Genomic DNA, 144,179 nt, shown 5'->3' with positions numbered 1-144,179 from the left:
AGGAATGGGCATGAGATCTTAGTACCCTCCCTCACTCCTGTCAATCATTGCTCTACCCAGTAGGTCTTCCAAAGCCAGAGTGACACCTTCACATTGTACATGCTGAGGATCTGGAAGCTGCCAGCTGACTGCTTCAGATAGACATAGAAGTAAGAGTCTGGTGCCAAGGCTGATTTGAAAGGTGAAGGCCAAGGTGTGGGGAGGTGAGAAGAGGAGGAGATAGGTAAGATGGCTGTTATCCAGAGGGTCCCCCTTGGGGGTCCATGCCTGTGGGTCACTGGAGCTTAGTCAACTGGGCATTCCTGAGCAGAATGTGACACTCAAGTTTTCTCACTCATGTCCCAGGGTCCAGGCATCACTGAAAGCCACTCTTGGGTCAGTGAGCTTCAGTGCTTCACCTGCCACATGGTGCCCAAAGGGTGCTACCAGGCAAACAAGGGGCAGAGCTGATCACTGTACCCTCAGAGTGGCGGGCACATTGGACTCAAATCAAGGGTTTAGAGAGTCAGTGTCCCATGAACACTGGAGTGAGTGACTATACTCTTGAAACTGCTCAGATAATAGACCTTTCCTCCAGGTCACTCTAGAGACCAAGGTTCAAGTGACTGTGTTGGTGACTTGTTTTTCCTCTGTGCTGAGCTATAGCTCCACTCCTAACTCTCTGTGGTGCATCCCACAGACCTGCTTGTTCTCCACCTGAGCCATTCGTTGCTACCTGGACAACCTGTACATCAACCTCTTGAAAGCAGAAATTTTACTCTCTCAGACACCTTGTAGCTTATGTCTATAGGTGGCCTCTGCTCCCAGGCTTCCACCTGAACAGATCCGGAAGTTGTATAGGAGAAGACCATTGTCTCTTGGTACAGCCCTAAACATCTATGATGTGGGATTCCATGGGAAATAACTGATGTGGGGTTATGTGATGTTTTGTCTAAAATGTTTCTGGATTTGAGGTGGAAAAAAGCTGGTCTCCTGTAGTCCTAGAATCTCTGTCCTGAAGGCAGAAATAAATAATATTAGGCCTGAAGCAAAAGAGGAGTTTCTCTAATTTACGTGATGCACCTCTAGCTTTCCTATGGTGAAATACAGAACATAGAAAAGCAGGTATGTTAGAGTCTGTAAACAAGTCTGGATGGCGCCTGGCAATATGCCAGAGGGAGTGGTTTATGAAGTAACGCCAGTGAGCCATTAAGTGTGGAGATTTCTTATTGGTTGACTGCTGTATCTAGTTTATGTTAATTAAGATAAGCTGTGTGGAATGTATAAATACCTCTGTTGTCCTACAATAAACGGCTCCTACTCCTGCTGTATCAATCTACACAAGTTCCTCGTCACCCCCCAGTTATTTTGCTGCAGCCGGACTGCGGCACAGGTAGGAATCCTTTGTGCCTCCTACCGGGAGGTCATTACTGACACATTTTTCAGGTTCCCTCTGGGCTTGGTTTTCTAAGCACTTTTGGCCCATTGGAAATGACACAGGTGACATGATCCATACCAGTCTGTCTTATTCACTGGACAGGGATTAAACACTGTCCCTGTCCCTCATCCATGAGGCTGCAGGAGCTCCCTAGGGTCAGGCAGGCTGTCATCCATCCACTCTGGAGCTCTCTGCCACATTCCAACAAAGACCATGAGACCCTCAGGGTCTGGGGCCTCTCCCTTCTCCAGCTTCTGAGGGATCTGGTTTGCCCTGGCCCCTGCCCCAGCCACGCCCCTCCCATCCCATCCCCCACACAGCCAGCCCTCTCCAACCCACCTTCTGGAATCTCCTGTTCAGTCTTCCTGGTTGATATGCCTCCTTCTCATCAGAGCGTCCCTGCAGTTATAGTTAGGACCTGGAATGTCCCCCACAGGCTCCTGTGTTGCAGGCTGGATTCCAAACACCGCCATGCCCAGAGGAGGCACTTTGGGGAAATGACTGGACCATGAGGGCTCTGAGCTGACCCTGCATTACTCCACGGAGGGATCCTGTCTGAATAGACTCGTGGGACGAGGTGGGAGCAATAGGAGGTGCTGGGCTGGAAGCAGTGGGCCCTGGCATGCCATCCTAAAGGGCACCTTCCCCAGGCTCCTCCCCTCTGCCTCTCTCCTAGCTGCCCTCATGTGTCCCTGATCCACCCTGACATGGGGACCTGCGTAACCACACCCTCATGGGGATGGGGCTGCCCTCCCTCTCTGAGGATGGCCTTCATTTAGCACAGAGGAGGTGACAGAGTGGTTGTCATCATGACATTTCTACTTCTTATAGTGGTTACTGGTCCTTGACACATCTTTGATTCCCTAAGTATTTATTGATTTAATTTACTAAGTATTTTCCTAATAATAAACATTATTCCTCCCTTTTCTCTAGGGGAGCCTGTTGTGAGTTTAACTGTGACTTCTTTTCAAGAAATATGCCATAGTTCTTATCACCAGTACTTCACCTGTGGGGCCCTAGTTTCATCACGTGCTGATTATGAGATCATGCTTCTGCTTACCTTCTAATATTTTAAAACACTTAGGACAATGTGTGCCCATGGATCCGATATCTTTTCACATCTCATCTGCTAGTTCCTTATACTTTCTATCCCAATTTTAAAGATGACAAAAACAAAGTTGAGAAAGTCCTGAACTCAGCCTGGTGATGAGCACATTGCAGAGCAGGGAACAGTGTGCATCCTGATCTCCTGGAAATCACTTGTCCCACCCCCATGCACCTCCTAAGACAAGGGTGACCTTATGTCCCTGGAAAATCTTCCAGTCTGATGTCTCCACCAGTGGGGACACAGATGCTGTCTCTTCTGCAGGCAGCTGGAAACCATGACCTCAGCCCACCTCTGACTGCATAGGATGCTTTAGACAGCCACACAAGCATAGGTGTCCTCTGGATGGGCATCCTGCACACAGAAAACCCAGCACTGTGCCCCTCACCATGCCCTGAGTGGAGGGCTCTGGGCCAGGTGTGCTGGGCACACAGTGGAGCACACTTCCTCTGGCTCCCCTGGGTCTGGCTCTCCTGGCAGCTCCCACGCCACAATCTATCACAGGAGCAGCAGGGTGACCACCACAACTACTGGCATTCTGTCCACCTCTTACATTGAAGACCCCTTATTCCTGAATTCAGGGTGTGTGACTTTGGCGTTCAATACTCATGGGATAACTATGGCTCTCCTTGCTCCTGGCTCTAGGCTTGGCTCTAGATTTGTTTTGTGGATACAATGAAGAAGTACTTGCTTCTCTGCCTTTACTACTGCCAGTGTCTAGGGTGGAGGGAGAGTGACACAGGGGCCCCCAGAGAGCTATGCTGGAGCGTGGGGGGGTGCATGGCAGGCACATGGCCCATCTTCAGTCCTTGACCCTCTCTTGGTGCTGCTCAGGCAGATGGTGTTCAGAGGACCAGTGGGTAAAGTTGGAAGGGCAGGCTCACGACACTTGGCATCTCTTCAGGGGTTGAGAAGGATGGAAGTTCGGGGGATGGGTAAGTCCCAACTGCCAACAGAAGGGCTCAACTGTGACTTTGGAACCCAGCATGTGGTTTCTGCGCCTAAAGCCTGAGACACGTGGCCATCACCTCTTCATCCACTTTTCCATTGAACAAGGACTCCTGGATCTCATCAGGAACATGAACACAGTGAGTCTGTGGCCCTGCGGTGAGGAATGGCTCCCGATTAGGTCCCAATGACCCTTCCTCACTTGTTCAGCCCTGGTGCCCAATGGTGGTCTTGTGTGGGGGTGAGGGAGTTCCAATGACCCTTTCCTTCTCCATGGAAATGTGGAGGAGTATCCTGCATCTTCCATGAGGAATACATCCTAAAGCATCACCAAGACACCTGCCTCCATGGGGAGGAATTTGAAGAGGACTCCCAGGATCCCTACAGCTTCAGTGGATCATTGTGCTCCTCAACCCACCGCAGATCTGGGCACGTGGTAAGGGAGTCCTGCACAATGTCCTGAGTTCTGGTCCAGCAGAGACCTGCTGTGCAGTCCAGTCACCGAGTTCTCTCTTTCCTGCAGCATCCAGCAGGATACCTCCACTCTCAGCCTCTTGTGAGCAACGCCCACCTGGGGCAGCAGCAGGCAGCAGAGGTGACCCAGGTCCCCAGGCTCCTCTCCTGCATGCTGCCGTCCTCCTCACCTGGAGCAGCAGCTCTCCTCCGCTCGCCTGCTCCATCACAACGTAGCTGTCCTCACCTGTCTCGATAACATGGAGCAGCTGGATGACATTGAGTGACTGGAGCCTCCACTGGGTCCTCTCCTGCCAATACTCTGTGGGGGATGGAGGAGCTCTGCTGTCTTTTCTGAATGACATTCATGGACACCTGGGCCCTGTTAGGAGTTGCCTGGCTAGTTTCACCTTGGCAAATCTACCCTGCCCAAGGGTCCATAGTACCCGATATTGACCTGTGATGGCCTCCTTGTATGAGGAGCTGCCTGCAAGGTGAGGACACAGGTGACTTCCTTGCTACACTCACTACACATGCTAAGCAGCAGCACTTACAATACTAACTGTACTAACTGCTGATGAGCAGCACGAATGCACAACGGCGTGGCTTCCCCTGACATGACTGCAGCCATGTTGGCTCAGACTCACCATAGCTGGGTGTTCATTGTTGAACCAGAACCTGTAAATGGCTCCGAGCAGTGGGGCTCTGGGGGAGCCTTGCCTCTGCAGCTGGCTCTCCAGTATTACCCAGCCACGATGAAGGCACTTGTTTTCCCTCCTCTGAGTATGTCCCTCATCTGAACCACATCCGGGGGATCACCCTGATCTTTCTGTGCCCAGAAATGCACCTCCTTCAGGAATTTCCCCCACTCTGTGCTCCTACCTCTTGGTCCTTCTTCCTCTCCTTCTTGCTCTCACAGCTCCTTGGGAACAGTCCTCATACAGTGTGAGTGGGTGAGTCCAGAGCAAGTGCTCAGCCAACAGAGAGACCAGGGAATGGGTGGGAGAAAGCGAGAATCCTTGGACTAAATCCACAAGGGCACTATGCTTAATGATTGGAGGCCACAGCATGAGCACAGGGTTGCCCCCTAATCTTCAAGGGTCGACCTACTCTATGCTGAATGTGCCTTATCTCTTTGGGGCATGGAAATCTGGCATCCTCAAATGAGCTCCTAAGTAACCGTCAGGTAACCCCTAAGCCCCTACGATTAGGAAAATTGTTTCATCACATTTTAGATCCTGTTGTACAGGAGAGGCATGGGCCTAGGAGGGTTTCCCCATGGAAAAGCAGTAAAGAGTCCCAGGGGGACATGGGGGCAATGGAACATATGACAATCATCTATGTCCCATTGTTTCAAGGATACAAAAGAGCAAATTTAGTGGAGAATTAAAAAATATTCATAAATGCCTGTTGAGTGCATGGCCCTTCTCTCTCTTCCCAGGTCTGACTGCCTGATGGGGTGTCTTATGTGGTCAAGGCCATATGAGATGAAGGACTGGCCAAAGGTGCCCTTTCTACTTAATTCCTACCTATTTAAGTCATTTGGTCTCTCTTGTTGGTAGAGGCCATCTAGGACTTGCAGATGGGCTGTGGACTAGAGCAGGTGGGGCAAGGTGATTCCTAGGAGTTTGGCTGCAGTCCTCCCAGTACCAGGGCTCAGAAACAAGCACACCCATCTTGTTCCATGTGCATGTTGTGCTGAGCTTAGCTAATACCTTTTCATCAGTCTTTTGTAACTGGACCGGCAAGACCAGTTGGTCTTCTCTTGGAAGGGCAGGCAGGGGATGTTATAGGCACTGCCTCAGGGAAATCTGTCACCTGCTATCAGGGAAATCAGTCCTGCTATCTGTCACCAGATAGTGGGTCAGGACCTCACTCAGATTTCTGATAGAATTTTAGTACTGATATTCCCTGGTTTTATCATATGGATGATGTCATGCTAATTGTGGAAGATCGTCCTTTGTTTTAGGAGTCAGAGACATCGATGTGCACACACCTATGCATGACTAAATGTGTTGTCAAAGAGACCCAAGGCCGGGGACCATCCTACAGTTCCCACAGGTGTCCATTAGGGTAAGAAATGATGCATGGCAGCAATGATGTGAAGGAAACTGCCAGGCTTCCCCAGGTCGCACAGAGTGAACCGTTGATAGGGTTTACCGGGAATGGTGGGGAGCTAGGGCTTTTCAATGTACATCTGGCTCAACACTGGTGTCCCCTAAGCAGCTAAATAAGGAGCCACATGAGAGTAGTGTGCTCCCAAGAGGAGACATTTGAGAAAGCAAAGATGCATAATGCCCAGGAATGGGCTCTGGGCACCTTGGACAAGGCACAGCAGTGCAAAGTGGTATCACCTGTACAGCAGATGGCATGAGTCAAGGTCTCGGACAAGGTAGCTTTTTCTTTAATCAGAGCTCTGGAGGGAGCAGAAACTAGACCCTCCCCTCCAGAGTAGCAGTTTCCAGCAGTGTGCAGGCCCTACTAGAAGGGAAACCTCTCACCAAAAGTTTGTGTCACATGCACACTGGCCGCCAGCATAGGGTGGGGAAGGCGTATTTCACCAACCTCAATCTGCCACAACAATGACATAGCCCTTTGCTTCTCCTGAGTTGCTGACGGCATTGTCCCAGATTCCTGTGAAAGGGCCTCAGCCCCTCAGGTGGGATCCCACAGGAAAGGCCCCTACCTGAGAATGTTTGGTGGTCAGATGTTTGCAGCAGGATTTCCTCAGCAACTGGACTGCTGCTGCAGTGTGTCCTGCCCTGGACACTACTTGGTTTGAGAGCCAATGGGCAGAATGGCCGGCAGTATGGATATGGGAACTCATGGGCCTTGGCTGCTGTCACTTTTATCATCATTGGGGTGGTGTACTTGGGCCTCACCTCGTTGATGGCAAAATGGTCAATGGAGCAATGGCTTAGTGGCTTCTGCCACGCTCTCCTAGCAAAGTAGTAACCAAATTGCCACTGCTAGGGCCTTGAGATGCATAAGCCTTGGGTACCTGTACCTAAGGACTGTCCAGACGGCACCCACATCCCAAGGCATGTAGGGCAGCATGGACCCCAGCACATGATGAATCATGGCGTTTTCATTTGCCTCATAACCTCTAGGCTTCAGGGTTGGTGGAGAGAAAGAAGAGCCATTTAACAGTTCTAGGCCTTATTAGGCAAATCTAGCTTGGCAAGATGAAGTTCTGGACAATACTTAGCCATCTCAACACCCACATGACAGGCTTAACTGTCCCTCTTATGCACTTGCTGCAGGAAGCTCTGACCCTGTCCCACGAGCATCCATGGTCAAATGTAACTCCACAGTCTCTGTCCCCAGAGTTCATAAATGGGCTGCTTTTTTGTATTCCAGGTAGGGGACCACATAGTTGGGGTCTCATCTAGCTTCATGGCTTGATCCCTCTGGGTGGGTTGACTGATTTTTGCCATCCTCTGAGATGACTGTGGCCTGCTAACAAGTTCCCTTTAGAAGTCTACGCCTGTGGTCACAGCTAATGACCTGAGTGTGCTAAAGGACATAGCTCCAGGCACTACAGCCAGCTTCCTTTTCCAACAATATCTGTGGTTTCTTGTCCGTTTTCTGCTCTGCCTGGAAGCTGTGCTGTTATCAAGACAAGTACTATTTGCACATCCCCGCTGATGCCTGCCTCGTGTCACACATGAAAACCCCTGTGAATGCCTTCTCTCCTCTCTCCTCCAAGGCAGACATGCTCAGTTGTGTGTGTGGTCCTGTGGCTGCTGGCAGGGAAGAAGGATTGTTCTTACTATTTGCTTTAAGCCTGAGAGGTGGGCAACAGTGGGACAAATAGGTGGGCAACTCACTAACTGGACAAATGACCTCATTTGGAACCATGAGGACTCCTCACAGGCTGGGACTCCTCACAGGCTCAGGGCATATCATGGAAGAGGGGGTGTGTGAGATTGTAGGGCCGTGACAAGCGGTGACTCAAACGGATTTAGCTTGACTTGATTGCTGCCATCTTGACTCTTCACTGCCATGACTGGCCCAAAAGCCCAGGGTTTTCTTGAACAGTCTGACAGCCACCAACAAAAGACTAAACCCTCAGAGTGTTTTGTGGAGCTTTGCCACCAGATGCCAGTTCCAGGAAATGCCCGGTTCTTTAATATCAGCTCAAGGTTATTGAAATACATCCAGTCAGGATGAAGCCACTACTGTTGACACTCATAAACTTGACCTTCCTTGGACCCAAACTGCCAGGATTCAAGTAGTGTATGAGCAAACTAGTAACACACTTCCATGAGGAAGGCTCAAATAAATTGTCCCCTCCATGCTCTGAGATCTGTCTGGCTCTCTGTCAGTCTCTTGGCACATTGGGACAGTTCTCATGCACTGAAACTGGATTGCTCAAAGGAACAGCTATAGTAACTACACAGAGAACACTAACAGTTCATAATACGCTAACTATAGCAGCAATATGAACAAATACAAGCAAATAGTACTAAGTAAAAAATAAAAAGTAACAGCAAAAAGAAAATGAAGACAAAAGAAAAAAGAATTTATAAAGGGTAAAAATGGAAGTAATCCAACACAGATGGCTTGCCTAGCATGTGCAGTGCCCTGGTTTCTATGCTGAGTACGAAAAATATCAAGAAATACAAACAACGCAAACATGAAAAATGAAGCAATCATAGAAAGATTCAAGAAAATGAGGACAAAAGATAGGAAATATGAGAAAACAAAACATTTAAAATTTTAAAAAGATAAAAGAATAAAAACTTAAATGAAGAAAAAAATGAATTAGGAAAAAAATACAGCAAAATAGAAAAAAAAAATCCCAACAAGGCAGCTAAGTTGGGTGGGTCCCCAACAACGAGCTTCCTGCATAATAATCCCAAGAGTCCCAGCCCCTCCCTGTCAGAGCCACACAGGTGTCACACTTTCCTGACTCTGGCTCCATGTGAAGCTAGAGCAGGAAACTAACCAATCACATCTGTGGAAAACCCACATGGGTTTGCTCACTGTGTGGTCTCAAGGAACTTTTCCATCAAAATACAAACACCTGCAAAAAAGCTCAAGTGGCCTGTAGAGACTGACATTGTTTAGAAACTAAAACCCACAGCATACTTCAGTGGCTATTGCTAGCCTGAGAAATCTGCACTTCTGGCTTCTCAAGACTTAGGTTTCTAGACTCAATTCGATTCCCTCTTCTTAAGACTCTGAATGATCTCTTAAGACAATGGTTGAGGCTCTTATGCCTGAGGCCCTGAACCTGACCACTAGCATGAGAGAAAAGATGAAAGACAGAAAACAAGATGGTGGCACTTCCCTTGCATTGCTCTGCTATAGAACATGTTCTGCTCCCTGAGATACTGCTGCAGTTTGGATCTGAAAAGTCCCTCCAAGGCCCACTTTTTACAGTCTGTGGATCCACTGGGAGGTGATGGAAGCTTTAAGCCTAGTTGAAGGAAAGTGTGTCACCGAAGCAAGACATTGAGGAGGTTTCAGGGTCTGGACCACTCCTCTCTGTCTCTCATCTTCACAGTTGCCATGAGGGGAAGGGGCCTCCTCCACCATGCACCATGCCACCACAGGTCCAAGGCAGCAAGGCCAAGCAACCATGGACTCAAACTCATGAAAGCATGACCCCAAATAAATCCTTCCTCAGTGGTAAGTTGACTGTCTCAGGCATTTTGTCACAGTGATGGGGAGGTGAGAAACACACCATAGGCTACATTACCTCCACAGAGCTGAGAGGAAGAGAGCTTTCCTCTCCATTTTCTCATTCGATCTTCACAAGATCTCTCATCAGGAACCTTGGAATCCAGAGGCAGTGGGAAGATATCCTCAAAGTAATGAAGGGAAAAGGTGTCAACCAAGAATCCTAGTGTGGGAAAGTGCCTCCACCTAGGAGGAGGGGCTGGCGGCATTCCCAGGTGGCTTAGTCCTTCTGTGTTGCCACCACAGAATACCTCAGAGTGGACTGTCACAGCACGGAGGAATGTCACAGCTGGAGGCCAGGAAGTCAGGTCAGGCACCTCTGGATTCAGTGTCTGGGAAGGGCCCCTCTCTGCCTCTACCATGGCACCTTCTTGCAGAGTCCTCACGTGGCAGAAGAAGCCGAGGGGCGGAAGTCACTTGCTCACGCTCTTTGGTCACACGCAGCATGCTCTGCATGAGGGTGGAGCCTCCTGGACCAGTCACCTCCTAGTGGTCCCATCTCCACAGTGCATGAAGGGTGAAGGCTCAACGGGATTTTGAAGGGACTCAAACATTTCAACCACAGCATAAAGGAGAGCCCAGGGAGCTGGTCACCCCTAGACCCACCCGGCTTGAAGCAACCAGTTCTAGTTGAAGTGAAGGATCCCAAGGATCATTATCAAACCTAGTACTGTGTGTGCTTCCTGCAGGATTCAGCACACTAACGCTTCAGAAACCAGCATGTTACACACAATGCAGACGCCTAAGGAGCTGCGACATCATGACCCAAGAGGGGTGGGGGCAGAGCTGGGCAGGACCAGCACCTTGAATGTCATTGGAGTTAAGTCACATCAGAGTGTTGCAGCTTTGCATGTAAATGAAATTCCTATGGGAACCACCCAGAAATAGCTGTAAAAGACACATCAAGTGAAATAGATTGGAGTTAAATTAAAAAATTAACTACATAGAGAGATTCAAGCAGGAAATGAGTGATTTTTTAAAAGCTATCAGGTATACAGAAAAAAAATAACAACAAAATGACGCAAGTTCATTTTATCAGGAGTTGATCTAAATGTAACTGAATTAAGCTCTCCAATCAAAAGAGGGAGAATGGCAGAGTGAATAGAAATGTGATCTGGTTTGGTTTCTATGAGACCTGCTTTAGATCAAAGACATAAAAACCCAAATATGACAAGATGTAAAAGACACTCCATGCAAGGAGCAGCCTCTGGGATGCGTCTTCACAGGAAGTCATCACCAAACAGGCAGAAACCTCAGTCACCAACACAGCGTGCAGCAGACTGCCTGTTTCAAGCCAAGAATGGCACATGGGGGGATGCCCCAGCAGCCGTGGCATATGGTGCTGGTATCCGGGCAGAATGAGCAATGGCGTGGAGAGAGCAGTCGGCGGGGCTGGTGGGACTCTGTGGGTGTGCACGTATGTGCATGTGTCCATCCAGCGTGTGTGTCCATGGGAGAATATGCATATATGTGGGCACGTGGGCATGGTTGTCTGCACCTGTTTAAATGTGTATGTGTAGGTATTCATGAGGGTGCAAGTGTGGTGCGTGTGCCCTTGACCCTGGTCCTGGTGTCAGTGGTGGGGGGGAAAAGCAGCTGAAATCAAAGCAACCTGGAGGCCCCTGGTTTCCTACAGATGCAGATGAGAACCACAAACAATAATTTTCCAAAATTCTATGAAAGGGCCTGCCCACACACCTGTCCATCACTACTCAGGCATCTTTACCTGATATGAAAGCCAGGGGGAAGCCTTCAACATGTGCATGCTGAGGTCCTGGGTGCTGCAGGTTGGCTGCTCTAGACAGACCCGCAGGTAAGGTTTCTGGTGCCAGGAGTGGATTTGAGAGGTGAAGGCAAGCTTGTGGGGAGGTGAGGAGAGGTGGAGATGGCTAGTACTGGCTGTTATCAAGGTGTCCCTCCTTGGGGAGTTCACTCCTGTGGGCAATTCCATTGCTTCCTGGCCTTGCTGGACTTTAGCCTCTTGAAAACTGAAATCTTTATTCCCCAGACACCTTGAAGCTAGGCTCTGCAGACGGCCTCAGCTCCTATGGACTGGTGCCTGGCCATATTGGGAAGGTGTGTGTGAGTAACACAGGGACAGGAGAGAGGTGCCTTGTGTGGCTACTGGCTGTGGGTTCCAGATTTGGTCATCACGTATGTTGGGGTTTCCAAACAACCCTCTGGGGTAGGTGTAGAGGACCGTCTCAGCTAGGGTTTTTTGGTATGAAGTATTTTTTAATATTTATTTTTTAGTTTTCGGTGGACACAACATCTTTATTCCTGGCTATGCAGAATCCAAGCTTGTTCTCCTGTACTCCTGAAATCTCAGGCCTAATAGGCAGAAATATTTGCCCCTTGGCTCCAGTTAGAAAAAGGGGATTATGTTGTTTGCAACCAAGTGCTGTGACTGGTACAAATTCAGCTTCTGAATCACTTCAGGTGTGTGGAAATAGGAAAAGCAAGCACACATCAGGTGTGATCCAGCTCCTGGAGGAATCTCTGCCATATTTTTTACGTCTACATGTGGGCTTGTTCTAATCCAGTTTTTGCTACAACGGAAATGACCCAGTTGACGTGAGTCCATGCCAGAGTCACACGTGTAATGTAGACTGAAACACCACCCCATCCCTTGTCCTACACAAGCTCTCCCAGCCAAGGCAGTGTCCTTCCATGGCTCTGGAGTCCTCTATCCTGAGGGAAAAAATCAATAAATCCACCCAGAGCCCTCGAGTCCCACAGGGAATGGGTTTTCTCCCTTCTCCAGGGCTCTGGGCACAGGAGAGATAGTCCAGTCCACAGGTCCACATTCCCCTTGGGTTCCCTCTTCAGACACACACCTTCATTCCATTGCTCACACACACAAGGACCCCAGAATCCTGCACCTTCAATATTGGTGGTCCATCCCCCTGGGAGACCTGTCCTGCCTGTTGGTTTCACTGCTTCTGTTTGGTGATTTCACTTCAGATGCCTAGGATAGGCCTTCTCTGCTCTACCCCCTCAAATAGCCCTGCCCGGCCCACCCAGGTCTCCAGCGCATTAGCCCATTCATCCATCTGTGTATTTGTCACAGTCTGTAATGGTGACATCTGTCCCCTTGATTATTGTCTGTCTTCTTCAGCAGAATGGCATCTTCAAGAGGGTAGGCTTATCTGTCCTGATTTTCACTGTGTTGTCTTTGATTCCTTGAGAAATTCTTCCCTGTGTAAATAACAGTTTCAGTGCCTGCCTCTGAGCATTTCCTTAATCAATGTGTCAGAGGCAGAAACACTGAATCAAGGAGCGTGAACAGGTCCAAGCCCTTCATGCCCAGAGAGTCTGAACAGAGGGCCCCAGGTCTAAAGGGGGGAGAGGAGACAGGAGGCTGTCAGCCTGGGGGTGCCTGGAAGTCTTCTGGGGACCCCATTATAATTCAGATTCTGACTCAGGTGTTCTAGATGGACTCAGACATGCATTTTTTTTTTTAAAGAAAAGAGAATTTTTTAATGTTTATTTTTTAGTTTTCGGCGGACACAACATCTTTGTTTGTATGTGGTGCTGAGGATGGAACCCAGCACCCCACGCATGCCAGGTGAGCGTGCTACTGTTTGAGCCACATCCCCAGCCCCATGCATGTTTTAATTGATTCTTTTTAGTTATATGTAACATTAGGATACACTTTAACATAATCACAAAAGCATGGAATTTGCTCTGATTTGGTCCCCAGCACTTCCTCCCTCCTGTGACAAATACACAGAAGGATGAATGGCCTAATGCGCTGGAGACCCTGGGTGGGCCGGGCAGGGCTATTTGCTCCCCTTGCTCCCTTCCCTGTATGCTACTGATCTTTCTGCAATTTATTTATAGTGTTTTAAAAAGTTAGTGTCCTGGGGAAGTACTTGACGTTGGGATTCACTGTGCTACATTCATATATGCACCTGTGAAAGTTTGGTCAGATTCTTTCCACAGTTTTTCCCCTATTTTACCCCCTTCCTCCCCTCCCTCCCCTCATCTACTGTACTGAGCTTTCCTCTGTTTTAATGAAATTCCCTCTCCCCTTTTTCCTGTCTCTTTCCCTCTCTCTCCCTCCCCACCCCTCCATCTCCACCTTATTTTGGATTAGCTTCCACACATCAGAGAAAACATTCAACCTTTCTTTGGGATTGGCTTATTTCACTGAGCATTATAATCTCTGGTTCCATTCATTTATTGGCAAATGCCATAATTTCATTCTTCTTTAAGGCTGAGAAATACTCCATTGTGTATATATTCCACATTTTCTTTATCCATTCATCTGAAGGGCACCAGGTTGGTTTCACAGCTTGGTGAATGGTGTTGCTGTAAATATTGATGTGGCTGCATCACTGTAGTGTGCTGATTTTAAATCTTTTGGATTATACCAAGGAGTTGGATAGCTGGGTTATATGGTAGATTCTTTCCTAGATTTTTGAGGATTCTCCACACTGAATTCTAGAGTAGTTGCACTAATTTTCAGTCCCACCGACAGTATATGAGTGAATCTTTTCCCCCCACATCCTTGTCAACATTTATTACTTGTATTCTTCATAATTGCCATTCTGACCAAAGTGAGAAAAAAATCTCAATGTAGTTTTGATTTGCATTTCCCTAATTGCTAGAGATGTTGAACATTTTAAAGACTGTTTTTAGTTGTAGATGGATACAGTACCTTTATTTCATTTATTTATTTTTATATGGTCCTGAGGATCGAACCCAGTGCCTCACACATGCTAGGCAAGTGCTCTAGCACTGAGCCACAACCCCAGCCCTGGACGTTTTTTCATGTATTTGTTGACCATTCATATTTCTTCTTTTGAGTAGTGTCTGTTTAGTTCTTTGGTCCATTTATTGACTGGGCTATTTGATTTTTTTGATATGAAGTATTTTGAGCTCCTTGAATATTCTGGGCATGAACACCCTATCTGAGGAGCAGGTGGCAAAGAGCTTCTCCCCTCTGTAGGCTCTCTCTCTACTCTCCATTGTTTGCTTTGCTGTGCTGAAGCTTTTCAATTTGATGCCGTCCCACTTATTGATTTTTGGTTTCATTTCCTGTGTTTTAGGAGTCTTGACAAGGATCTCAGGTCCTGTGCCAACATCCTGGAGTGCTGGGTCTGCATTTTCTTCTAGCAGCTGCAGAGTTCCGGTCTAATTCCGAGGTCTTTGATCCACTTTGACTTTGACCTACAGTTAACTTTCTGACAGGGTGACACATGGGGTCCGACTTCACTCAGCCGCACATTCATTTCCTGTTTTCCCAGCTCCATTTGTTCAAAATGCTCCCTTTTCAACACCTTTGTCTGGTGCTGGGTAACTGTTCACGTGGGCTTGTCTCTGTGTCCTCTGTCGTGTCCCACGGTCTTCATGTCAGCCAGTGCCCTGAAGCCTTCTCCAGAGGCCTCACCTCTGCTCTCTGCTCCATCTCATCGGTATCTGGTCTCCACACTGACACCTGTGTCTCTGCTCAGGCCTCGGCCCCCAGGCCAGGAAGTGGATTTGAAAGGTGCCAGGGCTGCCCCGGCTGGTCGCCATGTGGATCTCAGCTCAGGCACCACAATCCTGGTGGTGGTTCATGAGGTTCTTAGGGTTTGTGTCTGAACCTGCGATCCTCCTGCCTCAGCCTCACTGGCCACTGGGATGACAGGCATGTGTCACCATGCCCAGCAGAAACATGTAAAATTTAAGATCTGACAAATGCAAACCTCTCTGCACTTGATCCACAGGCAAGAAATCCATCATTCACTCATTCACTCACTTGGGTCATGGAGGACAGGACAGAAAGGCCAAGCTATTCTCTGTGGAGTGCATGCTCTGGTTAGAGGACAGACTAAACCAGATGATGTGGCACTGTGGTCAGTGCTAGGGATGGAATAAATAGGACATGGTGGTAGAGAGAGATGGAAGTCGGAGGCAAATAAGAGGTCACTGTGGACCAGGATGGCTGTCACCTCCAGCAATCCACAAGCCAGACAATGAGTGACCAGGTTAGAGGGACTGGGCATGAGGATGGGTGGTCCTGCCAGACAGGCTTCTGTCCCCAGACAGAGAGGGGCTGATTATACCCTTACTTGTCCTTCATTCTGCCAATGCATGGTCTAGGTGCCAGTGTCCAGCTGCCTACGCTGGACACAGTGGTCCCTGGCTCCCAGGCCAGGTTCAATTCTGCCACCTAAGCCACCCACACATGTCCAGTGCCCAGAAGGATCCCAACAGCCAGCAGGACCAGACATCTCCCCTGAGCTTGCCCACAAGCCTGCCTTCCACAGGGACCCACAGCTGCCAGCCAGTTCCTGGGGCCCTCAGCAGTCAAAGGGCTCCTAGCCTGACCTCCAGCTCTCTAGTGCTGACCAGACTGCTGAAGTACTAGGAGCTGCCCAAAGCCCCCAGAATGCCAAGAACAGGCTGGTCCTGGTAACCTCAGCCTCAGGCCTTGAGACAACTGCCTATTGGCTCCAGTTTGGTCCAGGGGAGAACAATAGGCCAAGGTATCACAGGGTAACCATCACCTCCTGAGCAGGAAACTCACTGAGCCACCTCAGGAGGTGATGAGCCACCTGAGAAAAATTAAATCTGAAATAATTAATGAAGAATTAAGAGACAGAGCCAGAAAATAGGTTTAAAGGGAACTGGAGCGCCTGATAGGTTCTCCAGGCCTGATAGGAAGTGGAACTGAACAACTAGAAAATGGCTTCTATCCTTTATTTAAGGGAGTACCTCAAGGGCAGGGATAGGGTTTCAGCGGGTGGAGTTTTGCTTACTGGGGTCTTGCAATCAACAGGCTGATGGGCATCTTAGCAGGCCACGCCCATCTCTGAGAGGCCGTGTGTCTATGTGGCTCCAGGGGTCGCCCCAACTCCAGTGCAGTGCAGAGCCTGGCAGAGCTGGGTAGGACGTCGTATGTGCTGGGCCATCTCACAGCAGGACTGTCGCTGTGAGTTCCCAGCTACTAGACTTTCCCACCCAAAGGCTTCCATGCTGATTTTAGTTCACGGATGGCTCCTGGTGCCAAGGCATCCCCCAAGAGGACAGACTTCACCCTGGGCAAATAGGGACAGGGAGGCACAGGACAGTGGTCTGTCCCACCATGCATAGCAGATGCTTGTGGGTGGAGGGAGAAGAGCTGATTTCAGACCTGGCCACTCACTCTTCCTCAGTCTCAGCAGAGGCCAGGGACCCCTAGACGTTAGGCTGCTCACTCAACAGGGTCTCGGCCTCCAGTGATCCTATCTCAGGCTCATAGGGGCCCAGAGGAGACCAGGCAGGGGCTAGGTGAAGGAATCAGGCAGGGGGACACCAAGGAAAAGACTCTACAGGACTGGGCAGGAGTGGGCACTAAAAGAGCCAGAGTTTGGTGCACCCTGGGGAGGTGGCAGTGGGGCGCAGTCCAGGGAGACCCCCATGTGCTGTACCAGGCTGCCAGGCACACGCAGTGCCCATACCCACACCACCCCAGCCCTCGCAGCACCAGGATGTTTTTCCTTGATCAGTAAAGGAAAAACTTGTACCCACGTAGACACTGGAGCACACACATCAGAGACCACCCTGCCTTATCCTGGCCCCCCCGGGGCCCACAGTACCTGCTCCTGCCAGTGCTGCCCTCCCCAGCCCCATATGGTGCTGCACCTGAGCAACTTAGTAGAGCCTGTCTCAAATGAGAAGTAACAGGTCTGGGGTGTAGCTGGGTGTAGAGCAGCCCTGGGCTCGATCCCCAGTACTGCCCAAAAAAAGAAGGAAAAAAATTGTTCAGTGGCTAACCTCTTAGATTATCTTGCACTTATTAGATCTTAAAAAAAAAAAGTCACGGTACTTTTATTAGATGATAAAAGCTCAAAGGTGAGAGGACCCTAATAAGCACTTAATCTTACAGGAAAACCTTAAGCTTGGTTTTCTTTGATGATGTCCACACATAAGCAATGTGAAGTCTACCCACTTCTAATTTATTTGACTAAATGTTCACGGCCATGAGTAGCTGATTTTTAAATTGTTGGAGTTATCATATTTGAGGAATTTAACATGTTTAATTAGTGATAAGAAAGTAATAAAAGTCTGGTTTCACATGCTTACACACTTAAGTAAGGAGTAAACAGGGAAACCTTTGAGTTCTTGCCTGTGTGATGTGGGCTAAATTTAGGATGGGACAAAAGAAGAAGAATCGGTGATCATTTAATTTATATTACAATAGACAGGACTAAATAGGATAATTTTAGTTCCTTCACAAAGGTGATGGAACTCTTCTGTGACATCAGGAGTCACGAGCCTCGCTTGACGCCACGTGAGTGGAAGTGGAAGATAGTTTCAGAATGCACGATTAAGTTTTTTTTCTACATACTTTCTCTGATGAATTAGAAAACAGTCATGCTATGGACACCCACTCAGTGGGAAGCATGTTGAATTTGAGAGACGAGAGACACCACGGTGTCCATGAACCTTGCCTGTCTCCACGTTCCATGTTCAGAAAGTGCTCAAACTTTTAATTGCTAAACAATAATATTGAAATAAGACCTAATAAAGTTCTTCCAGACCAGTTACATTCTGCCGCAAAATGAACCCTAAATACAATGAAAGTAGCAAGAGATGGGAGGTGTGTGGGCTCTAGGACAGCTCCTTCCTGACAGCCCAAGACGCAGAGGTGGCTTACCTTTGCTGCTGTCTGTAAAATGTCAGCTGTGAAGCTGTTTTGTCAGATGCATGGCTGCCTGCAAAGCTTTTAAATGTAGGAAGGCAGATAATCTCCACATGGACCCCAGAAGGTGGTTTTTGAAGATTTCCATCTTTGTATCTAAAGGTCTAATCTATGTGCTCAGGCCACACCATCTCCAAGTTCATGGGATTCTTGGGAAGAAGGAATGTCAATTCATCAGAGTTGCTAAAAAGTTTTATTAACTTTTCTCCTTTAGGGTCAGCTGCAGTAAATTATTTTAAGAAGTATATCTAACCATAATAATTTTGCAAAATGCAAACTCAGTTGCATTAAAAATATTACCAAGTATTCAGATTGATAATGTTTATTACCAAATAAAAGTTTATACAGTCTTTTAAACTATTAACACCATAAGACACTCTCATGGCAGAATGCATGATTTTTCCAGGGTGCTGTGAGTCACACGATGATACCAGATGGTATTTCTGAATAAGTGAATCACACTGTATTCTAATGTGTACAAGAAACTATTTTTTAAAATAATATCTTTATTTTATTTATTTTTATGTGGTACTGAGGATTGAACGCAGGGCTTCGCATGTGCTAGGCAAGCACTTTACCACTGAGCCATAACCCCAGTCCCAAGGAACTATTTTTTTAAAATGCTTTATGGGAGGAAAAAATTTTTTTTTCTTCCATGAAGGAAGTTTCTACAGCTATATTGCAATCACACTTCTGTTGGAATGTGTGCTATTTTCCCAACATGATGGAAAAACTCAGTGTCTTGCCTAAAGTGAACACCATGTACAGTTTTGCATTGATTTTATCAAATTGGGATGAGTGAGCATTGTGCAGCTTCAAGCAATTTTCCACTGCTCCATCTGCCAGAAATGCCTGCAGCTCCTGAACCAAGTGGTCATTTCTGAAAGATAACAGGAGCCGATTTAGCAGGTGGTTGCTCTGGGAACTTACTATGACTTTTAATTTTTATTTCAAAGAGTTCCTATTTCACCATTAAAAGAATGAACCCAAGATCATCGCTAAAGTCGTAAGACATGGAAGACAGGTTTCACAGTAGGGGATACAGGACAAGCAAGAAGGGACCAGCCTGTTCAGTGTGGGTGGCATGATGCTCAGACTGTACTGACTGACATGATTTATCCTGGAGGTATTATAGTCCCTCACTGAATCTGTAAATGGAGATCAGGTGTGTGCAAATGCTAAAGAGATTTTAAAGCAGGCCTGTCAGTAAGCAGGTAAATATCACAAAAGGAAGCAATGCCTCTCAAGCTCAATTGACCATGTGATCCCTCAGCCCTTAGCTTGCCCCAGTGTGTCTTTCCAGGAAGCTTGAGTTGCTCTTCAATGAGGTGGCCCACATTTCCTCCTTCTACCAGCAGGGACAATGTGCAGCTACCCGGGCTGCCCGGCTATCACTGGGCCATGTGCATGTACAGATATAGCATAATGAATTCCACGGTTATGTATCATTTTAATGCATCAATTTTTAAAAATAAACCAAGGCTGCCATAGCAAAGAGAAGGCTGTTTTTCTCTTGAAGTCAGATGGCTGCAAACTTTCCCGGCTGTACAAGTACTTTCTTCTGCAAATTTGTATGTCCTTTGAGCTAAAGGGGCAACAAAAACCAGGAGGATCACCACAGGGAGCATCCTGCTGATGGACACCCTGGAAGATAAGACCCACACGTTATTTAGAAATGTGATCTGATTTCAGAGGGCACCACCACTTCCAGAGAACACTCTCCCAGCATAGTTCTCACCAACACACAAGTGCCAGGGAGCTGCTGCCACCAGTGTGTGCCTGAAGTGGAGGTCACGTTGGAGAAGTGGTGACCATTCCAGAAGGCTCTAGAAGCCAAAGCACACTGGATAGTGCTTGGGAGAAGGCCATGCAAGGAGTGCCTTTCCTTTCTGCTGTTGCTAGGCACCAGCAGCTGAGAGAGTCAGGGCAAGTGGCCAGGCCAGAGTCCTGCCCCATCCACGCACTCCTTCCCTGCCAGGGTGGGCAGGGCCTCCAGGGTTGGCAAAGACGCTGGGCTCGGGGAAGTTGGACAGCCTCAGCCTTGCCAACTGGGAACACAGCAACGCACTGGGAATCGCCAGCTCTGTGCCAGCATAGGGACCTTAGGGCACACTTGGGCAAGAGGAACCTCTCAGCAGGGAGTGAACAGCCCTGGTGGCTCTCTGGCCAAGTCCTTTTGTGTCCCTCATTCCTGGTGACCAATGTGAGTGTTTGATTGAGTGATATCCTTTTCCTACTCCCTCCCTCCCTCCCTCCCCTGGTCCTCCTTCCCTGAGTCTGCAAGGCTGGCCTGTGCATCCCAGCTGCCGCCTCTTGGGCCTGGCCCTTGTGGGTGGGAGCAAGAGGACTGCAGCAAGGAGCCAGGGAGACCAGGCAGGGAGTGACAGGGAGCCAAGGCGGCCTGTGGGGGTAAGGTGACCAGTGGAGGAACAGGAGGGTGCTCCTGATTCCAGCCCTGTGTTGAGCACAGCTGGCAGGCCACACTGAGGAGTGGCCAGGTGACTTCTGCAGCTACCCTCCCTCCCTGGCCAGCACTGTATGAGGGGCAGCCACTTTAGTGCCCCCAGGACCCAGTTGTCCTGTTGCTGGGCAGACAAAAGGCTAAGGCCATTCTTCTCATCTGCCATCCACCTCCTCTCTTGGCACTGAGTTGCTCCCCTGTTGTCCTGGGGGACCCTTTCATGCCAGCACCTCCATTTAGCAACTGGAAGAGGCGAATTTGCATTCCTGAGAGGTGGTTTAGGTGCCATGTAAAGGTTCCAGCGAAGTTTCCAGAGAGTCCTGCCCAGGTCCATCTCTTGACTTCTGACTGACAGCGAGATGGCATTAGGTTTTCAAGTCCCCAATGCACATTGACAAGTCTAGATCACTTTAGCACACACTGACAGGTTCTAACATAAAACTGTTCTTACAGATTTTACAGTTAGGGACAATTATCCTTATCTCCCTGAGTTCTGGTATCTGGTCTGTGTAAGGTCACCAAAGTCCCTCCCTTCAGGGTAACCTGCGTTTGTCAACATTTGAGGCTTACATTTCTCCTGCAGATAACAGATTACTTGCTGAGATATGTAACATATTCTATTGACTTAAACCAGGCAAGGCTGGAAGCAAATGCTTAAAAAAAAAAAAAAAGGAAAGAAAGAAAGCACGTGGGGGTCAGCACAGTGGACCTCGGTTTAGAATTATTCCCTTAACCTCATATTCCCACCAGTCAGGTCTGTCTGATCCTTATTAAAACAAAAGGAAATGTGACAACCATCTTAGGTACACTATGTAGATAAACTTCATTGCCAGTTTTTTTTTTTTGGGGGGAGGGGGGCAGAGAAGAGGTCCTGTCTCCAGCAGAGGCATCCTGCTGAGGACCCTGCATCCTGGCGGGCCTGGTGGCTCTGATCCTCACTGGTGAGGACCTCACTGTGTGCCCAGGAAGAAGAGCCAAGACTGGGCTGTGCAAGACAGGGAGACAAAATCCTGGTTGGCAGCAGATCAGCAGGACTGCCCGGGGCCCTTTCAGCCCTGATCACACAGTGGGCACCAGCCAACACTCAGAGCACAAAAAAGGTGGGGTGGGTAGCCTGCTGCTTCTGGGGGCTCCTCTTCCCCCTCTTGTCCCCTGAGCCAGGGTACTCAAGATGGGTCCTGTGTGGGAAGAGGACAGAAGAGAAAGGGAACTCAAGGCAGGGAGGGGCAGAGGAAGGTGGGCAGGGCACCTACATAGAGGCTGGTGATTTGTAGCCTGAGCTACAGCACATATCTTACCCAGAGGTCCAGTTATTCCTGGCATCCAGGTCCACCTACCAAGCAGTAACCCACATCCCCGTGTTGACAGAGAGGAATCAACTATGGGCTGTCTGCATGACAGGCCCAGCTGCAAGTCAAGATGAGCCCCAAGTCCAGAACAGAATATCAGCAGATGACCAAGGACATCATCATATAAGCCTGAAGGTGAGGGGCTTGTCCAGCATGGTCCAGGGTCTGGGTCCAGTCCTAGCACCATACCAAAAAACATAGCCAAAAACAAACAAAAAGACTAATATATATATATATATATATATATATATATATATATATATATATATATATATATATATCTCCAAGCCAAGTTAACATTCAGATCTTCTACTACTAAGAAAGCTAAAAACTGGCATCAATATAAACGAATTTGATTTTAATATTTTTCTGTGGTGTCATTTGCTCCAACACCATCTGAAGTCAACATTCTAGATTATTAAAAGTCACAAAGTTATAGAAATATTTTCCTTTTTGAAAACCATGTTCATGTTTTTCCCAGGAAACAGGGGGATGCCTGCAAAGCCTTCAGCTGACAGCATGACCCACAGAGCTAGCTGGGCTCCTTGGAGAGAACGTCTTCCTGGTGTTCTGATGACCCCGATCCTCTGTTTAATCTGTAAACATGAGGAGATGGGGATTACTTTCCTGGTGCCACACTGTGAATTCAGTGAAGGCTAATAATGCACAAAACGAGCTTCAACTGTTCTCCTCTCATTCTGGAAGATCATTAAAGATTAAAAGAACAAGAAACTAAAAGATGCACAAATTGTAGAAGAATAGTTTCCTTCCCCAACAGTGAGTGCTGTTTTCAGTGCCTGTTAATGGAAACACCGCCTAATATTCAGCAGATATTTAAAAATCTGAGCTTATTGAAGAAACCAAAGAGCTGAACTAATAAATGTTTTTAAAGGATGTTGGGTTTAAAAAGGAAAACATTCAAGACTGGTTTCCGACACTTTACAAGACTGAGAACCCACGCTTGCTACATAAGATGATGAGGATTAAGAATCTACATAATTTATTTGCATAGTATCTCCTTAAAAGACAAAAAATGATAGTTTGTACAATACGTGGTGTTTTATTAATGCCAGTTGATTCACAGGATGTCAGCACTGGAATGCTTTGGGGATTTGGATCCAGAACAGGGGTCTGCCCGCTCTGCAACACCCAGCCCGGCTGCCACTCCAGGCTCCTCTGGGCATGCGCAGGGAGGTCAGGGCTAGGGATGTGCGGTCGCTCTTGAACTTGGCAGTTGCTTCAACTTCTTAGGGTGGAATTGAGCGCGTCCTCTGACGGTTATCAGAAATCAACCGTCCACCAGGTCCTCGTCCTGGTACTTGTCTTTCAAAGCCACCTCCCTGCCACCCCTCCATTCATTGCTCTGAGCTGCCCTGGACGTCCAGCTCCCGCGGAGCTCCCCCTGGGCTCCCCTCGGACAGGCCGAGGGAAGGTCCGCTTCCCACATCATCCAGATCGAAACGCGGCTCGGGTAAGGGACCCGGACGCACCTTTGTCTCAGTGTGGATCTCTTGGCCCTAATTAGTGCAGTCCCACAGGACCAAAAGTTCCCGAGGGTCCCTCCGCAAAGTAGGCAAGGTCCGGCACGAAGGTAGTTCCCAGTCCCTGCGTCTGGGCTTTACAGTGCGGCGCCTTTGGAAACGCTGAAGTCAAGTTTCCTTTTGGGTTTTCCAAGTAAGTCTGAGCGCTGAACAGTGTGTGCACAGCCCCCATGCAAAACGGGGGGACCTCTGCTGGACATGTCTCTGGAGCATCAGTAGGAACTCAAGATTTGGAAGACATGGAGTTAAATCATTTCCAAGGTAAGTAATGAAAAATTTTAAATGAAACAAGGCTGGAAAAATCCTCTTAGTAATAGTTATCTATGGTTAAAATCACCTTTGAGAAAAATATTCTAAGGAGAAAGCATTTGTATGTGTGTATGAGAAAGAGGTACTGGGGACCAAACCCAGTGCCTTCAGCAATCTGGGCAGTTACTCCACCCCTGACCCACATCCCCAGCCCTTTTAATTTCCCTCCCTCCCTCCCTCCCTCCCTTCCTTCCTTCCTTCCCTCCCTGGTATTGAACCCAGGAGCACTTAACCATCAAGCCACATTTCCCACCCCTTTTTGTACTTTATTTAAAGACAGAGCCTTGCCGAGTTCCTTAGGGCCTCACTAAGTTGCTGAGGCGAGCTTTGAACTTGTCATCCTTGTGCTCAGCCTCCTGAGTTGCTGGGATTACAAGTGTGGGCCACCACCCCTAGCCATATATATTATATAGATACACTTTTTTTTTTTTTAAATTTCAAGTCAAGGAGGTATCCCTGAATTGCCCAGGCTGACCTCAAACTTACAATCCTCTTGCATTGGCCTCCCAAGTAGTTGGGATCACAAGCGTGTCCCCACCAAGAACCTATTATTTTAACTAGGAAAAAATTTCAAGGCATAGCAAGTCAGTCAATAACCCTACCAATTTTCTAAGTCACAATATGGTACCCAGATATGTTACAAAAGTGATGTGAGGATGGGAAACGCTTCAAACACTGCTTCTTTGCCAGCTCTCTTTAACATGGCTGTCTTTCAAAGCCACCTGGTGCTCATCTTTCAAAGCCACCTCCCCACCACCCCTCCATTCATTGCTCTGAGCTGCCCAAACTACCCCCTGTGCTTCCTGTGCAGCATCAGTAAGCTGGGCCAGCAGAATCACACATGCGCATCTCCTTTCCTGGCACACCAAAACTTTGCTGGCTCTTATGATCCTGGTGCTGGACCAGCTGTACATGAAGGCAGCATGCAGCCTTGCCAACATACCATTCCTGTAAAGTGTTGTGGTTTTTGAAGACTCCATGTCAATTTTAAAATCTATGCAAATTCCCATTGAAAATATGTTGAGATAAAGAGGGGCTAGCCAGTATGGAATTCACAGTGAACATGGGTTCTTCCAGGAAAATATTTGTTGGGGCTCTGTTCTGTGCAGTATGACTGTATCATGAAACAGGGGACTTAAAGATTTTTAAAGATTGATTTAAAGTGTACTGGGGACTGAGGAGTCCTTCCAGGACCCCAGGGTTCAGGATTGTGTGTCTGCAATGATCCTTACCAATATCCATGTACAAATAAGCCTTAGGACGGAACATTAAGCAAAGGGACCTCCTTGGACTCCAGATTCCTCTTTACTTACCATTGTTTCTCTGCTGCATTCTTGAACCCATCCCCCTCTCACTTTCCTCCACACTGCTTCACAGAAATGTCCTTTATGGAGGTCACTGATGGCTTCTGTTTTGCTAAATTCAAGCTCAAGTTCTTTTCTCACCTCATCCTTTAGCTGCATCCTTTAGCGGCATCCTTTAGCTGCACTGAGGACCACTGAGGACCACCTCCTTCTCACAACACTTCCCTCTGGATTTTGAGACCTCTCCCTCTGCCTTCTCCACTGTCCTCCTCCTGCTCCTCCTCTATCAGGTCTCTAGTGGCCCTCAGCCCCCTTCTCTTTCCTGTGAACCTTTTGTGGCCTCACAGCCTTGGGGACCATCTATCTGCTGTAACCCCCCAGGCCTGGGCCCTCATCCCTGGGGGGGCTCCTGACTCCACCTGCGACCCCCCAGATGGCAGCCTGTTCCCACTGTCTGCATTGCTCCTGCTTCTTGTCTGGCCCTTCTGCTTCCCACTCTCTGCTCAGCATCCCGAGGGATCCCTTAACTGCGTGAAAAAAAATGCAGCATCGCCTCTGACCCCATTTAAACCCTGCCACTGGCTTCTCATCACAGTGGAGTCAAAGCTCAGAACTCCAGGCAGAGCCCAGGAACTCTGTGTGCTCTTTGGCCTCATCTCCTATGCTCACTCATTCACACTGTGGCCTGTCAGATTTGCTTTTTTGTCTTCTTTTTTATTATTAGCTCATTATAATTATACATAACACTTGAGTTCATTTTGACATAATTATACAAGCTCCAATTCAGTCCCCGTTACTTTCCCTCTTCCTCTCCTCCTCCCCCTCCTATTCCCTTTTTTTCTACTCTATGGATCTTTTCTCTGTTGTAGTTGTTTTTTTTAAATAAATGCTTGATGGATACCTAAAGGTGGAATTCACTATGATATATTCATATATGGACATAGGAAAATTTGGTCAGATTCTTTGCACTCTTCCTCCCTTTTCCCACCCCCTCCTCCATGCCCTTCCCTATTCCACTGACCTCCCTTCTCTTTTCTTGAAATACCTCTCACACACTTTTTTTGTTTTCCCTCCCCGCCATCCTTTATTTTCCTCTGACTGCTGCATCTGCAAGAAGACATTTGACCCTTGACTTTCTGAGTCTGGCTTATTTCACTTAGCGTGATGTTCTCCAACTCAATCCATTTTGCCAGCAAATGCCATGAATTTGTTGTTCTTTATGCCTGAGTAAAACTTTGTTGTGCATATATACCACATTTTCTTTATCCATTTGTCTGTTGGTATGTAGGTTTTTCTGGTATCTAAACTAGCAATCAGACATTAAATCCTAGAATCTAAAGCATAGGGCATGGAAGAAATAGTCAAAAGAAAGAAGGAAGAGCCAGAACCGGTTTAATGAGAACCTAACAGGTCTGTGTGTATACCTCGCAAAATAGCATTTTTTTAAAATCCCAAGCCAACACACTTGCAAATAAATATATTTGATAACATTCTGAAAATGAAAAGATGAGGTTACTAAATGTAAATGGAAAGAAGAAATTCTGCATATTTCTGGGACAACACAACAAAATTAGAAGAAGCAAGAAAGATGCTCAACCTCTTGAAAAATGTTAAAATATTGTTTTAAATAAATGAGTGGCTGAGTCAAAGGGCAGATCCAAAGCAGAATTGCAGAGCCTATAAATATAGGTGATTTCAAATATAGCATGTTCAGTCCATGCAGCGTTGGTGAAAGGAGAAAGCTTGCTGACCGGGAAGTTCCCGTGTGACCAGGTATGTTCAAGGGAACCAGCAACCCTGCAGAGCCACTGGACAGCAGTGGCCAGGCAGGCAGTGCTGGGGCTGGTGAGGCAATCAGAGGACTCCCTCCTGATGAGCCTGGTCATGGCTTCAGGGTCCTCTTCAGCACAGGGCTCTGGGCAGCACCTGCAGATTGTCATTGGCTTACCAGGTCAGAGCCGCCCTCTGATGGCAGAGTGAAAGTATCCAGCAGTGACCATGGGAAAAATGGAAGAGACGTGACCCGCTGCTGGTGAGGGCTCAGAGCCAGACTGCTCTCTCTCCCCAGCTGCTATCCCTCTGATTGGGTGGAAACTGGTGCTGGGTACAAACACATTAGAAACGGCAGGATGAGGTCCTGTCAATACCAGGAGGTGACTGAGTCAGTTTGTATTTTAGAGGCAGGACACAGAAGGGTTTGCGGAGCCCCATTAAAGGTCTGTCCTTCGTGCCAGTATTTGCCTGGCATGCAGAGGGCCCTGCATTCTCCATCCTCAAGACACTCTGTCACCTGGTTATAAACCAGTCTGGAAGAGAATTTGGATATAGCTGAAAATGTTCTGAGTCACTCTTTCTCAGCTTTATGGTGGTGCGGAAGCCACATGAATTCAGTAGAAACTGTGCTTTGGACTGTGAATGTTGGTCTTTTCTTAAACCATGAATTTGCAGGGCAGTTTCTCTTGGTGCCACAGGTGGTAGCGGTCCACAGCTCCGGGTCGGCTACATGAGCATGAGGGGAGACAACCAGTATTCCACAGTGTGCTGTGTTGCTGGCGCTTTTTGGGGGAGAAAGGTATTCAGTAAATTAGATGAGCTATCCAACACTTCCCTGCAAAATAGAGTCATGGTCCCTGATTTTGCCCATCTGTAGGCTATTGGAAGCATTTAAGCAGGCTGGGCTAAGGTGCGGTGTTGGTAGAGTAGGTGTCTTAAATGCATTCGCAGCTTCAGCTATTTCAAGTCATGGTGGATTTATTGGAATGTGGCCCATCATAAACCAAGGAGCAGCTGTGCCTTGTGTAACTGGAATCATATGGTTAGCTGCCATTTGATATCTGGCTTCCCCATTTAGCACAATGTCCTCAAGGTGCCTCTACATTGTAGCATATGTCAGAATTCTTGCCTTTTTTAACGTTGAATAATATTTCTATTAACCTATCACAACCTGTTTATCTGTTCACTCATAGATGGACACTTGTGTTACTTCCACCTCAATTGGTGACTGACAATAGGGCTATGCAAATTTCTCTTCAGGTCCCTTCTTTCAATTCTTTTGGGTATATATGTAGGCGTGGAGTTGCTGGATCATGTGGTAATTCCATGTTCAATTTTTTTGAAGTTTGGAAAGTCATAAATAAAGCTACTGTCAACATTTGTGTGCAGGTGTGTGTGTGCGCGTGAGCCTCCTTTCAGTCAATGCCAAGATGTGAGTGCTGGATCATGTGATGGGTTGGTTATCTTTGGCTCTGTCAAGCCGGCTGCATCATTTTTCATTTCTGCTAGCAACCAATGTGGGGGTGTCCTGGCTGCTCTGCTCCTCACCACTCATGGTGCTGCCCTTGCTTTGGTTTTCGGCCATTCTGGGGAGTGTGCAGTGGCAGCCCGTGGTGGCTTTAGTTTCTGGTTCCCTAATGGTGTGCAATGCTGAGCACCTGTTCATTTGTTTCTTTATCATCCATACACCTTCTTTGGTAAAGTTTCTGTTTAGATATTTTTTGCCATTTGTAATGAGGATTTTTGTTTGTTTGTTTCCAATTATTGCATTGTAGGAGTTTTTTGTATATTTTAGATTCTAGTCTGTTATCAGATGTGTGTTTGCTGCTACTTTCTCCCACTCTATAGCTTGCTTTCTTTTTCTTGCCTGCCTCTCACAGAGCAGAAGTGTTGATCTTGATACAGTTCACATTGTTGGTGTTTTCTTTGATGGATTGTACTTTGAGTGTTGTATCAAAGAAGTCCTTGCCAAACCCAAGGTGATCCAGAGTCTTTTCTGTGTCATCATCTAGGAGTTTTAGAGTACCGCATTTTATATTTAGGTCTTAATTCCTTTAGAGTTACTTTTTGTGGAAAATGTAAGGTCTATGTCTAGGTTCTTTTCTTTGGTTTTGCATGTGTTTGAAAAATCTGTTTGCTGAAAAAACCATCCTTTCGCAGTTGAATTGCCTTTGCACCTGTCAGTGTCTAGTTGCTATGTCTGCATGGGTCCCTGTATGTTCATACCTGTGGGTCATTGTTTGTTCTATTGATTTATTTCTGTTCTTTCACCAGGGTCCCACTGTCTCGATTACTGTAGTTTTATTTATTTATTTGGTACCAGGGATTGAACCGAGGGGAGCTTAACCACTAAGCAACATCCCCAGCCCTTTTTATTTTTTATTTAGAGACAGAGTCTTACTGAGTGGCTTAGGGCCTTGCTAAATTGCTGAGGCTGGCTTTTAACTGGTGAGCCTCCTACCTCAGCCTGTCAAGCTGCTGGGATTACAGACGTGCGCTACCGTGCCCAGCACTGCAGTTTTATAGTCATCTCCAAAATTGGGTAGAATCATTACTCTGACTTCTGTTCTTCAATATTTTGTTGGCTATTTGGGGTCTTTTGCCTTTCCTCACAAACTTAAGAATGAGTTTGTTGATAAATAAATCCATACCATAAATCTGGGGTATTTGACTGGTTTTGCATTGAGTCTGGAGGTGCTGACATCTCCACAGTGTTGCGGTTTACTTGTGGATTTTCTGTCTATTTATTTAGGTCTTTTGTTTCTATCAGCTTAGTAGTTTTCTTCATGTAGATCTTACACTTATTTTGTCAGATTGTACCTATTTCTTTTTCTGGTGCTGTATTTTTAATTTCAAATTCCAATTTTTCATAACTGGTAAGTAAAAAAAAACAATTGACTTTTTATTGTATCTTTATAACCTGCCAACTTGCTATAATTGCTCATTATAATTTGATATTTTAGGAGAGTTTTTGTTTTTCCTTTGGGAGCACAATCATGTCTTCCACCAACAGATGCAGTTTTATTTCTTCCTTACCAATCTATTTCCTTCCTTCCTTCCTTCCTTCCTCCCTCCCTCCCTCCCTCCCTCCCTTCCTTCCTTCCTTCCTCTACCCCTGCCCCCCGTATTATTGCATTGTGTTCCTTTATTATCTTTGCAGTCCCCAGAGGTCCTCAGAGGGGCTCACTTTCATTTCTTTCACTAACAGCGTATCTCCTCTTTTTGTCCTTATTTATCTTGACTCGAGGTTCATCAATTTTACTGATACTTTTGAAGCATCAGCTTTTCATTTTACTGATTTCCTGGTTCCAATTCTTTTTACCTCCGCTTTTATGATTTCTTTTTTTTTTTCTCCTGCCTATTTTGGATTTAACTTGCTTTACTTTTTCTAGTTTCCTGCGGTGGCCTTTTAGATGATTGGTTTTAGATCTTTCTTCGGGTCTAATACACGAACTTATGCTATGATTTTGCTCTAAGTACTATTTTCACTGCATTCCACAAATTTGGGCAAGATGGATGTTCATTTTCATTTAGTTCAAAGTATGTTTTAATTTGCAAAATAGTTCTACAGGATAGTTGTTGTTTTTAGGAACCTGTTCTCTGAGCTGTTGGAAGCCAACAGAGCCCTGTGATAAACTCTCAGAAATGCTGTGGCTCCTGCTCTTCAGCGGCTGCCTGATTTCCTGCACTTCTGAAGACTAGAGGGCGCACACAGCTGGAAGCACAGGTAGGCAAACAGGCGGAGCAACTGCTTGGCACTGGCTGGCAGAGAGTGGACATCCTCAGCATGGCTGGCCGGTGCACTCACACCAGAGAGGAAGCTAGAAAGGATGTTCCTCTCGCAGTCACCTTCACTGTGCCGTGAAAGATGCAAACAGACTTGCTTAAAGGGCTCAGGTGCAGTCTGTCAGCCATTTATTCTTTGATCGAGGAAAATAAATTAGATTAGAAAGCATACTTGGGAGTGATGTACCCAAAGGAACTGCTGTGTCATGTAGCTAGGGAGAAGCCAAGTAACCTAGGTTCTTTTCCAACTTCAAAAGACCAACCCAAACTCAAAAGGAACATTTGTAAATACGTAAAAAGTGACAACTATTTCTTTCTTTTTTGGTCCTGGAGATTGAACCCCGGGGCACTTAACCACTGAGCCACGTCTCCAGCCCCTTTTAATATTTTATTTTCAGATAGGGTCTCACTGAGTTGCTCAGGGCCTCACTAAGTTGCTGAGGTTGGCTTTAAACTTTTGATCCTCGCTGCTGGGATGACAGGCGTGTGCTACTGCACCCAGCATGACAACCATTTTTTTTTTTTTTTTGGTGCTGGGGATTGAACCCAGGGCCTTGTGCATGTGAGGCAAGCACTCTACCAACTGAGCTATGTCCCCAGCCCATATGACAACCATTTTTGGTAAATGTTTAAATTTCTTGAGATCTGCAACTTTGAGGCAGATAGGAAGAAGGAGGAGATGAAAGCTTGCCAGAGCTGGCTACCAGGCTCCTTCCTGCAGCAAGGGCACGTCTCTTGGCATAACAAAGGCACAGGGTGGCAGAGGAAGTTTGAGACCTATTCCTGGTGGTGTGGCGAGCTGATCTGACCTTCCCTCAGTGTCCAGGGTAACCCTAGAGCACATTTCTTAAAGGGTGCTGGGTCTTGGGGGCTGGTTGCCAGCCTAACCAGACAGGCCAAGGAAATAGACAAATCCACATTCATTTTGGCTTTTTTCCAGGTATGTTCTTAATTAACTTTTATTGGTGCATTATAATTATACATGACAGTGGGATTCCTTGTGACATATTCATACATGCAAGTGACATAATTTGGCCAACTCATTCCCCTCACTGTGTCTTCCCTGCCCCTGCCTCCCTTTCTCTGCTCTCCTGGTCTCCCTTCTACTTTCACATCATGTAGTAATGGTTGTAGGAATCATTGTAGTAATCTGGTGGATTTTCTTGAACACTTTTAATGCACAGTTTGTCATATACCTGAGTCTGCAGTCCCCGAATGGCACTGAGCATATATTAGTAAATGGAAGTTCATTTCACAGAAATGATCCAACTGCAAAGGCTACAAGAAGCAGAGGTGACGATGGTACAGAAAGTACAATGGAAATGAGACACGTTCCTAGGTGACTAGTCATAGTCTCTTCCCCAGGACTATCCCTAAAAAGAGCGAGACCAGCAGGGAAGGGCAGAGGAAGGTGGAATAGACTTTAAGTTCATTGAAAAGGAGGAAAAGTAAACCCCATAAGTCAACCACTGAGCAGGAAAAATGTGGGTTCCTGATGCTGCTCCTTGGCAGCTCCACTCCAGCTCTCCCCAGGCCCAGCAGTAAGGAGCCCCACCCTCCCACCCAGGCTGACAGCTGCTTGCATTCCAGATTCATATTTTAAAACAGTGACTCAGTAATACTAAGTCTCCAATTGTGTAATTTGGGCATCCATGAAACAGTAGGGGCTCATTTCAGCACCTCTTAGATCATAATGTGAAAATCTCCCAGGATTCATAAGGCCAAAACTCAATGTCTCTGGGTTGGGCAGGGTAAGACCCAGGGTGACGGGAAACGTGTTGTGGGCGCTATTATTCTCACTCCAACAGAAACATCTCACTTCCAATGGCCTGGTAGACCTTCAAAATAATAAGTTATAGAGCATAAAGAAATTTGAAAAACTATCTTGAGAGGGAATATTTTAGAGATCAGAGGAAAAACTACTATGCTTTGTGACAAATTATATAATCTGTTCTACCATTCTGGGCATATCATCAAAGATACTTTTAATTTTCAGTTCAAAAATACCTAGCTGCTTAAAAAAAAAAAAAAAGCAGAAACAGAATCTTTTTAAGATGATGGGAGTCATAAATAGCACACTAGTGACTGACAAGGGGAAAGCTTTTGAACAAAACCACCATATTCTGTAGGGATTGTAGAATCTGGACTAACTGTGAGATGAAGGAACTAATCAGAGCAATTCAGAAATGCCAGCAGGCAGAGGAAGACGAGTCCCTGCTGAGGTGAGCACCAGCAGGGACTCACCCCCAGAAGCCACATTTCTTGGTGTCCCACTGTGTGAGGGCTTCCCCCAGGACCATATGGGGCCTCAACAGAAGAGTCCTCAGGGACCTTTGCCTCACTCCCTGACGGGTCAAAACCAAGAGAGACAATGCAAAGAGCAAGGAAGATTACACTTTGTTTCAAGTGGGGCTGGGGTTGAAATGAAAGGGCTGAAATGGGCTGGAGCCCTTGTCTGACATGCAGGAGGCCCTGGATTCCATCCCCAGCACCAAAAAGAAAAAAAAAAAAAGAGCCAAGTGAGTTAAGGCCTGCCAAGAATCTCATTGTAAATTTGAACAAGGGAAAAGCAAATGTGCTACCCTTTGATAACAGCTTTAGTCTTTGATGAGAACATGCACTGTGTATCCTAATCTCATCCCCAGAGGAAACGATGGCATATAACATATACTGTCCTATACTTAGGTTAACATTCAGTTGATGTTATAAAGTAGGGATTATATTCTGTACACAAGACTCCCATTCACATTTTATTTATGTTTTGTTGTGCTAGGGATTGACCCCAGTGCTCTCTATCATGGAGCCACTTCCTCAGCCCTATTTATTTATTTTGAGACAGAGTCTCATTTGTTGAGGCTGTCCTTGAAGTTGTGAACCTCCTGCTTCAGCCTCCTGAGTCACTGGAATTACAAGTGTGCACCACCACTCCTGGCTTAAAGTGCTTTTTAAATGCCCACTATTATAACCATTTTACAGTTACTTGAAAGAATTTAAATGACTACATAATATTATATCCAAAGGACCTGTCATAATTTATTTCAAAACCATCCTCCATGTTGGGTGTGTAGATAATTCCCATGTAAACTTGCTTCTCTTCATGGGATCATTGGATGACGGTTATTCTGCCTCTCCGGCTTGTAAGATTTTGGTCACCACTGGATTCCAATCCATAGCAGTGCTTGAAATATAGTGACGTGACAGTGGCATCTGTTGAGATAGTGAACACACCTACCCTTGCTTTCTTGCTCTGACTGGTCTTATCCACAAAATGTTCCTGATTCTCACCTCAACCCCACCTAACTATCTCTCTCTCCTAAGCTTTCCCTTGGGGTTCTTTTTATTTTTCCCTTCTGTAACTGTCTTGTAGGGAAGAGGGGAAATGCTGTTCAATGGTCACTATGCCATCTATTCAAGAAGGGCATCTGTGCCCAAAGGGCTGCTCTTTGTCTAGAGACCCTGCTGAACTTACCGACCATGAAATGGTCCATCAATGAAACGGTCCATTAGGGACCCTTCCTCAGTGACCTCGCCAAGCCCCTACCCCCAACCCCCATTTAATTAAATCACCGTCCTTGTGTCTGGGGACATCCGAGCAGTGTGGCTGATCCCTGGGCAGGGAAGTGCCAGTCAGCAGCTCAGGAAGAGTGCACTAATTTGCACCTAATTACTGCAGAAGTTGTTAGCAGAACTTTGTGATGTCATCCGCCAAGAGAGGGAAAATGTAGCCTGGCGTATTGGCACACTCCTGGAATCCCAGTGGCCCAGAAGGCTGAAGCAGGAGGATGCTGAGTTCAAAGCCAGCCTCAGCAATTCAATGAGACCCTGACTCTAAACAAAATAAAAAATGGGGATCTGGCTCAGAGGTTAGTGCCGCTGAGTTCAATCCCCACTATTAAAAAAAGAAAAAAGAAAAAGAAAGAGGGAAAATGTAAAAAGAGAAAGCTCAAAGGGGGGAGAAAGTAGTACTTTCTTTTTTTAAAATTTTTTAGTTGTAATTGGACATAATGTCTTCACTTATTTTTATGTGATGCTGAGAATCGATTCCAGCACCTCGCATGTGCCGGGCGAGTGCTCTACTGTTGAGCCACAACCCCAGTCCTGTACTTAGATCTTTCTTGCCTTATTAACATTCTACTTATTGTCAGAGGTTCCTGCCCCAAATCCAGACATAATCCTTCCCTCACCACCGGATGGCAAGCAGAAAGTAGGTGTGAAATGTCATTCAAGCCAACAGTGGTCTTTATTTTTACCCTACCTGTGAAACTAATAAGTAGTCAGCTCCTCCAGCTCGCCTGTGGGAACCAAGAACAGAGCACTTCAAAACCGGGGTCGGGAGAAAGCAATGGAGACCATCCTTTCCTCCACTCCCTAAAGGTTGTGCAGCTATTTGGGAGCAAGTGACTAATTAGTGCAGTTCAAGCCTGCTTCGGTTCCAAAGGAGACTCAGGGGTGAGGGAGGGGGAGGCAGCATCTGGAGTTTCCCACCTTTCAACCAGAATTTATTTTAGGAACAATTTTTGAAAACTAATGGATGATAGGAGAGATGTGTGGATGAACAGGGAACTGTAGAGTAAAAGCCTATCATGGAAGACGCCTCTCTGAGTGGGGCACAGAGGGACCACAAAGCTTGGTACCAAACCTTGCTCTCTGTTCTCGTCCCTGCCTCACCCACCGTGGGGCCCCACGCAGGTCTGGCCCTCTTCCTCACCAGGCGCAGAGGATGTGGTTGATGACGGTGCAAGAACTACTCTCCTCAAGGCATCCCTGTCCCGAGCTCCACCTCTACTCAACAGCTTCCTCTGCTTTTCTTGGGCCCAAATCCTTTCTGTCCCCGAACCACTTCAAAGGCTTCTTTTACAAACAGCGCAAGGATACACCACGCCCAGAGCGTTATCTGACCTGACCTGTAAAGACCACTTTACCTACAAGATTTTAAATGTTTATGGGCATCATGAAAAGTGTCAACCACAAGGCTTATTGGCATGAGCATTTGAGAAACCCATGGGCCAGGAGAGTAACTGGGGCAGCGATCACCTTGTACAGGTGATCTGAGCAGAGGCTCTGAGGAATCAGGAGAAACCTATTTCTTCTTTTCCCTTTGATGTTCAGGAGCAGGTCAGAGCCTCTCCCGTGATCCGCCCTCATCAATAATGATCTTTCCAACACGATGATGACACAACTCTCATGTAGCCTTCACTTAAAAAATTTAGCTCGCTGCCTTTGACTCTGAAAACTGGAAGTCTTAGAAAGCATAATTTCCCCTCATATCCAGAAAGATCAATTATTTTCTAGGACCTCTCCTACCCCTATTAAGAACTTCTACTTTGTCCCAACCACTTTACAGCTACAAAAAATAGCTGGTGACTTTAATAACCAGGTGTGTCTCTCTGCTGTCTCAAGAACTCAGAAGAATGCTAAGAAGCCACCAAAGAGAGGGAAAATGCTCTTCAGATATACCCCCAGCTGCCCTTCAGGGAAATGGAAGGACTTTCTCTCTTTCTCTTTCTTCCTTTGATCCGTCCTTCCTCCCTCCGTTGTCCCCCATCCTTTTTGTGGAGCTGGTGATGGAGCCCATTAAGGCCTCTCCCGTGCTAGGTAGGTGCTGGACCACTAACCCATACCCTCAGCCCTGGAAGAAATTTCAATCCTCAGTCCAGACCAGGTGAGCTGGGGGTCAAGTGGAAGCTCAGTCAGCAGAATGGCTGTGGGTCATCTCGTCATTCATGTGTCTGCAGCTGTCCCCTGCATCTGCTCCAGCTGGGTCTGTCTGTCCATCTGCAGAGCAGTGCCCCTCAGGGACGCTCAGACCTGCCCGTCTCCAGGGAGCACCCAGGGTACCTGCGTGCTGAGGCAGCATTTCATAGGTCCCTCTGGATAGTCCTGGGTAACTGTGGACACTCCCCTCTTAGGAGGATTCACAATGGACATGTGCATTTTATAAACCAATTGGACTGGTTTATCAGTGTCAATTTGACTGTTTATCAAGCATCTTCTATTAGCATCCCAGGTGTCTGTGTCCTCTCCCTATGCAGCAAGGGTGTGGGGGACTCCAGACAGATGAGTTCATAGGGAGCTCTGGACACTGCCTCACCAAGCAGTTGGTGGTCACCTCTATATGGGGAATTACCCACTTAAGAGACACAGTATAACCAACTTCCAGAGGCTGCCCCAAACCAGGAAGGACTCTAAGGCCCACAGCCCTGAGCCAAGGGAGGCTGGACAGCACCAGCTCACATATGGACTCTGCCCAGCACCAGCTCTGTGACTTCCAACATACTTTCCACTATTTCTCAGCATGCATCCTGCAATCTGTTAAATGGGCATGTGTGGCTAAAAGGAATTAAAATTATATGGTCTTCGGCCAACAACTGATGCTATTGTCATTCATGTTATTGAACTTGCTCCAGGAGGTGACAACCCATGTTCCTTCAGGCAATCATAAATAAGTGCCAATCAAATCAGTAATCACCTCTCATAATCCATCCTTAAAAGCAATCCAGAAAATAAGATGCTAACTGCTTACCAATTATTTTTATTGTGTTTATTTCTACAGAACCATCTTCCCTCCGCCACAAACATGGAAGAAAAGACAGAGAGGAGCAGGAGGGAGAGGCCCAGAGCCCCAAGGCACATAGTTCAATCTCTGCAGCCTCTGTAGGACCACACCTGCAGCCCTGTCTCCCAGGCAGCTCCAGGCCAGCCTTTCAGCCTCAAAGTTATTTTGGACACAGTGTTTTTGAATGCTTTGGAGGTACTGGATACTCCCTTAATTTGAACCCGGTGGAGTGAACTTGGCTCCTCCCCTACACTCAAAGTCCTCTGGGGAAGCACATGCTTTTTGCATGGCTCCCATGTGCAGCAGTTTACTGGCTTGTCTTTACTATCTCCTACGTTTCCAGGGAGCTCAGGGTCATTGTACTTCTATTGACACTGAAGGCCACAAGAAACCTTGGAGAGTGCAAAGAATGCCACTCATCCTCCCTGGGCCCTGGGCTTTTATCCCTGCCTCTGCTGCCCCCGCAGAGGTTTCATCAGCTCTCCTGGCTCTGAGCAGCCTCAGATCCTGCATCTGAGTAGGAAGTTGAAGAAGCTTCCAGGGGTCTCCCGCCAGCCCCCGTGGGCAGAGAGGCTGGATCACACCTGCAGCAGGCACATTCTGCTGGTTGTGCGCCTGCCTGGCTGAGCCCCTTCAGAGGGTGCTTCTGCAGCAGGAGGTTCCTTCTGTGTCTCCACCACCAAAATGGTGCTGGGGGGGACAGGGGCCCCAGGGGCCCCAGGGCCAAGCTGGGGGGCGGGGGGCAGCAGGACTATTGGCTGTGCCGCTGGTCTTCTGCCCGACTGGGTTCTCATCAGGCCTCGGACTTCCTGTATCAGAGCAGAAATTAAAGGTGGGAAGGGCAGGCACATTGCAGTCCCACTGCCTCCGGTTAGCAGAGACCCTGGGCTGCGTCTTAAGGGCTGGGGAAGGCCGATAGTTGAGACTCCTCGACTCGGGTTTCCTGTAGCCTAGCATCTGGCAGGTGGCCATCACCTGGGCACTGTGTCACCGACTCAGTGGGTCTGCCTCTGGATGGGACTCGAATCGGAATCAACGGAGAATAGTAGTCTCCTAGAACAAAATTTATTGGCAGCAAATAAGGAAACCACAGGAAATCACTTCCAAGGCATGATGAGTCCCGGTAACCAAGGCCAGCCGCAGTTTATTTGGCAGGGAGTGCGAATGCGTGTATGTGGGCGTGGAGGTCCCTCGGCGCATGCGCAGGGGCCTGCAATCCTGCGCAGGCGCGCTGTGAAAACGTGGCTTCTGCTCTTCCCTGGGTGGGGATTTGGGTATTGTCATGAACTAAAGTTAACCTCTCTTGGCCACTGGCACGTGCACCTTAGTATTGCTGAAAAGTAACTGTAAGGAAATTTGATAGAAAAACAATTTTACTTTGACCTGGGCACTGAAAGGGAGACAGCCAGCCACCTGCTTTCTCAGCTGCCCCTCTGCTGACCATGCCTCTGGGCCGTCGGGAAATCCTGAATCTTTCCCAGGCTTAGCGGTGGATAGCATGAGCTGCCGGTCAGGGACCCGTGCGGTCAGGGCTGGGGCAGTGCTCAGTTCCTGCTCCTAGTCCATGTTCACGCTTGCGCCACTCTGGTGTCCTCTAAAGCGCTGTCCATGCTGGGATCAAGAACTGAAAGGCTTTCAGGAGCATTTCGAATTTGAAAGAAATGGAGCGCGGGGTGTTGTACCCACTGCTCAGTGTCTGCTCCGGCAGCTCCTTGAGGTCCTCTCACTGACGGGCTTAGGATAGACGAATGGCTTCAGGCCTGGTCCCTCGCCCTGGTATCCACGTGGGGAAGTGGTCATCGGACCCAGGAAGAGTTGTGGGCAGCATAAGGGGGGTTGCCACATAAGACATGCAGCTTCTGGCAAATGGGGAATCTATTGCACACCTGGAAGCTCAGATCGGCATCCAAACCTGGGTGTTCTGCCGTCGCAGTGCGCCTGGCTGCAGGTTCCCCATGTCTCCATCTTTCACTTTAGCAGTGGTCAGGAGGTAGTAGAAACCTGTCCTCTGCTAAAGCCCTCGGTGACCAGCGAATGTGGCTCCTCAGATAGTTTCATGAGGTGGGGGTGAGTCGGGGTCTTTGTGCTCTGCACTTCTTGGGGCAGTCCTACAGGCTGGAGTTGCTCTGTTGTCTCTTGTTAACGCCCTTTGTGACCTCTGGGCCTCAGGTCCCCATCAGGAAGTGGCAGGCCTGTCTCCCCATGCCGGAGTTCCCTGACTGAGGGTCTGGAGGCCCTGGTTGATCTCAGGGTCTCCTTATCCGCAGAGATGCCCCTGAGCATGCCCATGGACCTCCTAACTATGCTAGCCCTGCTAACAAACTAAAGATGAGAAAAGAGACCAATGAGAAGAGGAACAAAGAAGAGCAAATCTAACTATAGTCAGAGTCCTCTCAGGTCACCAAAAAACTAGCTTCCTAGGTGAAAAATAGTAAAAATCCTAGGCCTAGCTAGCCAAGGACTTCTGTAAGTGCCTGGGATTCTCTAACAATGACTCCTTATAAGTTCAGAGCAAGAAAAGGATCTATCACAGGTGGGGATAATTCACAGTGGACTTTTTGCCTTTGGTCTCAAGAGCACTTTTCTCTTTTTTTAACCCCCCCCCACCCACCCAAAGAGCTTCTTTAAAAATGTGGCTTATAGAGATCAATATTCACATTATTAGAAATTAAGCCCTGTAAGATGTTTCAATGTAGCAATTTCTAGCTTACAAATCTGTAATAACTTTTGCCTTTTAAAGGGTTTGTCTAATTTGTAATGTCTAATTGACTTCCGCCTTCTTCAAACTCTGACCAAGGGGTCTCAAGTGATGCAGCGGTCTCGCTGGGTTCACAGTAAGACTCTGGGCTCGACTAGCCTTTCTTCAGACTTCTCTTACCCTTCCAGTCTCCACCCTGCTGCCCCTCTGTGTCTGCCCCACATTGCCCATTTCTAGCAAGAGCCTTGCTAAGGCAGGTTAGACACCCCCCCCCCCCCATATACGCTGGGTATCCCTCTTGATATCACACGCTCACCCCTACTGTGGGTGTCTGCTGGCCCTGGCCAGCCTTCAGCAAGAACCCGATAGCCCTGTCCCTGGTGTTTCCTCTCAGTGATTTCCAGCCCCTGACTCCACCCTGCTCCTGGGCTGCAAATCCTCTCTGGTCCAGGCAGCGCTGGGAATGGGCCAGTGCCATCCCCATACCTCTTCCCTCCTGTGGCAGTGGTTCCTGAATAAAACCTGTCTTGACTGCCTCACCGGCTACTGTCCTGCTGAGAGCCACCGCGGAGTCTGTATGGCCCCTGGCATTTTGCCAACAGTATTGATTGACAGGCGAGGCATTACTATCCGCCTCTGCCCCAACTTTTGAGTTCTCGCACTATTTTGGAGTTCTAGTGGGGATTTCCGGGGATTCCCCAAGAGTTCCCATTGGTTGGGGAAGTGCAGGAGGAGGGATTTCCGGGAGAGATTTTTCCGGCTGGGGGTTCCTGGACTGTCGTTTGGGAGGATTCCCCGGGAGCTGTGTGAAGTGTTTTCCTGCAGTTCAAAAATAAAGTTTATTCCTGCTTCAGTGGCTCGTGATTTGTGCCCAGCCAGACTGCAGCACTGTCCAGTACTGGATTTTTCTTTATAAGAAAGCATTCTGTTACAGAAGGCTCAACAAGGGACCTCGCTAACACCCGAGGAGCTAAGGGATAATAGTTTTCACCATATCTTTAATGCTTTTTTTTTCCCCTTGAGTCTTCAGAGTCTATTTCCTTCACCCACAAACCAGAGCACTCACTGGGTCCATTGAGGTCTTTGGGGTCTTGCTCAAGGTGGAGTTGGCCATGCTTTGGGGGAAGTGCATGCCCTACTCTTTTTCAAGCCCTTTAGGCTCTCTAAGGCTCAGGATCTCTGTGTGGCACCAGCGCCTTCGAGGAGTAGCAGAGGGGGTGGAGAATTTCCTTTTCCTGGCCTGAATTGCCATCTTCCTCTGAAGAAATTTTAACACTCGATGTCAGGCAGATCCCCTTGACAACAAATTCCCTTAGTTTCTGTTTGTCTGAGAAAGTCTTTACTTCTCCTTTTGTGAAGGATTTTATCAGATACAGAGTCTTGCTTGCATGGATTCAGAAGAAGAGACTGATGTAATTTCTATGCTTACCTTTCTTCTCTAGGGAATGTGGGTCCCCTGTCACCCCCAGAGTCTTTCAAGATTGTCTTTGATTTTTTTTTTGAGGTTTGAATGTAATATACCTCCTAAATGTAGCTGTTGGGGTTTCTTTTTTATGAGTTTGTTTGCTTTTATTTTGTATTCACCTGTTTACTGCTCTCTGAGCTTGTTAGATGTGGGGTCTATCATTAATTCAGGAAAATTCTCATCCATTATTACCTCAGTTACCTCAAATATATTTTGTTTCTCTCTCTCTTCTCCTTTTGGTATTCCCATTACACGTAAGTTGCACTTTTATAATTGCAACCCAGGTCTTGGATATTCTGTTCTGTTTCTTTATTCTTTGTTCGACTTGCTTTTCCGACTGAGAAGTTTCCGTGGACCTGTCTTCACACTCAGTGACCCTTTTCTTAGCCATTTTCAGTGAGCTGCTGAGTCCATCAGAGACATTCTCATTTTTCCCACAATGTTTTCATCCCTGGCATTTCTTTTCTTTTTTTTTTTTCTTGGTATTTCAATCTTTTTCTTTCCATTACCCTCTGTCCTGGCATGCTGCCAGCCACTGATTTCCTTAGAGGGCTGAGCATATGTGAATATAATCATCGTTACGGAAAATTCTGGGTCTGACCATTCTGAAATGCCTGCGGTACCTGAGTCTAGTTCTGTTGCTTGCTTTGCTCTGGTTCTTTAAGCGGTGTTTTGCCTTTTAGAATGTCTTGTAATTTTCTGTTGAATCAGATGGATGTACTGGGTGGAGAGAACTGAGGTGAGCGGGCCTTCTGCGGGAGGTTTTATGATTTCACCTAAAAGTAAAGCTCTGCCTTACTCTTTGCTTTAGCCATAGGTGTTAGAGACTAAAATTTCCTCTGGTGTCCTTGTTTTTCTTTTCTTCCCCTGTTCTCTTGGGTTTTGTAGTCTCCTGTCATTGTACAGCACTGTCGATGTGGAACGAGACGTGCAGGTGGGTGGATTGGGTCTCCATCTTCCAGGGTATCTTTGGCCTCTGGGCACCCTGCACCCCTGCTTGGGTGAGGGAGGAAGGTGGAGGGGCCTGGAGCTGGGTGCCCTCTCCCAGAGTGTTAAGCTCTAGGAATGCCCTAGATATCTTTCAGAATGGTTGCTTTCCCCCTCCTCTGTGGGCACACAGGAGGGAGTTTTCACTCTGATGTTTACTCTGGCCACCTGGGGGGACTCTGGAGTGGGCTCAGCTCAAGTGCCAGGCCCTGCAAGATGGGGCCCTCTTCATCTGTACCTCTCAAGCTTGTGAACCCCGAGCCCCAGCAATGGTCTGTTTACAGTTTGAGCTTCCTGTACCAGCACTGGCTGCCCGGGCTGCGTCTGTTCCTGAACTTCTGCTCCTGGTAAGCCAGGGTTCTCTGAATTCACCTGTCTCTCAAACTTGATGGTGGTGGGGGGCACTAGTTTGACCTGTGACCTCAGTTCTCTGATGAATCTAAGAAAAGGTGTTGATTTTCAGTTTGTATGGCTTTTTTTCTTGCTTCAGGGACCATAGTGACAGTGTCTAACCTGGAAAATACAAGTTTTGCTTGGGCTTTTCTCCAGATATTTGTCCTATTATGAGTAATTATTGCCCATGTCATTTCATGCATATGTGCCCGTGTTTGTTACCCCAGCAGGGAAATCCTGTGTCTTGGGATATGCTTATTCTTAAGTTCTATTCAGTGTGGGACATAACCGAGTCCCTCCCTACACGGGGTGTTGCCAGTCTTTTTAAAGAATGCTGGGTGCTCTCTCATTGGGATTTTAGTTTGCATTTACATGAACACGAGGAAGTTGAGCACATTTGGACCTTTCTTTCATGAATGGCATGTTCAAGCTTTCTACCTACTTTCCTCTGGGGTTGTGTGTCTTGCTGATTTACAGAAACTCTCTTGCATGTATCAGATGGATCTGTCCCCACTCTGACTTACCTCTTCAGTGTCTTCTTTGAATAAACCGAGATTCTTCATTTAAATGTCATCTGATTTGTCAGTCTCTTCCTTTATAGCTGTAGCTTTTGTTGTTGTTGTTGTTTAAGGAAAAAAATCAAAATATTTATGGGTTGGACACAGTGGCACACACCCATGATCCTGGCTACTCTGGAGGCTAAGGCAAGAGAATCACAACTTGGAGGTCAGCCCCGGCAACTTAAATCTTGTTTCAAAATTTAAAAAAAAATGTAAAAAGTTGGGAATATGGCTTAGTGGTACACCCCTGGGTCAATCCTCATTAGAGGAAAAAAAAATCAATACCTGCTCAAGGTCATAAAAATAATTTATCTTAGGCAAGTTTACTTTTCTTTTGTGGTGCTGCAGATCAAACCTAGGGCTTTACATATGCTAGGCAAGCAAGCACCCCACCACCAAGCCACACTTCCAGCCTAGAAGTCTACTTTTTCATATTCATATTTAAAACTGCATGCTTTTTCTTGAACTGATTTTAGTGGGTGAGATGTTAACATGTACCTTTTTACATTTTGGCTAACCCAGAGACCTAGCACCATTCATTTTAAAACCATTTAATTGATGATCTGCACTACTCACTTTGCCATAGATATCATATCCACATGTGTTAGTGTGTTTTGGTGGCTTCAATGTCTGTTTCAGGGCTTATATTTTTTCTTTTCCTTGGACAATTTTCTATTATTCTTTCAATGTTTCTGTTTTAATTTCTGTTGCTTAATATTGTCTTTGTACCTGTAGAGGAGATTATCTAATTTAGTTAATCTTCTGCAACGATGCCTTGGCTTTTCTTGGCCTTTAGTATCTCCTCTAGACTTTAGAATTAGATTGTCAATTTACATTTCTCAAACCCTGTTATTTATATTTTGGTTTATAATAAAACTGTTAATTTTTAACCCATGACTCTCCAGTCCTTGCTGCCCACCTGTTCCCTCTAACCTTGCCCACGACACACTCCTGCCAAGCCCAGGGAACCCCAGGTCTCCCACACAGCCCAAACACCACTCCAGACAAGGTCCTGCTATACCAGCCCAGGACAGAACCGGACCATGTGTGCCTGCCTTCTGTGTGAGAAGAGACCCTGCCGAGGGACCGGACAGGGGCAGGTCTCCCACTCCCTGCTCGTCACACATTGGGGCAGGAAAGGAGGCTGTGCCCTGGTTCTGGGGGTCCACCAGGGCTCCAGGAAGTGGCAGTGACGTCTCCTGTCATATTTTGTTGTCCTCTGAGAGCCAGGAGAGAGCAAGAGGTCTGGTTGGCTCATGGGATGAAAGCCACTGTAGTTTTATGCCAAGTGTGTGTTGTGTTTTTATGTGAATCTCTGTGGTGTGTGTGTGTGTAAGAGAGAGAGAGAGAGAGAGAGAGAGAGAGAGAGAGAGAGAGAGAGAGAGAGGAGCCTGAAGAGGGGTGTTAAGTGCCTCACTGGCTGAAAGACCCCATACTCTTTCATGGGGTTATGGTGATGACAGGTCCCCAGGCCTGAGACAGAGTCATGCCTTGGTCCCCTGGGTTAAGTAGTGAAGCACAAAGTTGACGAGATAGTCTGGGAGTTAGGGCTCTTTATCCCCTGGGTGGCTGGTTCCTGTCATGAGAATCTGATGACAGGAGGCAGGTCCCCATGGCACAGGTGGAAAGGTAGCCAGTGGCTATATTTGTGAATGTGGGGTGGGGTCCCATGGCTGCAGCCATCCCTGGCTCTCGGGCCATACCAGACAACAGCCAGCAGAGGGCATAGAGACTGGTGTGCAGCACAGTCCAGGCAAAGGAGCAGGAGGTGTCTGGAAGGAATGGCCTCTTCCCACTCATGGCCAGAGGGGAGCCGTGGCTGGCTTCCTCTGGGTAGAGGGATGTGGCCAAACTCCACAGAAGGCTGTAATTTCAGGGGTTCTCCCACCAAAGGCCTGTCCAACTTCCACTCCCCTGAGCTTCCCAGAGCAGAAGAGAAGCGGTGCTTGCAGACCAGTGTGGCCATGGGGACAGACCACAAACCCATCTCAGCCTCTTACATAAACACCCTGGTATGAATGATCAGATCATGTTTGATGCAGCTGCACTGATTTTACAGACATATTGGTCTTATGTTGATTACCTTTGGTAGAAGTCAGGATGACTGTAGAGAGAAATATGTTTCTAAAGAAAAACTATTATATACTTGTTCAATTATAGCCCTGTGCATGGCCTTCAGGTGTTTTGTTACCTACCTGTAGACTGGCCTAGACCCCGAACTCATCTCTATTCCTCCAACCCAGTTGTCTCCCAGGGAATTGGTACAGATGGGAACCACTCTTCCTGAAAGCCTTAGGCAGTGAAGCTCATGGAGTTGATGGGAATTTCAAGGGGCTGCTTCAGGCCTCATACCTGGGCCATATGGAAGTTCACCAAACTCCCCGGTGCCATCACCAGAGACAGCCTAAAAGCCAGGATAAGAACTCGATGTCTTCATGTTGGTGGCTTTTCCAAAGAGGAGACTCCCTGCTACAGTGACATTCTTGCCCCTCTTACCCTTTCCTTGTATTTATCCTTTTTTTTTTCACCTGGTGGGAGAATGGGTATAACTAGAATTTCAGAATCAGTGGTTTCTATTGACAAGCAGGTGGCTCTGCCTTGTCACACCTGGATCTTTCTCTGTCCTAAGGGATCCTTTAGTCCAACCAGCAGGAACATTGGCAAGATCCCCATGACATCTTTGGGTTGAAATGGTGGTACTAGCAGCCCCTTTTGTCATTGTGTCTTGATTCAGTCTAGTCATGGGGTACCAGGTGATGAAAGTGTGGGGCCCTGTGTTCCTTAACAAGTGGAGAAGGCCTCCAGCAACCAGCTCCCTATTTGTCCCAATCCAAGGGTTATCCATGCCCATCTCACAAGGCTCTCTAGATCCTGCTAGAACCAGCCAGAACAGGCTTGCTCAAGGAGGTGTAGCATTCAGCTTCCCAGGTGTTCCTCTGGCCTTCAGAAGGCCTCAGGGCCTCTGGTCCCCACTCCAACCAGGGCCATCTCATCCCACTCATTTGCACCTGCTGCCAGCACACTGCCAGGGCTCAGACCTACAGACCTTGCTCTCCAGGGAAAGGCACACCCCCTCAGACCTGAGCACCATTGCCTGTGCCTGCCTGCCTTGGGTACTGCAAAGTAGAGCACTTATCCTGTCAGGTTTGGGAGAAGACACCAGCTTCCCCACTGAAGGGCAGTGGCACTTGGGCTGAGTCTGCTAAATAGGGCGCTGCCATTATCTGGTGGTCAGCCTAGGGCCCCCTGGAACTGACAGTGAGGGACTCCCCTGCAGTCAGCAACGACAGGGCCAGTTGGTGCCTGGTGGAGATGCCAGTGCACATGAGTGTGTTTTCAGGGGTTATTTAAATTAGCTTTACATAGACACAGACCTCTATATTTTATCTGTTAACTATATATTATGTAGATATCTATATATTGTTGTATTTACTCTGTATACACACACACAAACATTTTTTTTCCTGGGCCTCTCATGTCCCTGTTCGGGTGCCAACTGCCAAGGCCCTCTCATCTCTGCTCTTGGCCACAGCCATTAAAGAGATACTAGACAAGGAGCGATGGGGGATGAAGAACAGAGAATAAAAGGTGGGTGGAGGTTGGGGAAGAATGACTCAGAGCTAGCTCAGCACATTTATTATATAGGTTTTGTCATCAAAAGGCTATTTGTGGGAAAGTTTCAGCAAAGCAGACAGTCTGAAGGACGCAGGACTGGTGAGATGATGGGGTCATCTTGTTTTGCTCAGAATTCTCTATTCCTGGGAGTTGGTGTCTGAACTCAAGGCCTCAACTGATAACTGCTGCATGCCTTTGCATGTAGCCTCTCCCAGACGGTGTCACCCTAGTGTTACCGCTGTTGGCCGGTGACGAGTCCTTGCTTCCCCAATGTTGAAGAATAACACCAAAGAAGCACGCTGAGGCAAGGTCAGAGTAGAAATTAGAAGTTTATTAAAGGACAGCAGAAAAGACTTCTCCCAGAGGAAGAAGGGGACCCAAGAGGTGGAATCCGTGGAAGTGCAGTTGTCTCCCCTTTCTATAGTTTTGGTGATGGAATGTAGGGGGAAGGGTTGGGACACAGGTAATCTGGGCAGGAAGGACTTCATTAACACTTCTTTGGGATGGGCTATCTTCAAATCTGCTGGGGCTGTTCCCTGGGTTCCATTAATATTTCTTTGGGGTGGACTTTGGCCTAGGGCCTTTCCATTCCATGAGTTGTCCTGCGTTTCCGGAATCATTCTCAGCATGGCCTCCATTTTAGATCTCACTGATATTATATTAGGCCCGATTTACCTAACTACACTGACTACCTAACTTTAAATCTGGCTTCACTAGCAACTGGACCACCTTGACCCTCACTTTTGCACAGCCACAAGAGAGTCAAGAGGCCATGATTTAAATCACTTCACATATTTTGGTACCAGGGATCGAACCCAGCAGCACTAAACTACTGAGCCACATCCCCAGCCCTTATTTTAATTTTATTTTGAGACAGCATCTCGCCAAGTTGTTGAGACTGGCTTTGAATTTGCCTCTTGCCTCAGCCTTCCAAGCCACTGGTATCACAGGCATGTGCCACCATGCCCAGGTATATTCTACGTATTAACAAATAGATATGTATAAAATAAACATGACCCATAGAAACACTCAAAACACACAAATTTGAAGACATTCCATCCAGAAAACAAATTTGAAGACATCACCAAAAGCCTGACCAACCCATAAGGAGAAGTAGAGAAACTGGAAGTCATCAAAATAAAAAACTGAGGTTCTGTGAAGGACCCTCTTGGGAACATGAAATGACAAGGTGCAGAATGAGAGAAATATTCAGAAACCACATATCTAATTGGGAGGTATAAAAAAATCCTCACAACAGCATTGTTCTGCAAAAATCCGATGACAAAACAGACAAAAGACACCAGAATAGGCATTTCACAGGAGATGTGTGGGTGGCAAATGAACACAGGGAAGATGCTTGCCACTGTGTTGCAGGGCTGCAAGTTGGTCATGAGGGAGCACCAGGAGGCAGCCCTCAGAACACCTACCGCAGAGCACAGGAACAGTATGAATGCTGGGGAGCTTGTGGGAAATCAGGTCACTCCCTTGTCAGCAGAGGCCATGTAGAATGTCACAGCCACTCTGGAAAACAGCATAGCCCTCCTTTTTGTACCAGAGATTGAACCCAGAGATGCATAACCACTGAGCCACATGCCCAGGCCTTTTTATTTATTTTGAGACACTGTTACTTAGGATCTAGCTAAGTGCTGAGGCTGGCTTTGAACTTGGTGATCCTCCTGCCTCAGCCTCCTAGCTGCTGGTTTTCAGGCATGTGCCACTATGCTCAGCATATCTCCATAGCTTGCTCTAAACACCAACCCCCCCAAAAAGTGTTGGTTGGAGAAAGTCCCCTACAACCCGACAACTCCATTTATCCTAGAGAAATGAACACCTACTGTTCAGTAAAGGGTTGACTTAGAGGGTCTGGGAAGTTGAGAACCTACTGACATCCCAAAGACAGGCCTGGCCTTCCCCAGCTCCTGGGACTTGACATCTGAGGTTTGGGAAGATCCTGTCTCTTTTCTATGTCTCCCCACAAGCTCAGGGGCCTGGGGCAGTTTCTGCTGATGAAGGAGATCTCAGGTGGTCCTGGCACAGGCCTAGTAGACCTTGGTAGGAGTTCTGTGAATCCTTCTAGAGAGCCACACAATGAAGGACCCCACCTCCATCAGACAGCAACACCCCAAGGGAATAAGGCAGATGCTGCCTAAAGTCCTGGATTGGGTGGGTGGCCTGTACCTTTTCCTGGAGAGCAGCCTGCGAGTTCTGAGCCCTGGCAGGTTCAAGTGAGAGGGGTAAAATGGCCTTGGGAGGGAGGCAGGACCAGGCCAAGCAATGGAACAGTTGGGAAGGTTGTGGGGGGCAGGAAGATGCACAGTCACTGGTCTTTCTGGCAGGGCAGAGACAGGAGGGGGACACTTGCAGAGACCTAACTGAACATGACACCATTGACTTTCAGAACAACCAAGAACAATAACAACAGAAAACAAACACAAAACCGTATACAAACCAAACAACCCCCTCAACTCAGTCTACTGGCCTCCTGGCCTCCTGGCCTCTGAGGACTCCTCCACCTCTCTACTAAGCTCCCAGCATGGGCTCGGCTTTCACCGCTCCACTGCGGACAGAAGTGGCCGCCGGGTGGCGCCCAACAAGCAGCGCCAACTGAGGACGTGGGCGGGGGCGCGGGGCTCCTCGCCGCCCCTGCGTAGAGTTGGGGACCAGGGTCCCCTGAACCGCAAATCAAGCTGTGGCGTCCGACGCCCTGGAAGACAGCTCCGTCCGAGTGCAGGGGCTAGGGGTGGCGGAGGGACTTGGAATGACAGAGTGCTGGATCACCGCCCACCTGTGCGCGGCGTTTCGGAGGGGACCGCGCCACCTCGCTGTTAGACTCCGCATCTACACATCTCTTGCCAAAGACCAAGTGCACGAACCGCACCCTTCTAAACAGAGCGCTTCGGAGCCACCCTGGCTCCCGTGCCACGCACCCTATGGCTCAGGGTAACCCCTCTTCCAGTAGAGGCGCCCGAACCGCACGCTCAGGACGCAGGATCTCGGCGACAGGGTCTCAGGGACTCGGCTCTGTTCAGGCTCCCGCGCGCGCAGCCCGGTTAAACCCAGAGTCCAGACACCTGGCGGCAAGTAAAGCCCGGGGCCGCAGGAGCTGCACGGAAAGGAGAGTGTGCATCGTCATTGAGTTTGCACCTCCCCGCGGGTGCACACCACCACCGCGTCCCAGCGGACACCCCGCCGAGGCGACGCTCTCCCACGCTGTGACACGCGTATAGACGGGTCTCACCAGAGACAAAACACCTTAGTGTTTCGCAGAGGTGGCGCGGCGCCCGCTGGGTGGCACACGGAGCTCTCTTGCACCCACCTTGTCTAAAGGTCTCTGGCGAAAGGACGGAGGGCGCCGGCCGATCCTCCCGAACACGGTGGCTCCCTTTCGCCGGGAACACGGACGTGCACTTGTTTATTTGTAATTTTACATCCATATAGTTATAGCCCACGGTGGATTTTTCTCCAATCCTTGATGGTGGGCTCCAGAGCATTTTTTCACGACGTAGAATTGTATTCTTTAACCCCCTTTCCTTCCCCAGGAGCAGGCGGAGGACGCTGTGGTGCCCTTGGGGACAGCTGTGCGGCAGGGTGGGGTGGAAGGAACCCAGGATCTTGGGGAGCCTAGGGGTTGTGCAGGAGGTAAAGGGGTGCAGCGTGAGGTGCTGGAGAAATGCAAGTGGACAGAGGACACAGTCTCCTGAAGGAACCGGGGAGCGGGAGTTCCCACTTCCTCCCCTCCCAATTCCACAGGCTCTGGGTCCCTGGAGGTGGCCAGGCCCAGATGGCCCGACCTGAAGATGATGGGTCAAAGCAGATAGGACCCACGCGGCCTCCCAGAGGACTCTCTGCCTCCCCGGAGTGAGGTGTAGGCGAGGAGGGGAGCCCCCGCTGCTGAGGGGCTGCCTCAGGCCTCTCTTCTCTCTCCACAAAGCTGGCTCCTGAGGTGACCTTGTCCCTGTTTACAACAAATCCCATCACATGACAACTCCCACCACTGAGGACTTGTCATCGTGACAATTCCCACCTCAGGTACAAAGTTTAAAAAGAGAATGGAAGTAAAGCGGGCAGTTTTCTAATTAGGTTTCTGAAGTAAACAATGGGGGAGAGCTGGTCCATGTTCTTATAGGGCCTCATAAGATGACCAATGGGAGAAAATGGGGTAAGGTCTTCAATCAGGTCCGTATAGGAAAGAAACCACCCCACAGTTCAGAATATGACACTGATTTCCAGACACTGGGGCCTCAAGCCTGTCTCTCTCTCTCTTGCTTGAACCACTCTGCTCTACTTACTGGAGTGCTGTCTTCACCCTCAATAACTCCATACTCCCTGTGACTTCTCTATGTCTCACTCAATTCTTTGTTCTTCACACCAAGGACATGGACTTCCAATGATAACACTTTTTGCTCCCAATCATTGAGTGACGCCGTGTGAAACATTCCTTCCTGCTTTAGAGATATCTTCAAAGTTCACCTATTTTGGAGATGTCGCCAACGCTGGCCTTTGTCCCTGTACGTCCATGCCTTGGCCTGTCCCTTCTGGCCTGCGCAGTGACTTCCTCTCATCCCACATGCCCTGTTGGCTACCACTCCATGCCTGGAAGACTGCTGTCTGTCCTCTGAAGCAGCCTGTCCTGGGCCAGCTATGGGCCTGTTTGCCCTGGTGTGGTCACTCCCTGCCTTTCCTCTACTGGGGACTTCTGCCAACATTTCTCAGGGCTTGGCCCATGGTCAGCACCAGGGGGAGCTGGGGAGCAGTTTAAGGAAGGAAGCCAGCCTGCTGCATCCCCTGTCATCCCTGTCTCTGTGCCCGCCCCTTGTCACCTGCCAGGCACATCCTCCCTCAGTGGTGGCAGCTCAGCACAGGCACCTGTCCCCTTAGCAACGCTCACACCATCTGTCTCCCCTTGTCCCACTAGTCCTAAGGTGGCCCAGCATCCTGCTGCTGCTGATCTCCAGGTTGCCCTCCTGTCCCCTTTGTTTAGCTCTTCCAGGACATTTTTTGAAATAGAACTTACTTTTTGAATCATTTACCCTCAGAATGGACTTGAATGAATGTTTTTGCAAACAGCAGATTGCTTTCCCCCGTCTCCGTTCACTAGATGCTAGAACCGTTTTCTGTTGCTGCTGTTATTGTCATTATTTTGGATACTCTCATAAGTCACTGGGTTAACAGGTGCACACCACCGTGCTGGGAGTCAGCAGATAATTTTAATGCTACAGAATTTACAGCTTTGTCTGATAAATTTGGCTTTTTCAGATATTTTTGTGTTTGATGTTTATATCACTCAAAGGAATTTGAGTCTTGCTTTCCACCACAACAGCAATGTACAAATAATCACTTGGTGATCTAAGAACTACTGAACCTATTCAGATTTCTTACCACCAAGATGTACTTTAGACATTGGGGACAATAGAATACAAGAGTTAAATATTAACATATGGCAGTCTGTGTAGGCAAACAGTACCCACTCTATCCATTCCAGCAGGTTGGACACCAGTCTCTTCTACTGAAAAAAATAAATGTTAACCAAGATACTAGAGCCTTTTTTTTTTTTTTTTGGTACTGGGCATTTAACCCAGATGTGCTTAACCACTGTGTCACATCCCCATCCCTATTTATATTTTATCGTGAGACAGGTTCTCACTAAGTTGTTTAGGGCTTTGCTAAGTTGCTGAGGCTGGCCTTGAACTTTTGATCTTTCTGCCTCAGCTGAGATCCACTGTGCCTGGCTAGAATCATTATTTTGTTTGTGGAAAAAATGCTTTACTTTTTTTTTTTTTGTGGATAATAGAACCCACTATGCTGATAAGTTTTACTAGTGTACGTTGTTTGCACATACTGAGTTTGCATTTTGATCCTTTATTTGTTGCTTACATATCTAGTTTTCCACTTTCTTTAGAGGTTTCCTTCTGAGACTTTTGTAGCCATTCCTTTCTATTAAACATCCTTATTAATTCATCTGGCGTGAGCTCTGTTTTCTTGATCGGATCTTGACTGATATACCAACTTCAAGGTAAAAGTTTCCTAAATTGTTTAGCAGGCCATTATTGACCATCTGATCAGGCCAGAGCACTGAGGACACAGATCAAAACAATCCAGTCCTGACGCCCCTGTCCAGGAACTGGATCTCACAGGAGACAAAGTCAGGCCTGTGATGAGCTTCTGGATAAGCACAAGGCTCAGGAGCAAACCCCAGAATTCAAGTAGGCTCTGGACCCAAGGGCTTTGAGAATGTGGCCAAGTTGGCAGCATTGAGAAAGGCCTTGTGCCTTGGGCTAACGAGCCAGATTAGGTGGCGCTCTTTGCACTGCAGGGAGATATTTAGGAGGAGAGCCCATGCAGGAGCACAGAGAAGGGATTAGGAAGATGTGACTAAATGCAGTCCACAGTTTAGAAAGACATCTCCATGCTTCAGGATTGGTGGCGCTGTGGATGAAAAGATGGAGCCAGAAGAGAATTCTTGGTTGGTAGAAACACCCGTTATTGTTGGTGCACTGTGGAGGGAAAGGGAGGGTCCAGAAATTCAAGACAACCTTCCTGGTTATTTATGAGGTCTTCTATGACTATCCTGGGGCAGATTCTCCTCTCTCTGAATTCTACAGAGCAATAATCCCACTCCAAATAGTAGCTTGTTTCCTTATCTCTCAGTCTTTAAGATGTTCATTTCTGTTCTTTTCCACGCAGATTGGATGATGGGTCCTAAAAACAGAACCCAAGACTTAACATTTTGCCTTTTCTACAGAGTATCCCCAATGATATTTTGCATGAAAGGTAACAAATTTTAACAAATGTCTTTGAAGAATCAAGATATAATTTTAGATGTTCTTCAAAAAATAATATATGACCATAAGCCAGATTAATTCAGAACTTTAAGAATTTAATAAAATAACTCCGAATTGTCTAGTTTTCTAAAATACCAATTTAATAGCTGTTATAAAGTAGCATAACGTATAATCTTCCTTTCAAAAGCTTGATCTTCAGTTTCATTTTGATCTTAGTAACCTCATTTAGTAATGAGTATTTAGTAATGGCTTGGTGATAGGATTTTTTTACACCACTGAGGACTTGCAGTGGCTTTTTCTTTTACTTGACTGGCTTTTTCTGATTCCTGGAACTGATATTAAGTATGTCGTATAATGCATAATTACCGCAACATGACAAAATGAAAAGTGCAGTTAGAATGACTGAAATAGAGTGAAAGAAAAAATCCAAGGCCGTTTGACTTATTGATGTTATTTCCATTTGTGTAATAATGATTTCTTAATATTGACTCAAGAGAATGAAATTTACTTCAATGTTGAATCAAAGGAGAGTGGTATTTGGATCAGATTCCATCTAGTCTCCAGAATTTGGGACAACCCAGTTCTGTGGTGTAAGCCCTGGAGTCAATGACACTTTGATACTGCAGCCCTAGGAAACGAATAGAGAAACCCGACCGAAGTGTGAAGGTGACCTGAAGATAACTAGAAGTCCCAATGGGCTTCCAGGAGACCATCTGGCCCTGCTCCCCCAGATTAAGTTCCACTCTGTTGGTCTCCTAGAGCTGCACTAACAGTGTCACCAACCCCGGGCTTAACACAACAGAAATGTGTTGTCTCCCAGTTCTAGAAGCCTAAAGTCGGAATTGAGGATGTGAGCAGCACCATCCTCAATGCCCCTGGGAAGGAGCCTTCCCTCAGCCATTCCTTGGCGTAGAGCCATGAAATCCAAATTCTGCTTCCATCTGCCTCTGGCCGTCTTCCCTGTGTGTGTCTTCGCACTGCATTCCTCTCTGTCTCCCTTCTTCTAGACGGGAAGCTAATCATATTGGATTAGGGCCCACCCTACTTCAGTGTGACCTCATCTCATTTATCTAATGACCTCAGAGTGTCTCTCTTTCCAAATAAGGTCACAGGCTGAGGTACTGGGAATTTGGACTTCAACATATGATTTGTGGGGACATGCTTCAATCCATAACAATGAGGACAGACAGACATGAACTGAAGTGGCTTGCCTAGCTGGCCAAGGCAGCGTCAGAGCGCAAACGTCCAACCAGGAAGGATGAATAGACCCACTTCTCCTTTAACGAGATTGTGTTCTGACGGGAAAGAAGAGAATTATATAGATAAGAACAAAAGGGCAAATGGGTTACCATGAAGTGGCATGGCGCAGATGCTAGAGCAGTGGGAGATGTCAAAACTGGTAGGAAATTTGCAGTATAATCTCACTGTGACACTAAACTTCCCCAGAAATGCCCAACCACTATCTTAAATTGCTGAAATACATATTGCCGATTAAAATTGTACTACAGTGGAGAGGGTACTACAAAGTTACATGGAAACAGTTTTTTTCTCACTGGTCACTAGTCACTAACATCACACCAGGCAGGGGAGGTGACATCCTCTGCTGCATGTTCTTCATGAGTCTCTGTTTCTGTCCTCCATCTGCCCTGGCGCTTGACAGTCAACCGTGGTCTTAGCCAATAGAAGGTTGGCAGAAATGACAGCAGACTTGAAATGATGGTGTTCTTGGGACGTGCTCTCTTTACACCCACCAGCACCTGGAGCAGGTCATGCCTGGCTTGGCCTCCTGCTCACAAGAGACATTTGGAATGGAGGACCATCAGCCAGGTCCAGCCCAGACCAACCAAACTCCAGACAACCCTCAGATCCAAGTGACCTCAGAAAAAGCCAACAGAGGCTTCAAGGCCAGGTCCATCCTGATGGGGTGAACCCCACAGATGCATTACAACACAGATTATTTTTGTATGCCACTAAGGGCTTGCAGTGGTTTGCTGTAGAACTAAAATTAATTCGCTCACCATGCAAAATTGATTAAAGTCAATTAATCATCTTGCTAGTCTTCTACTTTTTTCCTTGCTTTTTACCTTTTAAAGTATGTTGCTAAGTGGCATTAAGTACATTCACATTATTGTATAACCAACCATCACCCTTTCACCTACTTTTATAATATAAACAAAAATATTTTAAAATATGGATATTAAATAATGGAGCTGAATCATATTCTATTCACCCAATGGTACACAGAACCGTTGGATGTGAATCAACTGGAAACAATAGGTACGCAGAAGGTAGAAAACATTGTCCTTGTCCTTGTTCTCAGGAATCTTACAAGGGTCTTAGTTTCTATACACAGAAGAAAAAAAGCTATTTACGAGTAGAAATTATTTACTTATTTTTAAAGTGAACTTGCTATATAGAAAGAACGTTCCCTTAGGAAACATAAGCTATCTAGACAAAGAGTGTGCAGACTCTGGTCTTCCATCAGCAACCTGAACGCTGATCTTAGAGCTTCTCAGTCTACCGGCCCCTACACCTGTCCTCTGGGGAGTCAGAGAGGTCCAGGGTGGGCTCCTTCCTACAGGATCTTACCAGAGCAATAAGGCTGTGTCTGAGCAAATGGTTTTTCTTCTTCATAGGTCAGGGCACTCTAGCAGATTTGAATTGTCAAATGCAAATCCTAACAAATTAAGCTTGCCATCCAACAGATTCGTAGTGGTCTCTTTTTAAAAGCTACTGTAACAGATTCTATTTTAACTTTATAATGCAAGACAGAAACTTAGAGAAAACTCTAAGACACTGGAAAGTAGGATCCTCCTATGACCCACTAGAAAGAGGCAAAGTCACTGGGAAGGAAGGGCACTCCCGGCTGGCCTGCACCCATGTGCAGCTCAACGCCATGTTGTCATCTGCAAAGGGAAAGGCTGGTCAGACAGGCTCAGCCTAGAGGTCTCTTCTGGCAGGATTGCCAGCACTGCGGCGTGCATTATTCTGTTGGCTGTTTGTCTCAAGTTGAACAGCCTGTGTTTCAGAGACAACCCATTTTAAATGTATACTGTGCAGGTAAAGCCCCGTTGGCACAAGAATTTAGGAAGAAAAAGCAAGCAACCCAGGAGCTCAGAAGTGTCAGACTCGCATGCAGAATTATAGTCAGCGGGAAAATAGGGGTGTCAGGTGAGGTTTTTGAAGAGCTCTCCTCAAGTGGAACAGAAAACCCATTGGGCACAGGGTGAGCTGGCTACTCAGCAGGAGGAAGACTGGTCCTGACAGCTCCTATGGGTGCTGCTGAGGGACATACAGGCTAAGGGAGGAGAAAAGGGAATAAGAAAAACTAAGGCCATAAAGAAAAGCAGAGGCTTAAAGAAGGATAAGACAAGGAAAAGACAAGAGCAGCTTAAGTGGAGTAAAAAGTCTACTACAATTAGATATTCAATAATATTAAAAGTTAAATTGTAAGAATCGAAGCAAAGCCAAAACATGGAAACCAGGGGCACCAGTGTGACAAGGCTGTTCCCTGGGTACTGCTTCTGGGTGACCCCAGCTCAGCCTGCAGGGACTATCTCTCTGGGACTTCTAAGTATACAAACTATTCTCCTGTGCCTCTCCTGTGTCCCCTCTTATGGCTGCACCTGAGTGGCCCTGACTTAAGAGAACAGAACAGGTATGATCTAATGGGATCAGTAAGAAGTGTCACTGGGAGTCTGAAGGGAAAGGTCACTTTGGCCTGGACCAGTAGGAATCTCTGGCACATTGGCTGGGCTTGGAAGGACGGGAGGGTCTGAGCAGATGAACAGCTTGGTTTCTCAGGCTGCCATAACAAACCTTCTCTGGGTGGCTTTAACCATAAGATTTTACCTTTTCAGGTTCTGGAGGCTGGAAGTCCAGTGTACCAGCATGGCAGGGTGCTGGTGACAGTTCTCTTCTTGGTTTATAGATGGCTACTTTGTTGCTATATGCTCAGGTGGCAGAGAGGGGCCCAGCAGGCTCTCTGGTGTCCCTTCTTACAAGGGCATTAATCCTATCGTGAGGGCACTTGTCTTGTGACTTCATGCAACCCTAATTACATCCATAAAGGCCTTGTCTCCAAAAAGTCACCCTGGAGGTCAGAGCTTCAACATATACATTTGGAAGGGGTGGGCACAAGGGTTCAGACCATAACAATGAGCATGTCTGAAGGCATCTCAAGGGGTGGCCAGTAGTGAGGGGGAAATGGCCTGCTACAGGACTGGCAGGTGCCAGCCAGCTTTCTCTCACCGTGAAAAATACCCATCATGACCCACTTAGAAGAAGTCAAGGGTTATTTTGTCTAGTGGTTTCAATGGTCTCAGTCCATCACTTGGCTCCTTACCTTTGGGCCAGTGGCAGGCAGCATATCATGGGGGAGCATGTAGAGGGAGCTGTGCACCCCAATGCAGCCGGGAAAGAAAAGAGAGACAGAGAGACAGGTAGGGGCCAGGGGCCTTTATCCCCTGTGCTGCAGACCCCAAAGACCTAAATTCCTCCCACCACCTCCCAAAAGAACTCAGGCCGGAGACCAAGCATTTTAGGCATATGCCTTTGGGGTAATTCCAGATTCAAACTAGCAGGTTGTGGACAAACTATATTTCCTGGAAAAAGAAGTATGTTAAGGAATATCCCCAACTACCTGGATGGGGAGAGAGAGAGATGTTAGGAGACGTCTGCCAGATTCTGACTCAGTAGGTGTAGACCGGAACTCAAGGAAAACCCTAATTTGTAAAGCCCCCTGTGTCATTCCGACGTGCATCCTCACTGGGGAATAACCAATGCCGGCCAAATCATAGAGGACTTTAAACACCAACCCAAAGGGAATGAGCACCTTCTTCTGGGTGCTTGTCCCCAAGGTCCTTTTGGTTAGTAAAAATGCACCTCTGACCTACAAGCACAGCAAGTTCTGGAACCCTGGGGAGGCTGGTGGTGCTGCCGCAGCGCTGACCCGGTGATTTAGTGGGCCAGAGGGTGGGGCGGGGCACAGGACTTTGACCCATGAGGTGCGCAGGCTGGTGCTTGATGGGGGACCAGAGAGGGTGGAGAGAGAGATAGGAGTCGGCTCCCAGGAAGATTGCCTGTTCTCCATTAAGGCTGGAGCAGACGCTCTCCAAGGTCCTTATCAAGTCAGACGTAGAAATAGCTCTGAACCACCCCTCCTGGCTTCTCGCACCTCCTCACAGCAGTTTCTCCCAGCTGGACTCAGCGCCCGCCCCAGGGTCTCTGAGCTGGAAGTCCAGTATGCCAGCTCAGTCTCGCCACTAGAGGGCGCGCTGGCAGCTGAAGACGCACTGGCCCCAAGAGGCGGAGCTGCGCATCTGGGTCCTCCTTAGGTTTACAGGCTGGTGTGCAGACCATGGAGTTAGATGAAACCTAAAATGATTACCCGCTTTGGGGCAGACAGTGCTGGGCTCAGTTTCAGCTTTGCCCACTTTGCAGGTGATTGCAGCATGCTACTCAACATACCTAAAAAGGGGCAAGGACAGCCATCTCTCCATCTTGCTATAGGGACTCAATTGTCCTTTAGGTACAGGCCTATCACAGAACCTGCCCCACTGCTGACAAGCCAACAAAGTTATGGTCACACCGTCCCAATGAGGCCATCCTCCGGTCTTAGAAAGTAAATGCTTAAGTGAGGAATTATCCAGAGTGAGAAGCACAGACCATGGTTAATTGCAGGGTTTGCTGGAAGAAGACGGCAGAAAAGGGTGTGATGAATTCTGAAGGTGTTAGGAAAACTTCCACAGAGGAACAAAAGCTTAGACAAGTGACAAACCCACAGATAAACCTGCAGTGAGGAGCCGGACACTGCAAGGCCCCCCTGTGGTGGCAGCTACCGGGAAGGCAGAGGCAATGGGGTCTCTTGAGCCCAGGAGCTGGGCAATGTAGACAGTCCCTGCCTCAAACAAAAACAACAACAAATGCCGCAGTCTGGCTGGGCACAAATCACCGAGCTGCCACAAAGTACTTGTATGTTCAAACAGGAAACTTTATTGCCTGAACTCCAACAGCACTCCACGCACACTCCCTGGGAACTCTCCCGAACGCCACCCTCGCGGCCCCCAGGAACACCACACACCAACCGCAACTCCCTCCCCTGGGCTGCACACGCATTCACTCTCGGAACCGCGAGAACTCAACAAGAACTCCAAAGTAGCAGGTGCGCAGGCAGCAAGAGCCGCCCTATTACTGGTGTAAAGGTCTAATATATAATTGAATTAATCCAGCATCATCTTAATGGCTCACCTCTCAATCATTACTTCTGGCAAAATGCCAGGGGCCATGGGACTCGGCTGTGGCTCTCAACAAACAAAAACAAAAACATACTGTGGAGAGAAATCCCACGAGTTTTCCATCTTTTCTTTGGGTCTCTTGGAATGATGTACAACATATAGACTGGTCAAGATTAATGAATTAGGACCAAGGACTGGGTTTCTATATCTCTTCTACTTGCTAATGGCAGGACCCTGTGTTAGTCACCAGTGAAGCAAATTATAACTCACGCATTCAAAAACTCCCAAAATGATTTTGATGTGCACCCCACTATTTTATGTAAGATATTTTCAGGTTAAAAATAATAACAATAATGGACCCTTGCCGCAGTCTGGCTGGGCACAAAATCACGAGCCACTCAAGCAGGAACAAACTTTATTATTTTTTGAAACTGCCGCCAATGTCCAGTACGCGCCTGGGAAGCTTTTCGATTCACCCACGCGGCCTCCTCCCGGACCCTTCCAGAGCGCCCCTCCCCCGGAACTCCCTCCTCCTGTACTTCCCCAACCAATGGGAACTCTCCAGGAGTCCTGTAGCCGGCCTAGGTGAACAGCAGGAGTCCAATATCCATATGAATGCAAATCTTAACATAATCATATCATCTCAATGGCTAGCTGGCATCACCTTTCGACCAAAAATGCCATGCATCATATACTTGGCTCTTAGCAGACCCTGTTTCTCAAAAGTCTATATGTAGCTAGTTGGCAAGGACATCAGCTGAATGTAAAAGAATAAAATAAGTATCATAAGAGAAGTTACAGATAAAGTTCTGATTTCATTGTAATGAACTACTTTCATTAAACATGAACCCTGTTCAAATTACAGGTAAATCTATGAGAAATTCCTTATAATTGTAATGTCTTGCCTTATTTAATAATATAAATTTGAAAGGCGTGCTGATTTCTTCAGTACTTTCCAGTAATAATGAGGATTCAGATCACTAGGTGTCACTTTTTCTCTTTTAGAATTAGAAATCTGAAAGCCAATTCTTATTTGTAAAATAAAATTAATTATCATCTTTGAAAAAATGTCAATGAAACAGATTTATTTTTAGAAAAACAAGTTCCTGTTTTAAACAAAATCATCAGAACCTGTCCATAAATAATTGCTTTTTTTTTTCAGTATTTAGGATTGATCCCATGGTCTTGTGCAGACTGGGCAAGTGCTCTAACCACTGAGTTACACCCCCAGTCCTCATTTTGCTTTGATACAGGGTCTTGCTAAGTTGCTGGGGCTGGCCTCCAACTTGGGATCCTCCTGTCTTCGCATCCTGAGGAGCTGGGATTATAGGCATGCACCAATCAACTTTTAACTGGCATCTATATTGCAAAACACATGTTTTCAGTGATAGTCACAGAGTTCCTCAGTGAGTCATTTTTATTTAAAAGAAAAGAGGATAATCAGATTAGAGGAAGGAGATGGTGGCACGAAGTGGTAGAACAGACCCCAGGACGAACTGCAGTGTGACTTTCAACAATGTCTAAATGGCTACGTGCCTCACTTTTCGTCTATAAAACGACAGTGCTAATTCTGGCAGATAGCTTTGAACACTTGTGAAGGTCTGGCGAGGGGCCTCCATGGGAACAGTGCTAAAGATTCCTCACCATCACAGGGGCCACCCTGGACGTCTGCTCCTCGACTTCCTTCTGCTTCCAAGGCCATGGCCAGATGTCAGGTTCTCTGGTTGCTCTGTCTACATGTCACCCTGCTCAGCAAGGTGGAAGCTTATTGATGGCAGAATGTGTTGTCTTGGATTATTTTTGTATTTTCACAGTGCAACCATGTGTTGACTATTGCTGCTTCCCACTTGATATTTGTTGAAAACAAGTAGGTAAATTTCATACTCTTGTCTAGATATGCTCTATGTCAGTTCCTCTGAAGATGTCAAAATGTGTTCACTGAGAGTCACTGTCAACAGCTTAAAAGGGTGTAGGACAGTTGGTCCTTCCTCCATCCTTACCCCCTCCCTTTTTTCTATCACCTGTCACATTTATTGGCTCAGAATTGGTGGGAGGAAGTCTCAGGTACTGAAATGAACCATGTGAATTATTCATCTGGACTTTTTGCCAGTTAATTCAACAAAGTGAAAACATCTCAAACCCACTCTCCAAATGACTCATTTAAATTCATGTTTATGTATTTAACCAACATTCTAGATGCCTTCTGGAAAGCTCCATAGAATTCCTCTATTATTATAATTCCCCTCTCTTACTAATCTTTTATCTGTTAGAGAAATTGAATTCATAATTAAAAACATTTCTTCACAAACTTTAGACCTAGCTGGCTTCACATGGGGGGAATCTGTCATATAAGGAAGAGAGAACACCAAATTTGATAAGGAGGAAGGAATTGTCCCAACACTTTAGGATACTATCCTGTATAAACATGTGGCAAGAACATGCAAGCCCATAAAACTACATCCAGTTTTTCTTCCCCAAATGAAAGTACTAACAATACTTAGCAAGTCCTATCTATCTATCTATCATGTCCATCCATCCAATGAACCACATTTTACATGAGCCCTATCACTAACTCCTTACAAGGTACTGTAAGTTGAGTACTACTGTTAACCCCCATTTTGCACATGAGGAACTTGAGGTGCAGAAGCTTAGTCAGTAACCCAAACACCACTCACTAGTGTGTGTTAGAGGCTAGATTTAAACCCAGGGCCCTCTGCACCCAGAGCCACTGTCCCTATTGCACTGCCTCTTAGACTGCCAAAGTTGACTTTCAAAACCATCTAACCCAGGACTTTCAGGGGACGTTCTGAGTGAACCAGGAATGCAGAAGAGGTGTCCCAGGTGAGGCACACGGAGCTGAGCACCCCTCCTCCAGCTCGATCTCCTTCTGCCCAACTTCAACTGGAACGTCTTGGTCTCTATTTTATAAGCCTTTCCACTTAAGATTTAATTTCAATTCATCTTAAAAAGGCTGAACGCCATGGGTCCAGGCTAACAGGATGCCCCCAGCATGGCCCTGTTTTACAGAGAGGAAAAGCAGCCTGTCGTTGACCCTGCCCACTGCCCAGAACCACCACTCCCCACCAGCCCCACCCATGCCCACTTCCCTTTTTAGACTCCTCCCGTGGGGGGCTGGGCCCCTGCGTGACTTGGCTTGTATCTCATACTTGCAACCGATCTAGAAACAGCGATGCCTCTGGTTTTGATTTTCTCAAAATTGCTTATGAGGAAACGTCTTTTGTGGCTACTCAACATCTTTTGTGGTTCCACATGAATTTGAGTTATTTTTTTCTATTTCTGTAAAAAAAGAAACCATTGAGATTTGGGTAGGAATTGAATGAAATATGTAGACAGTTTTGTGTAATATGGAAATTTAATAATAGTAAGTCCTCTGATCCATGAACCTATGATGACTCTCCACTTATTTTGGGTCGTCTTTAATTCTTTCACCAATGATTTGTGGTTTTTAGCACTCAAGTCTTTCAACTCTTTGTTCAGTCCTCACTTTTTGGTGGTATTATAAGTGGATTTTTTACCCTTAGTTTATTTTCTGGTAATTCATTATTAATGTTTAGAAATACAAATGATTTTGGGGGTAAGGGTACTAGGGATTAAACTCTGGGTGCTTAACTACTGAGCCACATCCCCAGCTCTTTTTTTTTTTTGAGACAGGGTCTCACTAAGTTGCTTAGGACCTCACTAAGTTTCCAAAGCTGGCTTTGAATCTGCAATCCTCCTGCCTCAGCCTTGAGCTACTGAGATTACAGGTATGTGCCACTGTTCCCGGCTAGACATACAAATGATTTTTATGTGTTGATTTTATATCCTTCAACTTTATGATATCCATTTAACACTTTTAACAGTTTTTCTTTTGTGGAGTATTTATAATTTTTCTATATTTAAGGTCATATCATCTGCAAAAACACAATTTGCTTCTTTCATGTGTACTTGGGTGCCCTTTCTTTCTTCCTCCTGCCTAATTGTTCTGACTGGGACTTCCAGTACTGTGCTGAACGGAGCCTGTGCATCCTTGCCTTACCCCCAATCTTAGAGGAAAGTCTTATGTCTTTCGCCATTAAGAGGCATGTTATCTGCGGGCTCTTGACGAATGGCTTTATTGTATTGAAGTTCCTTCAATAGCTAAGTTTGAAGATTTTTTTAAAAAAAATCATTGCAGAATGCTGATTTTTTTCAAATGCATTTCTTGCTCTACTAAAAGGATCTGTTAAGATGGTGTGTCACAATAATTGATTTGTGTATATTGAACCATCCTTGCATTGTTGGAATAAGTGACACTTGGTCCATGGCATATGATCCTTTTAATGTGCTGTTGAATTCTGTTTTCTCCTATTTTATTTAGTGCCTTTTGCATCAATGTCTATAAAGGATATCAGAGTTTTCTTGTGATATCTTTTGCTGTCTTCATAAATGAATTTGGAAGTGTCCCTTCTTTTTAGGTATTGGAATAACTTAAGAAGAATTGGTATTAATTGTGGTTTTAATACTTGAATTCACCAGTAAGATCATCTGGTCTTGGGATTTTCTTTGTTGGAAAGTTTTTGATTACTGATGAAATCTTATTACTTGTTAATCTTTTCAAGTTTTCTATTTCTCCATAATCCAGTCTTGGTAGCCTGTTGTTTCTAGGAATTGCACGGTTCCTTCTAGGTTGCCCAATTGGTTGGTGTACAATGGTTCCCAATGGTCTCTCATGAGGCTATGATTTACTATTGCATTGATTTCCACATCTCCTCTTTCACTTCTGATTTTATTTGCATCTTTTATCTTTTTTTGACTTATTTATTCTGTTTCTCGTTTAAAAATCAAATGACTCTTTGTTGATTTCTCATCTCTTATTCATTTCTGCTCTGATCTTTGTTGTGTCCTCCCTCCTGATATATTGCCACACCAAGATCCTTCACCAGGATCTCCATGAACTAAGCCAACCAGAAGCAAGCAGGTCACAGATGAGCCAGATGATCTCAGACATGCAGCCTCTTTGGTAGCCCCCCACCACTCAGCAGGGTACATGATGTGTCACCCATGTGCAGTGCACCAGCCACTGCACAACTGCACAGAGTCTCCCCTGTTGAGCCAGTAGGTAACACAGTGATTCTATTAGCTGGTACAACTTTAATGGCAGAATTTAAAGAATCCTCTTGTACAACCATAGTCACACAGCACCTGTTATCAAGCCTATTTTGAGGGATAAATTTCTGATCATTGCCTCACTTAGACCTACTCCAAACAATGCCAGGAGAAAGGATGGAACAAATGATGCTCATCTGGAGGGGTTAATGCCTCCCTGTGACCTTCTCTTTAACCTATGATATAGACTAAGAGGAGTGGATCAATGTTCTGATTTTGACTGATTTTGCAACAACAACAATAAAAAAATGATTAAGTTTCCTACCCACATTGGTCCTTCACTTTCCATCCATCAGGGCATGAAGTTGTCCATGCATAAGGTCGTCCACAAAATCCTCCACAACAAAGAGCACACCCCCGGCTCACACAGGGTTCATTTCTGGTTTTCTTGTTCATGGACACCTTCCTCGGAATGATGAAATTACTGATGTCTAGCCATGGGTCTGAGGCAACATTATCACAGTTAAAAGACTGTCCTCCCATCCTGGCACATCAGCTTGCGTGAAACTCCATTTGGGGTTTGGGTGTAAACCCGTCTTGTAGTTTGGATTCTTGCATCCTGTGTCTAGACTGAGTTAAAGCAGTGGGCCTAGACATCAATATTCCTGCAACTTGAACAACAGTTACACTGGGATGTTGCTAAAGGTACCTGCTGGGAACAGGACAACCCCTTGGATCACGTAAGGATCTGGGATTGGTGTGGAAGATCCAATACTTTGTCCCGTTACCCACAGAATGTGTGGATTGTGAAATTTTGATTGCAGCATTGCCCTACCGAGTGGCACAGGTAGGCGTGAGCAGGGATAAAAGAGAGTGAGAGTTTCATGTGGCAGACCGTCTCCATCTGGGATCTTGGGGAGCTGCCCACATCTGAGACAGCATCTACTTCTGGGGAGAAGCTTCACTGGTCAGCTATACCGTAAAATCTGTAGTGGGTAGTTTCAAAAGTGTGTGTGTGGGGGGGCCTGGCCAAGTTGTGAGATGTGGACCCTAGTTTCAGAGCCTCCGAGTTCTATTGGTGGTGAGAAGACCTTGGTGGGGTCCTTTTCAGTGGAGTTCAGGGTGGTCATCTTCTAATATAATTTCCAGAAGACCCAGTCCCCAGGTTTCAGTCTCTGAGAGGACTGACTGTCCCTGGTTGTGGTTATTCTGCCTGGTGCTGTGGTTTGAATGTCTCCCTACAAATTTCATGTGTTGGAAATTTAATCCCCAAAATCATAGGCTAATGATATTGGAAAGTTAGACCCTGGGGAAGTGATTGGGTTCCAAGGGCTCTGCTCTATTCATGGCTTCATGGATTAGTGGATTGATAGATTATCACAGGAGTGGCTTTACTATAAAAGCAGCTGTCTCTGGCTTACTTGATGCCTCTCACCATGGGAAGTCCTCTGCCCTATCATGACCCAGCAGGACGTCCTTCACCAGATGTTATGCCATGTTTCTGGACTTCCAAGACTCCAGAACAATGATTGAAATAGACCTCTATTATTTCTACAGTACCTAGTGGTATTTAGTTACAACAACAGAATATGTATTAAGAGACACGGTGACAACATACTTGAAGCATTTAGTCACACCAGAATGAGGATAGTTGAAGGTATATCAGGCTCTATTATTAGGAGCAAGGCCTTCCAATAACTATTTCATAAGGAGCCAATTTTTTTTCCCAGTGGTAGTGGGTCTGATTGCCATCACTCAAGGGTGGACCAAGGCTGTGGAGAGCAGTTTGAATTGTGGCCTCTGAATCGTGTGTCTGTGTTTGTGCTGGGTGCTTCTGGTGGGAAGGTGCAGGTCAAGATGCCCCAGTTGCTATGGTAATGCCAGCCAGGGGTTGCTACGTGTAAAGGCATATGGCTCTATTAGTGGAAGCCTTGAGTTCAGCACTTTCTCCCAGTTATAGTGAATCCTGAGCAAAACAAGATGACCCTAATGTCTTGCCAGTCCTGCATCCTTCATGTTGCCTGCTTTACTGAAACTTTTCCACAGTTAACCTTTGGATGATGAAACCTGTATAATAAATATGCTGAGCAAGCTCTTAGTCAAGGCTTGGCTACCAACCTGGCCCCAGCTTTTTCTCCTCATGTGTGTGTGTCTGTCTTTTCTTCATGCCCTATCACCTGAGCCCTGTAGCCCCTTAGTTAATTGCTGCAACCAAGAGAGATGAAAGGATCGTGGCACAAGGCAGTCCAGTCAGTTAATTAGCTTTACCTGGTGCTATTGTGTTTATACCTTATTTAACTATTTACAACTTTCCTGGTGAACCAAGTGCCTCTATCACTGGAGATTTCTCTAGTAATGCCCCATGGGGGAAACATCCCCAAAGGTCTAACAGCACTTTAGCTGCTACTATGGATGACTGTTCCTGCATAGGAAAGTTTCCCTACAGCCAGAGAAGATATGTTGAAAATGCAAACTGAGTGAAAACCCTCTATAAATTTTCAAAGGTCCATTAGGTAGCACAAAAGTACCTGGAGCCATCCAGGCCTCCATGCATCCCCACTTAACCATGAATTTATATGCTCTCGAGTTACAGTTTTGCTTCTCTCATTCAGGAATACAGCATTGCTCTTACATAAGTTATCAAGGGTAATTTTACTCAGATCATAGACCTCATCTAAACTGCATATCTTAACAATTCCTGCACTGGCTGACTTAGCATGAAAATCTGCCAAGTATTTCCTTGGTATTCAATTAGTTCTTGTTCTACTTGATGATGGGTTTGTAGTTTTATATATCAGTCAGTTTCTTCATTAGAGTTTTGGAGATTCTTATTTAGACCAGGGGTATTATCTGGAAATTATTAGAAACCTACATTTACCTGTATTTATTTATTTTCTACCCTCAACCTCATCCTCAGCCAATCTTCCTGAAAAAGAGGTAATTTTGAATTGTAGCTAACTGCAGATACTTTTAGAGAAGAATCATTCTGTGTGGATGATGAAGAATCTGACGAAAATTTATTGTTGCCATTAATTGATAAGGAAATTTGAAACATTTTACTGATAACACATTATACTTCTAAAAATCTCATACAGATTTAAGAACATTCATATCAATAATATATTTATAAATATAACTTAAAGAGAATTTAGCATAGTTATCATTTGATAATGCCTGTTATATGATCCAATATGTTAAATAGGTCTAAATAATTTAATGTCTTTTTCCGATGTGGGAGGTCTAGAATTTGCCTTTAGGAGCTTTTTAAAAGTTACCAAAGTTTAAAACACTTGATCAAAATAGGATCAGAGGTCAATGAAAAATAATATCTGTTCATTCAACTTTTGTGATAATTAAAAGACTTCAAAGGCAAATGCAGAAATTTGCCTCATTGTAGAAAAAACTTTTCTCTTCTATGGAGAGACTTCCTTAAGTGATCAGAAGAAATAACAAAGAGAAGTTGAAGCCTGGGTAATCAACAATGAAATGCAAAATCTTTGTTTCCGGTCCTGATTACCTAAAAGGCAAAGGACAACCTTGTGCTTTCCCTAAGACATGTCAATGCTCCAACGTAGATTTGTTATCTTAACAGAGAGGACCAAATTCTAGTCTTGTATCAGTACACCTTTGATATTGATACTCATTTTTTTAGAAAAAATGCATAAACAATTTTCTTGTAATTTTAGCTAGCTCAATCACACTTTAAATTAATTTCACAAAAATTCATCTACCACAAACCTACCACCTTTCCTCTTCCTCATTTTGGAACAACTAGTCATTCTACTTTAAGTCTTTCATGTAAGCTTCACTCACCAAAAACATGCCTCACCTTCCTCAAATGGGGAGTCAATGTGACAATCATATATTAATTAGCATTTTTTACACTCTAGCATCCATAATGCCTAGCAGATATCTAAGAAATGAGCAATTTCAATTTTTTAATCAGTATTTTATAAATGAGAAACATTTCATAATTTTTAGAAACATGTTTCTTCATGGCATAATTTCTTCGTGTTTAATAGACCCAAGTTATTTAACTTCTCTATACTATATAAAAACAAGATGTCAAAGTGTATATACTCCAAATCTATGTTCAGCAACTAATGTTTCAGTATTTTAACCTCCTTACAAATGACTCAGTCATTTAATGACTATGTATTTTGGTGGGGCCTGGGTGATGGCAGGTGTGTAGGTGGTGAGAAGAATTCACCAAGACAAAGAGAGGCAGTTAAGAGTTTGGAGGAAGATGGGCTGAACTCTTACAGCAGAGACCTGACAAAGACATCTACCCATGGACTCAGCGGTTTCTGGGCTTAAATGTACTTTTGAGTTCTTTGTTTGCTTTTGGTGGGCTTTTAGCTGGGAGTGGTTTTTGCTAAGTGAGGGATGATTGACAAATTCCTGTGCCTTGCTCATAATGCCTATTGCACATGCACCAAATGCTCATTACAGAGTTTTTCATTTATTTGGTGCATGAGTTGCAAGTAATATGTGTAAGGTCTGAAGTGGGGGGATCTCCCTTCTAGGTTTCTATGGGTCGGCCTTGGGAATCCATGCATGTGCTCCTTGGGATGGTTGGGCAACCTTTTAGAAAAACAGGATCTTGCAGATTACACTTTGGGGAAGTTTGCTTTTCTGATAACTGCAAGAGGCAGGAGGAAAGAGAGATCCTTAGCCTCTGCTCATGGAGGTGGGGTGGGGCCTAGGGCAAGGGTCCTCATCTATGCTGCCTCATGTATTACTTAACATAACATGACTTTAAGACTTAACGTTTTTACTAAGAAAGAATTCTGAAACTATGATCAGATCATCTGTAGACTTTTATTCCAACAAGGGGTCGAGTTACAGGATGCTTGGTCTTTTCTTGATTGACCTGTCTGATTATTGCCCTGGGTCATTGTTAGCAAGGTTGCTCATTGTAATTTCTGCAGTTTACAAATTAAAGCTTTCCCTATTGTGATGACTTTGACTCTGAGATGTTTCCAGTAAGGTTAACCCATTCTTCCAAAATGTACAAGTTGGCAGACAAATAATGGAGGTGAGGCAGAGACCATCAGTTAGCCACTTAGCTGCTGTGGTTGGCTGAGGCTCAGCTATTTGTTACTACAGAGAATCCCTAAGTTCGATTTTCAGTTTAATTACTACACTCATAATTTTGATACATTGAATTAGCTGAGGTCCCAGAAGTTGCAATCTTAGACTCCCTGAATTTTGACATCCAAATTGGCCCTGAACACATTTAGTTCTATTTAACCAATTAGACACCCAAGGCCTCTCAGTTCCATTGATTGTCAAACCAGCCTGAACCTGGACCCCATCCAGTTTTGCCAGTGATTTATTTACCATTGGAACCACCAAAAGCTTGTCTTCTTGTAGCACAACTGACCCTCGATGCCCCCTCCAAGGCCATGTACTCTTCACAATACCAAGGCCAGGATTAAAGCCCCAAAGAGATTGGGACTCAGTACAGAAAGAGCAGAATTCAACTTAAGAAGAACTCAAAACCCCTGGGGGTCCTTTCAAGAGAGGAAGAAGGGATCTCCAAAGGTGTCTGTATGCCTGTCCTGCCTTCCTCAAAGGGTCTTGGAAGTCAGGTTCCGTGGGAATCACCAGAATTATCAAAAGATAAAATATAATAAATTTAACTTAAAGGTCTTAATCTGCTTTTTTTCAGTTTCCAGAATCAGCTTCCCAACCCAGTCCTGATGAAAAATCCCCTCAAACAAGCCCAGATGACTCAAAGCTCAAATCCACAGAGCTTTGGGGTCCAGGAGTGAACTTACCCATGCCTCCTGTTGCTGTGAGAGAATGACAGGCGCAACAGTCCTGGCAGGTACCATGCTGTACACTCAGTGCTCCTGGGGGTCAGGATCCCACTGTGGATGGCATCTGTTAAAAGAAACACTTTAGACAAATGAAACTTAAGAGAGTTCACTTGAGCAAGGACCAGAACATGTTCAAAGCCAGAACATTTATGGACAGGAACAGGGAAGTGGCAGTCAAATAATGGAGGTGAGGCAGAGACCATCAGTTGGCCACTTAGCTACTGTGGTTGGCTGAGGCTCAGCTATTTGTTACTACAGAGAATTCCTAAGTTCAATTTTCCATTTGTTTAATGACTGTGTTAGGTGGCAGTTTGTTACAACGCATAGCACAGAGATTTCCAAAGCCCAAATTTTGTTTGATTTAAAAACACTAAACTTTTGCAAACAAATCGATCTTACTGTGATTCCCTTTGGGCATGAATGGGTTTAAATATATAGGTAAAAATTCTGATGCAGAAGAAAATAATAGTGTAGCTGTTATTGAATTCTAATTCATTATTTGAAGATTTATTATCTACCTAAAGTCTGAATTGGATCACAAATTTCTAGGTTTTCTCCAAAATCTGGCAATGACCCTCCAAACTAATACTTGAAACTTTTCTCTTGCCCTTCTAGTTTGGAATCACTGAGATTTAAACTTTCCTTGGCTTGAGACCTGCAAGCTGAAGCTAGACAACTTGATATATACTCCAGATAAAGTCCCAGGTGGCTTATGTATGAGCAGCTTTCATGCCTGTTGTGGTGTGGATTGCTCAGAAAGTTCACAGCACCTGATACAAATTTCAAACCCGTCTGTTAGATGGCTAAGGCCTACCCTCACTCCCTCTGAAGATGCTTCAAGCCCAGCATCTAGGAATTTCAACCAGCTGCCCTCTGGACTCAAAAATCATGTTTATAGTTGGTTCAACCTTTAACCTTTTGTGTTTTTCACAAAACATGGCACCTTGGTGTGCCATTGGAAATAAAGAGTCAGCAAGGAGGTCTTTCTGATTTCTTCTGCCCATCTTTCTTCTGCTCCCCTTACTCTTCCAAGTTGGGTCATAGAAACCAGAATTTCCTCTCAATTGGGGCAGGACATAGAAACTCCTACCCTAAGCCAGCCATAGATTCTAGTGATGTTACTTTCACCTTCCTGCAGATTTCTGGGTCAGTGCTGGCAGTAAAGAAATTTTCTGGCCTACCTTGTCTCTGTAGGTAATAAGACTCTCATCTCAGAAAAAAAAAAAAAAAAAAAAAGAAACGCTACACAGAGAGACCAAGAAGAATCTGGATAGCCTTGCTGGACCTCCCTACTCACTTTATTACCATTAGGTCAAACCCTTTTAAAAAAAATCACATTTTCACCTGATTGTCCATACTTCATTGAACAGAAGCATAAAAACGAATTTCCCTGGGTATTTGGGACTTCGTTTGTGAAAGCTCCCACGTCATGCATAACTTTGATTACATAAATTTGTGATGCTTTTCTCTTGTTACCTGTCTTGCTATAGGGACACAGATGCTGGCCCTTTATCATGGGTGAGACTCTGCTTCTACAAAACCATGTTGGACCACGAAGCTCTGACTTATTCACAACTGCTTTTGGGTTTCAGAATGATGGATGAAGATGCCTTGGCAATTCCTAGAACCACTCCAATGCAGCTTACAGCATTTTCTAGGAACACTTCATTTAATTCTACTAGGTCTTACCAAAGACCTTGATTTAATCTTCATCCCCAGACCTTATTTTATTTTGACAAGTTTTACTGGTTGAGAGAACTAGAGACAAGAGAAATAGTTTTATTTCCCAACACAGAAAGTTCTGGTCATCTGACATTTCTACATTCTGGACAACTGGGGAGCTTGGCCAAATCCAGACAATTACCAAGCATGTTTTCCATCTGCTTTCTGTCAAATTATTCCGGCGACAGTGTTACTGCTACACATAATATGTCACTCTGTTTTGCAGCCTTCAGTGTCAATTTCCACATTGTTTTCCCTGCCCTTGCTCGTGGTTGGCTTGCCAGTTTTTCAGTTTCTGTTAGCAATTTCCTCTCCGCATTTTCAGAGTTAGCCTGTAGCTTGGGCCTAAATCCAATCACACGTATTTTTGGTTCTTATGGCAATACCCTATTTCTAGGGCCAGATTTCTTATTTTAAATTTTTTCTTTTTAGTTACACATGACAATAGAGTTTATTTTGACATATTTATACAAGCATGGGCTATATCTTACTCTAAGTAGGATCTCAGCCTCATGGATGCACACGATGTTGAGATTCACTGTAGTGCATTCGTCTATGTACATGTACATAGGAAGGTTATGTCAGATTCATTCCACAGGGAGGAATAGAAGTTCAGTGAATTAGACAAAGGAGAATAGAGGGAAGGGAGGGGGAACAGGCCTAGGGACAAAGTTTTAAATCAGTTTTCTATTTCTGTGCAGTAAACCATCCTCAAAAAGTGGGTGATAATAACAACTCTATATTTAACTTGTGCTTCTGTGAGTTGATGTCTTTGACTGGGCTTAGCCGTTCGGTTCTTCTGGCCTCAGTTGGACTCTGTTATGCACAGTGACCAGCTGAAGGTCAGTGAGGGTGGCTCTGCTTGGCTTTGGAGGTGTCAGGTAGAGCAATGGGGGCAGCTGGTCCACGTGCTTCTTATCATCCATCTTGCTACTCAAGCTTGTTCTCATGGTGTCTGGGCAGGGTCCTCAGGGTCGAGAATAGTAGCACCAAGGGTATCTTGAGGATCACCCAACTAACAACAGGTCCATGACACTTCTCATCCATGGTGTTAAGTCAAAGTCAATCTCAACAAGATTCACTCAAGTTCAAATGACCAGAAGGTAGATACCACTCTTAAAGGGAATTCTACTATGGAGAGTCATTGTGCCAGAGATGACCAGAGTCCATGACATGCTAGCACGAAATGTATAATTTGTAATTTTGGCATTGACTTTGGATCAGATGTGGAGTCCTTTCCAAAACAAGTTGAAACACTGAACCATCAGCCCAACACTCTGAAGGGAATCTCCCTAACAGAAGAACACGATTTCTCATCATGAGCTAGACACCTACCGAGCTGAATACCCTGGAAATCAAACACAGAATTCAAACAAGCAAGCAACACTCAAAAGAGCTGTCCAAGTCCCCAGCCATTTTATAGCCTTTTTAACTTAATGAGATAACATCTGTTAGTAAATCCTCAACCAAAAAGGATTAAGGCAAAAACAGTAAGAGTCAGAGTTACCAGAAGAAACAAGAGTGACCCTGGGGAAGGAGATCTGGAGACTTGTCTGTGGTAACAGCAAGGAGCCCTTAAAAATACGATGAAATCGGTACTAGGGAAAAAAACCCACAAAATTGGCTAAAATCAAAGAATGAAGTTCAACAGGGGAGAAACGCTGCTCTGGAGAATGCAGTACCCAGGTTGCTCCTAACCCGGGCTGTGTCTGGATCAGAGCCATTCACACGCAGGTTTGAGCCCATGGAAAAGACATTTCCAGGGAGTATTCCCATGGCCACTGCAAGGTAATATGCTCTACAAGAAATTAATAGGAGCTTCCATTTTTATCGGGGGGGGGGGAGGGCTAGAATAGCATATTTAGAAATTTCATGCTTTTTCACATTCTATGCAATATGATTTCCATTTGTAGTCAAGAACAAATCCCCTAATTATCTCCAAATCTGTCTTAAAATAAGATGCATTGCTGCTACTCTGAACCACAATCCTTTCCTTAATATTTCTATTAGTAGTTTCTAGGAAAAGATTTTAACCCCCCCAAAATGGCCCATTCAGGAATAAAATACTTACAAATCATATTTTTACTTAGGTAAACATGATATCCTTGCCCTGTGTTTTTCTGAAACACAAGTAGAAAATTTGTTCCTGGAATCTGACATAATGTACCCTCAAGATCAAAGAATAGATAAAGACAGCAATGCAGGTAATGGACTTGGGCTGTGCGTCTCACGCTGGGTAAAACCGTTTTATTACTTTCCTTTCTCTGTTGTGAAATATGAATTCCGGAAATAAGAAATTCCAGCAATGGAGATTTAACAGCATTTAAGAAACAATAGCCAAAATCATGTGTTCCTGGGATTTTCTAAAAACAGAGTATTTCCATCTCTCCTAGGAGAAAAATAAAGCCATGCCCAGACAAAGGCTGCTTACTGCTAGTTATGGACCTAGAAGATGGACTTCAGGAGCAGGGGCTACAATCTGGGCACCAATATTTTAGATATTGCCTCTCTGAAAACCTAGACAAGAGATCAGACTTGGAATTTTATTTTCCTTTCACTAAGAAACCCCAGAAAATATATTCTCTGACTTTTTATTTTATCTATTATTTTTGTGCTGCTGGGGATTGAAACCAGGGCCTTCCATGAGGTAGGCAAGTGCCCCACCACTGAGCTACACCCCAGGCCCTGGGGATTTGGAAAAGATTGGGCCAACAGGAAGCACGTGGCTTGCAAGTGCTTTGTATTTTGTCATAGAGGCCATGGGGAGCTACGCAGGATTCAAATGAACAAGACCATTGCTTTAGAGATTGCTCTAGAACAAGGGGATGTCCTTTAGACAAGGTGAGGTCTCTAAATGACCTCACCTTAGAGACTGCTCTAGAACAAGGTGAGGTCCTTTAGAGACTGCTCTAGAACAAGGTGAGGTCCTTGGAGACTGCTCTAGAACAAGGTGAGGTCCTTAGAGACTGCTCTAGAACAAGATGAGGTCCTTAGAGACTGCTCTAGAACAAGGTGAGGTCCTTGGAGACTGCTCTAGAACAAGGTGAGGTCCTTGGAGACTGCTCTAGAACAAGGTGAGGTCCTTTAGAGACTGCTCTAGAACAAGGTGAGGTCCTTGGAGACTGTTCTATTAGCAACTTGGAAACAAACTGAACAGGCACCCTTCTAGAGGCAAGCAGTCTGGTTGGGAGGCACGGCCAGGATTCAGACATACATTGGTGGTCTGTGACAAAACACCAGGTAATTGACGTAGGTTTCTGTACTTAGAGCCACCCAAGACCTCCACAAGGGGGCCCCTTCTGGGAGCTCCAGGAAGCTTAGGAGCCTCCACTCGTAACAGACACACTAATATGTATCTGTCACTGAATTCTGCGCTCAGCACTGGTGCAGTCCAGCCTTCTGCTCTCTAGGTCTACTCAGGCCTCAGGGAAACAGTTGTCCTCTGCTCCTTTTGCCCCCAGCCTGAATCACCTCCAAATGCAGTGAAGGCCCTTGGTTGTGTAGCTGTGGCTGTTGACTCTGCTGCATGGTGAAGAGCATTTGAGCAGCGGGAACATGTGTGTGAATTCCAGTGGAGGGGACAACAGCAACAGAGCGGGAGAGGCTGCCTGGCTATGAACATACCAGAGTGGGGAGTCCTCTGTGAGGATCCCCAACCTTACACTGCAGGTAGGGACGAGCTTTAGAGAAGCCAGAGACAGAATTGCCAGAGAGCTTAGAGAATCAGAAGAGATTCCATCAAGAGGAGTGTGTGTGTTAGGGGCAGGGGGTTTTATATGTAATGGAGAGCAAATATTTTAATCTGCAACCAAAAATGGAAATTCAGATGTGCATTACCTAATTTTGAAAGCCCCACCCCCTCAAAAAAAAAAAGAAAGAAAAAAATGAGTCACCATAAATCAAAAATTAGAAGCTAGGCATAAAATTCCAGAATCATGACCCAGTTTCTCAGATTTAAATCTTTGTTGCAGCTGAAGGAAAAGCTAGTGTTTCCAGCCAGGGTGCCTCAGCTCCCCTCTCAGCCCTCCCCAGCTCCTGCAGTCTTGCGCCTGTCCAATCCCTTCAGACAATGAGCTCTTGCCAAAGTCACTCACGACCAATTTGTGCTAAACCTGAAAGTCCCTTTTAGAATCTGTACGCTTCTTAGTCCTGCTGAAGCACCTCCATTGTTGACGTCCTTTCTTTGAGCTCCTCACCCTTGGCTTCTGTGGGCGCTTGCCCTCCCCTCCTTCCTGCCATCCCGAGGCCTCCCTCCTTCTCAGTTCCTGCCCAGCTTCCTCCTCTCTGTCCCCGTCCTTAGGACCTCAGCATCCTGCACTATACACTCTCTTCCACATCCTCTTTGGTCTCTGCTCTGTAAACTGCTTGGCTGACCTCCATGACTTTTGTAAATTCAGCTGGGGACAGACTCAATATTTGTGGGGAGTGGAGCTTATCCAACCCCAGGGAGCTCTCTGTAAGAAGGAACACACATAGAAAACCAGGTGCAAGCCTTTAGAATGTGTTCATGCTTCGCATCAACCTGTCTGAGTCAGGCGATCATGTTTACGCTGGTGACTTCCAAACTAGCTCCTTACCCAGACCTTTGCTGTGAGCTACAGACCCTCCTGGACAGCTGTGGCCTGGACATCTCCAGGGAGCTGCGCCTTCAGCTTCTCGGGTCGATGTTCCAGATGTCACTGACAACCTTTCTCTTCACCACTGATCCTCTTTTTGCCTACCCTGCTGCAGGGATTAGGACTCAGCTCGCCCAGTGTCTTTGGTGACTCATGACCACCAATCCCCACCCCCACCTGCAATCCATCACCAAGGACACTGCCATCCAGTCCCTCTAAACCCCTGACTCAGTCCACTACCTCAGCCCACGTCCTCATCAGGCTGTGCCTGGATGTTGCCTGGATGTCCTACTGGCCTCTTGACCAGCAGTCTCTTCTTTCTGATCCTTCCTTCATATGCTTTCTGAATTATATTTCAAAAGCACAGACATGATCACATAATTTACTCTGTTGACATTCTTCATCATTTTTTCCAATAATTTTAAGATAAAGCCTTTGCAGAGCCAACACCCCCATTGCCAAGATCACCAGCAAGTCGTTGTGACCTTGCAGTGGGCTCTGTGTAGCAGATGAATAGCAAAGGTACCAACTTTCAATGGCCAATGTTAGGGTTTGGATCTTAAAATGTCTCCCCAAGGCTAAAGGCTGGGTCACCAGTTTAGGGCAACACCAGGAGGTGGGTGGGGCCTTTAGGAGGCAGGGCCTAGAGACAGGAGGTTAGGTTGAGGGGGCTGTTCAAGGGAATATCAGGACCACATCCCTTCCCCTCTTCCTCTTTGCTTTCTGGACATCCTGAGGTGAGCAGATGGGCTCTACACACTCTCACCTCAGGGTGAGATGATGCTCCGCCTCACCACAAGCCCAGAAACGATGGAGCTAGCCCACCATCATCTGAAACCATGAGCCAAAGTGAACCTTTCCTCCTTTTAAGTTGTTCTGTCTCATGCATGTGTCACAGCAACAGAAAGCTGATTTATATGGTTACTCGTATTGTAATGTTAGTCACAGGCAGAAAGGAGAAAGTGCTTTACCAAGAACCTGTGATGCATTCAGCACAAAATTGTGAATACTGTAGACAGCTCCTTTGATTTCACCATATCCTGTGCAGGACAGAACACAGGGACACACAAATATGGAACTTTATGCATATTATCTATTATGTACAAACATGATCATAGTTAACATGCTATTTTATATTATTTTTTCCATTTTACAATCTAGTGTGCAATAAAAGAATTTAAAAAGTTAATGTGGACACAAATATAACAAAATATCACTTCCTGAATTGCTTGTACAGGTGCCTCCATCAGAGTCTTGAACCAATGGAAAAAGAGGTGAGACCCTCATCTCCTGGGACATAGTGAGGACCGTTGGGTAGAATAGCTACCTGGCACATGGCTCATCAAGGGGGCTGACAACTGTGACCACCCCAAGTGCAGGCTGCAAGAGGGCACCTGTCTGCAGAAAATCTAAGAGAAATAACATAACTGTCGCAAGTCAGTCTGCTTCTCGCTATGCCACGTATAATAGGACACCCCTACCCAGTAGGACTGCCTGTTCCTACGCTGCAAGCCCCCTTCTCAAGGCCACCACATAGCAACTCAGGTCATGTGAACAATTATTGTTTATCTACTGCCAATACTACAGGGAGAACTGACACCTCTCTTTCTTTTTTGGTGGGGGGGGGGGTGCTATGGGGATTGAACTCAGGGCCACCCAACACCGAGCCACAACCCCAGCCCTATTATGTGTTTTATTTAGAGACAGGGTCTCAGCTGCTTAGTGCCTCACTTTTGCTGAGGCTGGCTTTGAACTTGAGAGCCTCCTGAACTGCTGGGATTACAGGTATGTGCCGTAGCGCCTGGCTTACAGCACTCTTAATAGTAAAATGGCATTAAGTTGGGACTCAAGATAGAAGAAAGAAAGAAAGAAAAAGATAAAGTGTGCTTCTCTTAATGGGTTCTAACAGCAAGGCAAAAAGTTATGGTGCAACTGATAAAATCAGTCTATGTAAAACAAATGAGATAAGACCACACAGAATTCGAGGTCAATAGCAACTGAACATTTAGTGAGCTCCCGAGAGGCTCATTAAAGGCTTCTGGCCCAGCCCTTAGAAATTCTAGGAAGAGCTACCTTTCCCTGCAGAACAGAGGAAGAAGGAATTGGAGTTGCTGAAGTAGGAGCCTGACCCAGGAGCGAGGCTGGGGTGACCTCTTGTCGGTGACCCCCAGATCTGTAACAGTAGGATAAACCACCAGATTGGGTGGAGACTGGGGAAGAGGCTGAGCCTTGTCTGTCAGGCAAAACAGAGAGCAGAGGCTCATTTAGCACCTGCTGGGGAACAGAGAGCATGAGGGAACCCGGCACAGGAGAGAGCAGGAATTTGAGCCTGAAGAAGAACTTCCTTTTCCCTTCTGTGCACACACACTGTGTAGCACAATACTTCTGGCACTAATACCTCTGCATGAGGAGCACCCCATTCTCAGGCAGGCACCAGTGGAGAGGCCTCCAATACAATCCAGGTCTGACACCCCCTATCTGGAGGGAGCATCGGATTCCACGGGTTAAGGACCCTGTCCCACAGGACCGGCCGCCTTCTTCAGATGCCACCCATGACTTCCAGGTTCCAACCTGTGCCTCTGACTGACTGGCTATAGGTTTGAGTTCCCAGGCTGCTCCACCCCACCTCCCTGGGTTCATCCACTGTGCCAGAGCAGCTCAGAACTCAGGAAAAGACTTTATTTACATTGTCCCACTTTCTATGGGACAGAGGATGCAGAGGAAAAGTCAGGTGGAAGAGATGCACAGGAGGAGGTACTCAAGAAGGGTCATAGAGTTCCAGTGGCCTCTCTGGGGACCACTCCCTGGGCACCTCCACATGGTCAACTATTGGGAAGCTCCCAAACCCAGTCCTTTGGGGGTTTTCTGGGGGCTTCATTATGTCCGCATGACTGAGTACATCTCTGGCCATTACTGATCAACCCAACCCACAGCCCCTCTACCCTCCCTGAGGTCTAGGCAAACAACATCTAATCCCACCCCAAGGCCATGAACTGAGCCTGACGTGAAGCAGGGCAGTCCCACTGTAGACCCTAGAGCTGACCTTCTACCTCCCTGTGTTGACTGGTCATTGGCCAGTGGTGCCTCAGGTCAGACAGAGCGGAAGGAAGAGCATCAGCTCTTGGGCACGTGGCTCCCATTTGAATTGGGAGTTCTCCCGGATCCATCAAGGAGGTCCTTCTCCAGGCTCATCTGAAGTTGTGAAGTTATGCCATCAACTCTCACGGCAGCTGGGAGATGGCTGCCTCTGCCCAGTTGAAAGGGAGCAAAAAAATTCAGGCCAAATGAAGTGCTTCCAACATCTTTGAAAAACAGCTTGCGTTCAATCTTTCAGATCTTATTGCCATCCCAGTTCATTTGCATGTCTGAAATAAATTTAAAAAGCAGCTGTAAAATGTTTTCAGAGCTCTAAAGACCCTCTTGGTGACTGCTGTTAATCTACAGTGCCAGATCCTTCCAGATTGCAACTTGTTCTTTGGGAGTAAAGGTAAGTATCTGAATAAAATAGTTCAAAAAATATCTCATTAAACCAAACAAGTTATTGGTATGTAGGAACTCACCAGAAACGTATTTTAATTACATAATGTTTTCTTACATTTAACCTCTGTCTTCAGAATGTGTGCCCTTCTGGAGCATGAAGGACACTCAAGACACTGGGTGATGTTGGACTGGGGACAGGGACAGTCATTAATAAGGAGAAGAAGCTCACTGGGTGTAGCTTCTGCTGGGTCCCTCTAAGGCCTATGCAGAGCAGAGTCATTCTGGTTGGTCCCTTTGTGTGGCAAAGTGTCACCTATAGTTGTGACTTAGGTTTTATTCAGTCCTAGTAACTGCCTAGAACAACTACTTCCAAAAATGAGCCAAAATAACCCTTCTCCCTTTATAAGCTGGTTATGTCAGGTATTTGACACAGTAACGCAAAGCTAACTGACACAGCTGTGATCTACCAAAATGCCCATCTCCCATCACTCACGAGCCAAGAATGACCTTCACTCCCACGTTGGCCTTGGACATGAAGAGGAACTTCCACATCAGGCTCAAGCTGGAAATGGATTTCCCCCTGGACAGACCTCATTTTTCTGTGTAAGAGTCTAATGGTATTTAATGCCCTTCTTGTGTATGTGACTCTAGAATTTTCTTTGTGTTTTTCCACTTCCATAACCATGTCAGGTTTCATGTGTTCACCAGGAGTGCAGATGCTCAGAGATTACATCGCTCCTTCCTTTCTCCACAAAATGAAGTCCAGGCATGTAAAGATGAAGGTGTGTCTCTGTGTCCCCTGCACTAAGGGCAGGCGGGGAACATGTGTGTTCGTCTATACACACCCTAGGACAGTGGGAAGTACGCAGCATGGGATAGTTTAGTAATGCATGTATGTTGGATTAATACAGGAATGAATGAAGTAACTGAAATCCATATTGCATTGCAATGGAGTGTTGTGCCAGAAATGTAAATCACTATGTGATAGGCCTGAGCCACTTACTATGGAGCTGACCCAGATATCCGGGGCATTGTGAGCAACACCTCAGATGGGTGACCACAGAGGCCAAGTTGTGTGTGAATGCTGAGCAGATTGATTCTGACAGACAGCCTCCTGGATGGGTGAATTGCTTCTTGGAGGCCTTAGAGGTGTGCACTAACTCTCAGGGATGAACTTCAGATGCAATCCTACCAAAGACCTTGAAGGAAACAGCCTAAAGGTCAAAGGTCACCACTACACCCAAAAGTCCAACATGTGAGTATCATTTGCTCAGAGGAACCCAAAAGGAGTTGTTTTTATAACTTTAAGGTTCACAAGAATAAACAACTTGGACATTTTCCAGGCTTTGCTTTTGTTTCTCTCCTAAGAAAAAATATCCCGAAATATTCCTCACAGTGAGTTTCAAGTTGTTGAACACACAATGCAGAAATAATTAAGGGCCTCACAGATGATTTTCTGTAAATGTCTCCAATTGAGTCAATTAACCAGGCTTTCCTTTCCAGGCTTTTTTTCAAAGGCATTTATCATTGATATCGGAGCAATATTGCAAGGTAACAATTTTACCCCAGATTGTCTTCTTTTGAAGACTCCCGCGCTTTGTTCCTTGCTTTCAAATTACAAGCCGCTGCTGTCAAATTTTCTTCTGGTCTGTTCTGCCATGGAGAGTCCTTTGAAGTGATTGGACTGAGCCGAGAACAGGATGTGAAGGCAGGAACTTCTGCCCTGGCCTTATTTATTTCCAGAGATTTCTCAGTAGCCCACAGAATATTCATGAGGGAAGGGAGCAGCTGTGAAGTGGGTGCTAAGCCTGCTGTTGATCTCGGCCTCCTCCATCAGGTAGACTGAAGGGGCTTGTGGCTACTGAATATCTGGAGAACTAAAAATCAGAGGGGTGTCTGCCAGCTGTCAATCCACCCACCTGCCATCCTAAGCCAAGAGCCCTGCTCATTGATATTCCCCAGGCCAGAAGCAGCCTCAGGCCTTGCTCAGCTCAGAGAGGCCCAGCAGGCCTTTGCCCCCACTCAGCTGCTCCCTTTCAGGACTCTGAATAGGGCGGGGGCTCAGCAGCTCCTTCTCGCCTTTCTCCCTCCCACCTGCCCTATCTTCCTCTTTTAACTGGGGTCCCAGAGGAAGTGTCAGCATGCAGCACAGCCAGCTCCCCTCTCTTTCCCCCTCTACCTTTAACTTCCTTCTTCCCACTGAAGACAAATTTTCCCTCTCTCTTTCCTATTTTATTTCTCTTTTTGACTGGCTTTTCCTCTTCATTAGTCTAAGGAAAGAACTGAATAAGAAATAGGAGAGGAGAGGAGAGGGGAGGGGTGGGGGGAAGGAGGGGAGGGGAGGGCAGAGGGAGCAAGAGCATCACAGGTTTATTCAGGACCCCTGCAGAGGGTCCCAGCCAAGGCTGGAGCCCATCTTGCGGTTTCAGCTTGGGGAAGTTACAGGGGAGTGAAGTGGGGAGTTTTGCAGTTTGGTTGTTGCTAGGGGGGGTGTCAGGGAGGGTCCTTGTGGTTGGTTGTCACCTTCATTCTTTGTGATGGTCCCTGTTCCGTGTCGAACGGGGTATTTCTTGAGATTGCAGTCCCTCGTAACAGTTCTCATAGAGGGTATTGTCTGTGCTTGGGTCAGGCTGACCGTTGCCGTGGGTCAGAGTGACTGTGGGGTGACATTGTTCTAAGGTGGAGGATATGTTTAGAAAATGGTGTTGCCTATGTCAAGTCCTCCCTAACAGGTGGAGCCTCCAAACTTGTTTTAATTTTTTCCTCCCCTAAAATTATTATTTTAATATTGCCTCTCCTTCTATAGTTATTGAATATGGAAAAATGAAAAGCCCCCAAATAGTGAGTCCTGGGAGAAAGAAATAGAAAAGACAGCCATACAGTGATGACTTTCTTCTCTCCCAAGGTAAGTCCTTCCCAGAGGCTGGCCACAGGCAGGGAGAAAGCATCTCATCCAACCTAGAAGTGACAGTCTTTAGGAAACACTGATCTCTTTCAAGACAACTTCTCTCCAGGTGTTGGCTGCCAACGACCCCCAGCTCAAGGACTCAAATTCCCCAGTGCCCAGACTGACACACTCACTACGTCGCCCACAACTTACATAAGCCCAGTCCCCTTCTTCGTTCAGTGGCTCATTTTCCACCAGGAAAGTGGGTCCATTCCCATAGGTGTAATTCTGTTCCTGAATAAAGGCTGAAATGATCTGTGAAGTTTGCCTCTGGCCCCGTCTCTTTGTTCTAATAATAATAATAACCTATTTTTCTACTTATTTCACCATAAACCCCTTTAAAACTAGTTTATCCTTATATCCAATTCACTTCCTCTATTAGTGTTTCTAGTTTAAATGTACTTATTTTGTTGTGTGCATAATACAAACCCTCAAGTTCCTACTACCAATTAACAGATGTTAATAATTTATTGTGTTTGCTTCAGGCTCCTTTAAATAAAAGACTGTTACTGACAAAATTGAAATACACTTTATACCATTAACAGTCTCCCCCCACTCCCTGCAGGCAACAAGTGTCTTAAATTTGAGTGTATCTTTCTTGTCTGTGTTTCTAACACTCTAGGATATGGGCACAAACCCCTAAAGCATGTGCATTATTTCAATATTTATTTTCTAAATTCACATATAAAATTATTTTAACTCCTTTTTTATCACATTTTTAAAAATATGTATTGTGTAGTTTCATAAAGCTCAATTGTTTTCATTTTAACAGCTTTGTATTCATTTTCTAGGGCTGCTGAAATAAAATTCCACAGATGGAGTGGCTTGAGCAACAGGAATGTATTCTCCTAGTTCTGGGAGCTGGGAGTTTGAGACAAAGGTACAGGCAGGGTTGGCAATTTCTGAAGTTTGTCTCCATGGCAGGAAAAAGGCCATCTTCTCCCTGAGTCCTCACAGGGCTGTCCCAATGTGTGTCTGTGTCCTAATCTCCTCTTACAGGGTGCCAACCATATCAGGTTAGGGCCTACCCACATAGTGACTTTAATCCCCTCCTTAATGTCACTATGGTCAAAAGGGACCAACCCCAAGGTAATGGCAAGTAAGACCTCCGCAAATGCATTTCTGTGGACACGGTTGGAGAGGGTCTTGCAATGAGGTCAACTTCCCGGTTGACCAAAGTGCTCGAGGACGCAGAGGGGGACCCAACAGACAGACCCTTCTGTACTCAGGCTCCCCAGGCAGAGATCTAATAGAAAACCTGAAACAGTCGTGTGGACACAGGGGACACAAATGAACAATAGTGAGGAGAATGTGGACAGGGCAGGAGACAAGGAAAGTTCCCCGCCGGACTCGGGTCTCCAAGGCCCATCTCTTCAGAGATCTGTTACTGTTGCTTTGGCAGTAAACCTGCTGCTAGCTTGCCATCTCTGTGTCCAGCTCTTTAATTCTTTGCTGAATGTAGACAACAAATCCAGCATCCAGACACGAACAATGCCATCCTTCATACATATATACTATATAATTATGTGAGATCCATATGACATTCTGATATAATACTTTATTTCTTCATCCTCTTTCAATATTAATATTTTGTAATCTCTCACTTTCAAAAGTAATGAAACATAAATATCACTGTGTGTATCTCCTTGTACACAAGAGAAAAACTATCAAGAGGATTGAACTAGAAGAGGAATTACTGGGTTTAGGGTAAGTTTGCTTTCAGTTTGTCTCAAATTTTCATATTTATGTTCCTGAAAGTACCTGAAAATTGTCATTTCCCATATTCTTACTGATGATTGAGGTGGTTGATTCTTTTAAAAAGCCAACCTATGGCACAAAATTGTTATTTGGATGTCATAATTTGTACTTCTCTGGTTATTGTTAGTTTAAAAGTCTCATTTTATGTTTACATGGTAACCTGTTGTTACCCTTTAAGAACTAAAAATCCTTTTAGGCCATTTAACTCACGGCTTTGGCACTCCCAGGTCGCCCCCTCCCGGGCCACCTCCGGGGCCCTATCACTTCTTTGTAGTTGGTGGACTTTCATAGCAAATGAGTTTCAGTGACTGATAGTCTTTCTTTATTTCCTTCTCTCTCTCTCTCTCTCTCTCTCTCTCTCTCTCTCTGTGTATGTACAGGGGAGTGACCCCAATGGTGCTTCACCACCAAGGCACATCCGCAGCAGCCCTTTATATTTATTTTTTAAATTTTGACAGGGTCTCAATAATTTGCCCAGGTTGAACTTGAACTTGCAATCCTCCTGCCTCAGCCTCCTGAGTGGCTGGGCTAGTATTCAGTCTTTCTTAAAACTCTGTCCTGTTTCTTAGTTACATTCTCCTATTCTAACTGTGGCTACATTTTTTTTTTTTCAGAATAAAGTGCCGATTTGTGTTTTTTATGCATTCTCTGTACTATTGATTATATATTGTTTTAGTTAGCTTTTTCTCAGCTGTGAGCAAAAGACCTAACAAGAACAATTTTACATGAGGAGAAGTTTACTTGGGGCTCATAGTTTCAGAGGTCCCAGTTCATAGATGGCCAGCTCCATTGTTCTGGGTTCAAGGTGAGGTGGGACATCATGGTAGAGGGTGTGGTAAAGAAAAGCAGGTCAGGATATCACACCAAGAAGCGGAGAGACAGAGACAGTTTCTCCTGAAAAGGATCACTCTTCAGACCTTTATGGTAATTACGTTGTTTTTGTCTTGTTGTTTTTTAGCATTTTAACACATAAGCGTGTATCCTAGTTTACATGTATTGGTTTTGTTAATTTGGAAATGTATATAAAAGAAATCATCTGTACAGACTCTGTGCTGGGTCTCTCTGGCTGAGTAATACATCCGTGTGATTTCTCCATGTTATGCAGAGAGCACTAGCTGACTCAGTGTTGTCACATTAATTTTTATATGAATATACTGAAATTTATTTTTCTAGTATGTTCTTGATGGTCATCTGGGTTATTCCTAGGGAGCTTTTTGTTACAACAAACACTACTGCAAACATTCCATACATTCCTATCTGTTTTGTGTATGTGGAGACATTTCCTAATAGGATGGAATAGCTGGGGAGTAAGGGATGTCCATCTTCAAATTTCCCAGGTGACACTCAGCTGCTTTGCAAAGGGGTGACACCAATTTACACTGTCACTGGTACCATATAAAATTTCCCCAGGGCTGGGGTGTAGTTCAGGGGTCTAGCTCTTGTCTAGCACATGCAAGGTCCTGGGTTTGATCCCCAGCACATGCATGCATGCTCACACATACCCCCCCCCCACCACCACCACACACACCCAGTTCCCATTGTTGCACAACAGTCTAGTGACATTCTTGGCCCATAGCTGCATTTGCTTACTTGATTTTCTACATGCTATTCAGCCTGAGTTAACACTTGCTGAGAGCCAACCCTGTGTTTCCTCCTGTCTGGGGAACTTCTCCACATGACCGAAGGCCTGACTGAGGGCCTCCTGCCCTCCTCCAGGCAAGGTCTTGAGATAAGTTCCGGGAACACAGCAGGAAAACAAGGCAGCGTGGTCCTTGCCCTGATTCGACGTGTCCTGGTGTAGGAGATAGACATTAAATGAGTAATTGCTTAGAAGCAGCCGTGAAGGGTTGTCGATGAGGCAAAGGGTGTTATGAGACCTAGAAGGAGGGCTTCAACCCCTAGGTGACATCTGAGCTGGGACTTGAACTAACTGGGCAAGAAGAGTGTAACTGTTCCAGGCAAAGGAAAGGTCAAAAGCTGAGCCTGAGGGCACAGAGCACTCAGGTCTGAGAGCACTCGGGAGAGAGTAGGAAGAGCCCAGGCTTAGGAAGGAGCTCCTGCCAAACCTGGGGGACGTCTTCAGGAAAGCGGGCTCAAGCGCTAGCAGAGTCGAAAGCCATGAAAATCTTTCAGGCTGGACAGAAAGGCACCCAGATTTGTGTTTAAGAAAATGCCCTGATGTGGAAGGTACATGAAGGAAGCATAAGGAGCTCAGGTGGAAACTACCTGCTGCCGTCTAGAAAAAGAGCTTCCGGAAGCTTGTATTGGCTTCCTTCCCTTCTTTTTTTTTTTTTTTAAACTTATATACCATTAGAAATTTAAAAATCTGGCTGGGGCTGGGGCTCAGTGGCAGAGTGCTTGCCTGGCACGTGTGAGGCACTGGGTTCGATTCTCAGCACCACAAAAAAAATAAATAAAGATATTGTGTCCATCTACAGCTAAAAATATTTAAAAAAAGAAATTTAAAAATCAATTAGATTAGGCATGTCTCACATAATGGCAACGTCTATAAATAATATTAGTATTATTTATAACATTAAATATTAAAAATTAGCAAAGCTCCATCTCCTTGTGAAGTCAGGCAAAGTGGATTAAACAATACTTTAAAGCTCACACCCCCACAGGATGCACAGTCATCTACTCCTGCAGCAGATCCTGTGCCTCCTCTTGCATGCCTGCGTCAGTCAGCAACGCCTGCTCATCTCATTCATTTATTCAGCAAATATTTACTGAGCATGTATTATCTGTCAGTCTTTGAGGAAAACCTGTTAGGCTCCTGGCATTTCACTGGAAGGAGACTGAGGAAGATTAGTAAACACAGATAAATACGCACAGTGTGCCAAGGCTCTGCAGGATGACGACCAGGGTTGGTGGGATCACAGGATTCCCAGGGGAGGCAGTGGTGGTGAGGGGGGTGGGGGTGGGGGGTCACTTCTCTAGATAAGTGGTCGAAGAAGGGTTCTCTGAAAGCTGAAGCAAAACTAGACCTGCAAAAGGAAGGAGGGGCAGAGAAAAAGTCCAGGTAGAAAGGAAAGCGCACAGAGTGTCTCTGAGCGGGGGAGGGGTCTTTCCGTGACCACACATCCGGGTCTTCCTGAGGGGCCATTCAGCACTGAAAGCCCTGCCCTCCAGGAGACCCCTCAGCGCTGAGCAAAGTGGGCTGGCTGGTCCTCGGACTTCAGGAACCAAAGACCAGTGTGACTGGACTGTGCCAATAACTGGGGGGGAGCAAAATGGGAACTTGAGCAGGTTAAGAGCTGCCAGGCTGTGGGTGTGCAGGCTGACACAGGGCAGCTCCGCTTACTCACGTGTCACCACAGAGGCTTGCAGTGGCTAACAGGTACCCGGAACAGATAACCACAGTTGCAGTAGCAGGACACAAAGCAACTGCCCCTGTAGGCTTAGGGCAGTTAAAATCCCTAAGCTGTACTCTTAGTTAAAAGAGTCCCTAGGCTGTTGACAAGCTTGTACCCATAAAAGGAATGTGGAATGCACCCTCCAATGCAATTACACCAAGTCCCTTGCCTTGATGTACCAAGTAAAAGTCCTGCTGTGCTCAGGGCTCAGACTTTGGGAATCATCCCCCTGGGCCTGGCACCACTAATAAATTGTTGCCTCCAGATCTCGGTGTCCTGACCCTCATTTCCTGCTCTAGAATGGCAGGACCCAGCCCTGAAGTAGGTTGAAGGAGGTTGTAAGGGGACAGACCCAGCAGTCCTGAGAGGCTGTGGAACAGATTTCAGCCTATTAAGAATGAAGGAAGATGTGGGGTTGTGGCTCAGTGGTCGAGCACTTGCTTGGCATGTGTGAGGCACTGGGTTCGATTCTCAGTCACTGCATATAAATAAATGAATGAAGATAAAGGTCCATCAACTAAAAACACATGTAAAATTTTTTAAAAAAAAAGAATGAAGAAGATGTGAAGTTTTTGGTTTTGCTTTTCTAGGAATGACTGTGACGTGCTTGATTTACTCAGAGACTAAAGAGGGAGGAACAGGCACACTCAACTCTCTAAGAGAATTTAATAGTTAGGTCTAAGAAAATATGAATTTAACAAAGGCACAATTGACAGCAACAGTCGTGAATAAAATAAAAACAAGAAGGAGGTAGAGACCATTCAGAAATAACAGGTCACTGTGCCTCCTAAATCACAGGTGACAGTGGGTCTTGGGGATATCTAGAGCTTCAGAAGATGATGCTAGGGTGGACCAAGGAGTCCCTCACATGCTGGTATCACCAGGGGCTTGACCCAGCAGGAGATCTGAGGGCACAGAGGCTCCAGGGATGCAGACCCACCTCCCAGGCCACAGAGAACGGAAGCCTATTAAAATGTCTGACTCCACTTTTAAAAAGTTCACTGCTGTCCCTTCAGTCTTCCCCTTGGGTCCTGGTCCCACATGGACAGGGTGGTGACAAAGCCTGGGTCCTCCCTCTCTGGTGTGGGCAGTTTTAACTACACGAATTCCTCCCTGCCTAGATGTGAATTTTCACCTCAACCCTTAACCATCACAAAAGTCCCCAAATAGACCCCAGGGCCTGCCCTCTCAAGCCACTGTTGGGACCACCTGCTTCCCAAGCCACCCTGCTTCCTCTAGGAGACCTCAGTATGTAGATGCTGCACTTTTGCCCACCATCGTAGAGCGTGGCGCATTAGCAACCGCAACGTTCATAGACTGCATTTGGAGGGAGACCGGTCCCTCTTTCCTCTGCAGGGTGGTCACAAAGCGCCAAAGCACAGCAGTGGGAAGAGCCCACCTGCGGGAAGAAGGGAGCCCACCTTGTTGGCTCTCATCTCCATTCCTCGATCCTGCAGAGGAAGCAACTCTAACCCCACCACAGAAACACAGAGCCCCTTGGCCATTCATCCAGATCCAAAGCAAGGCCTTTAATCCATAGCAGAAGCTTCCAATCTAAGAGACTGGGGTGGGGGGAATTCAACCCACAGCAAGCAGAGGAAAGGAAATGATCAAGCCGAGAGGGGAAATGGGACAACTGAAAAAAGGAGAGCAAAGCAGGGTTTCACTGACCAGATGGACTTAATTGGGAGGAAAAAAAAATTACTAAAATCAGAAATGAAAGAGGGACATGACTGTCAACCCTACACAAATTAAAGTGATAACAAGGGACTTTGACTAACAGCTTATGCCAGAAAGCTGGAGAGCCTGGACAAAATAGGCACATTTCTAGAAAGGAACCTGGGTCTAAAACAAACTCAACATAGAGCAGAAAATATGAATGGATACATCACAAGTGCAGGAGTGGAATTAGCAACATGATGTCTTCCCAGAGCTTTCAAGCCCAGGCCCAGATGACTTAACCGATGAATTCTGTAAAATGTGTAGGGCTGGGGAGGACCACAGCCGTAGACGTGCAAAGCTCTGTGTTCAGTCCCCAGCACCGATAGAAACAAAAAACCCAAAAATTAAATTAAGGAAGCAATCTCCTTCTAAGAATAACTCACCTAGGAATAAGCTTAACACCGGAAGTCTAACGTTTGTGCAATGGAAACTAAAAATATTGCTGAAAGAAATTAAAGAAGGCTTAAAGCAATGGAAAAAGATTCAAATGTCATGAATTTGGAAATTCTACATTTTTAAAATGGCAATTATCTTCAAATTGACATATGGAGACAGTGAACTCCCTATGAAAATAACTGAATGCTTCTTGCAGAAGTCAACAAGCAGCTATATTAACATGCAACTTACCTAAAGTAACCAAAACAATTCTGAAAAGGGAGAACAAATTTGGCTCTGATTTCAAAAGTACTAAAATCCTACAGTAATAAAAACGGTAAGGTATCAGCAGAAGAATGGACACATAAATAAACAGAACCAAAAAACGGAAAGTAAATCCCTACAGTTAGTGTCTCTGGAGTTTCAATAGAGTGGACAAGAAAAATGTGGGAAGGACAATCTTTTCAATAAATCATGTTAGGGTTATTCTAAATTCATAGTCACAGTAATATCTAAATCCTTAGATCCTTACCTCTTACCCTGCACTGAAGTGAATACAAAATGGAGCACACATCCAAAGGTGGATCTGAAATTCTTAAAACATAGAAACAATCTTCAAAATTGTGACTTAGACCAAGAGTTCTTCTGTGCAATTCCAAAAGTACGAGCCATCAAAGAAGAAGCTGATAAACTGAACTTCATTAAAATTGAAAGAAAAAGTTTACACTTCAAAAGACACCATTTAGAAATTGAGAAGCCACAGACTGGGACAAAACACCTGCAAATCATGCATCTAATAAGGCAATTGAATCCAGAGCCTGTAAGTAACTCTCACAGCTCAGTCATAGACTAACAACTCAAGTTTTAAAAAATGAGTAAATATGCCCCCTTCAAAAAAGGAGGAGGAGGAGGAGGAGGAGGAAAGAAAAAGAAACACAAATAGATAATAACCCAGGAAAAATGCTCAACATCCTTATTCATTATAGAGAAATATGAATTTAAAGTAGGAACTATCCCTGCGCATTCTCTAGGGTGGCTGTAATTGAAGATAGACAAACCCAAGCTGGTCAGAGCAGTGTGAACTTGGAGTCCTCCTGCCCTGCTGCTGGAATCTGAGGTGGTGCAGGCATTTAGAAAGTGCTGTCACCATTTTTGAAAGACATCAAAAGTTTACCCCACTATCCAGCATTTTCATTGGCAGGAATCTACTGAAAGGAAATAAAAACACAAATATATGTTGAACCCCAATGCAAAGAAAAGACCACCAACACCAATTTTAAATCACATTAAAGCAAGCTTGTATTTGTGTAGACAAAGAGAGCTGGTCAGCGGCTGTCTCTCCTAACACTGGCTAGAGACCAGCCCCCCAGCTCTCCAGGAACAAGGTTTCATAGCACAAAAAATTGCAAAAGGGGGTGTCTTGAGAACTTACAGATAACAGGATTTTGACAAGCATAATACAAAGGCAGGTAGTAGGTTAATGATCTACATGGCGTGATATTTCAAGGTAGGGAGTAAATTTAGATCCCAACATCAGAATTTATGAGGCGCCACTGAGGTTTCAGACACCGTTGTTATCTGGTCAGGGGGAGCCAGGCATGGGTGAGTTCAAGGCCCAGGCAGGAATTCCAAACTAGTTTAGAAATCACAGTAATCTATAGTAAAACAGAAATTAACTTTTCATGACTTGTGACAAGACGGCTCCCAGTCTCCAGATGGAACTAGGCTGGGTCCATCACTTATGTGCACAAATGTTCACCACAGTATGTTCCAAGTGCCAAAAGCTGGAAACCCATGAGTGGATAAACAAACTGTGCAGAGCCCCCGGTGTTACACCATTTAACCATAGTCCGTCCTATAGCTCAGTGCTATCCTGACCCCATAGACAAGGACAGAGTGCGGGTTCCTGCTACAAGGCAGAACCCCCAAAACTGATTTGCTAGGCAACAGAAGCCAGGCAGAAAGGCCTATAGATTGTATGATTTTCCATTTATAGAAACTGCCCAAAAAGATAATCGTGTGGAAATGGAGACCAGGGCTGTCACTGCTGGGGGTTAGGGAGGAACCACAGAGGCATGCAGGGACGTCTTCATTGTGACACTTCCTTGTGGTGAAGTTGCCTAACTTGTTAAGTCACTAAAAGTCATCTAACTGCACATTTCCCATTACCTCTATAAAGATGTTAATAGATACATGATTTTTAAACCACCCATGAACTGGGTGCTTAAAGTAGGTACATTTTGCTGTGTTAAACTACATCTCAGTGAAATTCAGAGACAGAAAACCCTGCGTGGACTTCCCATCTCTCTGGGATGAAGAGCCGGATCCCTCGCCTCCCAGGCCAGCTCCCTCGCCTCCCAGGCCGGCTCCTGGCCACACTCTCTGCTGGCCTCCGGTCTCTGTTGTCTCTGTCCCCTGGTTGGGCCGCCTGCAAGGAGGGCTTTCAGGGCCTCTGCCTGGAAGACTCCTGGCCCGGCTTCAGGACGCCCCTGGCCTGGTCTTGGGCTCCACCCCATCATCACTTCCTGGGGCTGTCTCCTCTGGTCCCCAGGGCACCCACTCCCCGTGGGTCTGCCGGCTTCATCCTCAGCATTACCCCCTCTGACATCCAGGGCTTCACTCGCCTAGTTGGTCATCTGTCTCAGACCCTGGAATAGCAGCAGAAGGGCCTGTCTCTGCTGCTCTCTCACATGTCCCCAGTGCCCCAGCCCCTGCTTGGTACCTAAGAGGCGCTCCATGGGGAGACCAGGATGGAGGCTAGTGTCTGTTGTCCCTACCTTGCCTGAGGCACTGTCACCAGCAAGGGCTGTCACCAGCAGTGGTCTTTCCCTCTGGCCCAGTCTTGGGGATCTATTCATCAAGCACCAGCTCCTGACCCTGCATCTTTGTCCCTGGGGCTACCGAGGCCACCACACCAGGACATTCCCACTGCGTTTTGGTTCACCACCCCCAGTGGAAACTGCCCACCTCCAGCTCCTCCTTCCCTGTCTCTTGGTCCTCCCAGGGAGAGCCTGGCCACTCCCTGGATAGTCACCTCTGCCCTGGGGGTGTGTCTGGGCATGGCCATCACCCCACCCCATTCTAATGAAAATTCCCCAAGAGACAAGGACAGTGACACAGAGTTAAGTCACTCTGGAACCTTTTCATGAGCTGTTGCTGAACCAGAAGAGCCTTGGGTGGGGAAGAGAGACCCCTTTATTTTGGAGAATATATATTAGGGGGAAACACACACACACACACACACACACACTCCTGCTTCCCCGTCCGTCCCCACTCACACCCGTGCATCAGTGTCCACCTCTGAGAGCAGGACTGCTGGGAGTTTCCCCGCACAGACCCCTTCTCCAGCTCCAGCTGGGTGTCCATCCTACAGCTCCGTGCTATCCTGACCCCAGTGAGAGTGGGTCCTCTCAGAGATGATAGGACAGCATGCCCTCCAGCTTTATTGGTGTCCCAGGGAAGAATCTAGAGTGTCCCGCTTAGGTCCACATTTTGACTTTTGATTGACAGCAGAATGACATTAGACTTTCAAGTCCCCACTGTCATGAGAACCCTAGGTCACTTTGGCCCATGCTGACTGGTTCTAATTGGAACCTGTTCTTATAGATCTAATGACCAGGGAGAATTATCCTTATCTCCCTGAGATCCAGGATCTGACCTATGAAAGGGTCACAAAAGTCTCCCCATCAGTGTAACTTGGCTTCCTCTTTATGACATTATTTTGGTTCTGCATTTCTCCCACAGAGAACAGGTAGTTGGCTGAGGAATGTGACATAGCCTGTCCACTTAAGCCAGGCGGGGCTGCAGGTGAATTGCTTCTTGGAAAGGAAAGTATGTGGGGGTCAGCACAGGGTGATCTCATTTGATAGAATTATTCCCTTAACTTTGTGTTCCCACCACTGGCATCTGCCTATCTCCTGTCATTGGGACCCCAGTCTCCTCTTCTCTCTCCTTGCATCCCAGCAGCCACCAGGTGAATTGTCTTACTCTGTAGCTGTTCCTGCCGCCATAGTGTACTGTGCCACCACAGGCCCAAAGCAACATGTCCAGGGGACCATGGACTGAACCCTCTGCAAACATGAGCTAAAATCAATCTTTCTCCTTACAAGTTATCTCAGGCAGTTTGTCACAGCAGTTGAAAGCTGACCACCACACAGGGCTGGCCGCAGTTTCTGCCTGACATGGCTACAGATCAAAGGGTCTTGCCACTCACTTCTTGGGAACAAAGAAAGGATGCATGGCAACAAGAATTTGCTAGAGTAGTTCACAGAACTCAGGGCAGCCCTTTGCTTACATTTACCCATTTGTCATGAGGTTACAATTCAGGAGCAGCCAGATGGAGGAGATGCAGATGGCCAGGTGCTCTGGAAGGGACAGGGACGTGGGGTTTCATGCGTCTTCCTCCTGCCCCTCTCCCATCCTGAGGTCATCAGCCCAGGTACTTCCTGGGCTCTCAGTGCTAGGGATTCCTCTTTGGAGGGCACGTGAGGTAGGCCCAAGGATTCCAGCACTGGCCACTGGTGATCAGGTCAGCCCAGGCCCTCTCCTCTCCTCAGAGGCTGGGGTGGGCATGGGAAGTTCCCACCCTCAGCCCAGGGTTGGTTCCCCTGCAACCAGCCCCCATCCCGAGGATCTCCAGGAGCCATCTCCCTAGCACACCAAAGACACCTGCCATTTCAGAGATTTGAGGGTTTTAGGAGCCTTGCGCCAGGAAATGTGACAAAGGCCAAAATATGCATTTCCCATTCACCAAATAAAAGAGGGCATATGGAGAAATAGCTGCCTGCCCATCCTGATGTCCGCTGTCTGGGTCTTAACCCACTCCACCGTACCTGCTGACTGCCTCCCCCCGCCACAAGCCCCTGGCAGCTGCTCCTTATACTTCTATTTTTGACAGGTGCTGCCATTGGGTGAGGGACTGACAGACAGGTCAGGTTATAAGTAGAACTTATCTGACTAGATCAGTTTGACCATGAATTTTTTTTTTTACTTGTTTTTCACACCACTAATAAAACCCTGGAACATTATATTACTGTCTCAGGTTTTCTTAGCCTAGCTTCAATTTGCTAAAAAAGAGAAAGGAATAAAGAAGCCTATTTCTGTCTGTGGACCTGCCGTCAGCTCTCTGTCACCGTGGGGGCACTGTCAACCCAACCTGTTAGAGTCGATGGCCTCCCAACATACACCACACGTGGGTTAAACCAGAGCTCCCGAGACCAGGCATCGCTGAATAAAAAAACTCATTGAGGTATTAGAGATGCTAGCCAGGAAGTGACCAGGCCCAGGAGAGACAGGGGCCAGACCTGGGGTCTTTGGAGGATAAACCCTGGGCCTTCACCCCTAATCTGTTGCTAAAAGTGTCACACTTCCCATTCTGGCAAAGTATGGAATGTGCCTTTTCTTATCCATTCCCCATTCTTAATTAAATCAACCATAAACACCAGGTATAAGTCCATGCTAAGAGACACAAGAGTCTCTTCCACAAAAAACTCCTCAAAGAAATTATCGAAAATAAATAAAGAAATAAAGAGAAGAACCACCCCGCCCCTCTCATTCAATAAAAGGCTAGGCCACTCTTCTGTTGGTAGGCAATTTGACCACTCTCCAGAGGTGACCCCTTCACCTGCTTTTCTGTTCCCTGATTAAAGCTTGGCCTGTATATTCAAGTTCACTGCACTTGGAATTGGGTTTTGTCAGACACGGAGTCAAAAGTTCCCATCTCAGTTCCTCAAAAATCTAGGAATAGAACCATCATTTGACCCAATTATAGCACTTCTCAGTAATTCCCAAAGGACTTAAAATTAACATACTACAGTGACGCAGCCACATCAATATTTGTAGCAGCTCAATTTATAATAGCTAAGCTATGGAACCAACCTAGGTGCCCCTCAACAGATGAGTGAATAAAGAAAATGTGGTGTATAGACACAATGGAATATTACTCTGCCTTAAAGCAGAATGAAATCATGGCATTTGCCAATAAATGGATGGATCTGGTGACTATCATGCTAAGTAAAATAAGCCAATCCACACAAACACACAAAAAAGGTGAAGGTTCTTTGTGATATGTGGATGCTAACACACAACAAGGAGTCAGGGGCAGTGGCCAGGGAAAGAATAGAAATTCAATGGATTGGACAAAGGGGAATGAAGGGAAGGGGGGGAGAGGGATGGTCATAGGCATGACCTGTGAATGAATGAATGAATCTGACATAAATTTCCCATGTACATCCATGAATATGCCACAGTGAATCTCCACTTCATGTACATCCACTGGACTGGGATTCTAATTAGAATGAGATGTGCTCCTTATTTGTATAAATATGTCAAAATTGACTCCTCTGTCAAAATGTCCCCATCTTGGGTATCGCTGGGACAAGTTGCTGCAACTTCCAGCTGCAGGGCTAGGTGGCCGGTGGAACGGTGCCTGCTGGCCAGAGCTAGGAATGTCTTATTTATCACAAAAATTGGGGGACAGAAAGCCCAAGTTGCGTGCACTGATCGTGCATGGACCAGAGATAAGAAGGGCAGGAGGAGGGGCGGTGGGGGAGGAAGGCGTGGACACAACAGGGAGTGGGGAGCCCTGCTGACCCTCGGTTGGTAGTGGTGGTCAGCAGGATGCAGTACTGCCCTGGGCTCTTAGCAAGTAGGAATAGGTGAAGGCCTTTTGTCGTATGGGGTCTTTAGCAGTTAACTGATCAGCTCCCAGGTGCACCCCCCTTAGGTAAACCGGACACATCCAGAGCCCCTCCTTCCTGCCCTGTATGCCCAGGGGGAGCTTGATTGGTGTCTGCAACTCTGATCAGTGCCGCAGTCCGGCTGCAGCAAAATAACAGGGGGGGGGTGACGAATAACTTGTAAACGTTGATACAGCAGGAGTGGGAGCCGTTTATTGCACGACAGGAGCAGTATTTATACATTCCACACATCTTATCTAATTAGCATAAACTAGATACATCAGTCAACCAATAAGGAATCTCCACACTTAATGGCTCGCTTTTGTTACTTCTCAAACCACTCCCTCTGGCATTTTGCCAGGCACCATCCAGACTTGTTTACCAACTCTAACATTCCCCTGGCAAAATGCCAGGTGTTATTTTGACTTGTTTACAGACTCTAACAGATCAGCAGCTCTAGCTCTAGCTCCCCTTCCGGCTGCTTTAGAAGGAGTCATGGCTTCCAGACCCCGGGGCCTGACACTCATGCAGAACGGGCCAGAGCAGAGCGGTGGCCAGGCGGCCCTGCACTTCCACAGCGTCACAGCCCTCAACGGCCACAGTGTCCGTGAAGGGCCACGTGTCCTCCAGAGAAGGCTCTGGGCCCTGATCCCGGTGCCTGTAGGCTGGGTTACTTAGACAGTCAGGTCGCCCACCGAAGGCACGTGGAAGTTACAAGTGTTCTAGACGCCCGATTGCCTCGACGGGGTAGAAACAGATTTGAGACAGCTTCAGTCGAAGAAGCTGTGAATACTTAAGACAGCTCATCAGAAGCCGAGGGAGGAAAACCATCAACAGAGATTTTAGAAAATTCCTTGAGTGATCTCTGGCTTTATTTCTTCATTACTGGGGGCCCAGAGGTAAGCAGAAAATGCCAGCTCAAAGGTGTGGCTCACTCACTCTTCCTTCATTCTCTCCGTGCCCGGGGCTCTCCCCCAGGAGTGGGATTCCTCACCCATTAGGTGGGTATTTTTTTACCCCTACAAATTATCAGAAAAACTATTGCTCACTGCAAAGTTCTGATCTGGGTCTGGGGTGGGACCTGATTTATATCCTCTGCGCGGGATTCTGCTACACGCTCGGACTGAGCATCTCTGATGTAGGGACTCCCTCCTGGGTCAGACGGCCAGGCGTAAGGTGAAAGTGTGTGGCAGGTGGTAAGATGCGCCACACAGGGAAACTGGAGGCCTGAGCAGCTACCAGGGAGGGTAGCAGAAAACCATCCTGGCTCTGGCTGGTGGCGTAGGAAGGCCGTCTTGCTGGAGGGGAGGGTGTGGAGCTAAAGGATGACTGACACAGGCTTTTTTGCAAGACCTGGGGACTGGAGGGAGGGAAGGGGACGGTGGAACCAGAGGGCAGGCAGGGAGCTGGAAGGACTCAGGTGCAGCTGGGCCCCAGAAGGCACCAGCACAGAAAGACGAGTCTGAGGAGATAAGGAGGGGCCGGTGACAAAGAGCGCGGTGTGCTACGTGAAGTGGTTCAGAGTCTGACCAGCAGGCCATGAGACACCTCAATATTTTAAGCAGGATAGGAATGTAATCGCTTGGCATCCACCATGTTCAGGATGGCAAGACAGTACAGGAAGACCGTGAGGATGCAGCTGTGGTCACCAGCAGGAGTCCTCAACGTGGGAGTGAGGGTGGGGACACGCCAGGCGAGGCAGATGGACAGGGGCTGTCTGAAGGAACAGAGAGCACTGAAGGAACTTCGTGACTCACTGGGTAAGTGGGGAGGGAGAAGAGGAGGTCCCAAATCACCGTGATGTTGAGGACTTAGCCATGGGCCGGCTGTCACAGCCCCTCAGCCTGAAGACCCAGCGCCTGAGCATCTGGTTCCTCAGGAGGCTGAGAGGCTCACAGATTTGTCTTGTGCTAATCCTCGTGTCCAAAGGTTAATATTAATATTATCATAACTTTTAGGCTTTTGCTCTGGATTGCCTGCCTCCCTGCCTTCAGTTTTGAGATTCCAGCTCTGACAGCTTTTCTTTTCTTCCTTCTATCCTTCCTCCTTCCCCTCCGCCTTCTCCTTCAGCTCTTTTCTTTCTAAGATCACAACCACGGAGAAGATGTCATATTAATTATAGAAGTCTATTTACGTTTGGACTGTGACGGTAGTAATACTTTACAGGAATTTGTATGGATTTGTGGATACAGAATGACCAAAATCTAGCTGTCATGTGATCGTACTGGTATAACTTGTCCCAGTATAATTCTTTTTTTTTTTTACAGTTAGTCATTTTATTTTATTTTTTAAATTTGTTTTAATTATTTTTTTAATTTTTACCTTTGAAGATCAGTCTAATAGAAGAGAGGGGAATGTTTATTGACATTTTTTATATTTCTATACAATCCTTAGTACATACTACAGCTATACATGAACACACACACACACATGCATACAAACTTTAATCATAGTTACAAGTGGTTTTTCAAATCTAAATTTGAGTAAAAATTAAATTTAAGTGTCTAACACTTAAAAGAGCCTAATATATTTTTGCAGAAAATGAATGAAAGCATAAATGATTATTTTTCAAACAATTTTATTCTTTTTTATTTGTTCCTCTTAGTTATACATGATGGTAGAATATATTTTGATATATTTATACAAGCATGGAATATATCTTAGAATTTTAATTAGGATCCTAGTCTTGTGGATGTACACAATGTTGAGATTCACAATGGTGTATTCATATATGTTCATAGGAAAGTTATGTTGGATACATTCCACTGTCATTCCTATTTCTATCCCCCTTCCCGTTTAAAATCTTCAAGTTTACTTTACGTAATTCAGCGCATATTAAATGCTGAACTAAAATTTTCATGATACTATACGTAATAAAATTAGCTGTCATCTCAAAAGAGCATCAAGGAGATTAATTGTGGCTAATCTTCTCCTTGTTTTAATTATTATTCATGACAATAGAATACATTTATGCACTTTGATATTCATACATAGATGGGATATAATTTCATTTTTCTGAGTGTACATGTTGCAGAATTACACTGGTCATGTAGTCAATATATACATACAGTAATAATGGCTGTTTCCTTCTACTATCTTTCCTATCCCCACATCCCCTCCCCTTCTCTCCTATTACTCCCTCTACCTAATCGAAGGTAACACTGTTCTTCCCTAGTGCCTCCCGCCTTATTGTGAATTAACAGCTACATATTAGAGAAAACATTCGGCCTTTGGTTTTGTGGGATTGGCTTATTTCACTTAGCATGACAGTCTCCAACTACAACCATTTACTGGCAAATGCCATAATTTCACTCTTCTTTTAAAGCTGAGTAATATTCCATGGAGTATATATACCTCATTTTCTTTATCCATTCATCTATTGAGGGACACCTAGGTTGGTTCCATAATCTAGCTCTTTTGAATTGAACTGCTATAAACATTGATGTGGCTGCATCACTATAGTATAATGATTTTATGTCCTTCAGGTATAAACCAAGGAGTGGGATAGCTGGGTCAAATGGTGGTTCCATTCCCAGTTTTCTGAGGAACCTCCATATTTCTTTCCATGATGGCTGCACCACTTTGCAGTCCCACCAGCAGTGTACCAGTGTGCCTTTTCCCCACATCCTCGCCAACAGTTATTGTTGCCTGTATTCTTGGTGATTGCCATTCCAACAGGAGTGAGATGAAATCTTACAGTAGTTTTAATTTGTATTTCTCTAATTGCTAGAGATATTGAGCACTTTTTCATATATTTGTTGATCAATTGTATTTCCTCTTCTGTGAAGTGTCTGTTCAGGTCCTTAGCCCATTTACTGATTGGGTTATTTGTTTTTTTGGTGTTAAGTTTTTTGAGTTCTTTATATATTCTAGAGATTAGTGCTCTATCTGATATGTGAGGGGTAAAGATTTGCTCCCAAGATGCAGGCTTTCACTGATTATTTCTTTTGCTCAAAAGAAATTTTTTAGTTTGAATCCATCCCATTTATTGATTCTTGACTTTACTTCTTGCACTTTAAGAGTCTTATTAAGGAAGTTGGGGCCTAATTCGACATGATGGAGATTAGGGTCTACTTTTTCTTCTATTAGACGCAGGGTTTCTGATTTAATTCCTAGATTTTTGATCCACTTTGAGTTGAGTTTTGTGCAGGGTGAGAGATAGATGTTTAATTTCATTTTGCTACATATGGATTTCCAGTTTTGCCAGCACCATTTGTTGAATAAGCTATCGTTTCTCCAGTGAATGTTTTTGGCACCCTTGTCTAGTATGAGATAACTGTATTTATGTGGGTTTGTCTCTGTGTCCTCTATTACGTATCATTGGTCTACAAGTCTATTTTGGTGCCAATACCGTGCTGTTTTTGTTACTATATCTCTTAGTATAGTTTAGGTCTGGTATTGTGATGCCTCCTGCTTCACTTTTCTTGATGAGGATTTCTTTAGCTATTCTGGGTCTCTTATTTTTCCAAATAAATTTCATGATTGCTTTTTCTATTTCTATGAAGAATGCCATTTAATAGGAATTGCATTAAATCTGTATAACATTTTTGATAGCATGGCCATTTTGACAATATCAATTCTTCCTATGCAGAAGCATAGGAAATCTTTCCATCTTCTGATGTTTTCTTCAATTTCTTTTTTTAGGGCTCTGTAGATTTCATTGTAGAGGTCTTTCACCTCTTTTGTTAAATTGATTCCCATGCATTTTCTTTTTTTTTTTTTTTTGAGGCTATTGTGAATGGAGTAGTTTTCCTAATTTCTCTTTCAATCGCTGATGTGTAAGAATGCATTTTATTTATGGGTGTTGATTTTATATCCTTTTACTTTGCTGAATTCACTTATTAGTTCTAGAAGTTTTCTGGTGGAATTTTTTGGATGTCCTAGATATAGAATCATGTCATCAGCAAATAGTGATAATTTGAGTTCTTCTTTACCTATTCGTATCACTTTAATTTCTTTCTTTCTTTCTTTTTTGTCTAATTGCTCTGGCTAGAGTTTCAAGGATGATGTTAAATAGAAGTGGTGAAGGAGGACATCCTTGTCTTGTTCCAGTTTTTAGAGGGAATGATTTCAGTTTTTCTCCATTTAGAATAATGCTGGCCTTGGATTTAGCATAGATAGCTTTTACAATGTTGAGGTATGTTCCTACTATCCTTAGTTTTTCTAGTGTTCTGAACATGAAGCTGTGCTGCATTTTGTCAAATGCTTTTTCTGCATCTATTGAGATGATCATATGATTCTTGTTTTTAAGTCTATTAATAAAGATGAATTATGTTTACTGATTTCTGTATGTTGAACCAACCCTGCATCCCTGGGATGAACCCCACTTGATCACGGTGCACTATCTTTTTAATGTTTTCATATGTGATTTGCCAGAATTTTATTGAGAATTTTTGCATATTGGTCTGAAGTTTTCTTTCCTTGATGTGTCTTTGTCTGGTTTTGGTATCAGGGTGATATTAGCCTCATAGAATGAGTTGGAAGGGTTCCCTCCTTTTCTATTTCATGGAATACTTTGAAGAGTATTGAAGTTAATTCTTCTTTAAAAGTCTTGTAGAACTCGGCTGAGAATCCCTCTGGTCCAGGGCTTTTCTTGGTTGGTAGGCTTTTGATGATGTTTTTTTATATTTCATTGCTTGAAATTGGTTGGTTTAAATCGTGTATGACCTCCTCATTCAGTTTGGGTAGATCATATGTCTCTAGAAATTTGTCAATGTCTTTGATATTTTCTATTTTATTAGAGTATAAATTTTCAAAATAGATTCTAATTATCTTCTTATTTCAGATGTGTCCATTGTGATATTTCCTTCTTCATCATGTATTTTAGTAATTTGAGTTTTGTCTCTTTTTCTCTTTGTTAGCATGGCCAGGTGTTTATCTATTTTATTTTTTTTATCAAAGAACCAACTTTTTGTTTTGTCAATTTTTTCATTGTTTCTTTTGTTTCAATTTCATTAATTTCAGCTCTGATTTTAATTATTTCCTGTCTTCTACTGCTTTTGGTATTGATTTGTTCTTTTTCTAGGGCTTTGAGATGTAGTATTAGGTCATTTATTTGTCGACTTTTTATTCTTCTGTTGAATGCACTCAATGCAATAAACTTTCCTCTTAGCACTGTCTTCATAGTGCCCAGAGATTTTGATACATTGTGTCAGTGTTCTCATTTAACTCTAAGAATTTTTTTATTTCATCGTTGATTTCTTCTACTATCCATTCATCATTCAATGGTGTATTATTTAGTCTTCATTTGTTACAGTAGCTTGTATTTTTTATTTTATTGTTGATTTCTAATTTCATTCCATTGTAGTCTGATAGAATGCAGAGTGTTATCTCTGTTTTTTTATATTCACTGAGAGTTGCTTTGTGGCATAAGATATGGTCTAATTTAGAGAAGGTGCAATGTGCTGCTGAGAAGAAAGTATATTTGCTTGTTGATGATTGAAATATTCTATATATGTCTGTTAAGTCTAAATTATTGATTTTATTATTTATTTCTATAGTTTCCTTATTTAGTTTTTGTTTGGAAGATCTGTCCAGTAGTGAGAGAGGTGTGTTAAAGTCACCCAGTATTATTGTATGGTGGTTTACTTGACTTTTGAAACTGAGAAGGGGTTAGTTTGATGTACATAGATGCTCTACTGTTTGGGGCATAAATATTTATGACTGCTATGTCCTGCTTATATATAGTTCCCTGAAGAAGTATGAAATGTCCTTCTTTGTCTCTTCTGATTAACTTTGGCTTAAAGTCTACTTTATTTGAAATGAGAATGGAGCCCCTGCTTGTTTACACAATCCATATGAGTGGTAAGTTTTTTCCCATCCTTTCTTCAAGTCTCTTGAAGATAGCATTTTGTTGGGTCTTGCTTTTTAATCCAATCTGCCAGTCTATGTCTTTTTGATTGATGACCTCCGGGCACAACAAGAGTGTCTGCAGCAGGGGCATCTGCCCCAGTATAATTTTTTTAATATTACTTTTTAGTTGTAGTTGGTCACAATACCTTTATTTCACTTTTTTTTTTAATGTGGTGCTGAGGATCGAATCCAAGGTCTGGCACATGCGAGGCGAGCTCTCTACCGCTGAGCCATAGCCCCAGCCCCGACCCAGTATAATTATTAATAGCTGCCTGTTCACTCTCGAAACAAGTCCCACTTCAAATTTTGAAATTAATTGTCTTTTTGTTCTTCTCACCTCTTTTCCTCTCCCTCTCCCCTACCCCCGATACTGGAGTGTTATGGTTTGGACGTGAGGTGTTCCCAAAGAGCTCATGTGAGACAATGCAAGAGATTTCGCGAGTGAACTCATTGGGTTGTGAGAGCCTTAAACTAATCAATGCAGTGATCCACTTGAATGGATCAACCTGGTGGTAACTGTAGGCAGCTGGGTGTGGCGAGGACGTGAGTCACTGGGGGTGTGCCTTTGAGGTCTGTATTTTGTTCCTGCTGCGTGGAGAGGTCTCTCTCTGTTTCCCCATGCCATGTCCTGAGCCACTTCCCTCCACCACACTCTTCTGCCATGATGTTCTGCCTCATTTCAGGCCCCGAGGAATGGAATCGGCCATCTGTGGACTGAGACCTCCGAAACCATGAGCGCTGAGTAAATTTTTCCTCCTCTAAAATTGTTCTTGTCAGGTCTTTTGGTCACATCAGCAACAAAACCGATTGAAACATGGAAATTAAATCCAGACATGCTTTACCACTGAGCTACACCCAGCCCTTTTTATGTTTTGTTTTGAGACATAGTTTCACTAAGTTGCCCAGGATGGCCTTGAACTTGGGCTCCTTCTGCCTCAGCCTCCTGAGTTGCTGGGATTACAGGCATGAGCCTCTGCGCCTGGCCTTGTCTCTTCTCCTCTAACCCAACAAAGCACATGAACTTCACTTCAGACACTTCAGCCCATGATGCAACCAAAGGATTCCCTTTACAGTTCTTGAAAAAGGCAAGGAACAGTTCAGGGAAGAATATTTTACATTTTTTCTCTTATCGCTGACATTACTTAGACTCACCTGTCCATGGTGATAATAAAAAGCAAAACTGAAGAGGTTCAATCGCTGGTTTTTGAGTTCTCTACCTACAGACAGTGCATCATGCTCACACTGAGATGTCAGGGCAGACCATGGTTGCTAAAGATAGGCGTCACTTTTAAACTTAGATGGTGCATTAATTATATATGTAATAAAAAGAGTAAGTCAAAGGTGACAGCTCCCCAGGGCCCTGTCCCACAGACCACAAAGGACAACACTGAAACACAGAATCTGGCTGTCAGCCAGGCACCCGGCTCTGGGGCACTCTGCTGCTGGGAGCCAGTTTCGAGATGGAAAAAGCCAAAACCTTATCAGACTCCAGGAGGTGCAGGAAATTCACACTTGCCCCCGGTGGGGTAATTGAATCTGCTGAAACAAACTGACAGCAGGCAGATTAACCAAAACAAAAGCATACAGATTTATTACCATGCATGTGTGTACAGGAGTCACACAAAATATGAAAACCCAAAGAGTCAAATGGTTGAGGCTTCAACACCCACTTTCCAAGGAAGAAGAAAGTGAGGGCTTGGGCATTTTTAGAGGGGTAGTAAAGAATTCTTAGGAGAGAGATTGAACCCAGAACGTTTGGTGGCCTGGGACAGAGCACCTCTGGGCTCCAGGTGTGATGTTGATTTTCTGGCTCTTCCTGTATGACATGAGTTGAATCCTCCTTGATTAAGGATGTTTCAGGAAGAAGATTTGAAGGCATTCAAGGTATTCAAGATTGAAGGTACTCCTGTTTGGTGGATCCTGTCTTTAGGTAGGTGAGGAAAATTTAGAGAATCCTTACCTGTGTTCGCAGCTCCCTGGGGGCTCTCGGTTTCACATCTGAAGCAGCATATTTTGGGGTATTATTTTCTGAGCCCCAACAGAGGCAAAGAGAAACTCCTATGACAGCCTTCCAGAGAGGTGGGAAGGCAAGAGGGAGTATCCTGAGCCACACGATAAGCTGCCCTTCCTGTGCCCCAGATGAGGGGGGTGAGTCTCCTGCTCAGTGTGGAACCAACACCAGAGTAGGGCAGAAGACTCCATGGATCTTCCTTCCCCATCACCACTAGGCAACAAATCCAGAGCCGCGGGGGAGCCTGCCATCCTTAGGGCACTGTTGGAGACCCACTGCAGCTCAGGAGGAGGGACAGAAGGAAACCCTGCCCTCACCTTAAATAGGGGGTAACCCTAAAGGAGTTTAAGCAGGGATGCACTGGATATAACCACAGCAACAAAACCCAAACTCAGCTTGGAAGCTTGATTCCATCCCCAGAAGCCTAACAAGATACAAGTGAGTGCCCAGCTCCACACATTACCCCACGGTGCTCCTCAGTTTCTACTCTGGGTCTTCAGACATACGGACATCACATGGCCCTCAAGGGAACAAGTAGAGGAAAACCTTCCCAAGAGGTAAACCAACCAATAAAACCAGGCTCCGACATGACGCAGGTAACTGGGAACAGAACACAGGCACTGTGAAGAAACTGTAGTGAGTAGGTTAAAAGCCCTTGCAGAAGATGGACAGCTGGCATGATCAGATCATTTCAACAAAGATATAAAAATGAAGGTAATGATGGATCACATGGTAATGTTACAAACTAGAAACGCATAAGAGGAGAAGAATGCATGCCCTGGGGGGGGGGCATATTTACTGTATTCTCAATTATCCTATGTAATCTTTACAAACACATATTCATGTATTAATTTTATGTCAAAAACTAGATAAACATAAAAATTAGAGGAAGGGCAATAACTGAAGGGAGCTGGGGCCGGCCTTGGCATCCTTGTTGCTATGAGGGCCGCACATGAGATGCAGAATCAGAGAGCAGGTGACAGGTAAGGAGCTGCTTTGTAGGGTGCCAGGAAGAGGCTCTCAGTGAAGACACTGAGGGGTTAGTGCTCAGTGGGATGAGTCAGTCTTTCCTTTGCCAGTCTGAAAATGAGCTGCCTCATCTCAATGTATAGAAAAACACCCAGTTATTAGTCATGACTTTTGCAGCTGCGGGGTTTCAAAGGTCTCTGCTATCTGTCACCATTGGCCCATTAGCAAGTTGCAACGATGAGAAAATGGCAGGAGGAGAAAAGCCTCAAAGTAACCAATCATGGCCTGTCATACAGTTTCCTTTTCTATGGAACATGTGACTGTGGCTTTTATTACTATTATTATTATTATTATTATTATTATTGCATTTGCTATAACATGTTGCTGTAGTCAGTGAGTAATTGTCCCCAGGTGATTTGATAGAATTAAACATTTCAACCTTTTCTAATACTAAGCCAAGAGCTTGGTAGAGACCATCTCTGTGCTGGGGATGGTCAACTAACCAGAACAGAAATATTTCCAAGTCATCCTGCATAGGAATTGGGGTCTAAATTCCAAAGGCAAATTAAACCAATACTGTGATGTTCCATTTGGTGCCTCTCCCAAGTTCCAGAGGGACCCCAGCTTCATAGTTAAAAAAAAAAAAAAAAAAAAGAAAAAGAAAGGAAAATTAATTTATTTTAATTTTTTTGTTTTTGCAGTACTGGGCATGGAACCCCACGGCCTCATGCCTGCTAGACAAGTGCTCTACATCCCCAGACCCACAGTCCTGAAACTAAAGAAGCACGAGGAACTTTCCAGATACCATAGAAGATTTAATTTAACTTTCCCTTACCACTGGCTCTTGCCTTATGCCCATTTCTGTTTCTACAGCTTTGACTTTACTAATAACCCAAAGCAATTGTTGCCAACCTGAATTCAAACTAGACTTAGAATTTATCCATTAAGACCTGAGTTTTCAATTCTAGGAGTTTTTCAACAAAATTGACACAGGTGCATTAAAATAAACCTATTTTATTTTAGAGTTGTCTAGAGCTTCTATGTGTTATTATATTAATATTAATCAATACTTTTATACTATTATATATTTATTTTCTTATTTTTCATCTAATACAATTGTATCATATATTATCTAATCACATTACATGTAATACGCTATGGTTGATGTTTTGATTTTGTGGCACCGTGAAGGGAACCCAGGGCCTCGCACGGCCAGGGCTCAACCACTGAGCACATCCCCAGCCCTACATGTAGGTTTTTATGGGTGTTCCATGTCTGGGATGATGGGATAAAGTGGGTGAACAGAGGAAGGGAGAGAATGGGTCAGGAGCCGAGCAAATAGAAAGCATCTTTTTGTGCCTTCTGTCTGAGAATGTGGGATGCCCAGATGCATGACTGAATTCAATGCAGGGGCACAGTCTCCCACCCCAGGGGCGTAGCCTCCCACCCCATGGGATTTAATGCATGACTATGAACTCACATTAAAATAAATCCATTGCTAAAGACTTGGAGAAGAAAATGTCTCAAATAACTTGGGAAAACATTGGTACACTAATATTAAGCAAGAAAAACATTTTAAAAATTTTTATGTTTATACTCCTCAATTTTGAGAATTGCAGTCTTGCTTTTGCTGTTACTGTAGAGGTCAAGATTTTATATATTTGTCAAAATGACTTTATTCTTTATAGAGAAAGTTAAATGTTTTGTTTCTCCTCATTTAAAATAGCCATGGCTATTTTGTTTATTTCTTGACAATAAAATATGATAATTATTGGGTTGGGATTGTGGCTCAGCGGTAGAGCACCCATCTAGCACAGGCAGGTCCCGGGTTCCATCCTCAGCACCACATAAAAATAAAAGGTATTGTGTTGTGTCCATCTATACCTAATATATATATATAATTTAAAAGAGAGGAGAGTGCTATTTTCAAATAAATAGGATTAGAAGCCTCATGTAACAATTTCTACTATGGAGCCTCAGCCCCCTAGTTAACCAGCTAGCCACTGAGCCTGACCCACAGTGGGTGCTTGGGGTGGGGGTCAGTGTCCTTGTTGAGGCGTCCTTTCAGGACTGCCACTAAGAGAAGTTTGATTCTGATAAATATAAAGATTGTCAATAGTTTTATTATCATAAATTTTCATCGGTTATTTCTAGGAAAGTGCCAGATATAACAAAAATCTTCTCGTGACATGCAATTTTAAGCAGGAAACATGGTAAATGTCATTTGATCTAAGATGTCGTTACTAGCATCTTTGCCAAGGAGGTGAATTCTCGTCTCCTTTCCTCCGCTACTAAGTCAGACCATGGCAGGAGAGGATAGGGTAGGCACAAATGTGGGAATGTGGGGACCCAGAGAAGGCACCCTGATATGTTGCCACAGAGTCCCTGGAATATAGACTTGAGGACTTTCAGCCTCATGTTTTGCTGCCAGAATGCCAGAGATGGAACTGTACGAAAATATCCCCTCATTCCAGTCCCCTCTGTAGCAGGTGGGGTTTTTAGAGGGACAACCTCGTGACAATGTCTGAAAGGAGTACTTAAATAAGGTGTGACTGCAAGTTTCCAACTTGAGTCGGTTTAACAACACCCTTGTGGACAAATACACCCCTCCCGGGCTCACCATCCTTGTCCCCTTCCTTCCACTAGCTGCCTGCCAGACCCATTTGCTCATGGGAGACCATATAAAAATCCGCATTTTGATTTGGGCAAAATAATGAACTGGGGTCACTTTTCCCCTTACTCTTCCATTCAGATGGTCCCTGTCTCTGCCCTGCTTCTCCCACACTTTCCCATCAGTGTAGACCACCTATGGACACTGGGTACACATGCTCAGCCAAAATTTAAATTAAATATATCCAGTGTGAACTTTAACACCACGACCTTGAAAAATTATTCATTATTATTCTCCTGAGCAAATCGTGATTCTTACAATTCTTCACTACAGTGTTTATGTGCAGGTAAGTAATGAGGCTCCAAATCCAGTTGGTTCCTTACTTGTTCTTAATTTCTACTAAATCATAAAGTGCCATTTATACTCCAGATGATTGGAAGCACCACCAAGTGTTTGTGGTGGTGTCAGATTGCTATGGGGACTCCACAGGCACTTGGATCCAAAAAGTGTTGATTTCTCCCTGCATGGCAGCTGGTTCTTCAATGAGAATGCTCTTTATGAATGTGCTATTTCGAACTTGAAGACAGCAGCTTTGGGATGTGGTTTTTAAACACACACGGACGGTGCAGAATTATTTCTCTTTCCACAGTGGGATGTTTTGAATGTGGTTTGTGCCCTCCAGAGGTCCACGTATTGGAAGGCTCAGTCTGCAGGGTGGTGCTGGGGAGAGGTGGGGAACCTCTGAGATGAATGGCCTCGTGGGGGACTTAGGTCATCGCGGAGCATGCCCCTGGAAGGCAGTTCTCTTGGGACTCCCTGGTAGCTCTCATAAGATTGCTGCGAAAGACCGATTGGGCCCTGACCACTCGCTCTGAGTCCTGGCTGAGGATGTGATTTCTGGCTCTGATCCACACTCCCATCATTGCCATTAAGAGGCCTCGATCCATTGACAGCAGGCTCCATCCCTCGGGGCTAGAGGTGAGGCAGGACATCGTGGGGGAAGAGTGCAGCCAGGGAACCAGCTCACATGAAGGTTAGGAAGCAGAGAGCTAGAGACCGTCAACTCACCAGACGCAAATACATTCCCAAAGCCACCCCCCAATTCCCACCTCCGGCAGCCACACCCCACCACTGCAGTTACCACTCAGGTAATCCCTATCAGGGGATTAAATCACTGATTAGGTTAAGACTCTTACAACCCAATCATTTCTCCTCCGACCTTCTTGCGTTGTCTCACAGTGAGCTTTTGGGGGACACCTCACATCCAAACCATAACAATCACTGTGACCAAAATACCTGACCAGAACAAATTAGAGGAGGAGAAGCAGCATGGCTCCCAGTTTCTGAGGTTCAGCCCGTAGATGGCTGGCTCCATTGCTCTGAGCCTGAGGTAAGACAGAACATCATGGCGGAAGGGTGTGATCAAGGAAAGATGCTCAGCTTAGGGCAGACAGGAAACAGAGAAAGGGGGCAAGAGGAGCCGGGGGACAAGATACAATCCCTGGGCACACTCCCAGTGACTTACCTCCTCAAGCCACATGCCTTCAGTAACTTTCTAGTTGGTCCATTCAAATTATTAATCCCTCCAATGGATTTATTCACCATTTAGGTTCCAGCTCTCATGATCTAATCGTCTCACCTCTGAGCATTTCTGTATTATCACAGGAGTTTTGGGGGGACACCTTACAACGGTGATGAAAGCTGACTGATATGCAAAGCATGAGGGGAAAAAAGTCACGTTGTCCTAAGGACTCAAGCTTTCAGAGGTCAGGTGGCCTTGCCCTTCCATCTGCTTTCCCAAAAATGGGTCTCCAAACCTCATCAGTAAATGTCATGGCTGCTTAACTGAGAAATGCTATTGGAGACCGTAAATAAATAGCAATATCTCTTCTGGCCTTGTCAAACACATAATGATGCTATAATGATGCTTCATTTCAAAACACGTCTCAACCTCCTTCCCCTTGACAGCCAAAGGGCCCAGGGTCTCTGCTAGCTACCTGCCCTCTTCTTCTCGCAGCATGCTAAGCCAATACTGGGTCGCTGCAGCTCGATGATGGTTGTTGTTCATTATTCTCTCTACTTTACTCAAGGACCAGATCAGCATGGCCGGCTGACTCTTCTTGGGGGGGTAAGGTGGTGTGTCAGTTGGCCTCCTGGTGGGACCTTAGACCTGTGTTACTATACTCTCCCAGCTCTGCACACCCGGCAGCACTATTCAGGGACAGAGGCAGGTGGAGAACGGGAATTCCCAGAAATTGTCAGGGAAGATGTTTTTGGACCTGGGGGCTTTTGATGAGTCTCAAACTCTGGCATAAACTCAGCTTGCAGCCTCCAAATGAAAGGTGCTGAGATCTGATTCGTTTCCGCATGGATACGTGTGCCTACTCATGCTGGACACCGAGCTGGGGATTTTTGTTGTTGTTATTTTTCTTTTCAAATAACTCTTCTTAATTTTTTTAAAAAAGAACTCTTTTTTAAATGTGGTGGATAAAAGAATAAATATAATGTTTAAAATCTGATAAATTAAAGCTGAGTGTTTTAGGCAGGGTTCTCCAGAGAACCAGGACCAATAGGTTATACACAGATGTAAGAGAGTGGGTATTTTAGGGAATGTGACTCTTTCTGTTATGGAGGTGTCAAGTCTCACTGCAGGCCGTCTGTGAGCCAGAGACCTAGGGGTGCCAGTAGCTTGGCTCAGTCCAGTTCTGAAGGTCTCAGAACCCAGAAGCCAATGGTGTGATTCTCAGTCCAAGGCCAAAGGCCTAAGAACCGGGCAGCCACTGGTGTGAGTCCTAAATCCAAAGACCAGAGGACCTGGGGTTCTGATGTCCAGGGATAGAACAAGAGTGCACCCCGGCTCTCAGAGATAGATGGGGGATACTTTCCCCTGTCCTCTACTTTTCTTCCGTCCAGGCCCCAGGCTGATCAGAGGTGTCTGCCCACGTTAAGGGGTGGGTCCTCCCCACACAGTCCACACGCCAGTCTCCTCCATGGTAATGGTCTGTGGTCCTTGAATCAATGTCCCTCACAGACAGACCCAAGGCTTCTGGTTATTCCTTCATCCAGTCCCGTGGACACTAGAATTAACCGTCACACTGACAGAAATAATATATACACCTATACATAATTTTACACAAGAGACCTTGGGGAAAGATCCCAAAATGGTAAAATGGCTATCTTTGAAGATTTTATTTACTTCTTTATTTATCTTTATGGGTTCCAAACTGTCTACGGTAAACATGTATGTCTTCACAATCTTTGAAAAGAAGTAATCGCGCCAAAATACAAATGAGTAGTCCTAATGAGAAAGCAGTCCTCGGGGTCTGGGAGTTGCTGGTGCACTGTCACTGTGGGGTGCCATCCCAGGGTGCCCCGTTGTGTTTATGGTGGATGCTCATTATCACACACCAAGTCTTTCAGAGAAGGTTTCTGCTACAACCACGCTCTTTTTGTAGTGTCAGTTGGGAGCATCAATTTAAGATATTTTGTCACATTTCCCCAAAAGGAATCATGAAGTACTCTTTCCTAGATCATTACAACTAAACCCTTCGGCATACATATTAATTAGTTACATATAAATCTCTGAAATTATATATACAAATTGTAATATATATAATATATATACAATATATATTATATATATAATATCAGTTATACATGAACCCACTGAAAACAGAACCTCTTTGAATTCATGGAGAGAAGCGCAGAGGCTGAAGATGATGGGCATGCCTGCGTGAGCTTTGAGCGCAGACTTGGACATTAGTGCCCCTTGAGATCCTTCCTGTACATAGGGGAAGGGAATCGGAATGGCTGCAGCAGACAAGAATCAACATGTACCACACAGCATTCGTTTGAAGGCAGTGCTGTGGTTCCAATGTCCCCTCCCAGATTCAGGCGTTGTCAATGTGATGACATTAAGATGTGGGGCCTTTATTAGATGATCAGGCCACCAGGGCTCTTCCCTGTGAATGGGGTCGAAGCCTCTATAAACGCGGCTTCATGCTGCATTCTGCTTGCCTGCCCTTCCTCCTTCTACCATGCAAAGACGCAACAACATGGTCCTCATCAGCCCAAAGGCTGGAACTGTCCAGCCTCCAGAACTTTGAGAAATCAATTTCTATTCTTTATAAATTACCCAGTTTCAGGTAGTCTGTTATAGTAACACAAACAAACTAAGACAGGTAGAATCCACAGTCATGGTCTGTGGTCCTTGGATCAAGGTCCAGAACCATCTCTCCAAAATTCCATCTTTCTTATCTTCCTAATGATTTCTACAGCAATAATAGTTTTAAATTACTCTGAAGCATTTAGTATGATAATGCCTGATATCCATGATCTGCTCTAATCTTCTCTAGAGCCTTATTGGTTAAGTCACATCACTGTCATCTTACATGTGACGAAGCCCAAGCTTCAAGGTGTTAAACGGATGAGTCACAGAGCAAGAAAGAATCAGAGCTGGACTATGGCCAGGAAGGCTGTCCAAACATACCGACCCAGATAGCTGGATAGCTGCCATTACTGGATCACACACAGGGGGGTGAAGTCAGAACACACCAAGAAAGAAGAACCTCACAGCTAAGCCACAGCTCTGCCCACCCCCTACCCCCTCCCATCCATGAAAACCAGCTCTATTAAAAATGCCCATTCCTGAAAGGGAGCATCTGTTCTCTGGTTCCTCCGTTGTTGCCAGCCCTGGGTGGTACTTCCTGCTCCCTGTAGCCGGACATCTGACCCTCGGAGCGTTTCAAGGTCTCCGAGGAATGGCGTTTGGCTCACTGACTCCTCCCCTCAACTCAGATGCTCTTTCTCTCTCCCGTGGCTCCTCAGGACCTGCTGACCCTGATCGTGGAGATCCAGGTGGAGGCGTGGGCTGGTGTTTCCCAGCTCCGGCTGCAGCAGGGGTCCACTTCACGCTTGGCTCGTGACCCTGCTGCTCTGCCACTGCAGCTTGTTTCAAAACCGACATGGTTTATTTTCCTTCCTCTTCTCGCTCTCCCCCTCCCTAATCTCAGAGAAAGCTGGATTATCCTTCTTCCCAGCCCAGGCTGAGTTGCCTATCCTTGAGCTCACACGCCACAGGCATGAAGGCGTGCACACTTCAGGACTGGTGCCAGGGATCTAAGAAATGGCTCTCTCTCAAGGACACAGATGATCATGATCCCTGACAGAGCCCAGCTGGATGTAGCCTTGAACCTCCTCTTTAAAACCCCTCTGTTCTCCCCGATGGTTAGAACCACAGATTCTGGGACAGGAATCTCCTGTGATTCTCCTTTGCTTGCAAAGTAACAGAACTTCTTTGTCCTTTTTCTCAAAACTTTGTCCTCCTCACTGGATGGGCATCGGAACCAGACTGAGCTTTCCTAACACAACCTCAGCACCACTCTTGGGACCTCCTGTTTCCTCCTTAGTCTTGGGAATTTTGAAGAACTCTCAGGGAAGCCCATCCCAGAAGCTCCTCTTCCAGCCTAGCCAATTCCTGGTGCAGATGTCGTGGGACAGGCAGAGATGACACATATTGATGCCCTCGAACAGCTGCAGTGAGGTGGGATAGGAGCCACATGGGCAGGACCACTGCCAGGCCAGGAGCACTCTGTGTCACAAGGGAGATGTAGGAAAGGGGCCCGGGAAACAGAATGGCGCACCCCCATGCCTCTTCAGAACAAATTCTAGCTACGAATAAATTTTAAAATGAGTTGTTTTTCCATAGCACAGAAATGCATATGTATGGGTCAGTTACCTATGTCACCAAGAGAATTGTACAGGCCACCCAACCCCATCCTTAACGTCGGTGATGCTAACACATTCTGGGCCACTGAAAGGGGGAATTTCCAATTAGAAGTCCAAGAGTCTCAGGGAACAGGTGGGCACAGCTCCTGCTGGGTGGGTCCTTGGAAAGATGAGGGGGCGTTGACTGAGAGCACCAGAGACTTCCAAGGCCAGGTCAGTCAACACCCATGTGACTGCTTCCCTGCCCTAGACTTGCACTGACCAGGTGACCTGGCTGCATTTCCACCCCACCACACTCTTGCCTACTTACGAGGACAAGGTGTCTGAAGGCCAGAAACCCCTCTTCAGCTGGGCTGCCTGATGACAGTCTGGATCCAACATGGCTGCCAGTGGCCACCAGTTACCCCAATGCATGACAGTCCCATCTGTGAGCTAAGGGACTCATGCCCAGCCCCATGCAACCAATGACTACCATGATGACCACCAGAAAGAACCACAGAAGGAGCACAGAGGGGTGCTGCCCACATTCCTGGAGCCTCCATTCCAGAAAGCCAAGAACGTTCCTCCTCTCTATGACCCTGTCCCACCCCCTCCTTTCTTTACCCCTTATCTATAACCTCCCAGGTCCCAAGGGCAGGCAGTTCACTCGAGAGTGTATTTCCCACTTCTCCTGTTCTTGGCCAAGAATTAAAGTCCCCACAGCTCAGTCGGTGCTTGATCTTGTCATGGGTTCCACAGTTCTGAGAGGGAAAAGGGGCCACGCCTTGGGATCAAAAATTGGTAACAAGACCACCTCTCCCTCTTTCTCAGAATGAACCTGTCTCCTCGGAACAGCATGCTCTATGTCAGTATCTCCTTTGCTCCCCTTGCTAGGACTTTGTTTTATTTAAGGCATTTAAAAAACTTTTTTTCAAGCATATATAAAAAATAGAACGGGTAATAGAATGAACCTATGTGTACCTGTCGTTTAATTTCCTTATAGCAGGTTCGAATGCTTATGCCTACCCTGCAATGGGTCAGTTGTTGAAACCCTCCACCCCAAGCTGATAGCATTAGTAGATGGGGCTTTGGGGGGGTAGCTGGGTGGGGGGATCCTCCTAATTGTGATTAGTGCTCTTCAGAAGAAACCCCAGAGAACTCCTCAGTTTCCTCCATGCCTGCCCTTCCCGCCTCAGAGCTGGGAGAACTGTGTGTTGTTTGTAAAGTGCCCGGTTTCTGGCATTTTGTTTGGGCAGCCCAAACCCATGGAGACACCAGAGCAGGCGATTTTCATGTGCTATTCTTCTTGCAGGGTCTTCTTATTTTTGTTTTCAAGGATCTTCTTTTTATTCAACAAATTTCATCTCCTTCAAATCAGACCTGGATTTTAAAAGCCTATTTTGAAAATATAGAAGGACAGAGCGCTGGTCTCTTTCTCTTTGCATTCCAGCAATCACCACCTAGTTCTCTTCCAGGAGACATGGATACTTCTTATTAACTAGAAAAAGGGTTTTATTTAAGGAAGTGATAAGAAGAAAAGGAGGAAAGAAGTATTGCAGGTGGTCTCACTATTTCTGATCAGAATCCAAATGGAAGATCCAGGGAACCCTACCCCAGGGTTAATTCCAATTACAACCTTTTTATTTGGTAGACTTTTATCACGCCCATTAAAAAATTCCCAACAATTCTGGCAAATGTTGTGATTTAGAAATGAGCAATGAATGAAGCCTGTCCACGTTCCGCCAGGCAGCGGGAACCACCTGCCTCCTGTGATATCTGACCCACTTTCTGTGTTCCTAAATGTTGTCAAGGTAGACGCAATCAACCTTTCATTTCTCACCAATGTAATATATGTAATTTCCCCCAATTATAAAGTTGCTTTCTAAGGGTCTTTGTTGATATTGGGTTGTTATTTTCCATGTGAAGGCAAAATACTCTCAACCAATGGCCTATCAGATACAGCAGGCTGTGACTCAATGGGACTTACCAGTGAAATTCATTTCTTTTGGAATTAATCGATTTACTAGTAAGAGCTGATATTTAACTAAACCCATATAACTGATATATAAAACCTCCAAGGAAGGTAAATTATTTCCAGGAACAAACAAGATATACCTTTGTGGGATAACATCGGCATCCTCTGAGACTGGGGCTTCCTGTATTCTAAGACGCCGGCATCCATGTCAGTAAATGTAGGCAGTAAATGTAAACCACAGCCCGTCACTATGGCAACAACTTGCAAATAAAGACACGCTCTGGAAAAGGAGCTCTGGGCACAAGATTTATTTTCAAATTATAGAAATAAACAGGACGGTGATTGCAGATCTATGGGTTTTATTTTGCCTTTTGCGTGGTTTTAGTTATGTGGCTTTAATTATGCAGAACATTTCAGCAGAATCAATCTTTATAAATGAGGCACACTCTCTCATCATTTGATCATTATGGCAAAACCACATTGGAAATCCTGCATGTTGTAGATTTCATGCAAACACTGCTGAGTTACTTCATCACAGAAGAAAACACTTTCAGGTCACAAGTACTGATGACCAAGATCCCAAAAAGAAGTGACAGTGGAGGGGGGCTAAGCCTGGGGCCCTCGAGGGGTTCCCCTGCATAGGTAGAGCAGGCCTTCTGCTCTGGTCTAGAATACGAGGGTGTGGCTGACCCTGCTGAACCCCTGGCATACCACCTGGTGTGCCAAGTATGGAGTTAGTCTCAGCACTTTTCTCCCTCTGTCTAATGGGCCAGAGACCACAGATGTCTGAGAACTGATGGGTGAGGGCAGGGACTGCCACCAGCAATGCAAGAGATGTATCAAACATGGCGACAGAGTCAACCAGGAAAAGCTCTCAGACCTCCCAGAAGGTCACTCTATACTGACGGGAGACAGTTGCTGTGTATTATAAGGGGACAAACTTTGGTTCTGCCGTGGAGACACCAAGTTTAAACTTCAAGCTCTAAGTGATGATATCTGCCATTTGAATAGCTAGGTCTCCTGCTTAACTACTTCTGAAAGAAATCCCACTGAGTTCCCAGGATATAGAGCACCACACTGCTGACATCCATCTGAGAAATTTCTAAATATTAAGTCAATCTGCTGAAGGACTTCCAGGTATTTTGTGAATACAGGTGTCTTCCTGGGAAGAAATGGAGTTGGCCTCCCGGGAAGAGTTATAGAAATGAAAGGAACCCCAGAATGTGCTCTGAACATCCCTGTTGATGAGATGGCGGCCCTCACCCATGGGTCCTCCTGGTTCCACTGGAAGGAGACCGACTATTTCACATAGGTCATAGCTGGGACAGTATTAAGCACTGGAAAGAAACCAACAGTGACAAAATCAGAGTCAGGGAAAAGAGGAAGGAGGAACTAGCCAGAAAAAGAAATATAAACCAAAATGGCAATGAATAAAGACCAAGTAAGGTTCCCTGTTGCCTGAAATTCATTCCAGGGAGATGAAGAAAAATCTATTTATGTGCCTAGTACAGCCATCAGGATGTACTTTGTAAAACATGATCATACAGCACACCAGGATGTGAATCATGCCTCTGTCCAGTGTATCCACCTTGTATATGCTACCCACCCATTAGTCAGTAGCCATCCAGCTTGTCAGATTAACTGTTGAGATACTGCAGTGCTTATGTTCAAGTAACCCTTATTCTACCTAATACAGTAGTCATTCTACTGTATTTATTAGTTATTGTTTTTAGTCTTGTACTGTGATAATTTATAAGTTAAACTTCATCACAGGTGTGTATATAAAGGAAGAAACAGTATATCCAGGATTCTGTTCCATCTGCAGTTCCAGGCAGCCACTGGGGGTCGTAGAACATACCTTATGCTTTTAGGGGAGACTACTGCACTTCCTGAATTTATAGTGAGGAAAAACTGGCTGGGACACAGAGGAAGCTCCCCCTGAGGCAAGGGAACAGTCAATCAGATGACAAAAGATTGTCAGTATGGAAAAGTGACCAAGACAGAACAGCCTTTTACGTACCCTTGATGCTGAAATTCTTGTTGACTGAAGCGAAAAAACTCATTGGTTCCCGGGCTCCAACCCAAGGTAGGGAGTGACCTCAAACCTTCAGTTCTCTGTGAGTCAGCCAGGGGGAGACAAAGAGCCCCAAACTGTGTATAAGGTGAGCTCATCAAGCTGGGCAGAGCACAGAGAGATAGAAAGGCTGTCACCGACAGTCACTGAGGGGACGTGGTAGGAGGCAAAGACCTGACACTCATTCCTGCCCACCCCCCATGTGGTGGAAGAAGGACACCAGTTTTAGATTCTGTTGAGCACAGTGCTGGGCCCTACATACCTGACCCCCATGGGCCACAGCAAAGACAGGAGAGGATATTCATTCATGTATTCAGTGTGACAGTTCTTATCAGAGGGACACAAAACTCCCTCTCTTTAGGAAACACACAGAGGGTGTGAAACACAGAAGGAAAACACAGACGGCAGAGGACGTCCGAAACGTTTCCACAACTTGTTTAAAATTAAAAGTTTTGAGTCTGCTCTTTTAAAAATGAGAAGCTTGCTTAGCAAACAAGGGCGGGCCCTTCTGAAAATCAGCCAGAGTCTCCGCACCCCACTTCTTAGCCACCATGTCCCTGCCCCTCTGGCTTCCTTGCCTCCTGCCAGGGTGGCTCCTCCTGGGAGCTCCCCAAGTCCCTCTGCCCAGGATCCGGTGGTGCCCTCGCCCTGCACCCACCTGTACACGAGTTGCCCCTCCAAGAGCAGCTTGCTCCTACCGGGTGGGGAGCTGCCCCTTTCTTCTCTGTGCCCTGTTCTGGCTTGAACCTACTGCAGCTTCCAGGAATGGAATCTCATGCCCAGAGGGGTGTGGGCAAGGGGGACATGGGACAATGGTGGCACCTCTGTCCTCAGAGACCAGAGGGAGGTGCACAGGCCTGCCTCAGAAGATGCTAGGTCTGCAGCCTCAGCAAAGAAGACAATCCTGGGAAGGACTGATGGGAAGGAGCCAGAGAAGGAAAGTGGACGTGAAGGTGGACGGGGACAGGCCAAGCTGTGAGCAGCAGTCACAGTGGAGGACGTGGGGCTGAGAAGGCCACGCTGGAGACCAGGAGCCAGTGTGGCTGGCCAACAGGTGGCCCTGGCTCTTCTTCACGGACAGAGGGCCAGCGGATGACCTGGATGGAACATGGTGGGAGAACTGGACAGCTTGTTATCAGCTGGCTCATGCTCTGGGGTGGCGTGGTCCATGGAGAGAAAGCCCCGGTGCCCAGTCCTCAGAGTGTAAAGGGTAGTTGGCAGATGACAGTGGACAGGGTGAAAGGACTTCTCAGGGGCTATCTGCCCTGTCCATTGGAGTCAAGGCCAGACTGCGGGTATTCTGTCAACTGTAGCCCTTCAAGCCATCATAGCAGTTTTCCCAACGGTTCCACACCCAGTCTGTATGAAGCAAGTAATAGGTAATAGGGTGGATTAATGAGAAAGGTATTTGTCAAAGGACAACATTCATTCTTAACAATGTAACCTGTAGCTAAGACAGTATATGAAATTTCTTTAAATGTAATAAATTGATACAGGTTTTGGGTTTGAATGCCTGTGACCAGTGTAAGAAATAATGAAGGATGGCCAGTCCCCTGGAAATGCCCCATTACACCTTTCCTGCCCCTCCATGCTATTCCCCACGGCCACCACTGGGGGCAGCACCGAAAGCTGCAGAACCCTGATATCTGTGCTCACAGCAGGGCTCATATTGGAGGCAGCTTCTGTGATCTACAGGTAAAAGCCAATCTGTCCCCCAAAACACATCCCACACTATGGAAAGAAGGAAAAATAAATCAGAAAAAGATGCAGGTGGGAGGAAGGGAGGGAGGAAAAGGAAATAAAGGCGGGCCCTGAACACCAACATGGCGGACACCCAGTTCCTGTGACTTTGCCACAAGCATCAGGAAATCACTTTCTGTGTGAGAAGATTATAAAATCGGGAACTTTTAGTGCAAATTTGACAACCATGAGTGCACTTATCTTTGTCTGCGTTTCCATTCCAAGAATAATACAGCAGCTTCAGAGGAGGCCAGAAGCCACCATGCAGACAATACCAAGGAAATTGAATGAGAAAGTAAAAGTGTCAGAAAAGAAAAGAAGCAGAAGACCTCATTAGGCTGAAACGACAGGGACAGGGGACTTGGTGAGAGAATATTGTTCTATTAATAAGAGGTAAATAAAGAGCTAAGCCTGCAGTAAAAATAGAGCAACAATTAGAAACCAGGGCCTTTTACAGACGAGCCTGTTAAGACACACAAAACATACCCCATGAGTTGGGTTCTCAGCTGGTAAAACATCATCTTGTGAGAAACACATATTCCCATGGATTTATCCAAAGAGGAAAGCCAGGGAGTGAGGGAGGAACGCACACTCACTTCCACATAAACAAGTAGGCAGAAAACGCCAAATCTCCTAATTTGCTCAGCTGAACTTTAAATGCTAAAGAACTCTAGGATTCACCTCTCACCTAAACAGCAATCACTGAAATGGGTAAAATAAGACGTGATTTCATCTCCCAGTTGCTTTTCCCTCCCTCGGGGGACATAGGAAACTCTTGGGGAGATTCTTCTGACCTGGGCAGGGGCTGGTGTAGGCACAGAAGACAGTTCCCACCCACCTGACCCAGGCCTCTGGCTCTGTCCAAGCACAGTGTGCGTCCAGCAACTGTGTAGGGGACCTGGACAGAGTGAGGACAGGGAAACCTGACTCTGCTTGATTCCAGGAGGGAGGATTCCACTCCAGCCTCGGAGCCCATCTGATCCTGGCCCTTCCTACAGCTCAGGGCCCTTCCGGCCTCAGGGCTCCTGGGCTGCTCCCTCTTGAGCTCTCCTGCGCCAGCGCATTCTCCATTGCCGCGGTAGGTAGGTAGCTCTGGTTCCAAAGGAGCAGTCCGGCTACGCCATCTCCCTGCCACAAGAGAGTGGCCACACAAGAACAAGCCACAGAGAGAGGCCTCCTGCTGAACACTCCACAAGAGGCAAAACCAGAAAGGACACTTTTAATAGCAAAAACCAAGACCGAGACACACTTCATTTCTAGAACAGGAGCTAACTGATTAGGCACCAGCTGAAGCCAGGCTGGTGGCCAGGTCGCCTCTCTTGATTCCAGCAACTTTTTCTCAAAGGTAAATCTAGTAAAGGAGAATCAACACAGATTCTCTTCCAAGCCACCGGTTGTTGAAAATGGCCTTGAAAACCAGGATAGGGTCCTTGTTCCCCGAATGTCAAAGATTAGAGACCTGAGCAATGCTGAGGCAAGAGAAAAAAGGTAAATTTTATTTGAGAAACAGAACAGAGAGAGAGAGAGAAAGGGAAAGAGTGAGAGCGAGACTCCTCCAGAGAGGAAGGGGTCTGAGCTGGTGCCAGACAGTGGGGGTGTCCTGCCCCTGGTATAAATTTTAGGTTTCCTTCCTTCTCATGCCCCCTCCTCCTCTTATTTTTCCTATGTGACCAGAAGTGACCAAAAGGGCAGGAAGAAAGGTGTCCAGGAGGTGATTGCTTGTGTTGGAAAGTGTGATCCCTCCCCTACCCAGAGACTGTTAGTGACCAGGTAATGGGGAGTGCTATGGACCCCTCTTCCCATTGCTCAGGGCTGGGGAGGCAGGAGCAGCCGCCCCTGGGACCCCCTGAGCTCTTACACTCAGGATCTTAGTTGATCCTTCCAACAAGGCTGTTTCTTCGTCTTTTTGATGACAAAACTAAGACTCCAAGATCCCAGAGCTGGTGCATGACCAACCAGGAATCCAGGTGTAGAGACCCTCTCCTGGGACCTCAGAGCTGTGAGGTTCTTAGGGCTGCCACTACCCACCCCAGCAGAACTTGGTGATTGTTTTCATTTCTCTTTGAAATAACCTTTTAGAAACGTGTCTTCTTACCTAAATATCATATATTTATTAGGAAAAATTTGAAAACTTGAATAAACATGAAAGAAGAAATTTAATTTGATCTTTAATCCCCAGAGTACGGAAAGGCTGCCTATTAGACATTATCCCTGGTGCTATTTTGATAGAGTTCCTTTCTGTTTAACACATTGGCATGATAAAAAAGGGACTCTGCTCAATCCAGTCCTCACTGGTGAGCAGGTAAGATCGTTTCTCATCTTAGGGGAAATGTTCTTATAGTTAAAATGTTTCCCCTTCTAATGATTTATTTGCGGTAAATCCCCAGAAGTGAGAATCAAGATTACTAGTTGCAAAGGAAGCCCCTGGGGTTGCTGGACTGGCTGTGGGCACTCTCGGGTGCTGAGTCCCACATGATCTTACCAAAGTCCCCATTTGACTGTGGTGTAGGAGTGACTTCAACGCTGCCCCAGAAGTCAGGAAACCCAGGGCAAGGGAGATTGGGGGACCGTCCCACAAGGAAGGGGCTGGGAAGGGGCAGAGCCAGGTCCCAACCTTTTTGTGATTCAGATGGGCTTTTGCATCCTCTAAGAGCATCCCCATTTCTTTTTTTTTAATTTTTATTGTTGGTTGTTCAAAACATTACATAGTTCTTGATATATCATATTTCATACTTTGATTCAAGTGGGTTATGAACTCCCATTTTTACCCCGTATACAGATTGCAGAATCACATCAGTTACACATCCATTGATTTACATATTTCCATACTAGTGTCTGTTGTATTCTGCTGCCTTTCCTATCCTCTACTATCCCCCCTCCCCTCCCCTCTTCTCTCTCTATCCCCTTTACTGTCATTCATTTCTCCCCCTTGTATTATTTTTCCCTTTCCCCTCACTTCCTCTTGTATGTAATTTTGTATAACCCTGAGGGTCTCCTTCTATTTCCATGCAGTTTCCCTTCTCTCTCCCTTTCCCTCCCACCTCTCATCCCTGTTTAATGTTAATCTTCTTCTCATGCTCTTCGTCCCTACTCTGTTCTTAGTTACTCTCCTTATATCAAAGAAGACATTTGGCATTTGTTTTTTAGGGATTGGCTAGCTTCACTTAGCATAATCTGCTCTAATGCCATCCATTTCCCTGCAAATTTTATGATTTTGTCATTTTTTAATGCAGAGTAATACTCCATTGTGTATAAATGCCACATTTTTTTTTATCCATTCGTCTATTGAAGGGCATCTAGGTTGGTTCCACAGTCTTGCTATTGTGAATTGTGCTGCTATGAACATCGATGTAGCAGTGTCCCTGTAGCATGCTCTTTTTAGGTCTTTAGGGAATAGACCTAGAAGGGGAATAGCTGGGTCAAATGGTGGCTCCATTCCCAGCTTTCCAAGAAATCTCCATACTGCTTTCCAAATTGGCTGCACCAATTTGCAGTCTCACCAGCAATGTACAAGTGTACCCTTTTCCCCACATCCTCGCCAGCACTTGTTGTTGTTTGACTTCATAATGGCTGCCAATCTTACTGGAGTGAGATGGTATCTTAGGGTGGTTTTGATTTGCATTTCTCTGACTGCTAGAGATGGTGAGCATTTTTTCATGTACTTGTTGATTGATTGTATGTCCTCCTCTGAGAAGTGTCTGTTCAGGTCCTTGGCCCATTTGTTGATTGGGTTATTTGTTATCTTATTGTCTAATTTTTTGAGTTCTTTGTATACTCTGGATATTAGGGCTCTATCTGAAGTGTGAGGAGTAAAGATTTGTTCCCAGGGTGTAGGCTCCCTATTTACCTCTCTTATTGTTTCTTTTGCTGAGAAAAAACTTTTTAGTTTGAGTAAGTCCCATTTGTTGATTCTAGTTATTAACTCTTGTGCTATGGGTGTCCTATTGAGGAATTTGGAGCCCGACCCCACAGTATGTAGATCATAGCCAACTTTTTCTTCTATCAGACGCCATGTCTCTGATTTGATATCAAGCTCCTTGATCCATTTTGAATTAACTTTTGTGCATGGCGAGAGAAAGGGATTCAGTTTCATTTTGTTGCATATGGATTTCCAGTTTTCCCAGCACCATTTGTTGAAGATGCTATCCTTCCTCCATTGCATGCTTTTAGCCCCTTTATCAAATATAAGATAGTTGTAGTTTTGTGGGTTGGTTTCTGTGTCCTCTATTCTGTACCATTGGTCCACCCGCCTGTTTTGGTACCAGTACCATGCTGTTTTTGCTACTATTGCTCTGTAGTATAGTTTGAAGTCTGGTATCGCAATACCACCTGATTCACACTTCCTGCTTAGCATTGTTTTAGCTATTCTGGGTCTTTTATTTTTCCATATGAATTTCATGATTGCTTTCTCTATTTCTACAAGAAATGCCGTTGGGATTTTGATTGGGATTGCATTAAACCTATAGAGAACTTTTGGTAATATCGCCATTTTGATGATGTTAGTTCTGCCTATCCATGAACAGGGTATATTTTTCCATCTTCTAAGATCTTCTTCTATTTCTCTCTTTAGGGTTCTGTAGTTTTCATTGTATAAGTCTTTCACCTCTTTTGTTAGGTTGATTCCCAAGTATTTTATTTTTTTTTTTTGAGGATATTGTGAATGGAGTGGTTGTCCTCATTTCCATTTCAGAGGATTTGTCGCTGATATACAGGAATGCCTTTGATTTATGCGTGTTGATTTTATATCCTGCCAATTTGCTGAATTCATTTATTAGCTCTAATAGTTTCTTTGTAGAGCCTTTTGGGTCTGCTAGGTATATAATCATGTCATCTGCAAATAGTGATAATTTAAGTTCTTCTTTTCCTATTTTTATGCCTTTAATTTCTTTCGTCTGTCTAATTGCTCTGGCCAGTGTTTCGAGAACTATGTTGAACAGAAGTGGTGAGAGAGGGCATCCCTGTCTTGTTCCAGATTTTAGAGGGAATGCCTTCAATTTTTCTCCATTCAGAATGATGCTAGCCTGAGGCTTAGCATAGATTGCTTTTACAGTATTGAGGTATGTTCCTGTTATACCTAGTTTTTCTAGAGTTTTGAACATAAAGGGATGCTGTACTTTGTCGAATGCTTTTTCCGCATCTATCGAGATGATCATATGGTTCTTATCTTTAAGTCTATTGATGTGGTGAATAACATTTATTGATTTCCGTATATTGAACCAGGCTTGCATCCCAGGGATGAATCCTACTTGATCATGGTGCACAATTTTTTTGATATGTTTTTGTATCCGATTCGCCAGAATTTTATTGAGGATTTTTGCATCTAGGTTCATTAGAGATATTGGTCTGTAGTTTTCTTTCTTTGAAGTGTCTTTGTCTGGTTTAGGAATCAGGGTGATGTTGGCCTCGTAGAATGAATTTGGAAGTTCTCCCTCTTTTTCTATTTCCTGAAATAGCTTGAAAAGTATTGGTATTAGTTCCTCTTTAAAGGTTTTGTAAAACTCTGCTGTATACCCATCCGGTCCTGGGCTTTCCTTAGTTGGTAGTCTTTTGATGGTTTCTTCTATTTCCTCAATTGATATTGGTCTGTCTAGGTTGTCTATATCCTCCTGACTCAATCTGGGCAGATCATATGACTTAAGAAATTTATCGATGCCTTCACTATCTTCTAATTTATTGGCGTATAAGGATTCAAAATAGTTTTTGATTATCTTCTGTATTTCTGAAGTGTCTGTTTTGATATTGCCTTTTTCATCCTGTATGCTAGTAATTTGAGTTCTCTCTCTTCTTCTCTTCATTAGCATGGCTAAGGGTCTGTCGATTTTATTTATTTTTTCAAAGAACCAACTTTTAGTTTTGTCAATTTTTTCAATTCTTTCTTTTGTTTCGATTTCATTAATTTCAGCTCTGATTTTAATTATTTCTTGCCTTTTACTTCTTTTGCTGTTGTTTTGCTCTTCTTTTTCTAGGATTTTGAGATGAAGTATGAGATCATTTATTTGTTGTTTTTTTCTTTTTTTAAGGAATGAACTCCAAGCAATGAATTTTCCTCTTAGAACTGCTTTCAATGTGTCCCATAGATTCCGATATGTTATGTCTGTGTTTTCATTAATCTCTAAGAATTTTTTAATTTCCTCCTTGATGTCTTCTATAACCCATTGATCATTCAGTAACCTATTGTTCATTCTCCAAGTGATGTATGCTTTTTCCTTCCTTCTTTTATCGTTGATTTTCATTTTCATTCCATTATGATCAGATAAGATGCATGGTATTATCTCTACTACTTTATATTGTCTAAGAGTTGCCCTGTGACATAATATATGATCTATTTTTGAGAAGGATCCATGTGCTGCTTAGAAAAAAGTGTAATTGCTTGATGTTGGGTGGTATATTCTATATATGTCAATTAAGTCTAGGTTATTAATTGTGTTATTGAGTTCTATAGTTTCCTTATTCAACTTTTGTTTGGAAGATCTGTCCAGTGGTGAGAGAGGTGTGTTGAAGTCTCCCATGATTATTGTATGGTGGTCTATTAGACTCTTGAACTTTAGAAGAGTTTGTTTGATGAGCATAGCTGCACCATTGTTTGGGGCGTATATATTTATGATTGTTATGTCTTGTTGGTGTATGGTTCCCTTGAGCAGTATGTAGTGTCCCTCTTTATCCCTTTTGATTAACTTTGGCTTGAAATCTATTTTATTTGATATGAGTATGGACACTCCTGCTTGTTTCCGAAGTCCATATGAGTGATATGATTTTTCCCAACCTTTCACCTTCAGTCTATGTATGTCTTTTCCTATCAAATGCGTCTCCTGTAAGCAGCATATTGTTGGGTCTTGTTTAGTGATCTATTCTACTAGCCTGTGTCTCTTAATTGGTGAGTTTAAGCCATTAACATTTAGGGTTATTATTGAGATATGGGTTGTTCTTCCAGCCATATTTGTTTATTTATGTTACTAAACATGGTTTGTTTTCCTCTTTGATTATTTTCCCCCCCTTTACTGTCCTACCTCCCACTGTTGGTTTTCATTGTTATTTTCCATTTCCTCTTCCTGTAATGTTTTGCCGAGGATGTTTTGAAGAGATGGTTTTCTAGTTGCAAATTCTTTTAACTTTTGTTTATCGTGGAAGGTTTTAATTTCATCTTCCATCCTGAAGCTTAATTTCGCTGGATACACAATTCTTGGTTGGAACCCATTTTCTTTCAGTGTTTGAAATATGTTATTCCAGGATCTTCTAGCTCTCAGAGTCTGTGTTGAAAGATCAGCTGTTATCCTGATTGGTTTACCCCTAAATGTAATCTGCTTCCTTTCTCTTGTAGCTTTTAAAATTCTCTCCTTATTCTGTATGTTGGGCATCTTCATTATAATGTGTCTAGGTATGGATCTCTTATTATTTTGCACATTCGGCGTCCTGTAGGCTTCTAGGATTTGGGATTCTGTCTCATTCTTCAAGTCTGGGAAGTTTTCTCGTATTATTTCATTGAATAGATTGCTCATTCCTTTGGTTTGGACCTCTATACCTTCCTGTATCCCAATGACTCTTAAGTTTGGTCTCTTTATGTTATCCCATATTTCTTGGATGTTCTGCTCATGGTTTCTTAACAGTCTTGCTGAGCTGTCTATGTTCTTTTCAAGTTGAAATACTTTGTCTTCATTGTCTGATGTTCTATCTTCTAAGTGTTCTACTCTGCTGGTAGTATTCTCAATTGAGTTTTTAAGTTGGTTTATTGCTTCCTGCATTTCTAGGATTTCTGTTTGTTTGTTTTTTATAACCTCTATCTCCCTGTATAGTTGATATTTTGCTTCCTGGATTTGTTTATGTAAGTCATTGTCGAAGTGATCTTTCATTGTCTGATTTTGCTGTCTAATGTCTTCCTTGAGACTCCAGATCATCTGAAGCATGTATATCCTGAATTCTTTATCTGACATTCCATCTGCTGCAGCTATTACCTCTTCTAAAGTTGAGTTGACCTGCATTGCTTGTGGTCCTTTCTTTCCTTGTCTTTTCATACTGCTCGCGTTTCTTTCTGCTTGGTGAAACTGTTGTGTTTTTGAAATTTTCCCCCTATATATTTATATTGCTCTTGTATAGTTGAAAAGTCTCCCTTGCAGGGGCAGGCAGTGGCTGTGCTCCTCCTCCAATTTGGGTGATCTGTCTACCACACTGACGGGCCGCTGGGCCTGTTCTGCCAGTTGGTCGCAGATCTGCCTACTTTGCAGGCGTGGGTGGCGGCTCTGCTCTGCCCCTCCTCCAATTGGTGTGACGTGTCTACCACGCCCGCAGGCCCCTGGGCCTGTTCTGCCGGTCGGTCGCAGGTCTGCCTACCTTGCAGGCGTGGGCGGCAGCTCTGCTCTGCCCCTACTCCAATTGGGTTGACGGGTCTACCATGCCGGCAGGCCGCTGGGCCTGTTCCGCCAGTCAGTCGCAGGTCTGCTTACCTTGCGGGCGTGGGTGGCGGCTCTGCTCTGCCCCTACTCCAATTGGGGTGTCGTGACTACCACGCTGGCAGGTCGCTGGGCCTGTTCCGGGCGCGGGCGAAGGCTCTGCTCTGCCCCTACTCCAATTGGGGTGTCGTGACTACCACGCTGGCAGGCCGCTGGGCCTGTTCCGGGCGCGGGCGAAGGCTCTGCTCTGCCCCTACTCCAATTGGGGTGACGTGTGTACCACTCCGGCAGGCCGCTGGGCCTGATCCACTGGTAGGTTGCAGGTCTGCCTACCTTGCAGGCGCAGGAGGCGGCTCTGCTCTGCCCCTACTCCAATTGGGGTGACATGTCTACCACGCCGGCTGGCCGCTGGGCCTATTCTCCTGGTCGGTCGCAGGTCTGCCTACCTTGTGGCACAGGCAGCGGCTCTGCTCTGCCCCTACTCCAAATGGGGTGACGTGTCTGCCGCGCCAGCAGGCCGCTGGGCCTGATCCGCCGGTCGGTCACAGGTCTGCCTACCTTGCAGGCGTGGGCAGCGGCTCTGTTCTGCCCCTCCTACCACGCCCGCGGACCACTGGGCCTGTTCTGCCGGTCGGTCACAGGTCTGCCTACCTTGCGGGCGCGGGTGGCGGCTCTGCTCTGCCCCTACTCCAATTGGGGTGACATGACTACTGTGCTGGCAGGCCGCTGGGCCTGTTCCGGGCGTGGGCGGCGGCTCTGCTCTGCCCCTCTGGCTTGATGACAAAGTGAGAGAGACTCGGGTGTTTGTGACTCACTTTCTTTACCAGGAGACCAACTGTTTCTGTCGCCGCTGGTATCGATGAAGTTCTCTCCTCCGCCGCTTTCTGATGACATCAGATCTCTGCCATGTTGGTATCCCATGCGAATGGCAGCATTTCGTTCCCTTTGCCGGGTGACCAAAGTAACGGGTGAGTCCTGACTGGCCCTCACAAGCCCCGTCTCAGTCCTGTTGCCACTACCTATGAAGGCTCGGTTGCTATTTACCTCCACAGTATTCAGCAGGACCCGGACCGAGAAGCAGTTTCCGCGGGTTCTTTAGCCCTGGGCCAGAGCAGTTCCGGGAGCCGGAATTCGGCCGCTCCGGGCTCAGTGTATGTTCTGATAGGAGCAAGCTCCAAGAAGCAGTTTCCGCAGGTTCTTTAGTACTGAGCCTGAGTAATTTGTCTGCTAGACGCAGGCGAATGGCAGCCTGAAATTACCTGTTCTATGGCTGAATGAGCTGCGATCAGTCGAAAACAGGGATGGTGACGTCAGCTCTCCAAGATGGTGGCCGCTGGCTTCCTCTGTGGTGTGACCGGTGTGGAGAACCGAATTGGACCGCTTCCTTCCCCCGTCTCAAACCCAGAATTCAGCCCTGAGCACGGTGATTGCACAGCTGGCATAAGCCCGCAGAATCCGCAGCGCTGTATCTTTGCGTTGCTATCTCCTCGTTTCCCAGCGCGTGCCGCAGACTCTAGCCACGGGGCGATTTGCTGAATAAGCAGCGTGACTCTCCATGCGGACAAATCTCTCGTGTTTGAGCCCCCGTAGCTGATCCTCGTGCGATGGAAATCCTTCCTCTAGGTTTCGGAGCACCCCAATTTTGCTGGAAATTCCTAACAAGATAGCTTTTAGCCGTTCTAACTCATCATTCTCTCACACAGTGATGCGGTACACAGGGCTGATGCACTCCCTTCGCCTCCATCTTCAAAAAAAAAATGCATCCCCATTTCTAAACGGATCAGCCACAAGCACATCCATTTGAGTCAAGTTTTGGTAACTGTGAAGAATAGTCATGTCCCACTTACGAAGACAATCTTACTCCATGTAAAAACTCAAAATGTCAAGGTTCATTTAATCAATAAGTGCAAAACTGCTGTCATTTTCTACAGAAAAGAAAGAAAGAGAGAAAGAAAGCCGAGTTGGAATGAAACATAACAATCCAGTGTGATTCTTTTCCCTGGTGAACTTTTTCTTCCACCAGTAATAGGTCATGGTCTGTGTTTCTGGATGCCCATGCTTTGGGGGTCTGGTTGGGTCCAGAGGTAGGGACCTGGGTGAGGCCCCTCGGCACCTATTTCCAGACTCTCGCTGCCCTATGAAGCTCTCACAAAGTCCTTCCTGCTCAGCCACTGGGAGCATCTGTGTTGCCCTCCCTCATTCCATACCCTGATCCACAGAAATCCCACTTATCAACATTATGATAAATAAGCACCATTAAAAACACATACATGTCATGATCTGCATTGTTTTTTTATTGCTGCTACAACAAAATGTCCATAATTTGTTTTCTTTCAGTTCTGGAGAATCAGAAGCCAAAATGGATCCCACTGTGTTAGCCCTAAGCTGTCGATGGGGCTTTGATTCTTCTGAGGCTCCGAGAGAACCTGTCCCTGGCTTTCCCAGTGTCCTTGACTCCCAGTCACCCCACTCTGACCTCGGCTCTGCCCTCCCATCTCCTCCCTGACTCTGACCCTCCTTCCCTGTGAGGACCCTGGTGATTGAGGGTCTTCATTATCCAGGAGAGTCTCCTCATGCCACGACCCCTAATTTAATCAAATCAGCACATTCCTGGGTTCAGGGAATGAGGATGAGGCTGTGATTTTTTTCCCACCATGCTTCTCTTCCTGCATAATTGGAAAAAAATACTTTGACAGTTTTTAAAGTTTCTTCACTGTCACTTAGAACACAATCAACTACTAACATATGAGCTATAGGTAATGAGACAACGAGGAAGGTCAATGTGGAGCACAGGAGACCTAGAACAATGTTTGAGTTATTTCGTTTTGTTTTACTTTTTGCGATGGAGGGGATTTCACTATGTGAGGCTTGAGCTTGCAATCCTCCTGCCTCAGCCTCCTGAGTAGCTGGGATTGCAGGGTGTGCCACCACATCCAGCTTGCTTTTCTAATTTCTCACCAACAGGAAGCAAGGAGCAGATGTTACTTGGAGAACAGTATTGGGGCGTTTTATGGAGAAGCTGGCAGGGGTGGGCCGGTGTGTATGCACAGCCTGAGATGAGTTGAGGAGAGGACCCAGATGAACACAGGTGCCACATAGGTGCCAGGAGCAGGACGTGAGGCTGCTCGGGGCTCGCGCAGGGCAGGCCTGGGGTGGGTGCACAGGCAAGCTTTGCCGGATGGCGCTGCTGGTGTGGATGTTACTGAGCTGTAACGTTTTCTCATACAGGTTATTTGTGCAAATACCCGGCCCTCCTTGCCATCTAGTTTCACCTTCCTTTCCTGATCTAAAGTCAAGTCAAGATTAAAACCCAGCCGGTCCAGTGACACACAACTCTAGACCCAGAGGCTGGGAGACTAAGGCAGGAGGATCACAAGTTCACGGCCGGCTCAGCAACTTAGTGAGGCCCTAGGCAACTCAGCAAGACCCTGTCTCAAAATAAAATATAAAAAGGGCTGGGGATGTGGCCCAGTGGTTAAGCACTCCTGGGTTCATTCCCTGGGAACCTTCCTCCCTCCCACCCCCCGAAAAAGATTAAAACCAAAAGCAACAGTGTGTGGGAACTATACTGGGAGGTTGTGGGACCACTGGGGTGAAAAAGAAAGAAGGATCCAGGCCCTGAGTCCAGTACAGTGAAGCTGCCTTCCTCCCACTTTCTCTCTCCTTTGTCTTCTTGACCATTTTATCAGCCACACTCAGGGTGCGTTTTGTTCTCTTTCCCATCTTCTATTCTAACTCAGCGCCACCTTCCATCCCAAACAGTCTATGTAGGAGTTCAGCAAATCTTAATTTTCTAAGTAAAACCTACCATCAAGTATATATTAAAGAGCACAATGGTCCAAATATTTTCATAATTTCCCAGGTTATTTAACTAAGTAGGACAGCATTGAAGGAATGAGATGGACTCGGTTACTGTCTTCTCCACATTTATACCGTGTATCAAGAAGCATAGCTAGCCAGGTGCAGTGGCGCACGCCTATGATCCCACCTATGAGGGAGGCTGAGGCAGGAGGATCGCAAGTTCAAGGCCAGTCTCAGCAATGTAGTGAGACCTGGTCTCAAAATAAAAGCTAAAAAGGGATGAGGGTGTAGCTCAGGGGTAGAACATTTGCCAAGCATGTAGGAGGTTAGGGTGGAAAGAAAATAAAGAAGGAAAGAATGAGAGACAGACAGAAAAAGACAAAGGGAGAGGGAAGGGGAGGGAGAGAGAGAAAGGAAGAAAGAAGGAAGCAAGCAAGTAATGGAGAGCAACCTGTTATTGATTTGAAGCTGTCTGGGCTTACAGTACTGAGAAGATCTCCACTCAGTATTTAAAATGCATTTTCACACACACACACACACACACATAATCTTACTCTGTTGGGGAGATAACTACAAAGAGCTCCAGGCTCTGACAAAATGAGACCCAGGCCTACTAGGGTCCAAACAGCTGGCTAAGGACATGAACGGAAGCCACCCTTCAGACTTGTGGGGAAGGACCACAATGACCTAGAAGCCAGCCTCGAATTGTCCCAGCCCACCTGCTGCAGGTTACAGGGACACACCTGTCACCACAGTGGGGTGGTTGTTGTCTGCCACCTGCACAGTATGGCAATGGGGCATCTTGGGAAGAGGGTGTTAGGACACACCCACCACCCAGGGTGGGCCTGAGCTTGGGGGGTGGTTTAGAGAGGGTTCAGGGATGTGAAGCTCTGCTCGCGGGCTGCCAGAGAGTAGGGTCAGTTCTACCTGCTTGATAACTTCCATCCAGAGGGAGAGACATGGGACCATGGTGGAGACGACAAGTGGTCCTAGCAGGGTGGGGGCATGTCTGACCAAATTAGTGGTTTGCATGTTGTCTCTATTTTTATCCAGTGTGATCGTGTTGTGATCTAATTTTTTACTAGCTGTATCACGGCAAGCAAATGACGTCTGCCTTTGCTGTTCTGGGAAATTCTTCAACAAGAGAACACCACAGCCTGGCAGTCTGCGAGTGAGGGTTTAAGGACAAGGAAATGTCCCCACCTGGCTGGTCACCCATGAGATACTGAGCAAAGCCTCTCTTAGAAGCCTTAGTCTTGGCACCAATGAAAAATAAGAATGATTGCAGCATTTACATGATGGGTTTTATGAGAATTCAATAAAAACACATTTAAATCATTTTGTGTGTTTTCTAATATAGACTGTGCACCCAATGAAAATTGCTATTATTTTCATGATTATATTAAAATTCTAAAATGCATTCTGATAGTGATTTCCAGTGACCCTGAATCCAACTTTGATGTGGAAATGGTCTGTTTTAATTAAGCATATGCTGCCCTTAGGACAGCATGTTTCCCCTGGACACCAGCATTCTGGTGTTGAATGGAAACGAGACTCCTGGGGTCAATGAGTTGGGAATTCTTGGCGACACCAAGAACAGAGCACCCCAAGGAATGGTTTAAGTTCTTGAAAATTCAGATTCTAGTTTAATAAAGAGCCTCTGTTTGGGGACCATAGGGTCAAGTGAGGGCTCAGGGAAGGGGAGTGGCTAAGCCATCCAAAGAGGGACTGTGGCAGCTGTTCACCCAGCAACAGGTCCCCCCTACACCAGGGCTGTCCTTCCTCCAGGTCTCACCTTGCTTCGCCCTCCTCCTGTGGCCAGGGACCCCATTTGGAGATCCACTGTGACCTCATTACATGATAATAGGAAAAAATAAGTTAAAAATAAAGGAAGAAACTATCAGTTGGATTATGATATAATTCTGATTGGGCAGCAGACAGCAAGAATGCCCACTCCAGTCCACCTGCCTCTCTTCTCAGAGGCCATCTTTGTAGAGAGCGGGGTGCTACAGGCCTTGTCTACAGCCCTGCAATTACTCACCAGCCCAACCACCAGCCCGGCCTCATGGTCAGCCGTCTTCGGCCTTACAGGAGTCCTACTTCTTCTATAGGACACCAAATACAACTCAGTGTGCCATTTCTTAACTCTTGTTTCAATTCCTGAGTTTGATTTTAGTACGACTAAGTCAGCTGCTGACCCGCTTGCCTATGGATGAGCTCAGCAGTTATTCTGTCCTCAGGGAAATAGAAAAGACATAAACCCTTATGTTCGTCATTTTCATGGGACTAAGTTTGATAGTGAGGACAACAGCAGAGAGCAGCTAAGTAGGAGGCATACAAAGCTCTTCTCAACATGATACTAAGACTGACAGTTGACGTTAAAAATGGTCAACCAAGTGACAAAACCAAGGTTCAGAGGGGCTGTTTGGTTTGGCCAGTCCAAAGAGCCAAGGCTTCAACCCCATCTTCGACTTCAAACCCTGCATCCATTTAGGAGGACTCAGGTCCTAAGAAACATCCCTCACCCACCAGCCCAGGATAATTTATGATAAGAGAGGAACATAGATAAGTGCACTTCAGCCCCCCCCAGGTGACAAGAGCAGAGGGCCATGCAGCAGGAGGAGGAGCATCAATCACCCACCCGGCAAAGGCTACACCAATTTCAATTACTTTATCCTGAACGATTCTAAATAATTTCCAAATATTGTTTAAACATTTGTTTCTAAAAAAAAGAGACCGAGTCCTGTAGCTAATATCTATAATGAAACACTGTGTACTCACATAATTCCTTTAGAAGCGCTTCCTCCCAGCATGTCAGGGCAGCCTGTTTCCTAGCTTATGGCAGTTGAGTCCCTTTAATGTTCTTCCTAGAACACCTCCAGGGCTTCTTCTTAGAAACACGGTTATTAGCTTTTCAACTGAACCTTGCTCCTCATTTCAGGAGAAATTTGCAGTGCTTCTGGGTCCCCCCCACAGACAGAAAGCTATCTCAAAGGCCTCGCCCACCCTGCTGCTATGATCCAGCAGGAGCCTTTTCCTCTCCCAAAATGGCAACAGTTGACTGGTTACTACGGTTTAATAACCATTTTCAGCAGCGCTTTACTATCAAGAAGGAAGGAGACGTTCTGTGGCTCCTGAGTGTGGATGCCAACGGACACGAAAAGTTCAGAAAACGGTTGGTCCCCCGCCCCGCAAGACAGACTTCACAAGACTGTTTCTTGGCATACAGGTGATACCCTAAAGAGAAATTGCCTATTTTTATTAGTGATTTTAAATGTAGTTTATTAAATAATTTAAAAAGTAGCAGTCATATATATGAGAATGGTTAGGAAAAAACTATACACACATACACACACACACACACACACACACACATAGGGTTGTAGGGCCCACTACATACCAGGTTTCAGGCATCCACTGGGGTCTCAGAACGACTCTTCCACAGATAAAAGGAAACTGCTATTCCTAAGAGATGTTCTTCCAGGAGACATCTCTCCATATTTGTTACCAAGATCTTTAGATTTTGACATCAGGTAGGAGGAGCAGGCAGGTCACTTTGCCAGCCACCACCCTCAGGTTTAGATATAGATCAAAACTGACAGTTGATGTTAAAAATGGTCAACCAAGTGACAAAACTGTAATATGGCAGGTTGGGTCACTGGTGTGCCAAAGAGCCTGCAAGGAATCATCCCTGGGGCAAAACAGGGTTCTGCACAGCCTTAGCATGTTCAGCACTCGGGACAGATTCACGTTTCTTCCACGTTTTTGAAGTTGAGCTTACAAGCTTGGGACTATGTCCACTAGTGCAGAGAAGGACTGAGGATCCTGCAAACAAATCAATTCACACGAAGCTCTGGGAAGCACGACACAAAGTGGTTTGTTGTCTCATCTCTCCTACGACCATGAGTTGTGCCTTTAGGAGATACACAATAACCAAACTCAAAGGTATGTCAAAAGATAAGACCCTAGAGGCCCAGGGGTCTGAACCAAAGGAGGCAGAACAGCCCTGGGGGCTTGAGCACAAAGCCACCGCGTAGCTCTGATGCCAGCTCTGTGACCTCCAATGCATACTGCATCTCATTCAGCATCCATTCCCTACTCCATTAAATGGGCATTTGTGGCTAAAAGATCGGGGTGGATAGAAAGTCTTCCTCCAATAGTAAGTGCTTTGTTGTATGTGTTAGTCAGCTTTCCCTCACTGTGACAAAGTACCCAAGAAAACAACTGAGAGGAGGAAAGACGGATTTTGGTTCATGGTTTCAGTCCATGGTCACCTGGCTCTATTGTAATGAGAGAGAGAGAGAGAGAGAGAGAGAGAGAGAGAGAGAGAGAGAGAGAGAGGCCAGGGTCTGGGGACAAAACTACTTCTGGAAAGCACATATCCCCAGTGACCTGCTTCCTCCAACTTCCTAAGAGTTCCTACCACCTCCCAGTAGAGACATCAACTGGGCATCAAGCTTCCAACAGTTGAGTTTTTGGGGGATTTTTAAAGTCCAGACCATGATTGATGTCAATATTATTGCTATCAAATCTGCTTGAGGAAGTGACAGCCCTGTGTTCTCTAGCACACACGAGAGCTGTTCAAATCAATAATCACATCCCAGAACCTATCTCAAGAGCAACTCAGAAAATAAGATGTTAACTGCTTACCCATTACATTTTTCATTTTTTTTTTCTACAGAAAATCTCCCTGGCTCCACAAATATGGGAGGGGGGAGAGCAGATGAAGGGGGAAGCCCCAGGAGACACATCTAGTCTCTGGAGCGCTGGCCGGTGGAGGGATTGCCCTGCCCTGGGACCTGCTGGCCCTTCCCTTGTCTCCTGGGCAGTTCTTGGCCTCTTTTAAAGCTAAGCCCAGCAGCTATTTGGATACAAGGCTTTGAATGCGAGGCAGGTGCTGGAAACCCTTTTCATGTGAATCCTGTGGAATGGTCTCCAGGAGAGCTGACACAGCTCCAGCCACCAGCCGCTGGACACAGTCCTCTTGCCAGGCACGCCTGAAACACAGTGTCCTCCTGTGGACGTGAGGGAACTCCAGGGGTCCCCTGTCGCCCTGGCTTTCACTAGAGGAAGAGGCTTGGATCACACCTTAAAAGTTCTCCTGGTCGCACGCCCGGCCTCGCAGTTGGTCCAACCTTGGGATCCGGCACTGCTGCTGCTGCGGCTGTGGGTGGAGTGGAGTCCAGGGGCCTCCCTTGCACGTCCTTGGAAAAATCCATTTTTAACGCCGAACCTGCTGAGTCAGTTTAGCCAGAGCTCTGCCTCCTTGAAGCACCCTGGGTGTGTGACAGGGTTCCTTATCCTCCACCACCGGAGCTACGTCTGGCTCTGGATTGACAGGTTACACTGGCTAACAACCCACAGATGACCCTTGGCCATGGGCCTGACTGACAGGTCTTAACTGGAACTGATTGGAAGGCTCTAGTCTTGGTCATTCTGCTTTCCCAGGCCTGGAAATCTCTGATCTATCTGGTTGGGTAGGGTCTAGCCTAAGACGTCTCAGCAACCAGGCCCCACTGAGCAAACATGGCCTGGACCTCCCCAGACTTGACCTATCTTCCTCCTATCACAAGAGGAATAGTTTAAAGGGCTGAGATCAGGCAAGGGTCCTGACAGAGCTATCTTGGCAGACCTTGGGGTGCTACTGAGGCAGGGTGGCTGATTTATCCAATTGGTTCTGTAGTAAGTATTTTTTAAACTCCCGACTCCCTGCTCAAGTCTAACTGCTCCCCAACACTGCACAGTATTGCTGAGAGGACAATCAGTTCCCTGTCCCATGCAGTACTTTGCTATACTAACAACACTGACACTCACAATCCTAGCCACACCATTTTTAATTGTTCTACAGTTCTTGGATACACCATTCTGTGTTTTTTACATCAAAATGGTCACCTTTCCCTTTCCCCTACGGAAATCAAGGAGGGAAGATTCTCTGATTCTGAATCTGAATCTGGTTCTGATGTTTGCTCTGTTTCTTCAAGCTATGTTTTTGAACTTTTAATAGGACTTGTAAATTTTATTGAAATCTGGACATGATGCATCAGATAACAGTCACTGAGCTAGACAGGACGTTAACACAAGGTTTTATGTTTGTACGTCTAGGAGCTAAGCTGCGTTGGCTTGCTTTGGTTACAGGTTCCTAGAGGTTAAAATTTCCTCCTGTGGCTTTGGGTTTTTCCTCTTCTGCTGTCTTAGGGTTTTCCATAAATAAGATCTTATATTGGCTCCAGCAGCTCTGCTCCCAGCACCCCCTGATTCTCTGCATTCACTTTAATTTAGGGGACAGTGGTTTGTCCTGTGACCTCAGTTCCCAGAGACTCCTAAGGAAAGTTGTTGATTTTCAGTTTGTTCAGCACGTTTTTGTTGTAAGGGTGGAAGTCATGGCTAGGCTGGAAACCAGGAGTCTCTTAATATAGTCTTATATATAATAGCATATGTAACGGCTAGTGTGCACACGACTTAAATATGTGCAATAATAGATAATGGAGTGAGTGGTGAGCACTGGCCGAGGCCCTGAGGAGTCCTCTGGGCTGGAACCTGGGAAGCACCCAAGACTGTTTTCATAACACATCACTGGGCTGACACAAGCCTAGAATGAGTCCTATAATTAAGATGTTTACTGCTAATTATTTGTCAAGAATTTTTTTTTTCCTTTGGTCAGAGGAAATGAAAGTGTGTGTGTGTGTGGGGGGAGGAAGTGGAAAGATTCCTAGTGGGAAATAAAGACCATTAGTTATTAAAAATATCATGAGGACATTTTTCTGACTCATAGCTCATTCAAAGTCGGAGTCAAATTGCCATTTTTAATGTTCAGATCACTAATGTGGCTGCTCAGGGTCTTTCATTTATATGCTAATTAGAAAACTTGGGTTCAGGATATTAGGACTTACTTTTACCCTCAGTTCAGCTTTTCAGGCTTTCGGAATCCTGTGGGGACGGCCACCTGCTGATTCACTCCCAATTGAAGTTAAGTCAGAATTCGGGGGGCTTTTTCCCCACCTCCAGAATAAAAGACACAAAGAATAATCAAGTCCCTGAAGTGCCCAGAGAAGCCATGAGATGAGGCCCTCATTACCAGCCCAGTTTCTCTCCATGTTCCCGTTCAGAAGTGTCCCAGGAGCCGTCACACTTGAAACAAAGCTGCTTTACGTGAAGGAGCGAATCAGACTTCCCATGATTAACTGCTCTGGTGAGAAGACAAACTGAAACACATCAAGGGGTTCATGGTTCTGAGAACTGAACGTTCAATGGCCACCAAGTGACAAGGACCTCAAGCAAGCCTCCACCCAAGCCCAGTCACCCTCCAGCCTCCCTGGGCTCAGGGGCCTGAGCCCACAGGACGTCTCTCCCCAGCACCCAAAATGCACACTCCATATCTGCTTCCTGGCCTGTTGCTCTGAGCACTTGGGCTTACACCATGTAAATAAATAGGCCATGTGTTTGCCCACGGCCAGCTCATTCCTCGCCTTGGTGACAACTCGGCACAGATGCAGCACCAGGAGTGTGCAATGCTGATTTAGCTGACCTGCGCCACTTCAGCTACCAGCAAGAGCTGTCTCCATGGATACGCTATGCGACATAATGAATCCACTTCTCCCAGGTCACTTATACAGGGACTTGTCCTCACTGATTCTTATGTAGAACAAAAACTGAGAATGGACAGCTGGTCTCGGGTAAAGACAGGGAAAGGGCACAACCCCACTCTGAGGTTGGATCCACACCCAAGTGGCTCAAAAAAGGAGGCCAGCCCTGAGCTTCACCTACTGTGAAACACAGGGGGCCTACATACAGCCCCTCCTACAACCAGGATTCCAGAAACTTCCCTCCTCACACATCCTGGGAGATTCCCATGGGTCCAGTCCAGGGTCATCTAAAGGAGAGAGGCTTTAGGGTTCCTTCCTGTGGTCTCCAGTTCCAACTCTAATTCTGCTGTGGTTGAATTGTGCCCCACCAAAGGTCATGTATCTTCATTGTGAGGAGGTTGAACCCACGGGCTCTTAACCACTAAGCCACATCCCCAGCCCTTTAATTTTATTTTTTTTTTATTTTGAGACAGGGTCTCACTGAGTTACTTAAGGCCTCAGTTGCTGAAGCTGGCTTTGAACTTGGGATCCTCCTGCCTCAGCCTTCCAAGCCACTGGGATTACAGGCGTGCAATTCCGCGCCCGGCAACATCTGAATCTCATAGTGACTGAAGGATATGCAAAGTGGAAAGTCCTTATAGCCCAGAGAGCATTTCCTTATGTAGTAAATATAAGTCCTGCTGGACTTCACACCCAGGACAGAGAGAGGGAAGGCCACCACGGGAGACTGCAGAGGCTGCTCTCAATTCTGGGGAGTCCCGGGGCCAAACTCCCCCTGACAGTGTAGAAGCCCTGCCACAGGCACCATGCAACTAGTAGTGTCCTTGTCCAGAAGAAAAGCTGTTGTATGTGGCAGCTGTTAAACTGGAGTGTCACCAAGATCAGAATGGGCTTTCTCCAAGGATACCAAGCCCATCTGCTGTGTCCAGTGAACACACGGTTCTTACAAGCCCCCTAAGAAAGGGGCTGTCCCCAAAGCATGCCAGAATGCTGCTGGATGACGCTGTTCAGAAATACAGTGGGATGAGAGTCAGAATCTGACTTGCCACAGTCAGCACCGTTGTCCCAGTTATCAAAATGGAGCAGAATTACAGAATGGTCAGGGCAACGTTTCACACAGGCACTGGGTGAGGTGGCGTATCTTCTCCCAAGCTGCCAGTGTGGGAAGAAGGGTTGGTGCCTGGCAGGATCTAGGAAGGAAGAGGAAGAAGAAGAGGAATAGACATAACCTCAAGCAGAAGGCTAACCTGAGCGAGGTCCTGTGTGAATGGCATTTTCTTCTGCTTCAGACTCAAATGGGCATAAAATAACACCTTGGCTGGTCCCTATGAGTCCCGGTATTCCAAAACCTCGATCCCAAGGCTTACCTTTAAATTTGGTCCTTGCACAAGAAGCCTCTTCTGACTCTGGTGAGTGTTTTCGAGAACTGTAAGTACAAGAAACCATCCAGGGTGGCAGGACAACAGCAGAGATTCTAAGAAAAGGCATCAGCTTGCGCCACAGAGGAAGGGGACCCCAAGTGTGGCCTCCTGTGGCCTCCTCCACCTGAGTCACCTGATGCTTCACACAAAGCCCTGCAACCCGGAAAAGTGGGCAGGGGATTAGCCGACTTGACCATCCTAGTAATAATAACAAACAGCAGTCCGGCTCTGTGTCAGGGGCACTCACTAACATGCACTGTGGGAGGCCTGCGTGTGTTAGGAATGTCAAACCAAGATGGCGCAGACTGGGGGCTTGAGTGGAAAACCTTTTTCTCCCAGCTCTGGAGTCTAGCAGTCCTAGATCAAGGTGTGGGCAGGACTGGTTTCTCCTGAGACTTCTCCGCTAGGCTTGTAGGTGGCCGTCTTCTCACTGTGTCCTCACACCGTTGTCCCTTGGTCTGCACTGTGTCCTAATCTCTTGTTTCTACAAAAATACCAGACACACTGGGTTGGAGCCCGGCCATAGGGCCTCATTTAACCCCAATTTACTCTTTGAAGACGCAGTCTATCTGCAGCGCAGTCATGTTCTGAGGTCCTGGAGGTCAGAACTTCAGCTGATGAACTTCAGGGTGGCCTAGTTCAACCCATAACATTTTTTTCCATCACATTTTATAAGAAATGGGTGTGGGAGATGAGAAAGAAGAATGGGGAGAATGTACAGACTAGATTCCACAGCGAGATCCAAAGACACCTGGGGAATATTTTTTGTGTACAGATGAATATGGATACCAAAAACTAGATGAAACGCTTGTTCAGAGATAGTGTATCATCAACAGAAAAGACAGGGCTGGGGCAGAGCTCAGAGGGAAAGCCTCGCCCAGCACTTGCAAGGCTCTGCGTTTGATGCCTGGTGCTGAAATCAAAAATACATACATACCTACATACATAGACATGGAAGGTAATTTTAAATTGGAAAATGTTTAGTAATTATGGCGGACAGCCTCCAAGATGGCCTCTACAGTTCCCACTTCCTGGCCTCCACACCCAGAGCCTAGAGTTATCTCCTCCATGTTGATGTTGGTAGGAATTGGAGGATGTCACTTTGAAGATTATAGAGAGCACTGTGGCTTCTGTCTTCAGTATTCTCTGTCTCTCATCTCTCGCTCTCTCTCTCCATGACCACCACTCCCATTTGTGTGTTTGTGTGTGTGTGTGTGTGTGTGTGTGTATGTGTCTTTGTGTCCCTGTCATCTCTCCTCCGCCCAGGCAAAGCATGCCATCACCTCGAGATCGGCCCTAGGAGGTCTGTGTGATGAGGAACAATAATCCCCCAACCACCACGAGCCTAGAAGCAGAGGCTTCAACCCATCTGAGCCTGGAGCTGAC

The sequence above is a fragment of the Marmota flaviventris genome, chromosome 16, assembly GCF_047511675.1.
Source record: "Marmota flaviventris isolate mMarFla1 chromosome 16, mMarFla1.hap1, whole genome shotgun sequence".
Taxonomy (NCBI): Eukaryota; Metazoa; Chordata; class Mammalia; order Rodentia; family Sciuridae; genus Marmota; species Marmota flaviventris.
Note: the sequence above shows the minus strand (reverse complement) of the source record.